Source organism: Achroia grisella, unplaced genomic scaffold (assembly GCF_030625045.1).
Source record: "Achroia grisella isolate CSIRO2021 unplaced genomic scaffold, CSIRO_AGI_Agris_v1 utg567, whole genome shotgun sequence".
NCBI lineage: Eukaryota > Metazoa > Arthropoda > Insecta > Lepidoptera > Pyralidae > Achroia > Achroia grisella.
Window position 1 is genome coordinate 95,410 of NW_026712947.1, and position 125,794 is coordinate 221,203.

The 125,794-nt window shown below is 33.2% G+C and overlaps 8 protein-coding genes across 8 annotated transcripts; 3 read left to right on the forward strand and 5 right to left on the reverse strand.

Annotated features, from left to right (window-relative positions):
• Positions 1 to 2,114: 2,114 nt before the first annotated feature.
• On the forward strand, positions 2,115 to 29,807 carry LOC131848689 (uncharacterized). The gene is made up of 4 exons (XM_059198616.1): positions 2,115 to 2,427; positions 24,911 to 25,190; positions 25,859 to 26,032; positions 28,310 to 29,807. The coding sequence occupies exons 1-4, from the start codon at positions 2,286 to 2,288 to the stop codon at positions 28,587 to 28,589; spliced, it is 876 nt and encodes a 291-aa protein (XP_059054599.1). The 5' UTR covers positions 2,115 to 2,285; the 3' UTR covers positions 28,590 to 29,807.
• Positions 29,808 to 38,006: 8,199 nt separating this feature from the next.
• Positions 38,007 to 45,725, reverse strand: LOC131848666 (CDK5RAP3-like protein). The gene is made up of 10 exons (XM_059198590.1): positions 45,616 to 45,725; positions 45,353 to 45,521; positions 44,740 to 44,984; positions 43,652 to 43,804; positions 42,443 to 42,670; positions 41,341 to 41,469; positions 40,477 to 40,632; positions 39,808 to 40,001; positions 38,714 to 38,885; positions 38,007 to 38,144 (listed from the first exon to the last, which is right to left on the reverse strand). Exons 1-10 carry the CDS (start codon positions 45,619 to 45,621, stop codon positions 38,073 to 38,075), a joined length of 1,524 nt encoding a protein of 507 aa, XP_059054573.1. The 5' UTR covers positions 45,622 to 45,725; the 3' UTR covers positions 38,007 to 38,072.
• Positions 45,726 to 48,490: 2,765 nt separating this feature from the next.
• Positions 48,491 to 53,658, forward strand: LOC131848672 (leucine-rich melanocyte differentiation-associated protein-like). The gene is made up of 6 exons (XM_059198596.1): positions 48,491 to 48,762; positions 49,409 to 49,525; positions 49,896 to 50,039; positions 50,881 to 50,991; positions 51,646 to 51,795; positions 52,896 to 53,658. The coding sequence occupies exons 1-6, from the start codon at positions 48,737 to 48,739 to the stop codon at positions 53,134 to 53,136; spliced, it is 789 nt and encodes a 262-aa protein (XP_059054579.1). The 5' UTR covers positions 48,491 to 48,736; the 3' UTR covers positions 53,137 to 53,658.
• A 1,335-nt stretch (positions 53,659 to 54,993) lies between these two features.
• Positions 54,994 to 66,654, reverse strand: LOC131848705 (peroxidase-like). The gene is made up of 11 exons (XM_059198642.1): positions 66,194 to 66,654; positions 64,886 to 65,094; positions 64,155 to 64,328; positions 63,118 to 63,311; positions 61,925 to 62,123; positions 60,838 to 61,035; positions 60,379 to 60,562; positions 59,500 to 59,727; positions 57,566 to 57,629; positions 56,286 to 56,484; positions 54,994 to 55,386 (listed from the first exon to the last, which is right to left on the reverse strand). The coding sequence occupies exons 1-11, from the start codon at positions 66,652 to 66,654 to the stop codon at positions 55,193 to 55,195; spliced, it is 2,304 nt and encodes a 767-aa protein (XP_059054625.1). The 3' UTR covers positions 54,994 to 55,192.
• Positions 66,655 to 70,781: 4,127 nt separating this feature from the next.
• LOC131848682 (fatty acid 2-hydroxylase) lies at positions 70,782 to 97,212 on the reverse strand. The gene is made up of 6 exons (XM_059198609.1): positions 96,910 to 97,212; positions 84,049 to 84,271; positions 78,699 to 78,874; positions 76,541 to 76,667; positions 71,895 to 72,014; positions 70,782 to 70,867 (listed from the first exon to the last, which is right to left on the reverse strand). The coding sequence occupies exons 1-6, from the start codon at positions 97,210 to 97,212 to the stop codon at positions 70,782 to 70,784; spliced, it is 1,035 nt and encodes a 344-aa protein (XP_059054592.1).
• Positions 97,213 to 98,850: 1,638 nt separating this feature from the next.
• Positions 98,851 to 101,085, reverse strand: LOC131848675 (uncharacterized). Its single transcript, XM_059198600.1, has 2 exons — positions 101,002 to 101,085; positions 98,851 to 100,240 (listed from the first exon to the last, which is right to left on the reverse strand). The coding sequence occupies exon 2, from the start codon at positions 100,121 to 100,123 to the stop codon at positions 98,855 to 98,857; it is 1,269 nt and encodes a 422-aa protein (XP_059054583.1). The 5' UTR covers positions 100,124 to 100,240; positions 101,002 to 101,085; the 3' UTR covers positions 98,851 to 98,854.
• A 93-nt stretch (positions 101,086 to 101,178) lies between these two features.
• Positions 101,179 to 109,879, forward strand: LOC131848676 (activin receptor type-2A-like). Its single transcript, XM_059198601.1, has 5 exons — positions 101,179 to 101,259; positions 102,769 to 103,655; positions 104,094 to 104,461; positions 107,273 to 107,423; positions 107,849 to 109,879. The coding sequence occupies exons 1-5, from the start codon at positions 101,205 to 101,207 to the stop codon at positions 108,083 to 108,085; spliced, it is 1,698 nt and encodes a 565-aa protein (XP_059054584.1). The 5' UTR covers positions 101,179 to 101,204; the 3' UTR covers positions 108,086 to 109,879.
• Positions 109,880 to 116,127: 6,248 nt separating this feature from the next.
• LOC131848670 (eukaryotic translation initiation factor 4E type 2) lies at positions 116,128 to 121,322 on the reverse strand. The gene is made up of 4 exons (XM_059198593.1): positions 120,787 to 121,322; positions 117,893 to 118,057; positions 116,864 to 116,986; positions 116,128 to 116,358 (listed from the first exon to the last, which is right to left on the reverse strand). The coding sequence occupies exons 1-4, from the start codon at positions 121,033 to 121,035 to the stop codon at positions 116,143 to 116,145; spliced, it is 753 nt and encodes a 250-aa protein (XP_059054576.1). The 5' UTR covers positions 121,036 to 121,322; the 3' UTR covers positions 116,128 to 116,142.
• Between the last annotated feature and the right edge of the window lie 4,472 nt (positions 121,323 to 125,794).

Here is a 125,794-nt window from a genome sequence, read left to right on the forward strand (position 1 = left end):
AGAATATTTTTCGTGAAAATAAAAATAAGCTGTTTTTGTACCTATCTTTTTTTTGTAAGTAACAAAGTATTTCTGGCGGTTGTTTTACACATACAATATTAACGATATTTTTTGATAATATATAATTTTTATAAAAAAATATCATCAATAATAATATATTTGTGATATAATTTTTTATTTTTATTCTACTTAATAGTAAAATAGAAATAAGAGTAAATACTATTAAGTAAAATAAAAACAAATAATATATCACAAAAGACATTTTTTTTTTTTTTTCCATATTCGTCCATCTCCTTTTCAGTGATGGAACAGGCAAAGATCCTTAGACCGTTTTAGTCACTTTTAAACTTCTTCATATTTGAACAAGTGATGAGGCCAAAGGCCAATTCTTATGTATATTTATTTATTATGTTTTCATTCGTGTTCAAAATTTAAGTCTTATCCGTAGTCCATATCCTTGTATCAATTATTTAAAGTTTCATCGATATCGAGGTAACGTATAAATATATAGGTATATATGTTTCAAAATTAGTTAGCATGTCTTGGATGTTGCGCGGGATTTTTTCCGGTTTCTTGTAAATGTTCAGTAAATTATCAATAAAGACCAAGCGTTGAATATTATAAGCGGAACATTCGAGAAATATGTGATTTAGGGTCTGACTGCTGTTATTGCACTCTTGACATGCATTTGAATCAATTATTTTCATTCGGCACAAATGACTATTGTGACCAAAACGAAGTCGTATAAGGAGTGTGTAAAATTTCCGGTTTTTATTTAGATTTAGTGAACCAGGGTGAGGAATGAATATTTTTGTTAATGGAGTAAAACCAATTACCCTTGGTCTTTAGCGAAAGTTGCCACTGTTCAATCCATTTTTGACGAAAACTCTTGTAAACTATAGAAAGAATGTCGGAATAAGGTATGGCAACATTTTGACAACGCCAATATATAATTTTTATACCGAAAAAAATATGTGATGGTGTCCATAATAAAATAATATATTCCAATGAGAGCTCATATAATATTTGCTTAATGCTATCTATTGTAATTGGTTTTATAATGTAGTTTGTTACTTTGAAGAGCAGTTAAAACACTCATACTGTCTGTGACAATTAACCATTTTTTGCAATTGCCCCTATCATCTTTTATATAACAAAGTGCACTTAAAATAGCCAAAATGAAAAAATACTAAATTCTTTATGTATCTAGTTCCATGACCGGTTCTGATACTTGGTAAGTATAGAGCAAAGGATGTTCTCGATTTGTTTTTAGAACCGTCTGTAAATATGGATTTTTTTAGACAACTTGTTATAAATCTTGTTTGGTCCTTAACTCAGAGTCAATTACAATATTAATATTTGGAAATTTACTTTCAAATGGTCCATGGTAACAATTCCAAAATCCACTGATCAATATTGATTGATCAGAGAAAAAAGTATATAGGGAACTGTTTTAGAATTAGAAAGGGGAAATATATATGTTTGAGCTTTTGTAAGTGGGTCTTCAGAAAAGGATAATAATTTTAGGATGAATCTTTGTTTTAAGTACCAGAATCTCAGGTTTAATGGTGGTATACAGCACTCTACTTGTTTTATAGGGGTTGTTTTCATTAAGTTTTATCTTAAATATTATTCTGAAAAAATAGCTTGTTTTGGTCAGAACCAAAACATAGATAGCCATATTCAAAGTGGCTGCGAATTAAGGATTTGTACAGCATTAAAAGGATCTTAGGATCACAAAAGACAACACTAATTTAACTTAATTATTTTTTTTTACCTTTAATCTCGCAACTCTTCGCCAAACTTTGTCTCTGCCACAAATAAATAAAAAAAAATTAATTGTAATATAAGTTACCTAACAAACGACATTAAAAAGCTACTTACCAACTGTTCTACTGGAATAATTTTCAAAATATTACTAAAAAATATTATGAAATACAATGACAATGACTACCCCATCAACAATGAGATAAATGTATTCAGAGTGGAAAATTAATCACGATCATAGAAAGAATATACTCTATTGCTATTGTATTGAGTATGCGCTATAGAGGGAGAATAGCCTCCGCAAAAAAAAGACGAAGCATTATACGCACACTGCGCATGCTCCGCGCGCGTCTTCCCGCGCTTTTTAACGCCGCCATTTTTAACATAATCTGTGTTACAGTTTAAAGTATTCGTAAAATGTTTCTATTAAATAAGATAATTTAATATGTTATTTAAATTAAATTGCTTTTCAAAATGTAATATGAAATAAAAACTTTACCTGGATTGACATTTTAAAAATGGAGTGCAAAAAAACTATTTGTGAAAATGTGAATAGAAAAATATCTAATCTAATGAGGAGAGGAAAGAAATTAACATATCTAGAGACCATTTATGCGGGTCTTATAGTATGTTTTGTGCCATCAGTTGTCTGTGATTCAGGTAAGAAATTAAGTAAACAACGTATTAGTAACAATAATTCTTACTCAAATTATTTTGTGGAAAAAATAATCTCAAAATAATTTATAGTAATAGACAAAGACTAAGCTAGGATATTCTTTAATCTTTTCCATTAGGAATAAACAAATCTATTATTTACTAACTCAGAATGTTAATAAATAATGTACTTTAATACATGCTTAGATTTTTACTGGTCCATTTAACATTTCATGTGAGCTTAAAACAAAAACATATAGAAACTTTGAGTAAGTACCTATTGAATTAATAATTAGACCCCAGTTTGTGTCGAATTAGGCACCATTCGAATAACTAGATATGAGTATCTTAAAAGCTTACATTTACCCTATTATGTAGGGTCACTTCACTAGGCACAAAGTAGTTATTGTATAAATTTATGTAACAATATTTTTAGTGCTACATAGTACAATTCTTTATATAAATTTCGAAAGTTTTATCTGCATTTTGTCACTCCGTCACAATAAAAACAAAACTACTTGAGTAACTGTGCAAAGTTTTCTTTTTTAGAAGCATTATGTGTTGTTACATAGATTCGATATATCTCTCTATCTTATTAGAGCGGTACCAGCTCTTATAAAACGTAGTGTTAATAGCTCTGTGCTAGTATACTTAAAGTGCATTACATTACCTTCATCTGGTTTACAATAATGAAAGGCAAAGACCTAAAAGATATAGAGCCAAAACTTAAATGTCATAAGGACCGGTCGATTATAATGAGCAGGTTATTACCATTATTCATTCATCATGATTCCCCTGGTGCGGCAGGTGCTTATATGTGCCAGAAAAAAATAACACTGCGAATATAGCGTGAGATTATCTATCTATATCTATATATTTTGTTATGTTGTATGAAAACCAGTTCTCTTAAAAGAGAGAAATCACAAATACCACTTAAATCCAAATTATTGTTTGTTACAACTTCATGAAAGTCAAACTCTGATCCGATCTTTATGATTCTTTTTGAAATTAGTAAAGTTTGCATACATGATTCCATGTTATTTTTCTCACGATTTAAATCTAGTTTGTTATGTAACGTAGTGTTAAAGAAGTAATATTTTTATTATATTCACACGTAATAAAATCTTAATAATCAGTGAGAAAATCTTATAGATATATAATTGACCTTATATTCAATGTATTATTTAAATAAAGGTCATCTAATATCAATTTTGTTATCAAGGGCTGACTGGGACAAAGGAAACAATTTAGTTTATTTTATTTTAGTTATATTTAGGTTTTCACACATAAACAATAAAAAATGGAAAACATCGGATCTAAGTGATATATTTATTTTATGGCGTAATATATGTGACTATCTTGCGACTTTGCCCTTCGTGTAACATTGCGCTATATTTCAAAAACTATTAAAACATGTCATTGATCTCAAATTTTAGGTGCATTTGCCTTATGTTATTTTTTTTTTCTTTATAAAAGAGCTCGAAATGGGTACTCGGACTTTAAAATTAGGAATAATACTATAACGACAATTTGAATGTCGAATTGACAAGGATTGTACTTCATTGGTTTCAAAGCGGCACCCTGCTAATAAGGTATATTACTAGTAGTAGTAGTCCGTAATCTGTTTATAGTCTGGAAGACTGATTACATGATATAAAAAGAATAGTAGTAAGCAGTCCACATTGTTTTATGTAACTTGAATGGCACTCAAGCAGACATCTGAGAATAGGTGTCAGCAGTGGCCTTCATACATGAACAGCACCACAGACATTACGCTATCCCGTGATGCCTGTGATAGTTCTCATGAGTTGCTATTCCAGAGGACTACGATGTAATGGCTCTATACCCCGTAATGACTGCAACTACTATCTTACATAGCAAGCTGGAACAATATGTTTGCTACATATGTAGTTCTAACTAGTGGCAGCGTGGTGGGCCGAGTGAATGTGCTCGCTCTAATATGATTCAGTGTAATGATGGCTGGCTTATTTGTTATATACGTGAACAGGTGCTGCTCGTGGGAACTGGTCTGTTCAGGTTACTACTACTGACTAAATTATTTCTTTCATACAAAAATACATATGCTGGTGATCACTACATTCACATGTTAAAACATGTTTAAAAGTGGATTTGTATTTTTGTAAAAATACAAGCTCATTTGAAACGAATAAAATCTGAATATCTGTTCTATTCTTCTTGGATCGAAAACACTCCGAACTAACGGTAGATTTGAAATATCATAAGAGTCTGTAAAAGACCTACGTGAATAAAAAATATTTTTATTTGAAATTATTTAAAACTCAATGGCTGAAATTGATGAGTCCTTTTTTCTTAAGGATAATAATGGAATGGTCCACCAGCCTGCGCTAACAGTCTACGCTGGATGGGCACTAGTGGAGGATGATACACTGAGCATGAGGTCAGGTCAGTTAGCCCATCGTGATTAACTATGAATTTATCACGATGATTTCCAGGTTGATTTCCTCGTCGTTCCTCATTGTTAGCACAATGTTGGTACATTGCTAACAATGAAGTTTTTAGTCTACATTATTAAAAATCCTCCCAAATTGATGAGTCAGAGTTACCCAGACAGACCACTTTGTGTAAAGTCTACCTCTGTCTACTCATTACTAACAAACGATCCCCATCTTGAATAGGTTAGTTGCACAGCACGGAACGCCGGCTTAGATAATCGATGCTACATTAACTCGATTACACAACGTGTTTCCGATGCGATTGTTCGTAACAGTGCGATTATATACTATCGTTTGACGTTTTTATATGTTAACGAACACTTTAGTGGTACCTATTGTTAGTAAGCAGCTTTATTTTACCACAATTGGTTATCCTGATATTTATTTTACCTGCTCGGTTTGTTGATTGTTTCAATCGATTTGATTATTTCAGTTTTTAATTTAAATAATTGTAATACAAGCAAACAAAATCATTTTGAAGTAAATATAAAGATAGTTGTGAGGACTTGTCTATTCGGGTTACGAACACTGATTAGACTATTTGCTTTTGCAATAGGACATGCTGGTGATCATTCTGTTCTCCCAAATTCTGTATTATTACAACATGTACAACATTTATTTGAAAATAATACGAGTCGAGTTTCTTGTCAGTTCTTCTCATCTCGAAATCATTCCGAACTGCCGATAGATTTGACATATCATAAGACTCTGTAATAACCTACATGAATAAAAATATTTTTTTAATTTTTAAAGTTTACCAATTACGTATAAAAAATATACAACTAATTATGTATTTTCACGTTTGGAAAGAATATGAAAATAAAGTAAGTAGTTGACGCTAGAATGTTAATACAAAAATAATTAAATTATTATATACTACATTTAGAAAGTAAATAAAGAACAATATTATAAATAAATTTTGCAGTGGATTCGTCTTCCGGGCTGAGATGGTGATGATGATGATGATTACCAATAAATTGAAGTAAGCAATAACAATACATATATATACCAAATATTGTTTGACTTATTTATACATGTGTATAAATAAGTCAAACAATATTAAAGGTCTAGAAATAATAATAATATCCATTTATTATTATTATTTCTAGACCTTTAAAATAATAGCATATAATAGCACACATATGGAAAATATAAAATAAATTAAAAATAAATTTTGCGCTAAGCTAAAACAACCTTCAGTGATAATACAAATCTTCATTAAATTTGATGTAATGATAAAGTGCGGTAAAGGTATAGATATATTATCTCAAAAAAGCAGACAGAACCGCGTGCAAAAGTTAATATTACAATGCACATTACTAAAAACTAGACGTATATAATGACACTGCAATGTCCATATAAGATTTAGAAGGTTACATTTACTCAACGACAATGTATTATAGTTACCAGACTGTAGTATTAACTGTAATATTTATACTATCTATATTTATCACTAATATATAGATACTATAAATATTACGGTTATAGATTATCGTTACTTCAAAAGAGCAAACGAAGTCGCGTGTCATATAAGATTTAGAAGGTTACATTTACTTAACGACGATGCATTATAGTTACCAGAATGTATTATAATAACCGTAATATTTGTAGTATCTATATTTTTCACTAATATATAGACACTATTACGATTACAGGTTATCGTTACTTCAAAAGAGCAAACGCAACCGCATGTAATAGTTAATATTACAATCCACATTACTAAAAACTAGACGCATATAACGACACTGCAATGTCCATATAAGATTTAGAAGGTTACATTTACTTAACGACAATGTATAATAGTTACCAGAAGAGCAACAAGCTCGGTATGTCACCTCGATTAACCTAAACGGTGATTGTCGTTAAACCGGATCTGTTTTTATAACGTTTAAACAAAACTTCCTGAACGGCAGGTAAAGAAATTTATTAAATTAATATTGACTGAATAAATCGCTTAATTAATAATAAAAAATAATAACGTTTTTTTAAATTTTGTTGATTTAATAAATCAAGTTGTGACATAAATAAAAAATACCAGAACATCTTGATCTGTGCCAAGAGGCTTAAAAATTAGGGCAGTGTAAAATAAATCAATTATGCACAGATCATTCAATAAAAAATTAATATTAATTTAATCGGTTAATATGATTACAAAACAAATCGGTTTTTTATGCAGCACCTCACATCCCTATTATGTATATGAAGGTTAAAAACTAATCTATACATCTATACATATAAATAAAATTGGAGTGTCTGTTTGTAATATTGAAAGAACCGTTTTTTACTACAAGCATATGAATATAAATACGGCACAAACACCACAAAACCACTATTTACAATTCTGTCTGTCTGTCGGTCTGTTTGTCCCAGCTAATCTCTGAAATGGTTAGACCGATTTTGACGAGACTTTTATTGGCAGGTAGCTGATGTAATAAGGAGTATCTTAGGCTACTTTTATTTTAGAAAAATAAAGTTAAATTCCACGCGGACAAAGTTGCAGGTATAGTTATGAATAAAAAACTAATTTAAATATATGTATATTATATGTGAAGAAATATATAAGTATCAGATACATATATAGATTATTTAATAATTTACATTAATTTAGACATTTTTTTAAATAACATCTTATCTTATCATTAATATTATAAACGCGAAAGTTTGTGAGTATGGATGGATGTTTGTTACGCTTTCACGCAAAAATTACTGAGCGGATTTTGATGCAACTTTACAGTATTTCTATAGCTTGTACATAGGCTATATTCATGCTGGTGAAACCGCGGGCACAGCTAGTTATTAATAAAATAATTGAACCCAGAAATTCAATGAAAACATTTCAATTGATTTATTCAAGTGCTCATAAGAAAATTACTAAAATAATTTCAGCAGAATATTTTAGCCTTTAGATTAATTTAAAAAATTAATAAATCAAAACAAATAATATCCAATTATAACTGAAGTCACGGAAACAAATCATATATGAAATATAATAATATTATCGCATTCCATCTGACAGGTGTTGGCCTTCAGCCGCTCTGTAAGTCTTTCCGTGATTACGAAGTATCTACACTCACCCAAATTTTCATTCGATGAAGTTGTAAAGTCCAGCTGTAGTCAACAGCATTAGAATAGTTCGATAAAAACATAATCTATACATATAAATAAAAATGAGGTGTCTGTTGTATAATATTGAAATAACCGTTTTTTACTAAATGCATATTACATAAACCAAAATTACCTGTTTTTCCAATTTTTCTGTCTGTCTGTTTGTACCGACAAATCTCTGAAATGGCTGCGATTTTGAGGGGACTTACATTGGCAGATAGCTGATGTAATAAGGAGTAACTTAGGCTATTTTTATTTTAGAAAAGTTCTCTAACTTTATTGTTAAATTCCACGCGGACGAAATCGCGGGTACAGCTAATATTATAACAATAACCTTGGATAATGCACACAGTGCCTAGCCTAGACTAGATCTAGGCTAAGCAGAGCTTGAATTATAGGTACTAGACAACTGATATAACTACTTAAATATTTTTTTTGTAAATACATACATAATATACATAGAAAACACCCAGACCAATATAAAAAAATAATACTCGTGAATACAAATGTTTGTTTCTTGCGAGGAATCGTAATCGTGACCATCGCGGAATTAAGATGGTGTACGCTAGACCACTGAGTGCTTAAAATATAGTAATTATAAACATAGTCGCAATTTTTTTTTATATAACGAAGATGGCAATCAAGCAAATGGCCCATCTGATGCTAAATAGTTGCAGTAGCTTATAGACCTCTGAAGCACCAGGAGTGTCACGTGCGCATTGCTGACCCTTAAGCAACCTTATTTTTTTTAAGGGTATATTAAGGTTTCTTATTTTTTTATAAAAAATAAGGAACCTTAATATACCCTTCTTAAAAACCACATGCTGTAATCAGCTATTTAACGACCTCGGTGCTATAGCGGTTTAACACACCGCTTTACGATGGATGGTCGCGGGTTCGATTCCTAGCATAGTACAAACATTTGTATTCATGATTATGGTTGTTTGTATTGGTCTGGATGTTTTCTATATATATATATTAAATATGTGTTTACAAAATATATGTATGTATATATTATATCAGTTATCTAGTAACAATAACACAAGTTCTGTTTAGCTTGAGACTAGATGGCGCTGTGTGAATTGTCCTGAAAGATCATTATTATTATTTTACCATTCCAAATAAATGAGCCGAGTCATATGAAGTCACCGTTAAGTTTAGCACGGTAGTCTATTCTTTTGCGTTAAAAGTGGATAAATACTAATGCTCCATTACCATGAGCCCTTCATTAGAACTGACGCACCGTACACCTTGACTCCTTGACCTATTGAAAGCTAATTTTGCTGTATCATCGCATTTCTATCCAAAACATATTTGTCATATAATTAATCGATTAACTTTTTTAGATATATGTCTACGATGTTCCTTATTTTGGCCTATGACAACACCACTATTAAAAACCTAATCATTCACTGCTACTTTACTTGATAATTATGAATTCAGTAATAAGTTGGCATAGGTTTTAACTTATTAGCTAGCGTTTATAAAACTTTTTGGACGTAAATTATGGATGGATAGTTGGATGAATGATTATTTGTTACTCTTTCACACAAAAACTACTGAAAGGATTTTATGATACTTTACAATAATATAGCTTCTGCGTCAGAATAATACATAGACTATAAATTTCATGGAAGTGAATAGTTATTTTTTTCATATAATTATTAAATCATTTGTCAGACTATAACTTTAGACTGTTTCTTTACGAAGAATTAAAAAAAAATGAATTAACAGTTCCATCTAATTTAGGCTTATTTCCAATGGATTACAAAGTTTAAATATAAGGTATTTTAATTTTATAATCAATTGGATACAAGCTTAAAATTTAAAAAAATCTTAGAAAGATAGGGTATATTTTATTTGTAACTATCGATTTTTCTTATAAATGCATATTACGTATTTATTAAAAACATTGACCATGTTTTACTTTCGCAGTCGGTCAACCGGTCATATCGAAAATAATCTCCGTGTTATTAAAGTACTACGGCTTTGGTCGACATTGCACACTTTCTCTTATGTAACTGGCCACCGAATTGAAACGGTAAACATTTCCACTAATTTCATCTTAGCAACTCTGTTGAGAATAGAATAAAAAATATTAATATCTATAATTCCATTTTCAAAATTTTGACGGAAAAGAGTTTTTGGTGGCATAAAATTGATATAGAAATTCGCCAATAATGTCTTAATAAAGTCATTGTCAACTTTATTATATTAGTTATTCATCTTGTTCTGTTGAGAATCATACAGATTTAAAAATATTAAGTGTTCCATTTTCAAATTGATTTGGCGGGAAAGAGTATCAAATTGAAATATATAAGAGTATCAAATTGAAGTATATCCGCCAATTACGTCTTAACAAATTGTCAACTTTATAATCTTAGGCAATAAGAATGACAATGCAAATTAATCAATATTGTATTGAAACAAATTAAAGAAGCATGCTATTTTAATTGATAGTACATATAATGTTTCTAATACTTTTTGTAAACAATCAAGCGATTAAAGTCTTTATATAAATACATACATAAGTTGTTTTTGCATCTTCAAAGTATAAATATAAATAACACACAATGCGTGTACATATGTTACAACTCTTATATTCTCTCTTTGAAACATCACTTATTAGAGTTTTCTTTGTACAAAATTATTATCCATTAATAGAAATAACTATATATTTAGACTTAACATGCTTATATAAAACATGAACTGTTAAAATAAAAGGAATTTCCATTGTTTTGATACAAATAGATTTGCAAAAATATTTGCATTGACTAAATATACTTTGTCATTATCACATTTTTTTAAAAGACAAATAGCTACTTTGTTGGCCTATAATATACAAAATCCTGTTATAAGTAGTATAACGGTATGTACAGGACTCCTTATATTCGGGCCCCTGGCTGGTACGACAATTCCTTATTTTTAAATATTTATATTTTATATTGGTTGCTATGGTTTTGTTATTATTCCTTTTCCTTCTATTGCTCTTGCTTTCTTATATAGTTTGTTACGACATATATTTTTATAATATAGGTACTGTTATCTTTACATATTGCGCCTTTAATTACCACCATCGTTGGCTGCACCGATCCCAGCGCCCTATACGCAGTCCCACACAAGGTACTTATCCTGACTGCACAGTTTTTAGTAGTCTTACTTATGTCTCTGTGCTTGACTCAAATTCTCTGTACAACCCTGCAATTCCTATAGGCCTCTCGAATTGAGAGAGCGCAATATGAACGGAAGAATACATTATAATGAGCGAATTATTCAATGTAGAGCGGCAGTTTTAGACCTTCTCTAAAATGCCAAAGCTTGCCACATGTAGTGTTGATTGCTACAGATGTTTACTATTAACGAATTGCTCGTGTAATATGAAAGGTGTTATGGAATATAGATTAGTAAAAATGTGGCAAGGATTAATCAATATATTGCAAAGTTTACTTTAGGTCGGTGTCGCTTGCAATGAAATAATGTTTATATACAACTGACGACCCGTTACGGCCTAGCACGGATGCTTTACAAATCTTAGAACTTCTCGCTTTGTTCTGTGCTATAACACACATGTATTATACTTATAAACCTTCCCCTTGAATTTCTCTATCTATTGCAGAAAACTGCATTAAAATCCATTGCGTAATTTAAAAGATATAAGTGAACAAACTGTCTAAGAAGCTCTTATCCATTATAGAAAAAAAACTATTTTTGTATGAAAAGGTGCAATAACTGTTATTTTGTACAGCATTTCAACATTACACGTTGCAATGTTACTTAGATTCCATTTTAGTGTTGTTCTTAGATGGGCAGTATCAATCAGTGACGTCCTTAGTAGTCTAGCGGTTTAACACACGCCTTACTAGTGTTTCCTATGATCACGGGTTCTATTCCTCGTTTCGATTTGTATTCATGAGTATGGTATTTTGTATCAGTCTGGGTATTCTGTATGTATATTATGTATGTTTTCTCAAAAAAAAAATTATTTATATGTTGTCTAATATCCATAACACAAGTTCAGCTTACCTTGTGTCTAGTTGGCGCTGTATGAGTCGTCTGAGATATTATTTTTATTAATTATTAAAACTTACAGATATTTATTATTGTTTTCTTCTTTTAGTTCTGCATATTTAGATTACAATTAATTATGTTCAATTTTAAACTGATTGTTTATTGTAGTGATCATTTGCTAATGTAAATTATAATTAGAAAAAATATGGTTAAATATTAATATAATAATAAAAAATATTAATAAATAATGTAATTTATAATTAGAAGAAATATGGTTAATTATTATTAATATTTAACCATATTTTTTCTAATTATAATTTACTTACTTTATTAAGTAGTAATGTACATCAATGAAAGAATATTAAGTTAAATTGAACTGCATCACTGTATGCATTGTACAGTAATAATTTCAGATTTGCATTCAATAATTATCTACTCAAAATCTTGACCTGCTTAATGTTTACGATCGTTCGTGTCACACGATTTAATATAATTATAACTGACCTTAAAATTGGTGTACGTATATAGGTATATATAAACAATACGTACCTTACATATAGCAGTAATTATGCAACAATATATGCCAAATGAGGCTGTATATATATTTGATCAATGGCCATTCTTACCAGTTCTTCTAGCGTCCAGTTTAAACGAAATGGATGGAAGAAACGGAATATAAATTATATAATGGTTTTGATTTCAACCTCAATTAAACAAAAGTAAATACTTGAGAACGATAGATGTGCTTCATTTCCTAATGCTTGCACCTTCTCAACCATTGAGCTGGCCTTTACAGTTGTAAAGGCCAGCTACGGCCAACGCATTAGAGTAGTCCAAAAAAAATACCACTTATTTAATTACATCTGTTGGCGACCGGCCGACAACTATTTTAATATTTTTATTTTATTTAATTTTTGAACAGTTCTTTTTATATTATGTTTTTTTTATATATTTCAATTATTCCTTAATATATCTTTTTGTCATAATTTAAACACCCATACGGTCCACCAATACGTTACAGCATTATTACCATCTTCTTGCTATGTGAACGTTCGTCTCATGTCGCCCCTTTCCCCTACGGTAGACCTCCATAGACCATTCCTAACTAATGTTAACATTAAAAAAAACATTCTAAGATGCCTTGACATTATATGTATTTATATTGAGCTATAAACGTCATGTCAAGGTGATACGAAAATCGCAAATCACCAAAATAAAGGCCAATTGACAAATCCTTTGGCATGCGATGAGTATGCAACCCGTAACGCCTGACTCGTGTCAATTCAAATACGTTATTGGGACTGATATTTGTATTTATGTGTCTAAACAAGATAGATGTTTTTTTACCAAGATATAAGATAAACGCGTGTGCACCTCGGCCTTATTTTTTCTATGTAATTGAAATAGCAAACTGCCTACGTACTGTTCAGTGAAAACCGTCGCCTATATACATGTACATCACGTCATCATGTTATGTTCGTTGTACACCTTATATGTTGCCATTCCCGACGACTAAAATGTCATACCCTGTAATTTCACTGCCATATATTGAGAGAAGAGAAGAAGTGTGACGAGGAAGAGTGAGTTCTCCGGAAACACAAATGTGACTGCAATACCCACGCAATATAATAAAAGTGTATCCCGGCAGGCAATTCTATTATTTATCCTTCCTTCCTTACTAATATTGTGAAAGTAACGCTGTCCCTCTCTGTCTCTCTCTGTCTATCTATCTAACTGTCTGTCGCACTTTCAGGTCATAACTACTGAACAGATAAAAATGGTACACAAATCTAGATCAAAAAGTCTAAATCCTGAGAAAGGACATGGGCTAGTTTTTAATGCGAAAAAGGGTTGTAAAAGGTTGAAACGGAATATAAAATATTGTATGGAAGTATCGTCATTTTCAAGTCACAAAATGAAGGAGGAAATGGCCTATAATACAATATACCTATACCGAATAATATTGTAGAGAGTAGGTTGTCAGCCTTAAATATAAAAAAACAAGATTTGAAATTGGAAAAACCTGAACTACCCACGATAATCATATTTTTTACAAATTGTAATAAATTATATTTTTCTATTTATTTTTAATATTTTAAAACCCAGAACACTACAAAACTAGGATTTGTCTAGTTTTCTAAGAAAGTTTCTAAACAAGACGCTTGGAAGTCTAGTATAGAGATGAAATAAAGTAGGATTTCAATATAAGGGAAGTCAACTCCGGAACATTACATTACATTATTGCCATATTTTTTTTATTTATTTAATTCAGGCTAATGGCCCATATTATAAATACCTTACATACATAAGAAATAATAATAAAATATAAATACAAATTGTCTCTATGGTCACGGCACTGACGAATATATGTAGGTTATATAGTATGTCAATATTAGTCACGAAGTTATGAGCACCAGGATGAGTCACTAGTTATTAATTTACAAACACAGTATATATTTCAGTGAAATATTCATTAATGTAGAAATTGAATTCAAATTATTGGATAACACATAATTAAAGTACGTTGGCAAATGATGAACTGTATGATGACAGTCATCATACTAGTACCAAAGATTGGGTCAACATATAATGACAATGGGTCACGATACACCGTGATGGTATGACGCCAATTATACATTTGAGTTCACTCGTGCTATTGAATACCTATCTAAACCAATATTACAAAGAGTTTGTTTGTTTGAACGCGCTAATTTCAGGAACTACTAGATCGAATTGAAAAATTCTTTTTGTGATGGAGAGTCCATTTGTCGAGGAAGATTTTAAGTTATGTAACATTACGCTACGATCAAGAAGAGCGGAGCTCTAATAAAAAATATTGGAAAAGGTAAGGTAATTAAACGCAGACGAAGTTGAGCGGGTCAGATAGTCTTTTATATATATAATAATCATTGAAAATTGAAGTGGTATTAATAGACTGCGAAAAGAAGGTTATCATTTCGTATTCGTGCTTGTCACGCGATTTTTTTAACGAAAGAATTAAACATACATAGAAATAAATATATTAAGTTATTTTTAACCCTTTTTTACAACGGGATATTCGATATCCCGGATATAATGTTGCAACAAGAGCCCGGTTTTTTGAAGGAGTACGGGCAGATGCAGTAGTATTCTTACCCGCTAAAATTTCCCGGCATTCCTCACAACCAGGACTCTGTCGTCACGGGAACTTTGCAATCGTCCGTAATGCCAACTGCGGATATCTTTAAGATTAGCTTATGTTATGGGTACTAAATAACTGATACATATACATAGAAATATTTTTATATAGCTTATTCATCAGAATAACTTTTCTCAGAATGGCTACAAATTTCACGCGGGTGAAACCGTGGGCTACTATACGCGGATACAAACATCGTACTCATGAATAAATATGTTAGTGTCGTGCAAGGAATCGAACCCGCGACCATAGGAAGTATGGCGGTGTGTTAAACCGCTATACCACCGAGGCCATCAAATTATATATTAATGTTACAATATAATAAGAAATAGCCGCAAATACAATAGTTACAAGTACCTAAGAATAATAATGTTACGAATATTACTTTTTTTGCAGAAAGCGTGACGTTAAGTACATATTCATCAAAATACTAATTACACGTTATAATTAAAGATAGATAGTCAATTATATCTTACAAAAAGATAAAATAGATAGAGGTAGATAAATGGTAATTACATTGATATAGTTGAAAGGGAAGATTTTCGGTAATTCATCTCTTAATAGGATTAAGTACAGCACAATAAAAGTTGATACGACTGGTCAAAATCTTAATCAGCACGAAGGTACTTACTATGAACAAAATTACGGAATCATTATTATTTTTACTTGAAGATTAATCATATCACGAGGAATGGATATTGGTTATGTATATTTTCTTATTTATAAAATTCTCGTGTTACAATGAGTTACCTAGTTCCTCTGAAGGCAGAATGGCTTGACCGATTTTTATAAAATATTGCATATTCAGTAGATGAATATGTTTATATTAATGACAAAATTTTTATAGACGAATTCATAGACGACAACATATCAAGTAAATAATTAGTTTATTAGCATACAACGTTATAATTTGTTTATCTCACTTTCTTGATTCAATTATTTTAGAAATATAACGGTTTTTGTATTGATTGCCGACATGCATTCTTATTTTTGAAATGTGAATAATATAACCATCAGATGGCAATTGTGAGTAACTATAACGTGGTCTAGTGTTTTAAGTAGTCATGCTCACTAAAATGTCCAGACTTGTAGATAAAAAATATGAAAGCTCATTAATGGAATCTAATCACTATGACTTACTTTCTCTTATAAATTGTTTAACCAGTTGTTGTATATTGAATGTTTTTTCTATTTTATTATTTTTAATCAGACTTAAACTTAAATTGTAAGTAAGAATAAATTATTTAAAAGAGCAACACACAAAAGACAGCATTCCGAATGAGCGGTAGATTAAAAAAAAAATGTTATGACTATTCAAAAGTGCTTCAATGTAAGTTTATTTGAATAAATGATTTTCTATTTCTATTTCTTTCTATTTCTATATATTTTTTTTTATTATGTGTCAACCCTAAATTTTCACCCTTCTATGACCACCCCTATTTTTTTATAGTGTTATTAATTTATATGGCAAAACAATGTTTGCCGGAATACCTAGAATGATATAAGTATATGTTTACATTATATGACTATGATGAGCCGGCGAACTTCGTAACGCCTAACAGTCGATTCTTTATTTTTTAATATTTTTTAATACTTATATACGGGACGCCGAGTCAGTTAGTAAGATAAAAAAAGAAAGTTAATAAATCAATGATTACTTTATGTCAATAAATAAAAATTATATGACACCTAAAATTATTTTAATAGTCAATAAAAATTACAGTTTTATATTTTTTATATGAAATTGAACATTACCATGTTTATATTATACTAGCTGTACCCGCGACTTCGCCCTTGTGGAATATTATTTATTTTTCTAAAATAAAAGTGGCCTAAGTTACCTTATTACATCAGCTACCTACCAATAAATGTCCCGACAATATGGGTACAACCATTTCAGAGATAAGCTAGAACAAACAGACAGACAGACAGACAGACAAAAATAGTAAAAAAATATTTTGGTACAAGTACCGTATTTATATTCATATACAAGTAGTAACAAACGGTTATTTCAATATTACAAACAGACACTCCAATGTTATTTATATGTATAGATGTATAGATGATAGGATGTTATTTTAAAAAAGCAGGCATAGACGCAGAAAATAGCTAGTTCCTTATAAATCTCGTGGTCTTATTTAAGCTACAGATACATAAAGTTTTAATTTCATAAAATAACTAAAAAGAAATATACGATACTGCCTCTGAATAGATACACGATGCACTTAGACTGAGCAAACACAAGAGTGGCTTGATTTTAAATAGCTCAATTTATAGTAGTGATTTTATTTCGCTCTTATAATTAAGTTGAATGCCTTAATTTGAAACCAGTGTAATTAGATATGTGATATCATATAATTTTGTACCTACGTACCAATGCAACCGGCGGGAAAAACTTCATAATTCTACTATGTAGGTGTTTCTTAGCTTCAGAATTTATTTTTACGTGAGGCTTTTCATGGTCATTAGGATCATTTCGGTTTGTTATCGGCATTTGCATCACTGTAGAGTTAGTGAGAAATATAAATTGAAACACTTATTTTGTTTTATGGTCAGCCAGATTCGAACGTGTAATATTCTATGTAAATCACGATAGTACGACAACGCTCTCTAACCATTACACTTCACGAGTTGTTTCCCTCAACTTCGTCTGCTTTTTATGAGACTACGATAATAACCTAGGTTATTCACACACCGCCATCTAGTACCAAGGTAAACAGAGCTTGTGTTGTGAGTACTAGACAACTGATATAAATACTAAGATACATTTTTATATATAACTTTCCCATTTATAAAATCAGTATAATTTATATTTTTTCTTATTTATCTGTACATAGTACAAAACGTAGACGCTTCTGCTGTCGGTTCGCTTAAATCTTTTAAACTACACAACAAATTTTAATACAGTTTTTAGCATTAGATACAATGATTCAGGATGAAGACTTACTAACTATCGGCACCACATGTTCGCACATGCACTGCCCAGTTTGCTCCTACTTATCAAGCTATCTCGCTGCTCAATAGCTTGGTTTCGGAGCAGCCAGAGGTCGATATTTTTCACGACAATATTAATAAGTTTATTGAGTGTTGTTTGTTGTTTTTTATGTAATTACATTATTATATTATGTTATATTATTGGCTCACTACACGCTTTGGTATATCTGTAAGTGTGGTGAGTACCTTATCTTAAATAAATAAATTACAAGTACACACGTACGAAGCCTGGGCGGGGTAGCTAGTTAAATTAGATATGATTATTTTAGATTTATTAGATATGATTTATTATTTTTTCTATTATGATTATCTACATTTATTATTACCTAATTAAAATACCACTAAATCATGAGTGAGATTAACCCATTGATTTTCACAGCTGGTTGATTTTGTCCCATTCATACGCGTAACAAGTGCCTATATACGTTATCTGTGACCACAACAATCACGGCTATTCTATTAGTCTATGATATTGTTCCAGCGTAGAGTATCTAGTGCATGACAAAATAGCTGATTTTATCTATGGTATACAAACCATAGATAAAATCACACAAACAAATGTTTTAAGCGGACTTTTAAATTTGAAATTTGATGATACTTTTAAATTAAATAATCTAATAGTATTTTATTAAAAAAAACATTTTCTGGTTTTCAGGCTTTTACAACTTAATCTTTTGAAGATTATGTCCTAAAAGAAATTTAGCATACACTTAGAAAGATAGATAATAACTTTATTTACATAGTAATGTAATGATGTATCTATTAAGATACACGTATAATATCATATTTTAAATGATAAAATAATAAAAAAACACATTTATCAGAAATATTAATTAGTGAAAAAACATTTTCCTTATATATTATTGTACCTAACTAATGCAAAGAAGCAACTAGTACATAACTCAGTTAATTGTCTGCTCAGAAATACAAAACGTTGGTTTTCAACATAATTATACACAGCCTTACTTCCGACGATCATGGGTTCGATTACTTGTATGGTTTAATTCATGAGTATAATTGTTTGTATCGGTCTGGGTGTTTTCTATGTATTATATATATATATATATATTTATGTTTTTTGAAGATAATGAATATGTAATAAATTTCTGAGCACACCCTATAGGATTTTGAATTATGAAAGAGTTGTTTTTAATATTTTACATGCAATTTCTTCATATTTTATCACCGTTTAAATCTTCCCTGGACTTCCGAATAAATCAAGACTAATATTAACCAAATTGGTTCAGCCATTTTTAGTGAAACTAACGAATTTAATTTTTATTTATATAGATATATATTATTTACCCATAATACAAGCACTGCTTATTTTGGAACTAATTTCTTAGAGTTAGGACTCTAAGATATTTATTATTATTAAACTGGGATATTCAGAGAATTATTAGTACTAATAATTCAGAGAATAAAAACAACCAAAAAACAAACCAAAAGCCTGAAGTAAAGAAACTGATTATTTATACTATAGATTCACCAAATTTATTTTCTTTGTAAATATCTCAATAAAAACTTTTCGTGCTAATAAATTGATCTTGTATCCGCGTAGTTTCTAAGAAGGTTTCCATTATTATTTTAAAGTTCACACTTTGCTTTTCTTTGGAAAAGTTGTTCGTGGTTCATTTTTCGTTTTTTTACCCTTTCGAACACTTCTTTAATTTATCATTTATACATAGGTCAAGATTGAATAAACTGACTATATATGTATTTCATTAACATCATCATCATCAGCTGCTGCGTCCTTATCTCATTTATTTGGGGTTCATATGTAACACCTGTTATGACATACGGTGCCGAAACGTGGACACTGACGATACGACTGGTCCACCAACTCAAAGTGGCTCAACGAGCTATGGAAAGAGCTATGCTTGGAGTTTCTCTGAGGAATAAAATCCGAAACGAAATAATTCGCCAGAGAACTAAGATCACCGACATAGCTCTTCCCATCTGTAAGTTCAAGTGGCAGTTGGCTGGTCATATCTGTCGCAGAACCGATGCTCGCTGGAGTAGGCGTGTTCTAGAGTGAAGACCGCAAATTGCCAAACGTAGTGTAGGACGCCCCGCAGCTAGGTGGAGCGACGACATACGTAGAGTTGCGGTTGAGAAGGGCTGAAGATCGTCCCCAGTGGTGTGCCTTGGGGGTGGCCTATGTCCAGCAGTAGACTGCAGGGCTGATGATGATGATGTAACACCTTCCTATGGAATTATTTTAATCAACGACAGAAGATTACTCTTCAACACCGAGACCGCCGCCATTTTCCTACTTCCTCTATTGTATTCATTCTTCATCTTATCCATTCTCGTCACACCACACATCCATCTTAACATTCGCATTTCAGTTGCATGTAGTCGTCTTTCATCCATCGCCTTTACGGGCCAGCACTCTGAACCATACAAGACAGCAGGTCAGATCAGGGTCTTGTAAATTTTACGCGGAACAAGTGAGTCACACTAACAAATAAACTAATTAATATGGATCCTTCTGGACGGACCACATGAATGTACCAATGTTTTCTTAAAGAGCAATATTTATACTTTGACTCTTATGTAATGTAATATGGACTCCATTTTCCGCAATTAGTCTCTCATTTGGACCGTTGTGCGTGTAGAGCCGAGGCTACTAACGTAGCCAGCCAAGCTCCTTCCAGAAGCGCAGAAGACTGCTGGTGTCTTCACAGGCTTCGCGGATCGACCTCACCGTTCCGAGTGTTGTGTGGCCACTGCTGCGCAATCCAAGATTACGTGAGTGGCCTTTTCTTCGGCTTCAAAGCATCCCCGACTTTGTCTCTTCTATTTAAATACATACAGACGAGTACAATTTCGACTAAATAATAATACTTATTTATAAATGTACTTGCTCATATATCAGAAGTTAGCGGAAATAATAGCGGGAAACTTACAAAATTATAACAAATAATTAATAAATGTTAATAAATAATTAATACATTATTCTGTAATATAATTTTTAATATTTAGTTGAGGGTACTAATAGTCCATAATATATTTATATTAAGGTATTTACCTTATAGACTAACATACATATTATGTAATAATAATATAAATATAATTCATCTCTATAGTCAAAGCAATCTGCCACGGTAGCGCTGATACACCACCTTCTTCAGACAGTAGTCCCCCTTGATGGAGGTGGGAAGCATGTTGTTGGGACCCGGATCAGAGACGCCTTAAAATTCGCGTTGTGACTCAACTCCTACTTCGTCACCCTCAATATCAGGTTACTCCTGGTCCGTATATTGGCGACAATGTCCTGCTCCTTTATTATTTACTAGCTGGCCCACGCAACTTCGTCTGCAGCACATTTACTTGACCAATTTACAAAATATGTTTTTAAATTATAGCCTATAAGTTATTATAATGTATGAGCTATATTATTGTAAAATTTCATCAAAATCTGTTTAGTAGTTTTTGCGTGAAAAAATAACAAACATCCACCCTTACTCACAAACTTTCGCGTTTGTAATATTAATAAAATAATGTATACAATATAATTGTATAGTATTAATGACAGATCTAATAATGATTCAAAGCAAAAAATACAGTATTTTGATACACTGTAGTGTATCGGGTCAAGTTCGTATAAAAACAACAACACGCAATTAATTACACGAACAAATCTACATAATGTACATTATGTATACACATATTTGAATAATACTCAATTATATCTCGGTACATACAATAGTACAATTAGTACAGAATACATAAGTGGCAAATTATGGAATAAACTACCTGCCGAGGTTTTCTGGAATGGAATTTTCCAAGAACGCGCACATTTCACCTCTAGTTTTTCAGATATCCTTAGGCTTGGTAACCGTATACCACTAAATATATACTGTATACTTTATTACCGACGTTGTAGTTATGAATACAGTCAACCGAAAATATATATTTATTGGTACATGTGCAAAATGTAACTGGTTGTTTGTACGTGGAAAATATTTGAGATAACTATTGTAGGGTAGCTTTATGCTTGTTATGTATAACAACATTATACACATAACAAGGGAGGTGAAGTGGACTGGTAGTAATGTGAACTAATAACCACATTGCTATCAATGTACCGTATCAGGTTGACCTTCATGTGGTTCCCCCTGGAAACCATCGTGATAAATTCATGTTGAATTTACCACGATGGGCTAACTGACCTGATCTCATACTCATCTTATTATCCTCCACTGTTGCCCTGCCAGCGTAAACCGTTGCACGATTCCATTATCATCTATAAAAATAATACACATAGCAATGTTTTTTATATTTTTTGTGTCTGTTTATACACGCTATCTTGTCAGCTTAACCGATTTGGGTGCGGTTTTCGTTAATTTTATTTAAAGTAAGCATGACTAAAAATTTTGTGTTTTCTATTCAAATTTGTTTACGAACAAAACTATAGTTGTTACGAATACCACAGGTTCGTAGTTGCGAGCTCAGTTAAAACTGCAATATAGCCATTGTATGTAAATTTCCACCACCCGTCAGAACTGTTACATCTTAATATACATTTAAAAAATACTTAAAAACACACTTATTGTAGCAACAAAAAGCGCAGTGGCATCCTAGTTGTTTTAATTTTGCTTACAATTTTACATATTTTTTATTTTTTATATTACTATTTTTATATACATATTCATACCTATTTATATATCTCTAATTGCATTATAGTATTTCAGTATTTAAAATCTGGTACTCTAAAATTTCAATTTCTTTTATTATTTCTAGCTACCCCAGTTTCGCACGGGTGTACATGTATTATACATATAAACCTTCCTCTTGAATCACTATATACTACTAAAAACTACATTAAAATCCATTGCGTAGTTTAAAAGATCTAAGCGAACAGACAGCGGAAGTGACTTTGTTTCATACTATGTAAAGATTTTCTATTGTTTCGTTCGGGGTTTTTTAAACATTCTTGATGATGACTTGATTCTCCACACTGAACTATGAGCCATTTTTAATGCCTTGGCACATATATTCAGTTTCACTAATATTGTATTGCATTAGTTGATATAATCCATATTGTGTACTATTTGTAATAAAGTCTGTACATGTGTACTACGATACAAATAAAAATTCTTATCTATCTAAATGTAGCGCGATGGTTATGACCTCACCACTGTAGCGTTATATATCTTGTGATGAGGTGTCGCTACATAATTTATATGTTTACGGTAGTATGTAGGTAGTGTAATAATTGAACTACATTAATAAATTTATTTTATAGTGTGCAATATGCGTAATATGACGTATTAATAAAGTGGACTGGCTTTACAATGAACTTAAATCTATGTTATCTGGAGAAATAAACTAGTGGAAAGGTCTCGAGTGTTGACAGAAATATTACAAGTGTTGGCACATAAATAATTATAATTTCAAGTTAGGTTACATATTAAAAATTGAAATTACATTGTTCGAAGGCGTAAACTTTATCCTGAGGAACTGAATCGAGATGTACACAGGCGTTAGAATATACTGTGACATGGTGAAACAGCCTAACGCACGTTCCCATGGTACACGATGGAATGCACAGCATGCGATATGATCTTATGTTTCCTTTATTATGTCACGTAGTTCATAAAATATAACATGCATATACATTTAGGTAAAGCATTCTAATATATAAAATTCTCGTGTCACAGGTTTTGAGTTTATATGACTTAGACTTTGATGAGATTTTATATGTAGATCTAGGTTTATAACAAATTTTTATACCTCATTTAAGGGTCACGGCAAAAAAAAATTTATTCATTTTTCGACAATTTTTTTATTTTTTTATTATTTGGCATTAAAAAATACATACAGCCATAAAGTTTCACCCTATCAACCCCTATTAGATAATAGCAATATATACTATCAACAACCTATTAGATAATAACATATAATATTTATTTATAATTATTATATTATATTATTATTATATTATAATATTAATTGATTTGTATGTATAATATAATAATAATCCCTATGTATGATGTATAATATGTGTGAATTGTCCAGTCTTATTATTATTATTGTGACATATTAAATCTCCAAAATCAGTAAGGAAACATTTGGTTGTTTTGTAAAGTTGTGTTAGAAAATAATAGAAAATCTTAAGATTAAAGAACTTTTCAATTTTAACTTTTTTTAAATTGAATAATCATAACATTTTTTTTTAATCTACCGCCCATTCGGGAAGCTGTCTCATCACAAGAAGAACGAGCAAGAAAAAATGTGTTGCTCTTTTAAATAACAATAAACTTACAAGGAAGTTTACATTTACAAGTCGGAACGTGTGAATACAAACCACCAACTAGCACTAATTTATTAGGGTCAAATATAAATACACAGTAAGATTAAACCGTCGTAGTGATAAGAGCAGACCAGTCTCTACAAGCAGCACCCGTTTACGAGTATGACGGATGAGCCAGCCATCACTGCGCTCGACCATATTTTAGGGAGCCCAATGACCCGGCCCACCACGCCGCCACTCGACCACATCATAGCTACTTAAAATTGCTATATGGTAGTTAAGATTCTCGAGTGTCTGCTTCTTTTTCAACTGGAACTCATTGCACTTTCTTGTGACGATTTCCTTAAAGTTCTCATTTTCCAGAATCTATTAAATGAGCCCGTTAGTTTGTACGTATGTATGTCTTTATTTAAAAGTCTTCTAATAAAACCATTCAACATATCTGTATTAATAAAAAATTTCTTACAGATTGGTCGAGGGAACTCAGCTACGATAGAATATACAATAATACGAACTACCCACAGCTTCATCATAAACCGAGGCCATATACTATACCTTTACGTAGTTTTAATAACCAAATAGGATATAGAAACGTAGAAGAATTGAATGACAATGAGCTGGGCAGAGAAGATAATGAAGCTGAAGAGAAGAACAGAGAGGAGTGGAGACAAAGTCAACTGTTGGTGGGATTTGCTCGAGATCCCTTTAGATATTCAGTGCCAGAGGAAGATTTTGTGAAAGGTATTAGGTAGGTTCATTCTTTAATATATTAGTTATCTTTATTTCGTGTGGGACAATCTTTAACAGACAGAGAGCTTGTGTTATCGGTATTAGACAACTGATATAAATACTTAGATTTTTTTGTAAAAACACATAGAAAACACCCAAACCGATATAAACACTTATACTCATGAATACAAATGTATGCACCTTGCGAGGAATCGAACTCGCGACTATCGGAAGTAAGACGATTTGCTTAAATAAAGACATGTCCAAATTTTGCTAGGTACCTATATTTAAGTACTAGCTGTGCCCTCGATTTCGTTAACGTGGGGTAACTTAATCGTTTACGCAGCGCACGCAACGGAAGCCTTCAAATACAAAATAGGGGATATTTTAGCCCTCAAATACAAAATATTCCCGTTTTTCACTGACAACATTTTTCAGTGATACTTCGCTTCTATTGGTTGTAGCGTAATATTATATAGCTTAGAGTCTTCCTCGACAAATGGACTATCCAACACTAAAATAATTTTTCAATTTGAACCAATAGTTCCTGAGATTAGCGCGTTCAAACAAACAAACAAACTCTTTAGCTTTATAATATTAGTATATAGATAACATATTAATTTATATAAAGGCGCTTACACCTAAATTTAAGGGTAAATTTACGCTGTGGTCTTATTTCTTTTACAGATATGTAAACCCACGCTCGAATAGTGGGAGACGCGAAAATCGAGGTAAACGCGGGCTGTTACATCTTTACAATATGATCTATTGCTCTACTGGCTGCGAGCCCCTGTCCTATAAGGGGTACGGATGCTACTGTGGCCTGCTCGGATCTGGGAGACCCACCGATGGTATTGATAGGTAGACATTATATTTTTTTTATATGGTTAATACGCTGACGCCCTATGTGATGATAAGTGGTAACTGTGCAAATCCAAATACATGAACAGTCATCACGTCATCTTGTGACCACGGATTGCCACACCACTCTACTTCTAATGGTCGCAGGTTCGATTCTTTGCCTATGTTATGGGTCTTAACAACTGATTGAAATACGTGTATACATTTTTTTGTAAATACAAAGAAAACAGCCAGATCATTCCCATAAATGCAAATGTTTGTATCGACGAGGAATCGAACCCGCGACCATCAGAAACGGCGGTAAGTAAACTGGTAGTCCATCGAGGCCGTCAAGTGCTAATAAGAATTAAGTTTATTTGAACAGCGAGTATTTGTATCTCTAGTTTTTGCGCGGCTCCGCCTTAGAACGGTTACACCTATTACGTTTGCTACTGTGACCTGTTGGGGTCAAGGAGACCAAACAATTCTATCGATACATGCAATATATTCATGTAATATATTTTTAGTAATATTCTAAAACATATTATAACAGTGTTACTGTTAAGTAGAGTTGCTAAACCCAAAAAAAAAAACCATGATGTGAAGTTGGAAAACAAGGACAGTTCAAATAAAAAGACCATGATGTGAAGTTGGAAAACAAGGAAAGTTCAGCTTGTGTTAAAAACAGTAAATACATACATATTATAATGGAGATACAAACAATCATTGTGATACAAATGTTTGTGCAAAATAATATGTAACGAAAACAGGTGAAATGAAATTCAAGTAATTAAAATAATCATATTTTTTAATAAATGTATTTTAATAAAATTATGCGTATTGAAAAATAGCTGTTAAGAGGCGCGTGAATTTAAAAATTTTACAACTTGCGATTATGTATTAGATCTACTAGTGCCCAGGACACTACAAAAATTAGTACATATTCTGGAAACTATAACATTATTTTGCAGTTGCTATTATTTTTTTATATATCAGTGTTTTTATTGTTGGTGTTGAAATTTTATTCTAAGAATTGGTAACAATAATGAATAGGTACATAAAAATTACCCAGAGCGATACAAACTATCATACTTATGAATACAAACGTTTATACCGTTCGAGGTATCGAACCCGCGATTATCGGAAGTAAGGCGGTGTGGAAATCTGCTAGACCATCGAGACCGTTATGTTGCAGCTGAATACTCAACAACTAGATTGAATATCGAAATAAACTTGTTTTTTTTTGTTTAAAATTGTTTTTTTTATAAACATTCTTTATTGCACTTAAATACATTTGTAAGTATATTAATTACAACTAATGTTAACAAAGGAGGAATTTCTAATGTTTGACCTAAAATTATACACGATATATTTGGAAACGTCAGACAAATAATTATTTGGTATGGGTACTAAATAAAACGACTAAATTTAGATGTCGCCTGTTAAAACTGTAGGCGACTCTACACATTCACACAATTTGAATACTTTAATAGCATATACGGTCAAACACAAATAAGTAATTTTATAACAGAAGTTCTTTGTGATAATTATAATTATAGACGAAGAAGTAAAGGGACGAATGAAGTATAGTGATAATTAATTTACTCTACCTTATCTGATTAGGATCTAGCGTGAATATAAAATTTTTAATTTTTTTTTACTCTAAATAGATTCATCTTTCGCCAAAGGCACTTACCGATACAAATGATTTTGTACGAAGATTTCCAATGCTAAACTAAGGTAAGTTCAGCATTGGAAGTCTTCGAATTACTTCCATATATAGGTAAACATATTACAATACTATATCTATATCACTTGTCAGCTTCAAAGTTTCAGTCAAATCCCATTTTTTTTTCCTTTCATTTCTTATAGTGCTTTTAACTCATGGTTCTTCATTATAAGCAAATCTATATGGGCTCCTAAGTATTTAGTGTTTATATATATATGTTTATTATGTGTACCACTTACCCTTTTCTTATCTTTACTATCTCGATCCACCCAAAGACAGCCTGGAAGAAATTATTTGCTTACTTAAGACCGGCTTTTGTATAAGTCGATTACTATTTTCCATATAATTAGTTTTTATTAATTAATAACAAGTATAATTAAATAAATATATACATGAAATTCTGATAATAAATGTCTACTAAAGTTTGCAGCCTGCCATCCAAGCTGTGTTACAGTCTGATAGGAGAGATAACGCAATGAAATTCCTCGATATGGACAGCTACAGTCACCGCTTCCTATCGGACGATATGCTTATTTTCAAAAATTTACTACCTTCGTCTTCATTAACAGGTGTTGCAAAATGCACGACGAATGCTACGAGAACATCCACTGCCCAGTCTTCACAGTTTACTTCCAGCCGTACTACTGGAAGTGCTACAAAGGTAAGCCACTCTGCGCTCTAGAGAACTACAACACACAGCATCAGTTCATCAACGGGTGCGCAGCCAAGTTGTGCGAGTGCGATAGAAAATTCGCCATGTGCGTGAAGAGGTATAACTGCCCGCGACAGAGGGCGCTGTGTAAGTCTTCTCCGTTGCGGTTGCTACAGAATTTACTGCTATTCTGGTAACTCAATTCGTGGTAAGAATGCGCGGTGGCTTCAAAATGTAACAGCAAATAATAAAATCTTCCTGAGAGGACCAATTTTAATTTTTCTTTGTGACTTCGGAAATTAGAGTGCGCAGTAGCACTTCGAGATAATAACAAATACTGAAACCTTCATGAGCAGAGCTTATTTTTTTGTGACTTTGGGAAATTCCTCACCAGCCTCAAAGACAGCAACTGGTGTTAAAAAATAAGAGTGCGCGGTGATGAAATCAGAAACGCAAATAATGAAAACTTCATGGGAAGAGATTTTTTTTGTGACTTAGAAATAACTTCACTAGCATCAAATACAGCGGTTGGTGTTAAAAGATAAGAGTGCGCGGTGATAAAATCAGAAACGCAAATAATGAAACCTTCATGGGAAGAGATTTTTTTTGTGACTTAGAAATAACTTCACTAGCATCAAATACAGCGGTTGGTGTTAAAAGATAAGAGTGCGCAGTGATGAAATGTGAAACGCAAATAATGAAACCTTCATTTGAAGGGATTTTTTTTGTGACTTAGGAAAAACTTCACTAGCATCAAATGCAGCGGTTGGTGTTAAAAGATAAGAGTGCGCGGTGATGAAATGTAACACCAAATAATAAATCTTCATGAGAAGATAATATTTAATTCTTCTTTAGTCACTTTGGAAAATCTTTGACTAAGACAGCAATTGGTAGTAAAAATGTACTTTCACGTCTAACCCCAGATGGGCTAGACAGGTGATATCATCTTTAGCGTTATAGTGAACACAACACTTGATATGGCCGCATTTCGACAAACCATAAACCATCATCTATTGGATTAATTTCGCTTGTTATCGGTATAACCATCACCAGAAAATTAGTCACAAATATAAACCAACTCAAAGTTATTTCGAATCGGCCAGATTTGAATTCACTACCTTGAGTTCGAAGGTAGCAAACTCAGCTACTTCGCTCTCTAAACTACACTATGTATCTCTTAACTTCGTAGCCAGGCCACATCTCTATAACATACTAATACGTTTCAATGTAACCGTTCTTAAAAATTCGCTACACACCACTAAATCACCCTTAAAACTTATGGGCGACGATCACTCATCACCAGTTGACTTGCAAGCTCATTTGCTCAAACAAAATAGCGAAGTTGTAAAAAACGGCATCCAAGTTCCAGTTAAAATTATGCCATAATTTGCTCTTGTACCTTATCTTGTAAATAAAAGTTTATTAGTCAACAAGACAGTGTGTTTATTTTGTAACTAACCTTTGCCGACTTCGCTCGAAAAAATACTAACATTAGTGTTTCCAGATTTCCGCCTTGCTTTCCTCCCAAATTTTGTTTAAAATCTTTAGAAAAATGTCCACAATAAAGAAAAATGTTAGGTAGTCCGTATAGAATGTGACCATTTTCCAATAAAGTAATGTTCTTATTTTATTTATACGTTAAAGACGCATATGGTATTTTATAATTTGATAAAATACCACATATTCATTATTTAGACCACGTGTTGAACCATTTTTTAGTCCTACACTAATGTGTCAAATACACTCTTTAAGTAGAAAACCTTCAATGTGGCATTACTTTAACAACTAGTTTTTTTTAACAACAATAATAAAAAAAAAAAGTCACGCATAATAGTCATAGTCATAGTCACGCACGCGACATTTGCTGGATATTGACTTTAATTTTTGTAATTTGTATTATAGAATTTCTAACGAATTTAGTGTACTTATTAAGAATGGGCTCAAAGGAAAGACTACATAAAAAATCTTTCCCTCTTATTACTTAAGATACAATCTGATCATATACAATGATCTATATTTTCTATTAAATTTATTTTAACCCTCTAAAAAAGAAAACATTCTTTCTACTTCAAAAAGGTCTGTATACAAATGTATTTATTTATACACAGAATAAAATACAGCTCGAATCTTACATAATCTTGAATATAAGTTATCGCTTTGGACGCTTCCAAGTCCTATGAAAGCGACCGTAATAGGCATCATTGTGTCTCTATCCATATTTGAACGATTGCGTAATTTACCGGTGACTATATTCAATAAGTGTAGGCAATTAGCTATAACATGACCTCCATGCAGTACAGTGGATTCATACTCACGTTTTCAAGTAAAAGAGGTCAAAGGTTCGAATGAATCAACAGATAAATATATTTTAAAGTTGACGTGGTCATTTTTTATACGAATAATTACTAACAGTATACCCGTGGTTATGGTTGAAACACTGCAGAAATATAGAGAATTCAATAAAAATAAAATGTGGTAAGATCCCGTGATTTATTCATTATACGTACAGATAAGTATTCAGAATCGAGCCTGCACTTATTGAAAGAAGAACACTGAAAAAGTTAAAACTACCCACGCACCAATCCATCGACCTACAATAACAAATATATAAGCGATAAATATACCTTTGCTTATCTTTTTTTTTTATTAATTTCAACAGAACAAAACATAATTGTACATACAATGGTACCAAAATTGAACCTTTTCGCGCCATTGGATCACAATGAGCGTATCTAATCAAGGTATATCAGAAAACCTCTTCAAAGTACCGACAATATAATAACTACCTATATTTTTTATTTATATAGTTGGTACATATTACAAGATGAATGTTCAGTATTCCTTATCTTAATAATATTATAAACTCGAAAGTTTGTGAATATGGATCTTTGATACTCTTTCACGCAAAAACTTATATGATACTTGGACTTGTAGCACTGCGACCTACATAGATCTATTGTGGTCGTCCTTTTTCAGAGTTCGCTACCTAGACCCGTCAGGGACAAGAATTGGAGGATATTCTTAGGAGCGATGGTTTTTATCTCCTCGGAATAGTGTAAACTTTCCAAAGGAGATATTACGTTCATGCATGAGTGGGCTACAACCACATAGGATGTATAGTGGCGTTTCCTCTTCATATTGGCAAATAAAACATTAGTATTGTAATTTTACTGACCTTCAAACAGGCTTACAAAGCGAGCTAAATGGTAGCAGTAACTTTGTATAAAGTCTACCAAGATACAGAGGTAAGTATAGAAAGGTCCGCTTGAAAACCAGCGCCGCACAGGAGCATCCTGTCAGCCTATGCTGAACCGAGTCCTTTTGCTTTTAATTAAGTATTCTCTAAATGTACTTCTTTTATATACTTTGATTGGCAGCAATAATTTATTCTTGTTCTAATTCTTAGTCTATAAATCTACATAAATACTTAACACTTTCAGAAAAAGAAATACACTATATAAAACTTACTCTGACACTACTAATGTTTTGTTAGTTATTATTTTGACATTGGGAATGGTAAACACGCTGACTGCCCATCTGATGGTGGCCAATAAATAATAACTGTAGGCAATTAACACAACGCCCTCTAGTCCCGTGGTAAACAGAGCTTGTGTTATGGGTACTAGATAACTGATATAAATACTTAGTTTTTTTTAAATGCGAAGAATCGAACCCGCGACCATCGGTAGTAAAGAGTTGTGCTACACCGCTAGACCATCGAGACCGTCAATTAGATAAGTGGCAACAGTATGACTCTTACCAGACAAAACTAGGCTAGGTTAGACGGTTGAAAGAAGCGCAAATGTATCTAGACATTAAAAGTGCCTATTAAATATATTTAATTTTAACTCTCTAACCTTATAAATCGTGGGAACATTATCCACCATTACTTTTATCTAAGTAAATAGGAATATCTTTAAACCATTTATACCAGATCCATAATCTCACGCGTATTGTGAAAAAAACGCACAAACAGTCGCACACGCGACCCTGAGTCACCTGAACCCATTGTTGGATCACGAGTGACTATAATTATCTGCCTTTCATAATAATTGTTATATAACTAACGTAAAATCACGCAATATCGAGCTCTTATTATAATGGAGTACCTGCTACTTACCAGCGTGAGGTATTATCGTAAAACAAATATAAATTACAATAAATAAATCTATGTTAATGTTATAAAGAAAGATATTAAAAAATAAAGTAACTAAAAATGTTTTGATTTTTCATTTTTAAGTTTATAATCTTACTGATATTATAAATACGAATGTTTGTGAGTATGGATGGATAATTGTTACTCTTTCACAAAAACACTGCTGAACGGTTTTTAAAATAACTTTACTGTAACATAATTTATACATCAGAATGACATATAGGCTATAATTTAAAAAGATATGTAAATTGGGTGATATATAATGTGTGTGGTGGGTGGGTGGGTGATGATTGTGTGTGCTGCAGACAAAGTGGCGAGGGTCAGCTAGTTAATAATATAAAAATAGTAGCTGTTCCGGCAAACATTGTTTTGCCATATAAATTAATAACGCTATAAAAACATAGGGGTTTATGTTAAAAGGGTGGAAATATAGAGAAAATAAATTATTGTCGAAAAAATAAAATAAATAAATTTAGGGGTGCATATCCCTTACCACTTAGGGGTATGAGAAATAGATGTTAGCCGATTCTTACCTACTGAATATACATATAAAATTTCATGAAAATCGGTCAGCCGTTTCAGAGAAGTATGGTAACTAACATTGAGACACGAGAATTTTATACTCGTATATAAGATACTATTTTAAAAATTAGTTCGTCTGTATTATCCGCCAGTACCGAAGACTGTTGACCGTAGGTAGTAGTCATATTGTCAGTTTCTAGGATCCTTCTACTCAACCCACCCTCGGTACTGCAGCTAATCTTTATAATGCCTTCACCTTGGAGAGGAAAGGGGTTGTTAGTTGTTAGTAATGTGGACATGTTACATCCCCATTAGCAAATGTAACATGTCAGGTTGACCTCCACACAGATCCCCGGATACCATCGTAATAACTTCCTGGTGAATCCTTCACGATTGCTTAACTGACTTGACCTCATGTTCATGTTATTATCCTCCACTGGTGCCCCGCCAGCGTAAACTGTTACTGCAGATGGGTGCATCATTCCATTATTATCTTAAAAAAATATATTTGATGAATGATTTCTGATGATAATAACCATAGCCAATTCTTCTTTTAGCTCATAAGACAAATGCATTACCAATTTACTCGCTTCCAAATCAATTTGTCTCGCATAGAAGTATTTATAGTCGATACCTAGGCATAGATGAATCTTTCATTTACAGTAATTACGGGTACAAATAATTTTAATATTATTTTTCATTTTCATTACATGATTTATATAAACCTAACGAAATTTACTACTTAATTAAGTGATATTAAAATATATTTTTAGCGTTTCAATACATTTACGAAGTAAGTACCTACAACAGGTTTTTAAATATATAATATATATATATATATCTGATTATATTAATGAGATATTTCTAAACCGAGTATATACGAGAAGTATATAACTAATAATAACAATAATAACCCATAATTAAATTCACACAGTGCCATCTAGTCCCAAACTAAGCAAAATTATATTTTTATTAAGAGTTAAGGTCAAGTAAAAAAATATTTAAATATATTTTGCTCTGTAAATGTACATATTATACATATACCTACTATACATAGTAAACTGATGCAAACAATCATACTCATGAATACAATTGTTAGATCCGAGGAATCTAACATCAGACCACAGAGACCATCAATCCATATAGATATTCGTAGTGTTTAGCTTCAAAACACCATATGTTTTACAAAAAATTACAATCATTTTATACAAAACCACATGTAATGCAGAGCTTATTTATATCTTTAAAGAATATTAATAAATTGTGTAATTCTCTTATATTACTTACTAGCTACTCGCCTTCGCACGGGTGTACATGTATTACATATATAAACCTTCTTCTTGAATCACTCTATCTATTTAAAAAAACCGATTCACAGTCCGTTGCTTATCTTTAAAGATTTAAGCATGCGTGTAGGGACAGTTAGCGACAGCGACTTTGTTTTATACTATGTAGGTAATGATATACCTAATATTGAAATGTTTTGTTGTGCAAAAATGGCCGTAATCATAGAATACAAGTATTGTCGTCGTAACTTCATATCAGTATGGTATCCTAGTTCCGATTTTCGGCCGACCCAATTTAGGGAACAAGCTTTTCTAAATTGGATTTGCACGTTGCGCTGTGTGTTGATATTTCTCATTATTAAATTTATTTACAAGACAATATATATAATTCTTGCAAATATGAACAAAATTATTACAATTATGATGAATTAAATATAATATTCTTGTAATTATTATGGAAATTCATTATATATTATTAATTAAGTCTTGGATTGCTCACACAAATGAGCTATAAAGGAAGGCGCGTTTTTGGTGAAAATCTAGTTTTTCAGTTATATATATCTAAAACAAGCTTATTAACACAACATCTGACCAGAGTGAAAACTTGACATTAGTTTACTTATTCTATAGCCAAAATTACATCGAGTTATTTTAAAATTACATCAGTTATTGTAGAAAAATGTCATAGTTTGTTAGTAGTAGTTTTGTATGGAGAGTTTTTTCGGACTACTCTAATGCTGTTAGGCGCAGCTGGCAGCTTTACAGTTTCAACGGACGATAGAGGGTGAATGCACTCCAAATCTGCGCAAGGACTTATGATCCATAATTCATTGCGGAAGGAGAATTCTCGTCTAATGAATACGACTTCAGTCTGAGGGCTCCGCGAGGGGTTCGAAATTCGACTTAGCCGTCGTAATTTCAATCCCCGTTTGAATTGGACGGGGGATCGATGAGCCCAATGAGGCTCCCTAAAATATGGCCGAACGCAGTGATGGCTGGCTCATCAGTCATACTCGTGAACCAGTGCTGCTTGTGACTGATCTGCTCTAATCACTACGTCTGATTTACTCTTATATAGTTCTCAACCAATTGGTTGTATATTTAATATTTTCTCTATTTGAGTATTTAATTGAATTAGTGCTAGTTGGTAGTTTGTATTCACACATTTATACTTAAAAATGTAACAACATTATTGAAAAGAGCAACACTCAATATTCTTGCTCATTCTTCTTAGGAAGAGATAGCTTTCCGAATGAGCGGTAGATTGAAAAAAAATGTGATGACTATTCAAAAGTGCTTAAATGTAAGTTTATTTGAATAAATGATTATCTATTGTATTTTATAGTTAAAACCCGTTTAACTATATTAATATCTAATATTATATGGTTACATCTACTTACATGCCTAATTAATGTGTATACATATTTATCTACAGATGTCACCTCTCTCGCTATTCCTTCTAATGTTAAGTATAATAATTACAACATACACGGTTGAAGCACGATCGACTGAAATGCTTCGAACAAACTGCAATTTACGACGAAATAACAACAAGGAAGGGTGCCTGAAAATCATGTGGGACGAATATTATAAGAATTATCCATATCATTGGTATTATCCATATTATTATTGGTATTATCCAAGTTATTATATCTATGGATGATTTGTGTAATTTTGGTATTACGATTAATAAATTCAATATATCTACAAATTATAAAATTAATCTTTAAATGAACCTTAATTCGGTTTTGAGACATCTTTTCATATTTCATATTATTCACAAATGTAACTAACCTCGTTACACAATAGCACATCAATAATACCTAATTACATTTTTTAAAGATAATTATGTCACATTTACAATTTTAACTATTAAAAAATAATAAATTATATTAGGTATATACATATCTATAAAATAAATTAAAAGTCACTTAATTGAAAATGTCATAATTTTACATTGTATTTTAGATATTCAGTCACATTGTAAAAAGGGTGTTGCTCGAAATATGATTTTATTTTGTTCTTAAATTCTATTGATGTACACTAGAAAATGAAGTCAAAAGCTTACTATTACCACAGATAAGATAGGTAATATCTATTACCCATATTCTTATGTTATATGAGACATTATTGCGTAAATAAAAAATACTAGTTATCCTGTTATATGATAACTAGCTGTCCCGACAAACGTTGTTTTGCATGAGGATGAGCATGAGGTCAGGTCAGTTAGCCCATCGTGACAAATTCACCAATAATTTATCACGATGGTTTCCAGGGGGAACCGCGTGGAGGTCAACCTGACATGGTAAATTGCTAGCAATAAAATCATTAATCCACATTACTGAGAATCCCCCTTCTCCCCCAGACGTTTATGTTCAAGTGTGTGACTAGGCTACGATTATAAAATAATGGTATCATATGAGATGGATGGACTGTGTGAAAGATGATATGGTAAGAAAGGAGGTAAATAACGCGATGACTGCGAACAGGGATGAATGGAAGAGAAAAACATATTACGCCGACTCCAAATAAATGGGATAAGAAGGAGATGATAATGATGATATGCTTTTATGAATTATGTGTACCAAAGAAGAAGCGGCAACTGAGTTTTTATAGAATACTAAACGTACGCAATAGACGATAACATTTCTAACATTTAATATCCACAAAAAATGAGCTTATTATCTTACAATTGACAATAGATAGTCGTACAATTTCTCCACGTAATATTTCCTTATGACTATATGTCTTAGAGTACCGCAATATTGTTTACTGTTGAGTGTATTGATTTATTGAGAGAAAATTCAGTGCTATGAAATTATCATTATTATTATATGATTATAGTTTAATAAAAAGATTTGAAAACATAAAACGACAGAAGATAATAATTATTTAATTTAAAAAATTCTTAAATAATTATAGACTGTAAAGACTTCAAAATTGTTAGTTGATAAAAATATTATATACTAGCTGACCCGCGTGACTTGGTCTGCATCACACTTATTATTATACTAGCTACTTGCCCCGGCTTCGTACGGGTGTGCATGTAGTATACATATAAACCTTCCTCTTGAATCACTCTATTAAAAAACCGCTTCAAAATCCGTTATGTACTTTTAAAGATTTAAGCATAGGGACTGTGATCAGCGACAACCACTCTCATATATTTACTTGTTATATACTATGTAATGATGATATCCCCCAATTTACATAATACCTTTTTAAATTATAGCCTCTGTCATTATGATGTATAAGTTATGTTACGGTAAAGTTTCATCAAAATCCGTTCAGTAGTTTTTGCGTGAAATAGTCAAACATCCATCCATACAAACTTTCGCGTTTATAATATTAGTAAAATAAATGATAGACCTTAAGCACTATAACTTTAAGGTTAATTTTAATTATTATTTATGAAATTAATTGTAACAGGTTGTCTCTGAACCCTAGGAACAACTTTAACTAGGCTTCACAATACAACTATCATAACTATTTTAGAAGTTTTCAGCCGAGATAAATTCATTGACGAAATTAGGTCCTGGCTCGGGTCTATTAAAAACTCGACACGGTGATTAATTACAGGAGTAACTGTAATTTTATACCTGATAGACATTGTATAAATTAATCGTAGGACTTATAATAAAAAACAGGAATGAAAAATAATTATGTAATTTATACATATTAACAAAAATACGCTCTGCATTAGAATTTCGTCATGTTCATAAGAACTTCACACCACCAATTATATTGACGGGCCTCCCTTTGTACTTCTTAGAGATGTCACTTTCAATCTGCAAAGAATGTATACAATCTGTATAAATAAAAACAAAATTTTTTACTACATGCATACAAATATAATAATACCACATTTTTTAAAAATTTTGTCTCTCTTTCTGTCTGTTTGTTCCGGCTAATTTCTGAAATGGCTAGACCGATTATGACGAGACTTTTTTTGGCAGGTAGCAGATGTAATAAGGAGTAAGTTAGGCTACTTTATTTTAGAAAAATAAAGTTAAATTCCACGCGGACAAAGTCGCGGGAACAGCTAGTATAAAATATAAATTGTGTGTGTGGTCACCTCACTGGTGACGTGCTGTAACTGTAAATAACCCTGGACAATAAACACAGCGCCGTCTAGCCCACTGTAAGCAGGACTTATGTTATGGGTACTAGACAACTGATATAAATACTATTTTTTTTGTAAATACATACATAATAAACATAGAAAACACCCAGACCGATACAAACAGCCATGCTCATGTTAGCGCAGTGCGAGGAATCGAACCCGCGACCATCGAAAGTAAAACGGTGTGCTAAGTTAGACCACTGAGGCCGTCGTAAATAATTAAAGAACAATTACTTGAGCCTGTAACTCCTTAGTGCGTTGTATGATGCGCGCGAGTACGGGCCGCAGTTGGGCACCTCGGGCATTTGCTGCGGTCGCCTGCTCGGCCGCGCGGGCCGCAAGCTTCGACAGTTTGTCGCCAAGGGTCAACTTCTGCTTGAGCTGAGCTGTTAGCACGTCCACGTATCTGTCAAATAAAAGTAACTTATCACTACGACTAATTTAATCTTATTGTGTTTTTATATTTGAGCCTAAATAAATTAATGCTGGTTGGTAGTTTGTATTCACACGTTTCGACTTGTAAAATGTGAACTTACAAGGATTGTTTAAAAGAGCAACACACAAATTTCTTGCTTATTCTTCTTGTGAGGAGATAGCTTTCCGAATAAGCGGTAGATTTAAAAAAATTGTTGTGTATTCAAAAGTGCTTAAATTAAGTTTATTTGAATAAATGATTTTCTATTCTATTCTATTACTTAGTCAATAACCGGCGCAGATGAATCGCGGACGCAGCTATAATAATATAAATAGCTCCATCAATAGTACGACGACTCTAATATATTTACTGGCCATTCTAGATTACTAAGGTATCATCCCTCCCACTTCTATTCTATCTTATTTGTTTAAAAGACCAACACGCAATTCTTCTTATGATGAGTCTGCGTTCTGAATGAATAGTAGAATAAGAAATGTGTCCATTTCTAATGCTATATCAAGTTAAATTATTTGAATAAAGATTATTTATAAATTCGTAATTTAAAAGATATAAGTGAACAGACAGCGGCGAGGATTTTGTTTTAAACTATATAATAATAATAATAGTAATAAATAAATAACCCTGGATAATTAACACAACGCCGTCTAGTCCCACGGTAAGCAGATCTTGTGTTGTTATGGGTACTAGACAATTGATACAAACACATACATATTTTTTTGTAAATACATACATAATACACATAGAAAACATCCAAACCGATGCAAACAATCATACTCATGAATACAAATGTTCGCAACGAGCGAATCGAACCTACGACCGTCGGAAATAAAGCGGCGTGCTAAATCGCTACAGGCCGATCGATGCCGTCGATGTACTGTACAATTAGGTGTACCTGGGCGAGTGTTTAACATTGTGCAAGTGGTTTATCTCCGGCGCTGTGAGTCTGCTGGCCGCCACCTGCACCGCGTCCAGCATCGCCGTGAGTGCGGCTGTACTCTCCGTCGGCAGCTGATCCATCAACGAGAACCCGAGCCCGTCGCTCGACGTGTTCGTCTCATACAGACGCATCTTCAGGAACGATTCCAACTGAAACATTCCAGTCCACTATTACCGTGTCGAAATCCATAATAAATGCAAAATAAAAATTATTATTATTATTATTATAAATCGATTCAGTCATTTTTGCCTAAACGAGTAACTAACATCCATCCACCTACACTCGCAAACTCCCGCGTTTATAATATTAGTAAGCTACTGTTTTTTAAATCAGATTTTTTTGTGGGATTTATAGATATTTGAGTTGAAATTGACAAAAATTTAGTCCAGAGTGATAACCTATGTGTACAAGATAATCTATGTATGTATATTAGAATATATGATAAATATATGTGTATTAGAAAATCGTTAAAAACCTATGTACTTTGTAATCATTGTTTCGGTTGTTGAGTGCAGATTAGGCAGTGAAGTTATAGAATAAGAGGCAGAACATTTTAGTGCCCTGGAATGTCTACACATGAGTGGCAACGCCAGTGTCACATAAATATAAAAGTGATGAACTTACCTCAACTAGTTGATCTATGAACTGGTTCCTAGTGGTGGGGTTGTCGAGTAGTGTGAGTGCGTCCTTCCCCCTCGCCACTCCCCCTCCCATCCCCTGCTCCTCTACCACGATGCCGGATTCCTCCAGCGACACTTCAGCTATACTCGATGATATATCCTAGCAAGTTAAATGTTGTATTAATTTTATGGTAATGAAATTATAGGATATGATGACATGATAAGACCTGTCTCATGTGAATGGTTTTTTTAATGCATGATAATGGAATGGTGCACCAGCCTGCGCGAACGGTACGCTGGCGGGGCACCAGTGGAGGATGATAAAATGAGCATAAAGTCAGGATAGCCCATATTGGAAATTGTCAATTTACCAGAGCAAACCACGTGGAGGTCAACTTGTGATGATACATTGGTAACAGTGGGGTTTTTAGTCCACACTACTAACGATCTATTTGCCCCTTCTTTATAATATTAGTATAGATGTAGCAAAATATGATTTTAAATTAAAAAGTTATAATGTACTAGGTAACAATACATAATATATATTATAATTATTATAAAGTTTCAACCTATGAAGAAAATAAAGTGCAGAACTAACTGCCTTAAATAGGGCATTTGTCACACAATATCACATCCTATCGAATCGAATCCTTTAATGTGTGAGTGCTAGTAATAAATAAAAAATATTTAGTATTTAAACAATAATAGCAACTCACAATGTTATGAAGAAATAAACTTCGGGACTAACTTAAATTTCCTTGTCACATAATGTCACATCCCATCGAACACACCTTAATGTGTGTGCTAATGATAAAAAAGATAGTAATAAATAAAAATATTGAGTACATAAACAATAATAGCAACTCACAACACTGTCGGCCGGCCCAACGTCGATATTACCCCAGTCGATCTCCACCGCCGCATCGCCCTCACCAAAGTCTATAGCTGCAGCTGTGTCTATGGAACCGAAGTCAATTGCATTATCGCCAAAATCGATCTGCAAATGTAATTCAAATTTATATTAGCACTTTTTAATAGTCATTGAGACGAACTTCTTCATCATACTAGTCATACTCGACTCATCCTAATAATGAATGGAATAAATAAATTTTATTATTGTATGTTGTATTATTACGAGTATAATTTGTTATTATTATTCTTAGTTTTTCATAGATTCGCAGAGCGTGTGCCGGTCCCATCGGAAGCTCCGAGCAGTTTTGGAGACCCGGGTATTTAAGGCGCCGTTTTGCCGACGTACCTCAACACTATAACACTTTCACCACTCGTCTTTCTCTCCCTGCTCAACCTCAATTCTGGTAGGAACCTGCTAGTGCAGCTTTAGACACGTTCCAATATAGAACCCACTGCAGTTCTAGACAGATTTGTGACCCGGTTGTAGGTTTAATTGACCTGTTGCCGTCGTACGGCAACACTCAACGTCACCAATCGTAATTCTCTACCTGCCCAGTCAAATCTGGTAGCAGGCAGATAGTGCAGCTTCAGATACACGTTCTACTATAGAACCTACTGCAATTCAAGACAGGTCAAGATTTTTTAGAAGACTAGAGAGATTTCGCTGGTACACCTAACTCTCGACCGCATATAAATTAATCACAAAAACATTTCTCTTTAATCGTATTACGAACGAACAACGTTCGTAATTTATTTGTATTATTGCATGATCTTTAGTTATAATTGTTTTAATGGTAAAGTAAGCTCTACCTACCTAGTCTAGTACCCATAATACAAGCTTTCCTTTGCTTGGGTCTACGTACAAAGACCTGTGAAGGTAGACGACTTTGTCTGCCCACAAAATAAAATATTTCAATTATCATCTACCTGCTGCTCTGATGTTTGAAACACTAGCGAAATGTTGGTAACTCGATAAAAATAAATAAAACGTGGTAAAATCCCAAGATTTTTCCTCATTATACATATCAAGTAATATTGTACTTGTAATTAATAATTACCTGGTCACCAGCTGCAGCTTCCTCATCATCCAACTCTATATGTATGGGATCAGGCTCAACACTTAACGGCGGCTCCCCGTAGCTCCACTCGTAAACTGTGGTGTTGCCATGTTCCACCACATACTGTAGTAGCAACACCACCTCTGTTGCTTTATCACCGAGTACATACTTTGTAAATGCTGAATATAATTGTATACCTGGTAGTAGAGGCTTGAGGGATTGACCAATCTGTAAATAAAACAAGTATAGCTCTTATATTCGGGTAGGTGTCTACGGGTTGCTGTAGATGATGCTGGAGGTCTCGAGATCTGGGGCGTCGAGGTCGCAGCAATGGCCAGTCGGAGACCCCTCCTTAACGCTATCACGGGCGACTTCAAAGACGCATTATCATTAGTACTATACATTTTATAGGAATGCAGTCCCTCATTAAGGATACCTCCTTTTTTTTCTGACTACTCTAATGCTGTTGGCCGCAGCTGGCCTTTACAGCTTCACCGGACGTTAGGGGGCGAGTGCAGATGGCACTCCAAACGCGCAAAAGGACTTAGGGAGCGGCTGAAGGCCAACTCCTGCCTGACAGATACGACTTAAGTCTGAGGGCACCACTAGGTTCGAACCTCGGCTCAGGCCGTCGTAATATCGCCCCTTTTGAAATGGATGGGGGACCGATCGGAGAGGCGCCCGGGGGCGCCGGTGTGTAGCGCCCGGGCGCGCGCAAGTCCATTAAGGAATTAGGGCTACACAGTAGGGGATTGTTAAAAGTGAGAATAGCAGACCCTTTGCTAGCAATGTAATAAGAAACCGTTGGATAGGATAAATTCGTGGTGAATTTGCCATGATGGTCCAACTGACTGCTTATTTTATCATCCACTGACAGGACAGACTCTCCTTTGCTAATGATTTATAGTGCACTTGCACTATATCATTAACAACCATTAAAAATAGAGCGAAGGGATTGTTAGTAACATGGACTAATTAATAACTGCATTGCTAGCAATATATCATGTTAGAGGTTTACTTCCATGCAGTTCCCCCTGAAAATTTGCTAAGATAAACTGATCTGACTTCATGCTCATTTTATCATCCTCCACTGGTCTCTCGCTAATGTAAATCATTAGCGAAGGTGGGTGCACCATTCCATTCATCATCATCCATCATCATCATCCATAAGAAAAAAAGCATTAAAATATATATGTATATGTATAACACCTTATCATATAGTTCAGGCAGCTCCTGCAGTCGCTCCACCAGCTCTCTCTTGATCCTGTTACCCTTTATCCCCAGCTGTTTGCATAAAGTTAAAAACTCTGATTTACTGGATGCTTCATTCTTCAGATAATCTGTATGCTTTTTCTCACATTCCTGGAAAGCATGTAATAACACATATAAATGATCAAGAAACTTTATATAAAGCACAAAATATTATTTTATTTATAAACTGACTAGCTGTCTCAGCAAATATTGTTTTGCCTTAAAATAAAAAAAAAAATAGGGGTGGACTACCCCTAACATTTAGGGGGATGAAAAATAGATGTTGGCCGATTCTCAGACCTACTCAATACGCTCACAAAATTTCATAAGAATCGGTCAAGCCATTTCAGAAGAGTATGGGAACGAAAACTGTGACACGAGAATTTTATATATAAGATAAGACATGTCTTATATTGCCCATGCTTGCCCATGCTTATTATTTCTATATTGCCCATGGGCAATATAGAAATAATAAGAGATTCCAAATCTATAGAAATATAAAAACATATATATTATAATTACATTAAAAATATATGGTTAATTTATATTTAAGGAGTAACTGAGAGTACTTTTAATTTAAACATTCTATTTTATAAAATATCAAAATATATCTAAATATCATTGTGTGGATGAAATTGCTGGTAATAGCTAGGTTATGATATAATTTAATATATACAGACTGTTTTTCATTTATTGCTTGTTAACTTGTGTAAATAAAATTATTTTTTCTAGTACTTAACTCAACAAATGAATGATTTAATAAAAAATCTTTTTTTTTTCTCTTTCTATCTGCCATCAGCCTTATAATCAGATTTATTGATATTTTAATTATTTTGAAAAATCATTCAATTTTTTATGTTGTCAATTTAGAACTGATAAAAAAAATAGGTTTTTACATATTAGATAGATTAGATAATAAAAAGTGAAAACAGATTCTCACAACATCTGCTAAAATCTTGTTAAACCAATTGCAAGATATGGATGAAAAATATATATATAAAAGAAATTTGAAGATGGAGTTTTATTTCAAACTTCACAATACTCACAACTTGCATCTGTTCCTCTTTTGCTATCTGTTTTTTTAATCCGGGTATCTCATAACTGATGTTCCTGACTAACATCTGGGCAGCTTCTGCCAAGTATAAATTTTCTCTATCATAACTCTTGAGTACATCTTGCCAATCCTTCATTCGCTGTGAACCATACCTCCCAAATAGATTCTTAGTGTCTGCCTCAGTTTCTTTCAAAATCTCTATTATTTTCTGACAATGGAAATAATTAATATAGCTGCCTAAAACAGAAAATTACATTCAAATTAATTTAAAAAATGAATAGGTGTCTATACTTTTTTTATTTAACATTCAGCAAGATTTACTGAACAGGAACAAACTATTATTTTTTTAAATAAACCTATAGAAAGTTGATATGTAGTTGTCATAATTTTTTTATTTTATTATGTAATAAACTGAATTAAAGGGAGTCCCGACTATTTATTTGAGACTGACATTTCAATAAATTCTATTGGTCTATATGGTTTTTGTATAGCATATTCCATCCTATTTCATTAACAAGTTATTGATATCAAAGAGCATAATTTCACAAATATTATTTTAAGCAATATATTTTAGCAAGCAACTCCATATTAATGACTAAGGAAACCTGTCAATAATGCTGCAATATCGTCATGCGCTGGCATATCCTGGATGGCATTATTTATTTTCTCCCTTACAGGTATGATGTTCTTCTGCCATTCTTTGCTCACGTGTCGTCTGCTCACAAGCCAGTCTTGAAGCTTTCCAATATTTATGTCAATTGGAATATTACTTTCCTGAGAAGCAAAGAAGTAAACATATGAATGAATGGTTATTACAGTAATAATTATTAAGATGTTGGAAATTATTATGAGCAAGTTTAATACATACGTCCATTTTATAGTATAGTTAAATATAGTTTTAGTTAATAATCATACTTTATTACACAAATTAATGTTATTATCGTCTTTGAGACGAAAAAGAAAACAAATAGTGAAAATGTCAACGCAAACAACTACTTTCGTTTTCATGCAACCTGACGTGGTGACGCGTCAACGTGATAGTGACATCCGAGACGTTTGTATGACATTGACACTTTATATATTTTTTTTCTAAAATATTATTAAGTAAATTGAGCATATATTCACCACATCAATTAATAAATACTTCAATAATTTCATCAATCACATTTAAGTTATTTTCATTATTTTTACATCACTATTTTCATTTTACCATAATTAGATACCTATGTATGTGGATGGGTATATGAATAAATAGTTCACGAGAGTTTAAAAAGTTGAATTTGTAGTTGGAGTTTAAAGTAATACGCCTGCTAAACTGTGTAGTCGTATACTCATCCATACATAATAGCAATACAAAATAAAAAATAAAGTTATGTGTACGTCACAAAAATACAGAATAGTCAAAGGCTCTGCTTATTGTTTCACCTACAATACCATATAAGTTTAATTACTAGGTTGCTAAAAAATTGAATCGCATATAAGCTGACGATCCTCTCTACTATTCCTTATGTACATGGAAGGTATCATGCATCCGTATCAGTAAATTCAATGTCACATCTTAGATATTTATTTAAACTTTATTGACCAATAAATCATGGTTCAACAGGCGGACTTAATGCTATAGGCATTCTCTACCAGTCAGTACTCAGAAAGTGCATTCTTGATGGTAGCTTAACATTGAAAAACTTCACAGACACATATCTCACATTTAAACCATACAGCTTACATAGCAAACTGCATGGCAGTAGCAATAGTACACTTAAATACCCAAGCGGGTACACCTACACCACGGTACTACTACACCATTATTACAAATAATGGTGTAGGTAAACAAAAAATTTATATCTTGCAATATACGAATAGGTGTTATGTTCTACATTACCCAATGATCCCATTGAGAAATCGTTGACCCAAAATCATTCATACGCAGAGTATCATGTATCAAAAGACTGGTCGTTACGCTATGTGATGACAGCATCGGTGGTGAGTAAACAGGCAGTAGGTTTGAAAAATGTGTAATTACATTCTTATTTTGGCTGCCCTTATTCCTGTAGTACAAAACTTTACTCCAGTATTAGCTGTGGACTAATAACCACATTGCTAGCAACTATGTCAGGTTGACCTTCACGTGGTTCCCTCTGGAAACCATCGTGATAAATTCATGATGAATTTACTACATAGCCTATTGTGGTAAATTCATCATGAATTTACCACACTTCATTTATCTTCTACTGACTTCATATTCATCTTATCCTCCTCCATTGGTGCCCCACTTGTGCTAATGCACACCAATGGAGTTTTTTTTTCTTATCTAAAAATAACTTCTATTGTATTATTATATCTTTTTTGAGAATATTCGTTACTATTTCGGAAATAGTAACCGTTTATTTTGCAACATCACACATAAACTCTATTATGTAAATTTATTGAATATTGCTGTGTATCTGTAGGTACCGATAACAATATTATCAAACTTATTAGTTAGGTATGTTCCAAGCCAATGAATCGAAACGAAGTGCCTTATCTTTTAGCTGTCTCAGTCTGTATTCTGACGAATATATCAATAAACGTGTAGTGCATAACGTAGATACTTGTTGGTACTTGCGATAATGTTAAGCTCAAAATTCCTTTGTCATTTGTTTATTTCATTGTGAAATATATTAAAATGTAATCAAGTTCAAGCCATTTTGATAATAAACGCAGTCTGTTTAATGATATAAACATAACTTGCTTAATTAATATATAGGCACTCCAATGGATATGAAGATAGAGAGGTAAACTACAAAATAATATAATGAGCACACCTATATTATGTATGATGCATATTAACATAACAACGTCATATTTCATCACAAGAAAATTTCGCCTATTACACGCTTTCTGTCCAGTTGGTTTAATATACAATTTTATTTTAAACTAGCTGTCGTCCCCGCGACTTCGTTCTCGTGGAATATAACTTTATTGTTCTAAAATAAAAGTAACCTAAGTTACTCCTTATTACATCTGCTACATGCCAAAAAAGTCACATCAAAATCGGTCCAGCAATTTCAGAGATTAGCCGTATCAAACAGACCGACATACAAAAATTGATAAAAATTTTATTTTGTCTTATGTACTGTATTTATGTATATTCATATGCATGTAGTAAAAAAGGGTGATTTCAATATTACAAACACACTCCAATTTTATTTATATGTATAGATTTTTCTGTAAAGGTACATTCTTATATTTATTTAATATCTTAAGGAAGAATAATAGGTAAATAGGAATACACCTTGGTAACGAAATAAAGATAATCTTGGTAATTAAATAATTAAATAATATCTTTATATATTTATTTCAGAACATCTCAAATGTGTATTGTGTATTTTCTAAAAGACGACAAAAACAGCAGCTTCACTGTAATAGTAGTTTCTATGTCATTGGCAACATTAATTAAGAAAAAAACAATCTTAAAAGTCCAATATCAAAACAAAAACAGCTGTGTTTTTTATATTATAAATATATTTATTTATATAAAATACTTTATAAAACTTTGTGAATTATCTGACCTAATACAATTGACAATGTAATATTTGTTTACAAGAAGTAATTTAAATCGTATCTAATGTTAGTAAGTGCTTTATTTAAAATTGTGTTGTCTAATAAAGTTATAAATACTATAAATATTTGTATTACCTTTTTCTGGATATTTGAATAATAATAAAATTAGGGCAGATGAATAAACGAAATAAGAAAAGTTGGTAACGCGCCAAATTAAAATAAATTTGCATTTAAAATTATTTACTTTCCCCAAGTAAACATCTATGTACCTTATATCTTGGTTTCATTTCTCGTGTACCGAAGCATAAACTCACAGTAAAGAACGACGTTAGTGGGAAAATTTAAGAGCATTCATGTAATATCTATAAAAAAGAATATAACTGATCTTTTTTAATTTATTTATTAAAATTAATATTTACAAAATAAGTACCTAATTGAGATAATTAATGGCACAAACCATTTTTATTTCTATGTAAGTATATATATATTATATCACCATAAATAATGTCATTATAAAAACATCTTCAAACTTGTCTCTTGTCATAATTTGATTTTAATTGTAAATTAATTTTTTATATACCTAGATGTTATACCATATTAACAGTTATTTTTTCCTCTGAGAAATAGTAAGTAAAAGAGCAATACACATGTTTCTTGCTCGTACTTCTTGTGATGAGACTGAATTCCGAACGAGTGGTAGATAAAAAACAAATTGTTATGACTGTTCAAAAGTGCTTAAATTAAGTTTATTTGAATAAATGATATTCTATTCTATTAATATAAAAAAAAACAGAATAAAGTTACAAAAATATTTTTTCTATTTACTAAAGTTCTAAATTCTTTTCCTATGTGCATGTCAGTCAGTGTGTAAGACTCTATCAGAGAAACGCCTAATCCTCAGTCCTCGAGAAAGGCAGCATTTTCAATGTTGGATATATGTGGTAGGTCCATCAGAAGTTTCAGAGTAGAACACAATGAATAATAATCTCAGAATTAATAAGTATTATATTTTAATAGCAGATCACATTAATTCCTATCCTATTTATTACCTTAGAATAATACAAATTTCTCCATTTTATTAAATTTATATTTTAAATATTTAACGTATTGTTTTTTAGTATCCCAAGCACATCAGCCGCTGATGATGAAGTGGTCACAGTGGATGTCACCAGTAATGGACTGCTGGACTCCATTAGTGATATTCCCCAGCCTCTCATACCTCCTGACATAATCATGTAAGTATACTTATGTAGAGGAACGGCTGTTAATTTTTTTTTTTAATATTTTGTTTTTTCTAAAAAGCTTTTTAATAAAAAAACATGTGCATATCCAGGAATAGGGGGAACTGTCATACCATTTTATGAAACAATCTTTAATCTAAAAGAAATGGATGAAGGCCTCAGCCTCGGTAGTTTTTAGCTATTTAGCCACAGTGTTTTTAGTGAGTTGGAGTATCACAGTATCTGCTTGCCTTCCCTAAGAGATATTTCCTCAAACTAAAAAAAACAGGTGCTTGCAACATTCCATTGTCGTGTAATAAAAAAACATAATTTGAATCTTTTGTTATTACAGCAGCTATAAAAAATATTTGTTACTGATTCTCAGGTCAACAGATGGCAGTGCCGATAATGAGGATGACTCCACGAAACTCAATCTCGCTTATGAGAACCTGTATGAAATACCAAGGACCATTGTGGAACGATTTGCTGATTATATTACGTACCTGGATATCAGCCACAACAAAATCACGTAAATTATTTTTTTACATAATCTTCTTATATATAAAATGAAATGACGTCTGAACAGCTGAACCAATTTTAATAATTTTAGTTAAGAAATATTTATAGAACATCAAGGAGAAATTGTATAGAAAATAATAAAAACAACAATTTTATTTATTATTATCCCATACAAACTGTTCGTTCCTGTAAAACAGGAAGCGTTCAGAAATTTATTTTGTAACTAAATTTAAAAAAACATGTTATCATGAATAAAGAACTTCATTTTTTGAACTCGATTGAATATATAAGAATGTAACTAGTGGTCAGCCAGTGGTCGAAATTCGACTACAATTAATTTCACATTCAGTATAGATATATATATTAAAGAAAAACAATGATACTACTAATGACGTCCTCGGTGGTCTAGCGGTTTAGCACACCGCCGTACTACCGACGGTCGCGGATTCGATTCCTAGCACGGCATAAACATTTGTATTCATGAGTATGATTGTTTGTATCGGTCTGGGTATTTTCTATGTATGATATGTATGTATTTACAAAAAAAAACTATGTATTTGTATCAGTTGTCTAGTACCCATAACACAAGCTTTAGCTAGCTTAACTTGGGTCTAGATGGCGCTGTGTGAATTGTCCTGAGATTATTATTATTATTATTATTACTAATCCATTGTCATTTCAGAGGACTAAAGTGTTATGCCTCTTATCCTGTAATTTGACTACCTTATATCACCCTACAACCAAACCAAGACCTACAAAGTAATCTGCAATTAAAACTCACGACGCCTCGATCTAAATCCTAGAAGTAAACCTATGTACTCCAAGTAATGCGTCCTTCAAATACTCCACAGAAATCTGGACGCACTGGTTCACTTCAGACACCTGACCTCGTTGATAGCTGACAACAATCCCGTCACAGAGAATTGCATTCTACCGCCTTTACCAAAGTTGCAGTTGTTATGGTAAGATAACATTTTAGCACCAAAATTAATAGCTGAATCACAGCAGAATTAATTTATTAATGAATGAATAATCTATATAAATAAATATAATTGTTGTGTTTATTTGTAATTTATGCTAAATGCGTATGTGCTGATTTTACTTTAATACATACAAAATAATTTAAAGATATCTGGTTGTCTGTCTGGATCGATTTTGATAGTACTTTCCCTCGCAGATAGCTAATATTATAATGAGTAATTTAGGCTACTTGTATTTTAGAAAAATAAAAGTTGGCTAGTTAATAATAAATGATCTGTTCAACTTAATTACCTCAAGTTATTATTATTCTTTAATAGATTTAAATTATTTTGTTTAATTAGTATAGACTAATACCTGACCACTGTTATTGAGTCCACAACCATATTGCACGATGGGCCTCATCTCAATTTCGGAATTTCGGTCGCCAATAAAGGTCTTAATGTTTCCGGTGGATATGTGGGCCCTCTACTTTAGCATATTATTACAAAACTGAGACTGTTATTAACATTCATACTCACTAATACGAATGTTTGTACCGTGCGATGAATTGAAGCCGCGACCATCGGAAGTAACGCGGTGTGCTAAAACCCTAAACCACCGAGGTCGTCAGATAAAATAATAAACATAAATTTCAGGTTGAACCGGTGTAAAATATCTTCGCTATACCCGTGGGTGGGTAAATTGAAGGAGTCATGTCCGAATCTCAGCCACTTGTGCCTGATGGGCAACCCTGCAGCGCCGAGTTACCTCAACGGGGGTACATTCTACGAGTATCTACAATATAGGTATGTATATATTTTAGGGTTTTTTTAAAAAAAAAAACCCTTTTTCAGAATTAGCTACCTAGACCCGTCAGGGACAAGAATTGAAGGATATTCTTAGGTGCGATGGTTTTTATCTTCTCGGGAAAGAGTGTAAACTTTCCAAAGGAGATTTTTCGTTTATGCTTGAGTGGGCTACAACCACATAAAATGTGTAGTGGCGTTTCCTCTTCAGTTTGGCAAAATCTGCAGATTTTTGTTGTGCATAGGCCTAGGCTTAGTTTGGGGTTGCCAACCCCACATTTAAGAAATCAGGATTTGAAGTTTAAACACAGGATGTAATAATAGAGTTGCAATAGTTAAATTAATATGTAGAGAAAATAGGTGCAATGAAATTCAAGTAATTAATATAATCATATTTTTTTATTCTCTCATCTGCAAAGGAGTCATTTATTGACGACGGCCTAAAAAAACCATCTATATTTATATCAGTTATCTAGTACCCATCACATAAGCTCTGCTTGGACTAGATGGCGCTGTGTGAATTGTTCTGAAGTATTCTCACGTCATCCGTCACTCACCTTATACAGCTCTCTGCCATATACACTTTCTTTAAGACAATTTATTGTTAATCTTATATTCTTTCATTGTACTAATTATTTGTTAAGGGTAGCATCCATAAAATACGTGAGATGTTTAAGGGGAGAAGGGTCGCGGCAAATATCACGCAATTTATTTTTCTGATTGAAACAAAATAATTATACTATTTTGGTCCTTTTAAACCAGATTGTACATGCTTATTACACTTATAACTCTCAGCAATATTGATTACTAGTCTTAACTAGTCGTAAAAAAGCACGAAGCAAGTTTATTTTTTCTTCTTACAATTATAAGGTTAGTTAGGTTAATAGGTTGAATATAATCTCACGACATCTCACCATACAGAAAATTAAAAAAAAACACTATGTCTATTATATTTTTACATTTATTGTTACCGACCCTGAACATATTATTATTTCACAATTCCACAACATACATTTAGTAATTTTATAGTTACAACTATTATTATTATTTATCTGCTTCATTTTCACAACTTTTACATTAAAATGTATCTTCTAAAACAGATTATTCGTGATATCCCAATTCCCATCACTGAACCACCTCGACGACAGGAACGTGACGGATGACCAGCGGCAGGAAGCTCAGAGGCTGTACAAGAGGCCGCTGCTGGAGAGGTTCGTGAACCCTCGCTCCAGCGGGCTCGGCCAGCTCATACATACCTCAGTCACATGGAGCAACGTCCAGAGTAGGCTCAACTCGCTTTTGGGTAAAGAGCCGGAGCGCAACAGAAATCTTTTGATATAAATCTTATCTTAATCTTAATGATAATATTATAAATGCGAAAGTTTGTGAGTATGGATGTTTGTTACTCTTTCACGCAAAAACTATAGAACGGATTTTGGTGAAAGTTTACAGTAATATAGCTTATGCATCAGAATAACATGTAGGCTATATTTTATATTGAAATTAAACTCGGATGAAACCGCGTGCACAGCTAGTACTAAATAATGCTCTCATAAAAGTTTGCCGGAAATATTTGTTGTGTTCACCTATGTGGTCCTAGTATATTTGTCGTCATCTCCATAATATCGGTTTCGACGATTTACGCAGGCGGAGCATCAGTGAAGTATGATAAGGTAAACATGTGGTCAGATCAGTTAGCCAGCCGTGGTAAATTTATCATGGTGGTTTCTAGGGAACTGCGTGGAGGTAAACTTGACATGGTACATGCGTCAGTAATGGCGTCAACAATCCCCTTTCTTCTCTATATTTCTTATTTATAAAGTCAATATATGACAACATATGTTCGGTAAAGGCATTTAATATAAATATTATAAAAACTCGAATGTTTGTGTGTATATATTGATAGATGAATGGACGGATGTTTGTTACTCTTTACATACATTCATACATACAAGTCATTGAATTTACATACAAAATATTGAATGGATTTTGATGAAACATTACAGTAATATAGCTTATACATCAGAATAACACATAGGTCTCTACATTTCACGCAAGTGTAACCGCGAGCACAGCTATTAATAATAATAATAATCTCAATTTACAAATATACTAATTCTAATTATACATTTAGTACTCGCTTTTGAAATAGGTAAACTTGTGCCTCGAATATTATTAGATGTGACACATTATTAAATTAGAACAAATGTAAATTCCAATGTCATAACTTAATTGTATAATTAAAGTTGTAAAGATGATGTTTGGCCAGCGTTAATTTTATTATTTAATAGAAAAGGTTTGTTCTTGATAAACTATTTCGGAAAAGAGAATCAACCGGGGAAATGAAATCTGATTGAAAATTTTCTTCTTTTAATACCTGACGCAAGAAGAGGGATGTTATGTGTGACGTTACGCTAGCTAGCTACGATACCACAGACCGACGTCTGTGGTACCGTAGCTCCTATAGGAATGGACCGATTATAATGAGTTTTTTTTATTGTAATCAATATGGTACTTAGCTATAATTTGTCGATCTGTTCTACACGTCTTATTCTATAGAGTTTTTTGTGTCAGGGGGTTGTTTAAAATTGTACTTTTTTATTTAAGTCTAATATGCACTTTGTATTATGTAAAAGTGTTTAATAAGAATAAAAGACATTTATTTATCATTTTTAATTAATTCAACTGGAGTTGTAATTAAAAGTACTGCTATTATAGGAATATCTCTGATAATATAAGTTAATAATAATATTTTTATTGAGAATAATTTTATATACATTATTTTTACTATGTATAGTAATAAAGCGAGTCAATTATTATATTATTGTACAAATTTTATTGAATAAAAAGAAATATTTTTTACAAATTTATTTCATTTCCTATATACATAATTTTGTGTAAAATTAAGGTACACATTTTTCGTACTTAGTTCTGCCGAAACACATTTATATATTTTTAGTTTTGCCGAATGTGTGTTGACCTTTATTTTTCAAATCTGATATAATTCGAAAAAAATCCTTTATACAGTTAATAAGCCGATTCTTGAATAAAACATCACGCTATTAGTCTTTAGGAGACAAGCACAAATAATAATATTAAGACTACTAATTCGATGAGTTATGACGGCCTGGGTGGTTTCTATGGTCGCGGGTTCGATTCATTCATGAGTATGATTGCTTGTATCTGTCTGAGCGTTTTCAATGTACAATATTTATGTATTTACAATAAAGATTAAGTATTTGTATCAGTTGTCTAGTATACAACACAAACTCTGTTTAGTTTGGGACTAGATGGCGTCCTGAGACTCATTATTATGTATGAAATAAGGACTGTGGCAATTTTTTCAAATAAAAGGGTGACTAAACTTCAAGTGGATCCGCCGTATAGGACTAGTATTTTATGAGTCAAATAACGTGGGTGACCTCCACGAGGTCAAGTCTACATATGGTATGGCGTTGTAGTCGTTACAGCTGTACTTGGGGTTGTACGAGCCCTCCACCTCGAATGCTCGCCGCTGCACGTAGTACACGTGGTCGGTGTTGTCGCATATCAAGCGGGCCATTGACGCCTTTTTAATTTGTTGCAATTGTTCTGTAAAAACAATTCATATATATGTATACGTGAAGCAAAACCTTTGTAACAAAATTGCGCGAACAGACGAGTTTGAAAATTCGCACACTTACACATATAGTAATTATAATGTAAATAATATAAATGACGTAGTGGAGCAACTTGAAATAGTCATGCTCGCTATGAAGTTCAAACTTGTGGCGGCGTGGTGGGTCGGGTCGATGTGCTCCCTTTAATATGGTTAAGTGCAATGATGGCTGGCTCATCCGTCATACTCGTGAACGGGTGCTGCTTATGAGGACTGGTCTGTTCAGGTTGCGAACACTGATTAGATATTTCGTTTTTTTTTTCAATAGCATATGCTGGTGGTCACTATTCTCCCAAGTTTGAATTTAAATGAATCTGGTGTATTATTGTAAATATGTACAAATTTAAAAAAAAATACGAGCCGAGTTTCTTGTCAGTTCTTCTCATCTCGAAATCATTCAGAACTGATGGTAGATTTGACATATCATAAGAGTCTGTAATAGATCTACATGAACTATTTGAATTTGAATTATGAATATTTTGAATTTGAATTTGAATTATTTATTTATTTCTCCTCACAAACATTGTACACATTGGGAACAGTTACATGTAGTTACAGTTACAGTTACATTTAGATAATGCATTGCATATATTTATTATCACAATCAATTGTTGTGAGAAGCTGGTGTCTGAAATAAGTTAAAACCTGTAATACAGATCACATATGTAGAGAAGGACTGCAGGATGCCAATATTTTTTTATAGTAATGCCTAAAAAATACATTACATCAAAAAAAAAATGATTACTCACACTATCAGGTGAAATAAATAAAACGTGGAACGATCCTGTGATTTTTCCTAATGAAGGTCGAATAATTTCTTGAATATATTTACCTGATGTGAAGGAATGAGGCATCTCGGCATTGTCGTAAAAAAATCTATCTCCAATCCTTGTTCTGTAGAACTGTTCCGCCACGATGCACTGGAAGGTGTGACCGAGCATCGAACCGTGGACGCTGCGCTCCATTGCACCACCAACGAATAAGTCCACGTCATCGACATTCTCGTACATTTGCGATAACGCATTTATACGCTAAAAGAAAACAAAGTATCTAAGTAAATATATATATACAACGGACTATATTCTGAAGAATTGTTTGACAGGATGCCTTCAAACCCGCGGAAGGCCAAAGAATAGAAATAATCTTTATTCAAATAAACTTAATATAAGCACTTTTGTATAGTCACATTTTTTTATTCTCCCGCTCATTCAAAAGCAGACTCATCACAAGAAGAACGAGCAAGAAACTTGTGTGTTGCTCTTTTAAATGAATATTGATTTAATTATTTATATTAACAAGGATTCCGTATGCGACAATCAACATAGAAACCGCTACGCACTTAATCTCTGTTCAATGTCCGCGCTATCAATTTTAAGTTAGATATTTTCTACAAAAACATTATTAATATTTATAAATTCTTCAATTTTATAATAGGCCTTTTTACAAAGATTTATAGATAAAGATAAAGAATATTTTATAAGACATCTTTTTTCTGGCAATTTGAGTACAGATTTTAATATAAAAAAAAAGATTCTGGCAGTTTGTTGTAAAACTACGCAATTTCCATAAAACGAATACTAACTAACGAATACTAACTTTTAAAACTAGTTTGTTGATTACGTAAGCTTTTATTAGTGTAATCGCCTACATCTTTAAAACTGTCAATGTTTTTCCTGGCATACATGATATTTTCGTATTTGTTTTGAGAAGCATCGGTGAGGATATTTATATATAATACATGCTGTTAATAACATAAAATTCCACGCGGACGAAGTCACGGACTTTGTCTCGCGTGGAATTTTATTTTATTTTTCTAAAATAAAAGAACTTTTCTAAAATAATAGTAGCCTAAATAACTCCTTATGGTCTCCTTACGTCAAAATCAGTCCAGCCATTTCAGTGATTAGCCGGAACAAACAGACCGACAGATAAAAATTGTAAAAATTGTTATTTTGATGTACGTACCGTATTTACATTCATATGCATATAGTAAAAACAGTTATTTCAATATTACAAACAGAGACTCCAATTTACACATAAGATGCCGTATAGATTACACATAGGATGCCGTAACAGACCGTGGTGGAATTCTAGAATTATAAAAATACTTACATCTTGTGATATTTCCCCAGACAGATCTTGAAAAGTCACAGCTTTAGACAAGCCACAGATTTCTCTGAAATGATATTTCAAGAAATATTATATTAATAATACTTATATATACTATTACTACTTATATAACCAGTTACATAATAAAAAATTTTGGAAGAGTTCTTTGACACTGACATAATATTTTTGTATATTAGATGCTAGCTTTGCCCGCGTGAAATTTATAAGCTCTATGTTATTTTGAAGGATAAGCTATATTACTGTAAACTTTCATAAAAATCAGTTCAATAGTTCTTGCATGAAAGAGTAACAAACATTGATACTTACAAACTTTCCGTTTATAATATTGTGCCTACACTTGTAATACACATTTCCGTCGACACTTGCGACCCTTCCATTAGTTTACGTCTCCACTAACATAAATTTAAGTTAAGTGTAAAATAAGTCCACGTTCCGACTCCGCGTCGGCTGGAAGCGTTATTTATAAACCATGTAGCACACTACCAATACACTTAATAATCCTTACTAATATTATAAATGCGAAAGTAACTCTGTCTGTCTGTTTCGCTTTCAGTCCAAAACTACTGAACTGATTTCAATTAAATTTTGTACACAGATAGTCTAGACCCTGAGAAAGGACATAGGCTACTTTTTAATGCGAATAACGGATTGTAAGGGGCTGAAAGGGGAGATGAAGGGATAGAACCTTTTAGCTTTAATCTTGAAACTTATTATTTAGACTGTTCATTAAATATAAATAAATATGACTAAGCTTGTAAAATTGTTATATTTAAGGGGGTAAAAGATAGGGGATGAAAGTTTGCATAGAAAATCGTCATTCTTGAAGTTTTAACGAGAAATCTTTTTTCTTTCCCATTTTGGGTTACATTATTATACTAGCTGTCCCGGCAAACGTTGTTTTCCTTAAAATAAAAAAAATTAGGGGTGGACTACCCCTAACATTTAGGGGGATGAAAAATAGATGTTGGCCGATTCTCAGATCTACTCAATACGCTCACAAAATTTCATAAGAATCGGTCAAGCCGTTTCGGAGGAATATGGGAACGAAAACTGTGACACGTGAATTTTATATATAAGATTAATACGCGGACGAAGTCGCGGGCACAGCTAGTGTGTAATAAATAGTGCAATTATTTTACCGGTATACTCACTACCTACATACAACAATAAATAAAATATTATGTAGCGGCACCTCATCATAACATATATAACACTACAGTGATGAGGATAACCACCAAATTAAGACTAGCTGTACCCTCGTTTTTACCCGTAAAAAAATTATAACCTATGTTATTCTGATGTATAAGTATGATGTATATTACTGTAAAGTTTGATAACATCCGTTCAGTAGTTTTTGAGGCAAAGAGTAACAAACATCCGTGCATACTCACAAACTTTCGTGTTTATAATATCAGAGCTGCAGTGACACGCTGCAGCACCAGCTGAGCGGAGGCTTTTCAGCTCATAGATATTAATTTTTAAGTTTTCTATATTTTTACTCTGTATGTGTACGATGCTGAATAAATGATTATTATCTATACATATAAATAAAATTGGAGTGTCTGTTTGTAATATTGAAATAACCGTCTTTTACTACATGCATATGAATATAAATACGGTACAGTCAACAAAATAACATTTTTTTACCATTTTAGTCTGTATGTTTGTTCCGGCTAATTTCTGAAATGGCTGGACCGATTTTGACGGATCACTTTTTGGCAGGTAGCTGATGTAATAAGGAGTAACTTATGCTATTTTTGTTTAAGAAAAAATCTTTTTTTTTAGAGAAATAAAGTTAAATGCCACGTGGACGAAGTCGTGGGTACAGCTGGTTATTATAAAAGATACATAATTAATTCCATAGCAGAGTTCGCGGCATAGAGTTGTATTCCTCATCTTTCATAATGTAACATCACCTGTAATCGTTATAAGAGGCGATACCGTGATCTCGGCCTCTCTGTATGTCCACAGCGATGAGGTCCAGCCCCCATTGGTTGCGAGATTTGAACAGGTGGTTGGTAACTTCTTCCGTGCAGAAGGGATCAGCCTCGTGGCAGGGCTGCGCGATCATCCCGCGGACAACGTCATCGAACGCCTCCGCAGAATATTCTAGAAGACTCGGGTTGAAGTAGTGGTCGCTTAATCTGTAATGGGGAGATAACAATGAAGGAAGAAAGAAAGAAAAACATTTATTGCTAACCATTATTAACCACCGTAACTCTACTGTTCGAGGCCCGTGGCAAATTCGTTGGATGCCTCCTTCCTCTTTTTTATAACAAATACATTAAAATTTTAATACATTTTTTACTGGCGACTAACTATTTAAGTTATCTAATAATTATTTAAGTTATCTACTTTAACTCAGTAGATAACTTAAATAAATTAAAAACAAAATATTTTTTTTAATTAGAAGTTGGGATTCTCTAGTTGAGGTTCCTTGGTATTTTACCGAATTGACACCTAATTTACGCTATCAATAGACTATTGCAAAAACAACATGCATGATGACTAGCCCACAGGACACTGCAAATTAAACAAACATGGCAAACCTAGGCCTGTGCAGAACAAAAATTTGCAGACTTTCCCAAACGTCACTACACATCCTACACACCCATGCATAAACATAATAGCTTCTTTTCTATGCTATGCTATGCTTCCATTCTTGTCCCTAACGGATCTAGGTAGCGAACTCTGAAAAAAGGGCGAGCACAATAGATCTATGTAGGTCGCAGTGCTACAGGGCCAAGCTCCTGACAATAGCCCAAACCCTCAATAAAAAAAATAAAAACACTCACTTATACAAATACGCGGCATGGTAACTCCACGGGCAGGTCATGATCGAGTCGGGTATAACGGAGTGGAGGAACCTGAAGGCGCCCGCTCCGAACCCGTTAATGACTCCAGCATTGACATCCTCGTTATAGTCGTGGCTGTAGAGAGTCGACGGTGAGATCCGGTAGTAGCGGTAGTAACTTTCACCTGAATATTAAAAAAAACATTTTCAAAAATCAATTAAACATGTACCTATAGCATGTTGCGGGTGACATTTCATTTCAATCTTAAAAGTTGCCGCGATTTACAAATGATGACTTAGTATTTCAGATGTAACGTATTCGTAATATATTAAATCAATAATATAACTATAGTAATTTAAATTTAAACCAGACCAGAATGTTCTAGTCTACAAATACAGTCAACTGTCATAAAAGTATACCACGAGCAAACATATACTTTTCAAGAACAAATGATCTCACCAAAATTGAGAGGCAACCACTCCTGATAAGTTATATGCTGTATTTCAGCGATAACAATCTTCCGTGTCTCCTGGTACAGCTTCTCATCTGACCATAGAGGGTTCAGGGATGCCAAAATATCGGCTACTCTGTTGTGCTCCCGCAGAAGGAGTGTCTGGAGGAGTGCTAGAGTCGGAGTTTGGTTTATTCTGACGTCACCTAAAAGAAGAATTTACAAAAGTATAATACAATTATTTTTAAGAAATAAATAACCATGGACAACTTATACTGTGCCACCTAGTGACAAAGAGCCTGGAGGAGTGCCAAAGTCGGAGTTTGATTTATTCTGACATTACCTAAAAAGTAGAATTTACAGAACAATTTTATAAGAAATTATCCCCTCAAAGTAAATATTTAATTTACACTTTATACAAACATGTGTCTGTAAAAAAATCTAGTGTTAGTGAATACGCAGGAGTGATCCTATGACCTACGTTACAAAATAAATAAATACATACAACTTATACAATGCCATCTAGCGGGAAATTAAAGAATTAACTCTGAGAAAATGAACAACTGATAGGTAACTTTTATCCGCAACTTCATTATAATCAGCATAACGACACGCCAGAAAGTGATCTACATTTACAATTGTAAACATGCCTTGTCCGTACATAAAAAAAATTAATAATTGTATAAACGAAGTAAAAAAATATTTAATAATTTTTGTCTTCTCAGAAACAATTTAATTTATAGCGATATTGTCTGTTTTTTTTTCAGATACAAGACAGAATATATATGTCCTCATATCTATCGTCATGCCAAATTTCATTAAGACCTGTTCTGTCATTTAGTCGTGAAGAGGTAAACAGACAGAAACACTTTCTTATTTATCATAGTAATATGGATTTTAATACTGAATATCATACGTACAAAGTTACGGGCATAGCTAATAAAAACATCAAAGTATTATTAGTATTACTATATTATTATTATCACAGAAACATTGTTATGATATTAGATGTACATAGATTATAATTTTGTATTTTAAATTCATGAATTAACAAATAAATAAAAAACAATAGCACAATCAACGACAATACATTACCTGCCAAATAACAAGGTTCAGACGTATTCCTCAGGTCACATACAGATTTATCATCCACGGAAGGCAAGAATCCTCTCTTGCACTTCTCCCTAGTTTCCTGTCGTAACCTGCCACCCGACTTGGTTCTCAGGCGCGAGGCTAGCTTCTTCTCCGGCCCATAAATAGGCGAGCCGTCTAAATAACTCGTCACTGTGTTCATCTGAAATATTATAAGAATTTATTTGTTTATTTAATTCACTAATGGCCTATATGGTAAACCAGGAGTGTACACAACAAAAATCTGCAGATTTTGCCAAACTGAAGAGGAAACGCCACTACACATCCTATGTGGTTGTAGCTCACTCCTGAATTAACCTTTATGGTAAGTTTACAATCCTCCAATTCTTGTCCCTGACGGGTCTAGGCAGCGAACTCTGAAATAGGGCGAGCACAATAGATCTATGTAGGTCGCAGTGCTACTGGTCCAAGCACGTGACAATACCCCAAACAACCCAATAAAAAACCTGGCCCATATTGTAAATACCTTACAGACTAACATACATATGAATTATATTAAAATTAATATAAAATGTCTGTGTGGTCACAGCACTGATGATCTGCGGCAATCTGCTAGCGTCGATACACCACACCCTTCGGCCAGTAGTCCTTCACCAAGGTGGGCTGCATGTTGGTGTGAGCCCGACCTACAAACGCCTTGAAACTCTATTACATTAAAATATATAGAAAATAGCCATACCGTTACGAACAATCATACTCATGAATGTTTGCACCGTGCGAATCGAACCCATAACCATCTGTAAAGCGGTGTGTAAACCGCTAAACTACCGACGCCGTGAAATATATAATTTCATTCATTCATTCATAATTTAAGAGCTACGCTCTTGTCGGTGGAGCTCTTGCCACTTTCCGCGATCTTCCATCATGCTCTTTACTTCTAATTAATTCTCTCTAATAAATAACTAATAAAAAATATATAATATAAGTACATAATATAAAACAATACGCAGAAGAGCAAACAAGTTGCATAAATTTAACTCCAAAATTAAATTTTGTAAAAATAATTATTAACTTTAATTGGATAGGTATGAATATGAATTTTAAATGTGATGGATTATATACTTTTTATTCCACAAGTGTACCTAACAGTACGTAATATTATTTAATATGTCCTAATAGTATTTAATAATAATTACCTGTTCTGCGTACCCTAAACTACAATCATCTCTAGGGGTAGTAACGCTTCTGACTAGATTAAGACATTTTATCCCATGGTAACGGTGGAACGGGTCATCCTCAGGAACGGATATCGGTATACAATTCACATTCTGCCACTCTGGCTGAAGAATATCAATCCCTTCACCGAGACAGCACTGGATGCCTCCTTCATCTGAAAATATATGTTAACTCAAATATTAAATCTGCTTTTTAGAACTATTTTCATTAAGTTGGATTATGTAATAGGAATTTTGCAATAAAAATGATTTTGGCCTCTTAACCCTCGCATCGCAAATATTGAAGTTAATAATCTCAATTTTTCTCAGCAATTAGAAACCATTCGTCGCTGATACTTATGTACATTGATTGATTGATTGACGTGATTGATCTCGTTACGTGAACTTTTGTAGCAGAGAAAAAACTCTGAAACAATGGTCTTATAAAACTTAGATTTACATGGTAAACACTTAAATAGAGCAATTCAGATGTATATAATAACTAAGAGTTTTATTTTAAACAACATAAATTGTTTTTGTGCAGGCAGAGCTAGCGAGCGCTGATGAGTCGATCCCCAACATGTAAAACGCGGTGTATGATATGAGGTATGCCTGTTTTGAAATAATCTTTATCATGGCGGCGCCTTTATTATTCATAGACATTATTTTGTCTCACCTATACTTCCATAAATAAATATATAATAATAATAATAAGTAAGTTGCCATCTCCTCTCCTTAAGAGGGGAGATGTGATTTTTTTTTGAAGTTTAGAAATAATTATAATAATCTCAGGACAATTGACACAGCGCCATCTAGACCCAAGTTAAGCTAGCTAAAGCTTGTGTTATGGGTACTAGATGACTGATATTAGTGCCGGGCGAGGAATCGAACCCGCGACCATCGATCGTAAAGCGGTGTGCTAGACCACTAGACCACCGAGGTCGGCAAATTTAATTAGTAATATCAGAGTTTTAAATTAATTAATAATTAAAATTAATTATTTATTTTCGTTTACTCACCTGTAGATTCCATAACCTGTAGCATCAGGTCGTGGGTGACGAACTGGCCCCATTGCATGTTCATGTAATTGAAGACACGGCTGGAAATCTGCTGGTCTGAGAACATACGCGTAGACAGCACGCGTGGATTTGGGAGAGGGTGACCACTCTTTGCTAACGGCATGGCATATATTCCTTTAAAAAAATCATCATTAATTATTACATTCGCAGCGACTGCGGTTACTGGTACAGAGACCCAACCTTTATAACATTAGCTTAATTGTTCCAATATTATACAATCAACCAATCAATAAGTCACAAAATTAAATATACGACCTATAAAATAGATATAAACTTAGTATAAGCACTCAGGGACAGTCATATTATTTTTATTCTACCACTCATTCTGAAGGCAAACTCAGCCCAAAAAGAACGAGAAAGGCTTATAGAACTCGCTGATGTAACTTTCAATAAGATAATAGATTGGTCCACATTTCAAAATCTAATCTAATCTTAATAATTTTTCAAACGCAAACGTTTGTAAGTATGGATGTTTGTTACTCTTTCACGCAAAACTTACTGAACCTTTTTGATGAAACTTTACAGTAATATAGCTTATACATCAGAATAATACGTACACTATAATTTTTATTGAAATTTGAAACCGCGGGCACAGTTAGTATTATAATATAAATATACTCTTTTTAAGAGAGATCTTAATAGTTTATTCTTATCTAAGCTCATAAACGCACCATCCGCATACCGTGGTGTGGCCAGCCTTGTAAATGGAGCTCCGCTGCGGCCCCACGCCGCCCGCCGCAGATTATTACACGTGCCGTCGATGCTGCGGTACTTCGTGTTGTGACATGTGACGTGGACCGGCCTGCAGGAGGAACCCTCGTGGATCCTTATCACTTGGTGTTCGAGGAATGAGAGGAAGGTGTTGGATGTTGCTCCTGAACTGCGTAGACGAAATATAGCAAACATATAGTTTTATATATTGACCCATTTTGAATCCTAACTGTCTAGTTCAGCTAGCAAATTGAGTTTAAAAAAAGTGACAAGAAATTTGTAAATTTTTATATTACCTACTATTATTTTTGTGTTTTGTATTGTGGTGAACGCAACAGTTGACTTGCCCACATTTCGCTGGATATTAAAAAAATTCACAATTCAAAATATCTTTATTCATATGGGTTTATTACAGACTCTTATGATATGTCAAATCTACCGTCAGTTCGGAATGATTTTGTGATGAGAAGAACTGACACGAAACTAAGCTCATATTCGTTTCAAATAAATGTTGTACATATTTACAAACATATATTTGAACATGTCAGGGACCGAGCCTACTGCCGTCACTCGAATGTTTTTTTTTGTTTTATATCGATTATGGATTATAATGAAATAATACACTTGCCTGCGCTAACGATTTACGCTGGCAGGGCACCAATGAAGGAAGATATGATAAAGACGAAGTCAGGTCAGGTCACGATGATTTCCAGGGATCGTGTGGAGGTCGACCTGATAGACATTACATTGCCAGCAAAGGGGCCACTAGTTCTTATTACTAACAATCACCTCCCCCCCCTCCTTCATATCGATGTTTCTTGATATATCTTTTTTTTCGGACTATAGAGCGGCTAAAGATCAACTCCCGCCTGACGGATAGGACTTTACTCTAAGGGCACCGCTAGTGGTTCGAACCTATTATCGTATTTGTATCAGTTGTCTAGTATCCATAGCATAAGCACTGCTTAACTTGACACTAGATTGCTATTATTACTATTTTTATTTTCCAACCGACTTTCCTTCAAAACATGACATACTATAGAGGTGCTCAGACTCATAATGATGGTTTTGTGTTATAAAACATGACTTGTAATTCACAAAAAATAACGCCACAAACCCCAAACACCCAAAAATAAACTTTCAATCAATTAAATTTCTTTTCACAACTATATCTACACTGTTTCTAACTACACCATTTAATATTATAGTCGTAAAGTTATACTAATTTCGTTATATAACTAATTTTGTATTCTGGATGCGTTACAAACCTCGATAATCTCATCTGCAGCAGCTTAGTAGCCGCTAGAAGCTCCTGTGATGCTTCTGAAGCCTTTTTTAGCTCAGCAGGACGTGATGCAGGATAGAAGTGCATCAGTCCTGGAGGGTATACGTCAAGAGTGATCCCGCTGCGCACTAGCTGGTTGCCTCGTTGTGTATTCTGCCGGGAAATTTCACGACCACATCGAATGCATTCCGAGAGTAGCTCAGAAGTTGTAGGATTGTCTTCTATAACTTCTACAACACACTTGTCTATGGTACGTAATTTGAATATATCCTGAATTATAGAAGACGTGTCAGCTAGAAGTGGGCATAGTGATGGCAGAAGATCCTCAGTCAAAAACTCCAATCCTGAATTATAACAACCACTCACAATCACCAACAAAAAATAAAATAACAATGTTGTTCTCGAAATAGTACTCCTTCCACGACCGAAAATTTCCATGCCCATATTCATTTACACTTGGCAACCTTGACCTTTTAGACATTAAAAAAAAATACACGCCACATTTTTAATCAACTAAATGGTGTTTGTTAAATAATTAAAAAAAATAATTAGAGTCTCTGATTTACGTGTTAGTCGCACTACTGAAGCGTAAAGTTGAATTTAATATCACAAATTACTCGATCTAATCACATCACGTACAATAGTTACAAAAATAATGTTGTACCGTTACACTTGTTACAGAATGACCGCTTTTATCTCAATACGTATAAAGTACATTTTAGATCGTATCCTCATTAAAAAAAAATATTACCCAATTAAATAATTGCGCGAACTTCTAATTGTTACATAAAAGGATAGGGCATGTTTTGTATTATTTATTTACACAACTGTCTGTGTATCTAGGAATGTTACATTATTTGTAACAATTATTTTCTATTCTATTAGAAGTTAACAAAATTACGTAGAAGTATTTTTATGGATGATAACGATATTGTGCACCACCCACCTGCTCTTACAGATGGTTTCCACGGGGAAGGTGGAGGTCGTGGAGGTCTCAGTCCCCGCACCCGCCAGCGTAAATCGTTAGTGCAGGTGGGTGCACCATTCCATTGTCAATAAAAAAAACATTACACCTTGTGGAAGGGGAGTTTCAGTAATGTGGAGTAATCAAACATGATGTAATATAGTACATAGTAATGACTAGCAATGTATCATGGTCAGGTTCAACTGGAAACCATTGTAATAAACTCCTGGTGAACTGAATTCCTTTGTCACGGTAGGCTAATCGCACTGACCTTATGCTCATCTTATCACCGTCCACTGGTGCCCCGCTAGCATAAACCTTTTCCGCAGGCGGGCTTACCTTTCCATTATCACCGATAAAGAGACCAAGTTTCCCATACTTATTCTCTTATAATAACCCTGGACAATTCACAGCGCCATCTAGTCCCAAGCTAAGCAGATCCGATGTTATAGGTACTAGAGAACTGATTCAAATAAATACACATTTTTTTGTAAATACATACATAATATTCATAGAAAACACATACACTAATACAAGCAACCATACTCATAAATACAAATATTTGTTCCGTGCGAGGAATCAAACCTGCGACTATAGAAAGTAAAGCGGTGTGCAAAACCGCTAGACCACCGTGGCTGTCAATAATACATAATCTCTTATCTGTGCTAAGGATCCGATGCCATGTTAGGTTAGTTAGGTATTTATAATTTAAAAAGTAATAATTGAAATTTTATTTATTACTAAAAAACCAGGGTTATACTATGTACTCATATGTTGACACAATTTATAAAACAAACTAAGTCACTGACAGAATTGGGCAATTACATAAAAAAAATACGATAATAATTTTCATATTAGTTGTAACTATAATAAAACACATTAAAATATACAAACAATATATATTTTATACATATATGTCTTAATAAAATAATTTAACTTACTTAAAATTTAACAATTAAGTACCTATTTATATGTATATTAGAGAACTATTAACATTTTATTTTTTACACTTATATTTACATTAATGTCTAGTGTTTACTACTCGTTTTCTTTCACTCCTTATACCTTCATATCTCATACCTAATCCAGTGGACTGTACATATTAGTCCATATTTTGTCCAACAATTTCGCTATCACATCTGCCAATCGAAATATAACATACAAGGCAAGCTGATTTGAAGATTATCTATACATATAAATAAAATTGGAGTAAGAGTGGATACTGCGTGGTCATATTCTACCACTTATCAATGAAATTAATATTTTTTGAAACATTCGAAATAACTAGCAACAGTTATTCTATTTATACATTAAGTAATGAAATAAATGATGTATGACACGTCTGATTGTGAAGATAAAGACTGAGTATACACTTATAAATATTGGGAAATGGTATTTCTTTGACTAAAATGAAATGTTTTTTTAATATTCTAGAATCTGCTTTACATAGTATAAAATAAAGTCGCTCCCGCTGTTTGTTCGCTTATATCTTTTAAACTATGCAACGGATTTTAATGCAGTTTTTAGCAATAGATAGAGGGACTCAAGGCGAAGGTTTATATGTATAATACATGTAGTGCGAAGCCGGGGCGAGTAGCAAGTTAGCAATATTTAACAAATAAGCTTAATGCCATACCAATGTACTTACAACAAATAAATATTTAAGTATGTGTAATATTTATTTGAGAATGCGAATACATTGTCAATTCATAATCTAAATTAAACTATTTATATACACATTACAAAATACTTACTAGTACAGTAAAATGGTACACATACATCATAATGTGTAACTTAAAACTTGGGTATTCCTATATTAAAATCTTCTTCAACAAACAAGGGTATATACCTAATGATAGTTATTAAAAAAAATATTTTAAGCTTTACTATAAAAAATTAAGAAATAGGTATAATATTTTCAAAATAAAAATAATGGTCCAAGAAAAGATTTTAATTTCCATATCTCTACTTGTATAAAATCGAGGTTCTGGAGATCAGGAGCGTTTGTACTTAATGAATCAAAATACAGTTATGAGGTTACAACCGTATATATATATTGATTTAAGTGCATAAATAAAAAAAATTACATATCTATATAACAAAAATATCTTATTAGCGTGTTTTAGAAATATGTATGCAAAATACATTGCCATCTAGTCGTACTAGTATAAAACTATTTTCACTTGAACACTTCTCTATCCTCTCTATACTGTTTATTGCAGAATAATTTAAATATTGCAGGTACTTAATTATAAAAAAAGACATTTTTATATGGTATAAACTTGTTGTTTAAGTAAGTAAGATTTATCTACATAAATATAAGGCACTCCATATTATAAAAAATACATTTATTTGACTAGAAGTGGTAACGTATACATATCACCATTTAGCATAAACATCTAGAACAATCGATCTATCATTACAATCGTAATTAGCCACAAATATTCTCATCAACTAAATATATATAACTCAAAGATGACTGACTGACATAATGATCTATCAACGCACAGCCCAAACCACTGAACGAATCGGGCTGAAATTTGGCATGCAGGTAGATGTTATAACGTAGGCATCCGCTAAGAAAGGATTTTGATTAATTCTACCCCCAAGTGGATAAAATAAGGGATGAAAGTTTGTATGAAACTTTGTCAATTTTAAACCGATCGGGCTGAGACTTTTCATGCAAAAAGCTACTATGACGTAGGCATTCCCTAAGTAAGGATTTTGATAAATTCCACCATTCCAAGGGGATAAATTAACGCGAGCGAAGACGCGGGCAAAAGCTAGTCGTTATATATCGTGACATAATTAATATATAATAATAATAATAATCTTTTTATTCATAAATATACAGCACATTTTTATATATTTAGGCCTGGCTTTCGATTATGTTTAAATATATAAACAAAATTTTGAATAGGTACTACCTGTATTAAAAATATGTGACGGTATAAACATTGTAAATATAACATTGCATGTCTATTTATAAATTTTAAGTATTTATATCACTTTTGTAATATAAAACATATACCTAAACTTAACATCATCCTAAATTTTAAACAAAGTTAACTAATTCATAAATTAACAATTAAATTTCCTATCATACAAACAAAACAAAAACTTTTTAGAAAAACCCCAATCATTCTCGGCAAAGGCAATCGTGGACGACGCTCGCTAATCTATACATATAAATAAAATTGGAGTGTCTCTGAAATAGCTGGACCAATTTTGACGGAACTTTTATTGGTAGGTAGCTGATGTAATAAGGAGTAACTTAGGCTACTTTTATTTTAGAAAATCAAAGTTAAATTCCACGCAGCCGAAGTCGCGGGTGCAGCTAGCATATAATATAATTTTATCTATATATGTATGTAACAACTAATTAATACGTACAGACATTTGTTTTAGAACTAGTAATAAGTTAAATGATCTTAACATAGTATAAAATAAAGTCGCTTCCACTATTTGCTCGCTTAGATGTTTTAAACTACGCAATGTATAGAGTGATTCAAGAGGAAGCTTTATATGTGTAATACATCTACAGTACACCCGTGAGAAACCGAGGTGGGAAACTAGTTAAATATAAACTAAGAATTGTAGGTTTTTATTACCAATGTAAACTAAATCCCAACTTTCTAACGTGTACAAACGTCTTGAATATATAATCCCACATCTTGCTGCTGATCCCGAATGCTAAAAGAAACACAACAAATATTTTAATTATTAATTTATTTGTTAATTATTAATTATTAGCGGTCTACCTATCATCCAGACCGATACAAACAGTCAAACTCATGTATACAAATGTATGCACCGTGCGAGGAATCGAACCTGCGACCATCGGAAGTAAAGAGGTATGTTAAACCGCTTTACTCTCCCCAGCTAACCTTAGAGTATAATCAGAATGCGTTGTGAAGTAATAGCGAGGACTGTGACACATTTACTGATATAAATAACTATACAAGATATTATAATAAATATAATATAATGAAATATAAATATATATATGAAAACTTTTAAATTTAATACCGCTAACAATTGCACTAAGAATGAGTGCGTAGCGGTTTTTATGTTGATTATCGCATGCCTCTTACTTGTTATTGTGTAATTATTTGTTTAAAATAACATTTAAGTTTCTTTCAACACACAATAGTTTCTTGCTTATTCTTCATGTGATGGGTCTGCTTTCCGAATAAGTGGTAGAATAAAAAAATTTGACTATTCAAAAGTGCTTGTATTGAGTTTATTTGAATAAATATTATTTATATTTATTCGAAGATATTTCTATTATATATGTACAGCTTACTAATATTATAAACGCGAAAGTTTGTGAGTATGGATGGATGTTTGTTACTCTTTCACGCGAAAACTACTGAACAGGTTTTGATGAAACTTTATAGTAATGTAGCTATTCTGATGTACAAGCTGTATCAGGTAACTGTGATGCAGACAAAGTTGCGCGGGTGAGCTAGTATGATATAAAGTTAACAGTTGTAGTTATAAATAGTTGACCACCTCGGTGGTCTAGCGGTCTAGCACACCGCTTTACGTCCGATGGTCGCGGGTTCTATTCCTCGCACGGCACAAACATTTGTATTCATGAGTATGATTATTTGTATCGATCTGGGTGTTTTCTATGTATAATATGTATGTATTTACAAAAAAAAAATATCTATGTACTTCTATTAGTTGTCAAAAAAAAAATAGTATAGAGTTTTACCTTTATCATGATTGACAAAATGATGATTGGAGTGATATCTCTTCATCGCGTACAGATAAGTGCCATCTTCCGGTGACCCATGGTGCACATAATAATGTATCATATCGTAGGTCAGGTAACCTGGACACACCATCAACGTTATCAGCAATACAAGGTGATAATGAATAATATTTTGTATCGAATGTTTTAGGATGCATGTTTACATACGATAAACTAATATGTACTTCATGATTTGACATTGTAACTACTATTACATAATTGGTGTAGTGGTTTAATGTACATGCTCATCCTTTATTGGTGTAAGGTTCGATCCTCGAACTCGAAAAGCAAACATTTAGGTATATTCATAAATATGTCATCTATACATATAAATAAAATTGGAGTGTCTGTTTGTAATATTGAAATAACAGTTTTTTACTACATGCATATGAATATAAATACGGTACATACACCAAAATAACATTTTTTACAGTTTTTGTCTGTCTGTCTGTCTGTTTGTTCCGGCTAATCTCGGAAATGGCTGAACCGATTTTGATGGGAATTTTTTGGCAGGTACCTGATGTAATAAGGAGTAACTTAGAAAGTAAGTAAGTAAGTAAGTAAGTCATTTATTCGCATTACAGACAGATATGCACATAACAATAAAGCCCCAGTGACAGTAGCAGGCTGCGCTGTAATATGCCTTTTTTCAGTAGGCATGCAAATTTTATTAATAAACCTAATAATTACATATATTAATATTTACATTATAACAATTAGATTAATATTACATATTTAAATTTATAGATTATTACCATTATTACAATTATTATTACTTTATTATTATTTATAATATTTATAATTGAAATAATCGTCCAGAGAGTAAAAACAGTGTGTCAACAGCCATTTGGTTAATTTATTTTTAAAATTATGTCCTGTCAATTCTATTAGATCTGCGGGTAAAGTGTTATATATTTTGTGTGCCATGTAAAATACATTTTTTTGAAATAGGGTTAAGTTACTTTTGGGCAACACTAACTTAATTTTTCTGGAGGATCTTACATTATTTTTTATTTGACAGTGGGATGTAAACATAGATAAATTCTGTTTTACAAACAAACATATTTCAAATATGTATAGACACGGCAAAGGAAGAATATTTAGTTTTTGATACATTGGTCTACATGAATCTCTATTACCTAAGTTACATATTGCTCGTATACATTTTTTTTGAGCTTTGAAAACAGTTTCGATCTCAGTGGAATTGCCCCAAATTATTAAGCCGTAGCGTAGCACTGACGATATATAGCCATGATATGCACTAAGTGCCGTCTGGAGTGATGCAACCTGTCTCAGTCTATAGAGTGCGAACACAAATTTGTTTATTTTTTAGCAAACGCCATCTACGTGTTTTTTCCAGTTTAGATTCTCATCAATCGTAATACCTAGAAATACTGTTGACTCTACTTGTTCAATCTTTTCTCCCTTATAATATACATGTAAGTCAAGCCTTTGTCTTTTATATGTTTTAAACTGCATAAGTTTCGTTTTAGAAACATTTATGTGCAAATTATTGTGTTCCATCCATTTTACAACGTTTTGTAGCGTTATATTTATATTACTTTCGAGAGCAATTTGGTTGTTGGTTATATTTGGACATTCAAATAAAAGTGTACAATCATCTGCAAATAGTATACATTTATGAGTTATCGAGTCTGGTAAATCATTAATATATAATAAAAATAGAAGGGGACCTAGGATACTACCCTGTGGTACTCCGCAACTATTTATTCTTAGTGCTGAGCGAATATTCACTTTTTCATTATTTATAATGTGCCCTATTTCTGTATATTGCTCACGATCGTTTAAGTAACTTGTCAGCCATTCATGCACTTTACCCCTTATTCCCATTTTCTCCAATTTACCTAGTAGAATTTTATGATTCACAAAGTCAAAAGCCCGTGACATATCAAGAAATAAGCCCACTGAATTTATGTTATTGTTTATGTCATCAGTTATCTTTTTTACAAGTGTATAGCAGGCCAGTGTAGTTGACTTATTTTTTTGAAAGCCGAATTGATTTGTTTTAAGTAATTTATGTTTAGTTACAAACGCATTCAACTGTTTGGCTATAATTTTTTCAAAAATTTTTGCTAGAATTGGAATAAGAGTAATTGGTCTATAATTTTCAATTTCTATTGTATCTCCCTTTTTGTGTATCGGTTTTATTACTGATATCTTTAAGCGGGTTGGAATGGCTTAGGCTACTTGTATTTCACAAAAAATCTTTTATTTAAAATAAATAAAGTTAAATTCCACGCGCATGAAGTCGCGGGAACAACAGCTAGTATTATATATATCTGAATGTTTATCTGTGAATATAAAATATATTGGTCGCGAGTTCGAATCCAGACACGAGAATCTACACCACGAGATTTATCTGTATCTTTATACTGAGTTGGTTGCCATCGCAGCATATAGTCAAATAAAATATTAAATTAAACCATGATGTGATCAGTTTTAACGCAATATATAAATCCGTATATACGTGAATAATAATATTCAGTGAGAAATTTTGATTTAAGTTGAAGGAATGAAAGAGTTGAAAAACGCCTTTTTTCAAAATAAATAGATAACGATAAGAACTATGAAAACATGTCTGAAATAAAAGTTGTAGAGAAAAAAAATCTACACAAAAGAGTTCCTTTTCAGTTTTTCATTATCTGTTGTTGTTTAGCCACAAAAATAAAAAAAAAATTGCCTCATTAACAACTGAAAAAATTGTTGTAATACGCATCTGTACGACGCAGCGCACGCATCTCATCTACAAACACTAATACAATTAAAATCACTAAGTTTTGACAGATTGCGCGTGAATAAAATGACTTACTGTACACAATATTATGAGCACATGTTTATAAACACCAAAATAAAATTTGTAGACAAGTTCTTGAGTGAATTATTAAATATTAAAAGTATATATTGCGTCAAAACTGTTCACATCATTGTTTAATTTGATATTTTATTAATACTAATAAAGATATATTATATATAAATCTGTAGCGATGCCATTCTGTTGCCGCCTGTACTATATATAAAACATTGCTTTTGATTTTAGAAAAATGCGTCGCGTACCCTGTTATGGGGTCGGGGGTTAATTGTACAACCGACGCGCCTGTAGACCGGGCTAATTTTTAAATAACCCCGATGATTAAATAAATCAGCCAGACTTGCGTAGGTGTATACAAACAATCTTTTTAGCCTTGAATCGATTCACTGTCATAGCATTATAAATTTTATTAAGGGAATGAGTTCCAGCAATTGCTATGTCGTTAAATTATTGCTGGAATTTATTTCAAAGACTCAATGATCAGATACATTAGCGCAATACTAACACATTAGTATTTTTAAGAAGATAACAGCAGAATAATATTATTACGTTCTGACAGAATTGCAATAGCAGAATTGTGCTGATGGTCAGTATCTTCTCTCAAATTTAATTTTAACATGAATCGGTATTTTTATAATCCCAATAGAAATAGAAATAATCTTCATTCAAATAAACTCATTAGAAACACTTTTAAATAGTCAAATTTTTATTCTACCACTGATTCGGAATGCAGATTCATCACAAGAAGAATGAGCAAGAAACTTGTGTGTTGCTCTTTTTAATAGATTTTTTTTATATAAATATTTTACAAGCTCATATGAAAAGAGTAAGTGCTGAGTTTGTCTTTAGTTCCTTTTACTTGAAACTGAATTCAGAGGTGACGGTAGATATAACAGTATAGTGATATGAAATTTGATGTTTAAACAAACATCAAATATCAGATCACTATACTGTTAGATTAGACTAACTACTGCTAGATTATATAGATTTAGGTATATTAATAAAGATATGATTGATTTGATTGCAATAATGTACAGGTAACCTATTAATATAGGTTAAAACGCAAGTTTTTATTATCGTAGCGAGATAGAGACGACCTGGGTGGCCTAGCGATTTATAAAATTAATTTATGTACTTCTATCAGTTCTCTAGTAGCCATAACACAAGCTCTGTTTAGCTTGAGACTTGTTAGTACTGAGTGTGTCCCGACATATTATTATTATTATAAATATGTATATATATAATTAGTACTAGCTTTAAAACTATTATAGTACTATGAGCCACAACCGACCTTTACAGATGCACCAGACGAAAATAGGGGCGAGTGCAGAAGGCACTCCAAACCCGCTAAAAACTTATGAAACTGCTGAAGGTCAAGTTCTGCTTGACGAAAACGACTCTAGTATGAGGGCACCGCAGGCTATTTAAGCACCTAATTACCTACCTACAATATTTCTTCCTAATATTAAAATTAATGTCATGCTGTAAAATCCACGTAGGTAAGGAAAGAGTATCTACTGTCTAAATGGAAAGATTGACGAATAAAAAAACTAAATCTACATAATATTTTAAAATATTTTCTTCAGTGGATCTGTTTCTACTTTTAGGCGCGCTAAACCGCAAGCAGTAGTGATAATTAATTGGTAAACTGCGGGAAGCCACAATACATATTTAAATATTAAATGAAAAAAAATAAAACGCCAAAAAGGGCCATGGAAAATAAGAGAGAAACTTTGAGAAAAAAAATTAAACGATAATAAATTGCATTAATGTTTACCTATAAGCCCTCCAGTGAGTTTAATGAGTGGGTATGCCAGGAAAAGTTGAAGAATCATATAAATAACATATGCCAAGAGAAAAGCAGGCACCGGTGGAAAAACTTGTCTCAATCCGTCGAATGGTACCTGAAAATTAATAACAATAATTTAATCCGGCCTACACACAACACTGAAATCAATGTTTTTTTTAATTACAACTTATTACACTAGTTGCCTTTAACAAAATTGCTATAGCATATGCTGGTGGTCTCTCTATTCTTCTGAATTTGAATTCAAAAATGAGTCTGTATTATAAATATCTACTACCGTATTTAAAAATAATACGAGCTGAGGTTCTTTCTTTCTTCTCATCTCGAAAGCATTCCAAACTGACGGTGGATTTGTCATACACATATCCTAAGAGTATGTAATAGATCTACATAAATAAAGATATTTTGATTTGATTGGATTATTATATATGCACCGCCAGCATATTTTTTTTTATATTGGTTGATAATGGAAAAGTATATTCCGCCTGCACCAGGGCACCAGTAGAGGATGATAAGATTATTATTTTTATACGTTTCGTGGTGGTGAATTCAACCACGAAGTCGACAGTTAGCCATGCTTCTGACTACTCTAATTTGAATTAGCGTGGTGAAAAGTAATGATAACAATAACCCAAGATTATTCGAGAAATAACAATAGTAGCAATAGAAAAGTCTTTTTGTAAACTGAATAAAATGAAACGAACACAAAATTTTAAATGCAAGACAAAGAATTAGTCTAGCTATTCAAAGGGGGAACGCCGCCAGTATCTTCGGAACCTTGCCTAAAGGGACTGCTTTTAATAATATATTTTAGGTATTATATTTTTTAAGGTTTTTAATTTTAGGTACTTTGTTGTATAATTAAGTTATCATACAGTAATAATTTAAAAATGTAACAAATTTTAAATTATTTTGAATTCATTCAAAGTTCGTCAATAATATTTTTTATTTCTCATATTTATTTATTTATAATCCGAAACAATATCAATCGTGCAAGAAAATAGAAATAAGTTACAAAATTGATTGTATAAGATACAATCAATTTTGTCCACAACATAATAGCAAGTTAAACAGTAAATTTTATTATGTCAGCTAACATAGTGCAATACGTCAACTGAAGTCTTTATGGTTATCATTATAATAGTCGTGTAATAGTAACACTTGCTCAATAAAATGTCCTCATTATAGTTTTAGTAAAATTCAGTCTCACTCTCTCACTCAGTAAAATTGTAAATAGCTTTTAAATCCAACGATATATTTTTAAATAATTTTAAGTTACTATGCGTATTGCCAATTTGGCTAATATTTGAATACGTTTAAGTCAGAAATCAGATACATAAAGTACGATATACATATATTTATATCCCCATCTGTATTTATCACAACTGTCTCATTTATTACGGTTGAGCAAGAGAAATGCATGCACTGTTTTTCTGTTAAAAGATAAGATACGCGAATTGCGTAATATCGGACATTCGTGGTAAACTTTATTTCTCACTTGTAGCAACCATATCTTCTTATATTGATCTGAATTATTTCTAATTACATATATATAAACACGAAAGGTTCAATGTGCTCCTTTCTAATACAGTTGAGTGCAATGATGGGTGACTCATCCGTCATTCTCCTGAACGGGTGCTGCTTGTGGGGACTGGTCTGTTCAGGTTACGATCACTGATTAGACATTTTGCTTTTGCAATAGCACATGCTGGTGGTAACTCTATTCTCCCAAATTTTAATTTAAAAACGAATCTGTATTATAGTTAATATGTACAACATTTATTTGAAAAGAATATGAGCATATATTCTAAAAACGAACATTTTGACCACAGTCGGTAAGGATTTGTTAAGACTGATTTTCAGACGAGAGTAGAGTAGCTATCGGTTATCGTTTGGTAATGGAGTAAGGAGTAGAATAGACTAGGGGGCCCCAATCCCTCGCGGAGCCCTGGGCAAGTGCACAGTGGGGAAGAGGGGCCTGTTGTGATCGAAATTACGTAATTGGCCCACCGATATCATGTACATTTTATTATGCTCCTCTGATGAGGAAAGCCGTCCCGCCCGATTCATATACTAATAGCGCAACATTCCATTATCATGCATGACAAAAAAAAATAAAACAACATACCTTATGGTGCATTCCGTGGATGAGAAAGTGGATTTTGATCATGGTGACGGAGGAGCCAGGGTTGAGGTGGAACACCCACCTATGCAACGAGTACTCAAGTGCCGACCATATCACCAGACCGAGGAATATATGATATAAGTAAAGATGCAATCCCAAAGGATCTTGTTTACATGAATCTGAAAATTATGAATCGTAATTATTAGCCAGAAATAAACATTTTAATAAATTAAATTCTCTACATGTTTTCAAAAAGTATACAAAACTATTCTTGATTGAAAACTAGGTGACCCTACAAACGTTGTTTTGCTATATAAATTAAAATTGCTATTAAAAAATAGGGGTTGATGCTAGAAGGCTAAAAATTGTATTTTTAATGCGATATATTAAATTTAAAAAAAATCTGTTAAAAAAATAAAAATAAATATCACTTAGGAGTTTGAAAAATAGATGGTAGCAGATTCTCAGACCTTTTTATGAAATTTTATATGAATATACATATAAAATTTCATAAAAATCGGTCAAGTCGATTAGGAGGAGAATGGTAACTAACATTGTGACATGAGCCATAGCGCCATCTAGTCCCAAGCTAAGCAGTGCTTGTGTTATGAATACTTAGAAGCTTTTTTTGTAAATACATACATAATATACACATCTGTGTATATTATTATTACTACTATATATTACTGTCGTACAGCTGACACTAGTTCAGACGCCAGGCCTACATAAAAATTGTATAAAAGATGGTATTTATTATAAATATTGATCATTCATTCAAGTAAACCTTAATTACAAACAATACAATATTTGTTATTTAGGCTTAATTAAAAGAAATTCCATCCAGTGATTAGGACCCGCTTTCATTAAGTATTCAGCTATGGCAGACTTATTTATTATTGTTCTTTATTGCTAATACTATCTATTAAGATTGTTTAAAGTAAACAGACTTGATGTCTTAATTTTTTTATATAACTTCTATATATATATATATATATATAACTATTCGGACGAAACGTCCGATTTGTTGGGAACTAGAATTATAAAAACCTTTTAAGTATTACATTTTATCATTTTTAAATAGAGAACTCTGTATTTTCTAGACTACGATTGTATTTTGTTTTTTTTTCTTTACATTCTTGTTACACAACTAATCAGTTAATATTAATATTTAAATTAGTACAAAAATATATAATTAACAGTTAATTTACAATTTTAATAGTTTTTAACAATTACCTACGTCCACCGATCTCTTTTAAATACATACACGTTTCAAATATAATCACTCATGGCATTGTTGAATGACAATACCTCTATATCCTATTTTGGTTAACAGTCAAAGATAAAACGAAATGTCATATACAAATAAATAGACTATTTCTAAACGCTAGACTTAAAACAGTACCGCGTCGACCTAGCTAAACTTACATATGAATCAATAATTCAATGTAACCTGATTCTGTGATATATGGATTGCAATTCTATTTTTGAGAGCGTGGACTTCCGAAGCCCTGCAATAGTTGCATGGTATGTGAAATCAAATATTAATTAGGGCTGACGCATAAATTATGTCAGATCTAATTCAGTAATCACTCCTGAAGCGAAGGTATTTGATGTGTCTGATGAGATGTACTGAGGGTTTGATGGTATTTTCCTCATCATAGATAAAATAAAATGCGACTAAATTGACAGGTACATAACAAAAAAGAATATGTCAAATATGATTATGGAATTTTAAAATAATATAAAAACTCATCAAAGAGTCGCCACAACCTCGAATTTTTTGTGACAAAAATCTATTCCGCCTAATATCCGTACTAAAATTCATATGTGATGTGACAAATCTAAGCCCCATCCTAGGGTTGTTGATTATGTGATGGAGATATGCAGCGAATATAATTTCATCACAGTTGCATGTTACACAAAACTGTTACTTAGCAACAGGAACACTAATTTAAATGTGATGGATATACTTTTTCTTCTAAAATCTATGTGCCTAATATTATGATCATGTTTTTATACCGTCGACCAGTATACAAAGGACGGTAATTCTTAAAGTGCTATTACTAAACATCGATACTCTGTAGCTAGCTCTTTTGTATTTAGATTTAGACAGCGTAGCTCTACCACATATAAATTAAATTCGTCGTTTAATGGTTTCCTACTTTGTAACTAAAGGGGGGAGGGGCTCAATAATCTGCAATACAAACAGTATTGAGGGCTACTGGCCCAAATACCAGCAATATAGGTAACATATCAGGACGACTTCTACACAGAAATCATCTTGATTAAATACTGGTTAATTTTCCACGGTGACCTAACTTACATACAGTGGATGCGTATTTTGCCGCAACTGGTGGCCCGCCAGCGTGTACAGTTTTTTTAATACTATGATGGTTGCAAACGCAAACAAGCATGCCATCTGATAGTAAACGGTTGTCATAGCCACAGATAACATAATATTACCATAGCGTATAGACACCTGATTACAAGTTATTACACCCCCCTGTAGTAATTCATTAAAAAATCTATCAATAGCGAATATACGAGTATATCTTCTCATTTTTATGACGCCCACTCACAATTACTGTAATCGCAAGCATATGCTGACTCAGTGATAAAATTATACATTATTAAATGACTCATATGTAGGTGCAGGAAGGTTTTGTTTTATCAGTTACAATTTTTAAATAATTTATGATTTTATTACACAAATAAAACTACTATTTTCTGATGTAAAAACGTGTGACTAACACAAGAATCTACCCCGTCGATTAGTCATTGATCGACAAAATCTAAATTATTGAAGATATCAGATAAGTAACTAACTTACACCCAAAACAATAAGAGAGTACTGAGAAATTCATTTTTTTCAAATAAAATAACATATGTGTTGGTACCTCTGTCATCATCACCTATTTCAGCTTCCAAACAGCCTGATTTTTGAGTACAGAATTAAGAGGCATGGCACCTTAGTCCTCAGAAAAAACATAATAATATAAACTCTCTTTATGTAGTAGTATTTTTTTTAAATAATAAAATAATGAAATGAAAAGTTACCATATTTTGTCAAAACACTTGTATCGCGGGACTTTATGACCGTACTCATATGTAGATTTGGTCTCATGTTTCTTTTTTACTTTTTAAGACGTATAGGCTTAGTATAGTCTTTGCCTCTTCCTAGAAGGAATAAAAAATATGTTGGTGAATATCCAATAGAATCTGTGGTAGTAATGTTTTTTGAGCACGGCATATTTGCAAGCACTATTTTACATATTTGGTATTTCATTTATAAAGTTTTTACCTGCATGTCCAACTATCCTCACTTACATAAACGCAACATTATATGTATGTAAAAACATAACAGTTTATATAACACACAATCTATGTAACAATCAATGTTTTTACATAGATTCAATTTTGGTTAATTTCTCATGTCCCTCCATTCTCGGTGCAAACTCTATAAAACGTAATGTGAATTACTCTGTGGTAGGTTGGAATTGATTGTCATGTCCCGACCTATCTCTAAATACTACTCTAATAAATGATAAAAACATTATCTTTACTGCTTTCCTCTAATGACCTTAACATATTTTCAGTTTTGGTCATGTAGTATAGGCACTGTAAATAAGCATTAGTGACTATTTACTTAATCATAAAACAAAAGCCTTCATGACGTTAAAGAAACAATAATAAACTAATTATAACATATAAAATCTCAAGTGACTTCAGAAGACTTGACGGTTTAAAATTGAACTGTTTTTTTTTCTTTGGGCAAAAGGCTAGTGTTGTCTTTTATGCCACTAACAAACAAGAAACGGGACAGTATAATGAAAAGCAACGTCTTAAAATTTTGGCATTATTTGGAATTAATGATCATGGATTTTAAAGTTTAATATTATTATGGGAAATAAAAGAGGCAAGAGTTTTATAAATCATAGGAAATTTGACTGTTTTAGTGTAGTTAAACATGTATGTATACACGATAACTTTATGTATACATTGTATATACATATATAACTGTATGTATACACGATAACTTCCACGTTGGGCTCCATCCATATTTTGTTACGGCTTAATTTGTGGCTATTTTATTTAAATCGGATAACTGCATGTTTCTATTTTTTTTAATTTAGATATTTATTTCGGCAACTTATTACTTATAAATCAGGAAAAGAAATTAAATTATTATAAAGTCTTTATAGACTTAATTATTTAGTAAAATAGTTGTATTTAAAACACAATTATAAATATACTGTGATATTAAGTCTAATTTAAGGAAGTAGAATCCTTTAAAGGAATTGTATGAAGGTTTCTTTCTTTATACCGAAAATTCATTATTATTTTAATTTCTTGCACATTTTTTCAAATTCTTATCCTGTCCTGGATTGTTCATACGAATGATCTGACAATTGATCGTTTTTTTTCTTAAAATCAACAATTTCAGTTAGGTGTAATTCTAAATCAAAGGAAACAGTTTCTGTTTAAAGAAAATCTGACTATTGTGAAATATTAATATCAGTTGCTTTATCCTATGGTCAAAATTTTACGACCTCGGTGGTCTAGCGGTTTAGTACACCGCTTTACGTCCGATAGTCACGGGTTCGATTCTCACACGGCACAAACATTTGTATTCATGTGTATGATTGTTTGTATCGGTCTGGGTATTTTCTATGTAGTGTGTATGTTTCTAGCTTAACTTGGGTCTAGATGGCGCTGTGTGAATTGTCAAAAAAAAAAATTCATCGAGTTTGATTAACTATGGAGCTACGCAGCCTTGAATGGAATTCCTTCAATTGTTATAAACCGTTTCGTCTCGTATATTACACAAGCAGCAATTGTATCAGTTTTTATTTCAGACATATTTATTTATTTATTATCCCTAAAATTTGCATCACATAATATTCTTACTTTTGCAAAAAACAACATAAAGTTATATTTAAAACTATATACATATGTGTGGCGGGTAATGGCCAGGTGCATAGTACTTCTCATGATTTAAAATGCAATAATGTAGTAAGTACCTACTCATTCTTAATAATTATTTTTATTATCATCATCATCTCAGCCCGGAAAACGTCCATTGCTGAACAAAGGCCTCCCCCAAGGATCTCCAGAATGATCTGTCCTGCGCTGCGCGCATCCAAAGCCTTCCAGCGATTTTGACCAGATCGTCGGTCCACCTTGCTGGAGGCCTTCCCACGCTGCGACTTCCGGTCCGCGGTCGCCACTCGAGGACTTTACTGCCCCAACGGTCATCTGTCCTTCGCGCTATGTGCCCTGCCCACTGCCACTTCAGTTTTGCAATTCTTCTTTTCAATTATTATTATTTATATAAAAAAAAACTAAATATTACCTCCACATAACACGTGCTTCTGAAGCTGCGAGTAACCTAAATACAGTATAATTGGAACCCAGCACATTGGCACTAAGTACCAGGGTGTAAACGTCATGCTCTCAAGGATGGAGCTTTCGAAGAGTCTACACTTTCTATACACTGCACTGTTCACCCACTGATCGTAATGTGGCGCAATGGCATCCAATTGCCGAAGAAGAGGTTTCGACCAATCCAGGCGGGCCTGAAATAAATTATGAAATTAATACTTAATACATTTAAAAATACATGAAGGAGGACTACTGGCCGAATGGAGGTGGTGCCGTGACCAATCAAAGTCAACAAACATCCATACATACTCACACACTTTCGCGTTCATAATAATCATAAGACAAGATGTCTATAATGTATTTATAATATGGGCATAGCCTGAATTAAATAAATACACATAAAAAACACCAGACCAATACAATAATCATATTCATATATACAAAAATTTGTATTATGCGAGGATTGAACCCGCGACCATCAAAAGTAAGGCGGTGTGATAACCTAACCTAAACCGCTAGACCTCCGAGGCCGTCGACACTTTGTATACGTGATCTGTACTTATCTAGTGATATTAGATCTGTTCGCGATATAAAATCTGTGCTTCTAGTGAGAAATGACTTAATTCAAATAGAATGATGTTAGGTATGTTAGTAGAGGCTGTATTTATATTCAGATTTGTTGTATATATAGAAGATATATTACAATAAAAGTTAATTACAAACAAAGAATAGTATAAAACAATTAAGAATTAGGAGCTCAAGAAAATTAGTGTGCTCAAAAAGTCAATTTTGTTATTTCTTTATTTTTCCCGCGCAAATGAAATACGCCACAGAAGCACTATTGCATGAAGTGCAGTCGCAGTAGAATGACGTGCGCATCAGCTGTATAGCGATATTAAACACTATTATGAGTATTAACAAATAGAATAGAAAAATATAAACCTATTTTCGTATAAATGTTTAATTCTCATTTATTCCTTTTGCTCTGCTCCTATTTATAGGAACTGTAACGTTTGTTCTGACCAAAATTCAAGTTTTTTTTATCCAAATAGTTCCAGAGATTAAAACATTCAAAAACTTTAACTTTTGAAATCCGACTGATGGTTTCCGAGGTTTGTGATTTCAAACAAACAAACTTTTCAATTTAAATCCATTATATACTTTATGTTCTAAATACGAAAGTGTTACCGTGTTAGTCTGTTTGTCTTGTTGTTACATTTTCAAGATCAACCGGCGGATCTAATCTTAGTTAAATTTGATGTGAATGTAGATGGTATCACAAGGACAGATATAGGCTTATCTGTTATCGCAAATAAGAGACGAAATCGTGACTAACATCTAGTATAAATAAATAAATAACTCAGGACAATTAACACAGCGCTATCTAGTCCCATGGTGAGCAGAGCTTGTGTTATGGGTACTAGACAGCTGATATAAATACTTAGTTTTTTTTGTAAATACATACATTGTATCACTCTGTGTGTTTTCTATGTACATATATATATAGAAAACACCGAAACTGATACAAACAATCATACTCATGATTACAAATATTTGCACCGTGCGAGGAATCGTGTGAACAACTATAATATTTTCTAGGCTTGCTTGAAGAAATCTCTTTTTAGAGATAGGCTCGCCCTTGTACATTACATTCTTTTCCTATGTGTGTGTACAATAAAGAATAAAGGAATGGAACCCGCGACCATCGGAAGCAAGACGGTGTGCTAAACCCCTAGACCACCGAGACCGTCACGTGAATCTTTAATTTGCTAAGTATTTACTTTGTAATTAGATCACTATCCATGGACAATAGTATGTAAGTAGGAGCAACTCTTAATAGCCTATTAAGCTAATCGAAATGCTAATGCACGCGTGATAGCGAGCAATATATCTTGCATAAGTTCTATGAAGTTCTGGAAGTGTGTGAATTTGTTTTATGCGTAAGTATTCAGGGCCGGATTATGTAAATGTAAATTGGACTCCAGTCTCCGCAACTAGCCTCTCATTTGGACCGTTGTGCGTGTAGAGCCAGACTACTAAAGTAGCCAGCCAAGCTCCTCCCAAAAGCGCAGATGTCTCCTAGTGTTTACACAGGCTTCACGGAGCGACCTCACCGTTCCGAGGATTTGTTTTCGTTATGTGGCCACTGCTCCAGGATTACGTTAGGCACGGATTAATCATTAGGCAGATTAGGCTACTGCCTTTTCTTTTTTCGTGTGGAAAAATCTTTAAAAGACCGTTCGAACTTTCTTTTGATCTTTTGAATGATTCTTGTCCTCTAAAAAACCATTTGGTACCTACGTGCGTCATTGTTGTAGTTACGAGGTCATGTTAGCATATATACCGCGGCTCCGGCAGCGATAATCCACCCTGTAGATAGCGTAGGGCAGGCCCTATCTCGTTGTTGGGCGATCTACTCAATTGTCGAAGCATGTGGGTGCGCACGCCTCCAGAACCATTTGATTGGGGTGCTACCTCTCTCATGGTGGGCATCGCGTCCCCAGTAGGAATAAAGGTAGGGCGGAATTGGGTACCCCACTGGAATAAGCAACTGCTTAACCAGTATCGCCTAGCCCATGGTATGCACAGAACAACATTTTTTTTTAAGGACAAAAAAAGCAATATTATATTTAAGACTTATCCTGCTAATTAATAAAATATTACATATTTGTAGAATAGAACCAGCCAATATTCAGTAGTATAACTTACGTTGCGTATATTATGATATATATTCTTTTTATTAATAAAATATTGTATAGTCTCATAATACATCTACATACATAGAATTTAACTGAGCGACAACAATGTACTTGACCAGGAGACTCAACTTGGTAGATTCGGCCCTGTATATAAATAGGTACCTATATCTATATAGTAGACAGTTTTACAATTTCATACTTTTTTACCGAATTATTATGACTCTGTGCACCCGCTTTCACTACGGTATAAGAAACTATATAATTTAAGCATATTTGTAATGACATATTTACCGAAGGTAGGTAAATACTAAACGTGTGCCTTTTCCCATCACTGCCCTTCAACCGGATTCTGTTTTTACCCAATGAATAGCAGGTAAACAATGCCATATGGCGTTAAGTCGCTGATGGTACGCATATTTTTAAATAGTGTAATAAATAAATAAACTACGCTGACATACCAGTGGAAACCTGGAAAGCTGGGCACCAGTGGAAAATGATCAATGTCTCCTACCTGACAGAGATAAAATCGAATGAATTGAAATCGATCGGGGATCGAAATTACGAAGGCCTGTGTAAGTAAAAGTATTGAATGTCACCGCTACATCGCTAAATGGATCTTTGATATCTAATTAGTTTTGTATAATGACTAATTTCCTGATAAAACATCATAATGCAGTACGTCATGTCAGTGACGCAAATTCAATCTGGCGAAATGCGAAATTATTAATACAAAAGTATCGATCGACTCACAGCAATGAATATCTAATATAATAATCAATTTAAAACGTACTTACACTGAAACCCTACCGTACTATACCGAGGGGAGAAGGATGGGGCAGAGGTTGCTGACCCCTGAACCTCCCCTGAAAATTGTGTACTTTACAATAACCATACATTACAATAACTATTAAAAAATCTTGCTTCCTAAAGGACACAGTTACATCAATATAACATATGCATTTAATAATGTTAGTAAGACAAATAAAATATTGTCTACTAAGCACTGCCGTGTCTAAACTGTGTCACCCTACCTTACATTTTCCTATTGTTATTTAATATATAAGATCAATATTTTTATGTACAATTGGTCAGTTTTTTATCACCTGTATCTAATATACATCGTCTCAACCGACTCTAAGAGTGGCTATAGATTTTTAGTGGGCTACCCTTGTCTGAAATTCTGACCGCGTCTGAAATTGGGTACGCACATGTACTTGATTATATATGTATAAAAAAAGGTTTGAATCGGTTCGCAATTGTCACTGTCAAATAATAGAGACGTAGCCAAAAATCTATGATTTTTAATCTGTTTAAATTTATACAATACTAGCTTTGTTTTGCCATATAAATTAAAGTACTAATATCATTATTAAAAATAGAGATTGGTGGTTCGTTATTGAAAATAGAGAAGGGTGAAAATTTAGGGTTGAATGTATTTTTTGATGTATCAATATAAAAAAACAAAAACAATTTTGTCAAAAAATAAATGTTAGTGGTGGACAATCCTTAACACTTAAGTATATGAAAAATAGATAGTAGCCGATTTTTAGACCTACTCCGTACGCATATAAAATTTCATAAAAATCTGTCAAGCCGTTGTGGTGGAGTATGGTAACTAACATTGGGACACAAGAATTTTCTATTTAATATTTAATTTGCGTGTTCCATAATAAAGACCACATAGAGTAAATTGTGTACTTTACAATAACCATAGGTAGGTACTGCTTTAATTTTAATGTATGTATGATATAATGATATAAGTTTCATAACAACAATAATTATATTACATATGATTCTTTTTACAATGACGACATCCAAATCAAACATATTTTTTTATTCAAAAAACAACATAATGAACTGTTATATACTTAATTGATTTCAAATATATTACTTAATAATATTATTTTTCTTCTGAGTTGGGCACACAGAGGTACATAAATACGGTATTTATAAACCATTTTAATGTTTTTTTATATTACAAAAATGTAGATTTAAATTGGATATTTATTCTATAGAAATTTCATCACAAATCGATTTAGTTATTTGTTATTTCAATTTAAATAATTCATAACAGTCCCAATGAACTATAGACTGAAGTTGGTATTTTATAATATCCTCAATCAAATTAATTATTTACAATACTCGTCTAATAAATACCAAAATGAATAATAAATTTAAAATACCTCGGTGATCTTGCCGTGGGAATATAATTGTAATATTATGCCAATTCTCAGGCCAAGAAAACAGAGGTGGATTTTGTACATGTGATCTGCATCCAGCTTGCTTTAGGTATAGCCGTTTCAGTGTAAAGGATGACATATGGCAGTGAAATTATAGGTATGAGAGATTGAGAACATAACAACTAGTGAAATAGAAGTAAGAAATAATTAAAAAAATTAAAAATATTTCTTTTTTTTATTGCTATTCCATCAAATGGCCATTTAACCTTCCAGTTACATAAAAACGCAACAGGCTGCTTTATCAATATAGGTAATAATTAATATTTGTTAGTCTATAAGATTTTTTTAGGCATAATAGAATGGTGCACTCGCCTGCGTTCATGTCATATGTATAGGTATGTTGGAGGGACACCAGTGAAGAATGATAATTATGATATGAGCATGCAGTCAGGATAGTTCGCCTATCGTAGTAAATTTAGCAGAAATTGACCACGATGGTTTCCTGCGAGACCGCGTGAAGGTTGACCTGACATAGTTATATTGTTAGCAATGGGGTATTATCCTTGTAGTGTATGTGGAAACACTAGCAGTTTATTATCTATCGTCTCGAGCCGAGCGTACACGTACCGCCGTGCGCAAGAGGGAAGGGATTCCCTGCGCAAGCGCCGCGGAGTAAAGACGTGGAGCTATGGCTAACGAGCCGATATTACGTCGATAACAACTTACATACAAGAAGACATAAATAACAAATAAGTGAACACTACATGTGGCGACGAGGCAAAATGGATATAAATAAAGATAAGTACAAAATCATTTAATAAGATATACATATACCTACGGGTACGGAGTAATTACAAATTTAGAAGGATTATGGTGGGGCCGCACGGGGAGCGAATTATATAGACCTATACAGAAAAAACAATAGCTGGGTAACATCGGTTTACGATCGATTTGCGCCAAGTAAGTAGGTACCTAATTATAAATTGTACTTGCTATACCTATAGTGTCTCTAGCTGGTAGGAATAGTCGTATTAATAATCATTGTAGTGATATGTTTACGTATATCCGTGATTTATTATTTTTAATGTATGATAATGGTGTACTGCCTGCGCTGGCGTGGCACTGATGAAGTATGGTAGAATGATGGGGGGGATAGGATCGGTTGGCCCGTCGTGGTGGGTTCGTGTTAATTTGTCACGATGGTTTCTGGGGGGAGCCGCGTGGAGGTCCCTCTGGCGTGATACAATGTTAGCAGTGGGATTATTTTAACAATCCCATTCCCCCTTCCGTATTTCCGTGTTGAAATAAAAAATCGGTAATGATTGTAGTTGCCGCTGCATGTTCGTTTCATGAGGGGACGGTGACGGTGAGATGTTTAGTGGGACATCATATTACGTGATGCAATAGACCTGTGGGTATGAAGTATAATAGAGCACTGTGCGGACGACACGTTTGTTTTGCTTTATCTTTTCTAGGTGTCGATGCACTTTAATTACTTTTGGCAATAGGGCCGCCTTATTGTATTTATACAGAGGTGGTGACTAGTGTTCAAATGTCACTATTTTCTTTTAGAGTATTGCTGCAAATGGAAGTGGTCTAAAGTTCCTCTTTCTAACTGTAATGATCACATGATAACCTAATATTACATTTGGTACGGGATAATATTACGATGTTGTCGGGTGATACGATATTATTACAAATGATGGTGAGCTGACAATTGTACCTGCATTATAGTACTGATGTTGGGTATTATATACAAAACAACAATAGTAAAATCTAAGGTGGGGTGACACACACGGTTTGAGCAGTGCTTGGTGGACAATATTTATATTTGCCTTAATTGATTGCAAGTGTTGAAGTATCTGGGTAACAGTGTCCCATACATTTCGATGCGGATGAGTTGTTCGGAATACCTGCAGACTATTTTATTCTGGTATTCGAGCAGAGCCGCGAAGTAGTGTGGTTAAAATGTTTTTATTTGGATTGGATTTGGCTTTTGGATTATATAATTTATAAATAATAATTATTAGTGAGCTTTCCAATGGATGCCGGTGGGAATTGCAATTGTTTTGCATAGGAAGGTTTTAAATGTAGATTAATTATTAGTTTGATACATTATGTTGGGGTCTACTATACATGTTGTATAGTGCAAGGTGCCTATCTACTTGTCTGGCATATTTTTAACAATTTGTGCTTTGTGTTAAAATGAAGCGCGCATCTACACTTGCGACCTAGAAGGCAATCTTTTGGTTTGGTGAATTTAGTGTCTAATGAATTTGTTGAAGAAAAACAAAAAACCACGTATTCAAGAGGTTGAGATGCCGACTATTATATTGCGAGGAAGTGTGTCGCTAGTTATGGTCGGATGTAAGGTACAGGAGTGCTGTTTCTGTATGCGGTATGTGGTTTCTATAGTCAGTAACACTGGAACGAGAAAAAGGATACCGAATTATGTATGTATATAGAATTATTCTATTATTTTTACAGCAATGACAGTGATTAACTTTTAATAATAAGCTATAGTATAGTACAGTGGTGGTGAGTATGTCTTTATGGAAACATATTTAAGATTCTCTCTAATTTAAAAATACCAGTAAATTAGAAATTGCACAATAATGGTTACATGAAATAGAACTACTATTAAGTTCTGAATTATTGTACCTACTCGCCTAATGCATTATGCGGATGAGTGAAGGGGTTATTAGAGTGGAAAAAAAAATGTTTTTTATATTCTTTGAAGTTTCGGGAACATGGAATAGATTATGAATATTCTTTATTTAAAGAAGCTTGAATAAATAATAGGAATAATAGCCATAATTGCATTAATGTACCGCATTTAGTAGCTGTGGAATGGAGTTAGAATTTGTTTTGTGATCACATGCAGACAGCGCTGACAGCTGTTTTATATGAATGTGACGGGGATGTTGGAGCGATGGGGAGTCATTTTTAATTGACAGTTAATCCAGTTGCGGCTGGAGTTGTGTAGTGTTGCGATACGCGAAATAAGTGTATTAATGTGGTTTTGAGTTTTGAGATAGCTAATAGGAAATGATACCTACTTCATTGTAGTAGTTGTAAAATATATACATGTATTTGTTTATCGTCATAGTACTGGTGTTGGTCGCTCTCTAAATACTTTGGCCGCATTGCAGGGTAGCTTAGACAAATTAGCGTGTTTTAACTTTTACATACGTACTACAGTGCAACCTCGATAAAACAAATCGAAACAAAGAAAAAAAAAAAAATATATATAGTATATCAAGTAATTCGTTGAACTGAGATTTATTATGTTGAAGGTACGTTGGTCTAAACTTCGTTATAAAAAGGTAAAAAAAAAAACTGTCGTAAGTTATTTCAACTTGAATCTTTAATAATAGTGACGAGCAGCAGTGTTTACAAAACTTTACATTACTTTCCATCGAACAACAATTATTGTTCTACGAACATAAGTACGTCGAAACATGTCCTGACATGAATCACATTTTATGAGATGAGAGATAAGTAGAGTTAGAGTCATACCATTGGTGGGAACATTATATAAAGGTTTTGGGTTAAGAAAATTCCTTAGAAAGAGGTGTTTTTCCAAATTAAAAAGAAAAATAATAATAATGTCGCAATGTAAAGGTATATTTTACATCGATTCTTATGGAAAATCCAAGGGATTACAAAGAATTAGTTAAATCAAGGAAGTCGTTATATACGAGGTATATTATTGTGAATGAGGTGCGTTATATTATGGCTGCACAATTATTATTATTATTACTAGATAATAATGTAAACCATGATGCATGACAGTAACAATTACTAACGATACATTATTGGTTATGGATATATATGGTTCTGAGGATACTATTAGTATTCCTATACTTTAGATTAGAATTATTTACTGGACATTCTTGTGGAGTAAATAAATCTGAAATATGTTTAATATTAGTAGTCATAAATGTATATATTGTGAAAATTAAATGGATAAGAGTGGCGTTTAATTGTCTTATAATTATAAAATTTGGTGTTTTGCAGGAGTCCATGATTTGCTTATAAATTGACTATTGGCTCGGATGACCTTAAAGAAATTAGCAAAGGAAGAAAAACAATGAGCATAATACTAATAACCAATACTTAAAGAGGATGAATTAAGAAGTTCAATGGAGTTATAATGACGGTGACAATGGCATTGATATTCTAAAAAAGGAGCTACAGAGGTAAGGTAGACTGGGCCGTCAAGCATTAAATTGCGTATTGACGGACAGGTTGCATTAAATTGCGTTGGCTGGGCCATCAGGCATTAAATTGCGAACTGATGGACAGATTGCATTAAATTGCGTTGGCTGGGCCATCAGGCATTAAATTGCGAACTGATGGACAGATTGCATTAAATTGCGTTGGCTGGGCCATCAGGCATTAAATTGCGAACTGATGGACAGATTGCATTAAATTGCGTTGGACTGGGCCGTCAAGCATTAAATTGCGTATTGGCGGACAGGTTGCATTAAATTGCGTTGGCTGGGCCATCAGGCATTAAATTGCGAACTGATGGACAGATTGCATTAAATTGCGTTGAACTGGGCCGTCAAGCATTAAATTGCGTATTGGCGGACAGGTTGCATTAAATTGCGTTGGCTGGGTCGTTAAGCATTAAATTGCGTATTAACGTCCAGTTTTGTTAAATTGTCTTTGGCGGGGTCATCAAGCATTGTATTGTGTATTGATGAATGGTGTCCTATTCATTAAAGTGTAAATTGATAGAATGTTGCATTAAATTGCGGTTGAATATAAGTAATAAAAAATTGCCAGTTTTAATGCATATTAATTATCGGAGTGAAATGGAGCGGATTCAGTAAAATATAATAAATCAAAAGTCATAAGGACACAAATTAATTTTGGTCGAAAATATAATTTCTATAACTAATATAATTGACGATTGCTGGAGTACGTAGAGTCGCTGTGGTGATATATGTGGTATATGTCGATCGCTCAAAGACTGGTCTGACAACCTTTCCTAATATTTTAGCACTGAATTAATGCAGGTGATCAGGGAGATAATTTTGTACGATGAAGAATGGTTATAGTTATACCCAATTAATACTACATGGACTGATATCAGATGTGTAGACAGAATATAGTGGAAAGTCGTTTGCAATTGTTGATGCAACTCTTGATATAATAATAATATTCTGGTATAAATAGTGGGGAGTTTTGAAGAAATTCCAGATTATGTTTTAGATAATCAGTTTTCAAATGTACATGATAAAGAAAAATACTACATGTAAATAACACATTGTATGAGACAGATATAATGGAAAAAAAATATAAGTATTTACCTTAAACCTACAAAATATAAAGTAGTGACTACTGTGATAGAGATATTCTGGTCATAAACTTACAACATTTTTCAGAAGTGCTTTATACTAATCTTACATAATATTATACAATAACAAAGTGGAATAACGATTATATGAAAACAAATATAAAAGAAGAAAGGTGAAGTATGTGAAACAGAGAGTAAATTGGAGTTAATATATAAATGTAATTTATATTCAAAAGAGGAGGAAAATCACGGTGCTGGTTACGCTGGAAAGGCCAATCGCACTAGAGGCATTCGGCTTATGTGTGGCAGTATAGTGTCAAAATGAGTCCACTATCGGTGTAACGTAGCACACATGCCTCCAAGGAACAAATACCTAATAGAGTGGATTGATTCATGCTTGAAAAGAAAATAAACTTAAAAAGGAGAGAGATGTAGTGTATGTGGAAACACTAGCAGTTTATTATCTATCGTCTCGAGCCGAGCGTACACGTACCGCCGTGCGCAAGAGGGAAGGGATTCCCTGCGCAAGCGCCGCGGAGTAAAGACGTGGAGCTATGGCTAACGAGCCGATATTACGTCGATAACAACTTACATACAAGAAGACATAAATAACAAATAAGTGAACACTACAATCCTCATTACTTATAATTCCTTACCCCCTTCTATTTATAATATAGGCTATTAAACTAAATTATAAGCATATAAATAAATACAAAATACAAATAAATAATACTTTTTTTAAAATCCTAAGTTGATACTGTATCTACCTATAGGATAAACCAAATAAAACCTGAAAAATAGGTTGTATGAAGAAACTGTATCTAAGTATAATTGTACTGTGTAAACAGATGTTTTTTTATCTGTTTGAACAATAATGATTAGATCTCTTATGTCTAAACTTGTAAAGGGCTTTACAAAGTAAAATATTTTTTTAATGAGTTACGATGACTGTCTAAAAATTAGCATAAACAAACAATGCGGACTATTAGGTTTAATCTATTTTAGGAATTACAACAGTTAGAAACATTTATAGAAAAAGGTATAGGGTTTTTTTAAAGAAAACGTAAAGTATTATAGTTGTAACAAAAATATACTGCGCACGAGACTTTTAAAATAATAAATAAATAAATAACCCTGGTAAATTAACACCGCGCCATCTAGTACTATGGTAAGCATACACTGATATAAATATTAAGATTTTTTTGTAAATATATACATAATATACATATAAAACACCCAGACCGATAAAAACAAGATACTCATGAATGCAAATGTTTGCGCCGTGCGAGGAATCGAACCCGCGACCATTGGAAGTAAATCGGTAAACCAACGTGGCTTTAGAACCGTACATTTAAAGTTTTGCCCTTGGTTTCAGTTACAGTTTACACAGATTTGTTTAATTCTGTTTCCACGGGAAATTCGAAATATTTTCCTATTATTATCCATGTTTGTAACCAAACAAAACCATTTCCTTTTTAATGGTAGGCTCTATTTTATTCATAGAATATTTTATAGAAAAAAATATATATTCCTATGTAATCTTATGGGCCTGGCCTGGTCATATATTCTATATATGTAGGTAATAATGTATAAATTTATAAAAAAATGTATCTAATATCAGTTGTCTAGTATCCATAACACAAGCAATTCTTAGCTAAGGATATTATTATTGTTAACAATCATTAAAAAGAAACAACACGATCCGCTAAAATATCTCAATTATTGACTCGTAATAAAAAAAATATAAAATTATAAAATCAATTTATTTTATAAAATCCACAATTACTTAGGTTTCAAATAAAACGTTAAAAACAACTAAGAAGAACCTTAATTATTTCAATATAAAACATATTTATACGTAATTTTCGACAATATTAGAACTTACTATATTTTTGTCTTTCGCGACGATTGTTTTAATTTTATCTGAAAGTCTTCAACAGGGTGAGTATTAATTATATTCCCGTTTATAAAAGTAGGAGTAGATATAAAAATATTGGTGTTAAAATGTATATTACTTAGTTTTAAAAGTAATTAATATATAATTTTAGACAACTTTACAAATGTAGGCCGAGTAAAACATGGGTGTCACAGTATCTTACGTTAGCTATCGAGCTTAGTTGTATTATTTACACCCGAAGAATTAATATCAAATCTGGTTTTAACACGAATATTTTTATGGACAACTAGCAAACGTTGTTTCGCCATATAAATTAAAATCGCTTTTAAAAAATTGGGGTTCATCCTGGAAGGGTGAAAATTTAGGGTTGTATGTATTTTTCAATCCTAAATAATAATAAAATATTATATCGAAAAAATAAAAAATATATATTTAGGGGTGGATATCCCATACCACTTAGGGGAATGAAGAATAGATAGTAGCCGATTCTCAGATTGACTGAAAATGCATATAAAATTTCATAAAAATCGATCAAGCTTCTCGGAGGAGTATGGTAACTAACATTGTGACACGAGAATTTTATATATAAGACAAAAAAAGGTTACCTCTCTCGGAGTTTCTAGACTAGGTTGACTAGGTTGCACTAGCCGTCGTCACTAGCTGGCATGTCAGTCTGTCTGTTTACCCGTTTAACTATATTAATAATGTGTACTAAACGCGAAAGTTAAAAAATAAGTATCTTTATTACCTCAAGCTCTTCTAGAAACTCTATCTCCTCCACATCTCGACCGGCCTCCTCATTCGTTATAATTCGTCCGTTCCCACTCACACCCCCAGTCAAGTTCCCATCTTTAAGTTCCACTACTTTCACTTTCAAGTCATTTAACATATGATACGCACTGCTGCTGTGCCCGAACTTTTCCATAGCCTTCAATATACTTTTCCCCTTATAATTCTTCAAAGTGTTCACACCACCAGGATGATCGCGCATGAATGAATGTAAATCGTATTTTTTGCCAGCGAACTGTACTGGAAAGTCGTTGGTAGTCATGATGGCGACCATCGCCATCCATTAGCGATCGACGACTGAATTCTTACTTATCAGCGAAGTTCTCCTGTGAGATATCAGCATGTGTTGTGGACTGTAATGACGGTCTCGTCGCTTCATGGACGCGACTTCACGAACGACCTTGCGGCCTAGTTCAGCGTCGGTCCAATGAATGCAAAGAATTTGATTAGACGAGCATGCTTAATTGTAAACTAGTAACTACACGTGACAGCGTGTTATCATACTTTTCGACAAATTGGATGGCAATTTATTATTTATACCCTTCTATTTACATGTCAGTGAAGCGTGTTAACCTACTTATAGGTCTACGTCATCTTATGACCATTACAATCAACGATACAGTAATATTTTTGGTGACTATCTCGTACAATCTAGATTAATTATGCGAAGTAAGAATACGAAGTCATGCAACGCAAGATCTTTATTATCTGTCATTTTTTTAGATAACTAAAACGTCTACATAATCGGCTCTAAAATCAGTGGAGATATCAGAAAAATGGTGGGGATAGGTTGCTTAGATATTTTTAACTACCTACTCGCCCCGGCTTCTCCGGGGTATACATGTATTATACATATAAACCTTCCTCTTGAATTACTCTATCTATTAAGAAAACCCCTTCAAATCCGTTGCGTAGTTTTAAAGATTTATACATACATAGCAGATAGCGACAGCGACTTTGTTTTATACTATGTCATAATGATGATTACTATACTAATGCTGTTGGCTGCAGCTGGCCTTTACAGCATCACCGAATGATAGGGAGCGAGTGCAGATGGCACACCAAACCTGCGCAAGGACTTACGGAGCGGCCGAAGGCCAACGCCTACTGGCTCACGTCTATAATACCTATTAGTCTGATGGCACTGCTAGAGAATCTAACCTGGACTCTGGCCGAAATAATTTCGAGTTGGGCGAGGGATCAATTGAAGGAGGCTACTTAGATGGTAGAATTTCTGGTGTTGGGCAAACATTAATCAATAAGGGACAATCCATAAACGAGAACATGTTTTTTTAAACCTCTCCTCTCCGTCGTTGTCATTGCTGGTTCTCACATTTATGAAACTCGCGTCTTCAGTGAGAGTTGAAATTTTGCACTAGTAGTGTAATTTTAGTGACAAATAAATTTTAGATTTTATGATTATGAATTATTTTAATTTAGATTTAATTTTTGTGTTATATAATTTGACGGCCACTGTGGTCCACCGGTTTAACACACCGCCTTACTTCCGATGGTCGTGGGTTTGATTTCTCGCATGGCACAAGCTTTATATTCATGAGTATGATCGTTTGTGTCGGTCTGGGTGTTTTCTATTTATAATATGTATTTTCGGTATTTACGGAAAACAAATCTATGTATTTGTATCAGTTCTTTTATACCCATAACACAAGATTTAGCAATAGCTTAACATGGGTCTAGATGGCGCTGTGTGTGGCGTGTGAATTGTCCTAAGATTATTATTATTATAATAATAATAATCTGCAGATAATATAAGCAATGTACATCGTCAGGTCGACCTCCACGCGGTCGAACATCTATTTTTACCCGCCTTCTACTAAAATAGAAGTACCATATATTAACAAAATATAAAATAAAATTGTCCCATGTAACAAACCTTTATATTTTTATTTGTCAACACAATTTTCATCAAAACATTTCATATAAAACTTAACTGGTGTAAAATTAAAGCTAAGATTATTATCACAGGACAAATTGTGTTTATTCTTTAAATATAGAATACATGCAGATGTATATTGCTTCTTTTTTCTTAATTCATCAATTTGTGACAAAAGAGGATCTTTATGGTCAAGTTTTAAAGTCTTTACCATATTGTCTATGTCAAAACACTTGAATGGGCAACCACCTTCACTGCATGAGACATCTTTACTCTGAATATGCTGACAACTAACAGATGAATAGCTTTTCCTCCCACCTTCTAAACCATACATATGTCTTATACCATAAACAAATTTTTTTTCATCCTTTTCCCAATGGTGGCTGCAAGTATGGCTGCCATTGGGGCTTTGACTATGCTCCCTTCTCCAGAAGTCAACAGCCTCTTCGACGGGCATACCGATGTCTTTCAGAAATAATGTGTAATAAAAACGCTGAGTGTGAGATAATCTATGTTTCTTACGTAGAGTCTGATGGAGATTTGACATACACGGTGGGAAATAATCTAATATTTTATCAACATCTTTACTACACAATTTACTATTTAAAACATTGTCAACTTTTATGTGGCCCTTAACTTTATGTAATACATCAATCAGTCTAGGATCACTTCTTAGTGGTTCTAAATTGGTATTGTTAATTCTGTATCTTAAATTCATACTGTATAGTTGTATCAAATATTGCTTCCATTTTCCACAAGGTAAATGTGCTATACCATTTCTTAGTTCTACTTGTCTTTTAGCTATCAATTGAGGACAATGTCGAAAATGTAATTGAATATAATGGTTCGTACATTCAGTACAATGAGACGATGCGCATATATGCTGGGCTAAATCTTTCAGCATCAAATGCCGGCTCATAAGTAACAGTGGGTCGATAAAACTCGGAACCTCGCCATATTTTTTTATACATCGTATCAACTTCTTAGCGAACGATCGCATGTCGTAAGCAGAGATGGACGATATACGTCGTTTAAATAACTCCACTTCTGCCTTCATTAAAAATTGTACAAAACTGAAACTTCTGTTCAGTATTGCGGTAACACAGAGCATGAAGTGTCCTACATTATCATATACACTGCCTTCAACTACGTATTCGTTATAAATAACATGTTCACCTTTTAAAATGTCCTCCAAATAAAGCAATCTATTATTTATAATTATTTCCAATAAATGCGCAGGTAAATTGCCTTTCACGGGTGATAAATAAAAGAAAGACATCTTCCTTGTTTCTCATTTTAATTGTTTATCCACACAGAACACTCCAAAGATATGTTATTGCTCTTCATTTTTATTGTTTACAAGTTTTATAATGAAAAATAATGATATTTGTTGGAACTGAAAATGAAACATGAATGAATAATATAAATTTAACTGAAAAACTAAACAAATGTGAAATGTCAGTTGAGTTTAGTGATGTTCTAACAACTTAATAAATAATTATCGAGAATAAAATTGATCGATGAAATACTTTAATCTTTTTAAATGAGAATTTGGTTTTGACTGAGTTTATTATTTTGATATATCTATATTAACTTCAGAATTTTAGCGGATGCAAAATTTTAAAAGCCGTAATGTCAGAATAATAATCTAAAATAAAATAAAAAATAACAATCTTTTCAATGAATCCATTCCGATTATAAAGATTGAGAATATTAATGTTAGTAAACTGTCAATGTCTGTCAATGCAGATAATATTTTCATCTATGTATAACCAAACCATACTCTATTACACTAGATAAACTTATTTATTTAAATCTTCAATAATACAATCGAATTTAAAGTACATTATACGTAGGCTAGGTATATTATAAATGAAAGAATAAAATAGTAGACTTAGTTTTTTACCCCTTCTTCCTCATAATTCAGCACAATATGGCGCTCGATGAAGTTTGTCATGGAAGAATGTATAATAAATTACTCTGTGCTTATACGCAAAACCGCTAGGACTCCTGACCGGAACAAAAAAAATAATTGAAAGTTGAAATATTAAAAAAAAACTTAGCTTGCGTCTAAAATACTGTGATTACTTGTTCTTGTTTTATTTTCGGAAATCCAAATTAAATCAGTGTAATTAAGGCAATTGCTAATATACTCACTATTGTATTCACACAACCGTACGTTACGAGTGGTTTAGTGACGTTGTTGTGTTTATATTGACCTTATTTGAATGTGCGTTGTTTGTCTGACATGTACCTATGTTGGAATTTCGTAAATAGAATAGACTTTTCATGTCGGGACCGGGTTTAAAAATAACATTGGTCTGTCGCGACGGGTTAGGAGGTCTAATCCCGCCTGCGCTATGGCGCTGATGATGGCTCCAAAAATGGTTTTGCATATTTTCCTATTTGTTCTTGGTGAGTACATTTATGTGTCTTGTAAATAATGTTGTTTTGGAATTTCCCAACTGTGCAGGCAAAAATTTTGTTTAGCTTTGCTTTGTTATCAAGTGGCATTTTCGTTTGTAGGCCGAAATGCAAGCACTTCAATTTATTTTAATACAATATTAAAACTAAACTCAACTCAGTACTCTATAAACTTTTATATCTGTTTATTTATTTGCAGATTTTAGATGGTATAAAACATTTAATAAGGCTACAACTTAATATATTATTCTTATTGTGTAATGTTGTATATTATAAATTTGTCTCTAACTGTCTAGTACACAATTTTTAAGTAGATTGTCAATTTATTTAGTTTAATTTTACAAAATCAAAGACTAAATTATTCATTCATATGGCTAATTTTTTCCTACTGTATAATCTGGATAGTTGAAATAATTACTAATAGAATTACTAGTAACAAACTCAATCGAAATAAGTTTTTAATAAATACATGAGTACAACTTTCATATTTGATGTCGTGTAATACATTCTGAATTACTATTAACAAATAGGTATTCATTTATTCCAAACTTTAAGTCTATATAATTATAGTCCAAAATCATAAATTAGTAATATATTAAATTAATTATTATAATTAGTACTCCAATATCTATTCTTGTACTGATACACTTGAAGTTTTTAATATTTCTATCTCTACTATAATTATAATAATTAAAAATCTATACTAAGTACAAGAATTAGATATGTCAAAATGCAGTATAATTTTTTTTATTATAGTGCTAAGGTGTTACATAGTTATTAGTGTACATTTTATTGTGATTGATTATTATGCAATGTTAACATTAACAAACATTGATGTTTTAAATTAATTCAACATATATTAAAATTTTTAGGGATGCATTGTGTTGTGTAGCTCACTTAAGCTATGCAATGCCTATATACACCTTAATTTATCTGACAGTGCCTAGGTTTTCATATCTGGTGTACATGTGGTGAGGTATGGTTGGCTCAATGTATATTCAATAAGATCTGTTTTAAATTCGACACGGTCATTATTTATACATATAATTAGTAAAAATCACAGGATCTTACCACATTCTATATTTATTTATTGAGTTCCCGATATTTCGGCAGTGTTTCATGTGTGTGATCACGGTAAGTAACATGGTAAGATCCCATGATTTTTACTAATTATATGTATCAATAAGATCTATACACATATTTAGTCAGGGTAGGTAACAAACAAACTTTAGCATTTTTTCTTTAATTTAAATGAATTTTGATGTTATTGTGCCAGTGGAATTGTAGATGTGGATCTCTACAATTTGCTCAGTATACTTTGAAAATTTGTATGGGGTAAAGGATAACCTTTGTAAAGCTGTATTAGCAGGCTCCTAATGCTAACCAGTTTTGGTTGTGGGGGCAAAGAAACAGGCGCGTTATTTGCAGATATTCCAAAACAAAAATAATTGTATGTTGCACATACAATATCTATAATGTCAATCATTCTTTCCATTTAAGGGACAACATTGGCAGCACCTCCAAATGATGAGAACCTACCACCAAGACCGCGAGAAGGTGCCATAACGACACGCTACTGTGCATTTTACAATGACTCGAAGCCGTGTGACCCCAACAACACTAGCTGCATCGAAACACCAGAGAAGGAGGAATGTCTACCAACAGAAACCACAGACAAGAGCAGCCATTGCTTTGTTCTGTGGCAATTCGATAATGTCACCAACACTGCTTATCCCAAGGTTAAAGGATGCTTCCTTGATACTGTCTCATGTACAGACAGGGCGTTTAATTGTCGATTGCATAATATAAAACTTCCTCTACTACATTGCTGCTGCGAAGGTGACATGTGCAATCAAAATTTGACATTCCCAGGTTTGGAAGTTGTACTAGCTCATACCGAATCACCTGTGGAGATCATACGTGCGTCCCCTGTACCCTCATCCGACGATGATACCAAGATGGTCATCACTTATACGTTGATTCCATTATCCGTGCTATTTCTGGTTCTCATTGGTTGCTACTTCTTGTACAGAAAGCGAAAGGGTAGCTCGTTTGCCGAGCTTGCTAGTGGAGAGCCATCTCTGTCAAGGCCACCGTCAGCTAGCGCTGGAATGGACAATGAAGGAGTCGGATTAATAGGACCAATTACTTTATGCGAGGTCAGAGCTCGGGGAAGATTTGGGGCAGTCTGGCGGGCACAACACGGACAGACGGATGTAGCAGTCAAGGTATTTCCGCTGCAAGATAAACAATCGTGGCTGGCTGAGCAGGAAATATACAAGCTTCCGAGGATGGATCACCCAGATATATTGCATTTTATTGGAGTAGACAAAAAAGGAGATAACTTACAAGCAGAGTATCGCCTCATCACTGCTTACCATGAAAAGGTATGTTTGCGTTAATGTACAATTTTTTTATCATAATATATGAAGGTCACATTAACATTACCCCAATAAAAAAGCCTCTTTTGTTTATCTGTAACAGCTTCAACCATATCGTCACTTAATATTGCACTAAAATTTTTATTAGTTTCTGAAATCGTCTGTATTTATTTTTTAAATAGTTTTACCTCGGAAGAATGGCGTTTGTTTGTTATTCTATATAAACTTGAATGAGAACTGACATTTTTGCTTTGGAGTTATCTTTAGTAATGTCTTTGAAGTAGTTTTTTTCGTCTCAATTTAAAGAAACGTATATTTTTTATTCTACCACTCATTCGGAACGCAAACTCATCACAAAAAGAAAGAGAAAGAGACCTACGTGTTGCTCTATTAAATAAATGTTGTTTACAATTACATTAAGAATTTTGTGTGGATATTACACAGGGTTCACTATGTGACTACTTGAAAGCCAACACGCTAACATGGGCAGAAGCATGGCGTGTAGCGGTCTGCGTGGCGCGCGGTCTAGCACACCTACACGAGGAAGGTGGCGGGAAACCAGCCGTCGCCCACCGGGACTTCAAGTCCAAGAATGTCCTCCTCAAAGCGGATATGAGCGCTTGTATAGCAGACTTCGGACTGGCGCTAGTATTCGCGCAAGGACGAGGCTGTGGTGATGCACACGGTCAAGTTGGCACGAGACGGTACATGGCGCCGGAAGTTTTGGATGGTGCGATCAACTTCACAAAAGACGCCTTCCTCAGGATAGATATGTATGCGTGCGCACTCGTGCTATGGGAGATAGCGTCCAGGTTTGTAATGTTGTTTGTTAATATTTCTTTTATTAATCACTGCCATTTTTATAATGTGCCCGCGCTCTCACACGCGTCAAATTTATAGCCTGTGTTATTATGATGTATAAGGTATATTATTGTAAAGTAATAGCAATTTCTATTTATATCACAATCATTGTTTTGCCAATTAATAAAAATTTTTATTAAAATATATGGGTTGGTGATAGAAAAGTGAAAGTTTAAGGTTATATGTATTTTAATGCCACATTATGAAATATAAAAAAAAATTGTCCAAAAAACAAAATAGACTTATTAGGGGAGGGGGGGGGGGGCAGGGCACAAAATTTTATATATAAGATTACCACATAAAGTGTTTCAAACATCTATATTTTAATTAAATTATTTTATGAATGACAGCATTTTTTAAAATATAAATCATTTGGTTAAATAAATATTAATTCAACCAAACTCAGCGTAATCAACATATTTAACATGTGTTGTAAAAACAAAGCCAGCTCAGATTACAGCTAACTACGGCGAAATATTTGCACTACATAAACACTATTAATGTGAAATCAGCTTTTTATTTCATCGACAAATAAAATTTGGACTATATTTTTCCAAAACTACATCCGCCCCGACTCGTTATAATTTCTTTAGGTAACTCTTTTTTTTTTCATATAAATAAAAATATCATTATATAGGTACTAACTGCGCCCGCGGTTTCACCCGCGTTAAATTTCAATATAAAATATAACGTATGTGTTATTCTGATGCATAAGCTACATACTTATATTATTGGAAAGTTTCATCAAATTTGATGAACCCCTTACATCTTTTTTTCTGATCGTGAATGAATTTTTAAAATTCCATTACAGTCTATAAATTTATTGCTCATCCAAATATTATTAATATTTTTTTACTACTCTAATGCTGTTGGCCGCAGCTGGCCTTTACAGCTTCACCGGACGATACGAGTGCAGATGGCACTCCAAACCCGCGAAAGGACTTATAGAGCGGGAGTTGGCCTTCAGGTCAACTCCACCGCACCGCTAGAGGTTCAAACCTCGGCTCAGACGATCGTAATTTCGATCCCTGTTTGAATTGGATAGATCCCCTATCCAATTCAAACAGGGATCGTTCGGAGGGGAAAATAATTGAATGCTATCATTATTTTTAGACAAACTGCACTGAAATGAGAGGAAAATTTATTTAATATACAAAAACAATGATATCTGCGATAGTCACAACTATGTGTTTATCAAAGCCACGTGTTACGTTTGTTTGTTGACATATGTACGCACTTTTTATCAGTATTCACGCGGTTTAAGAACATAATATATAGAATTTAAAGTGTTTTATCTGAATAATGGAATATAATTGCCACTGCTTAACTTAATTATAATATATTACCTCTATATCTTATATAATGCTTATTATATAATAATGAATGACCCGATGAACTGTTTTTTTATTAAAAGGCATGACAAATCATCTATGCATATAAATAAAATTGGAGTTTCTATTTGTAACATTGAAATAACCGTTTTTTACTACATGCATATGAATATAAATACGGTACATACACCAAAATATATTTTTTACAATTTTTGTCTACCTCTGTTTGTTCCGGCTAATCTCTAAAGTGGTTGGACCTATTTTGACGGGATTTTTTTGCCAGGTAGCTGATGTAATGAGAAGTAACTTAGGCTACTTTTATTTTAGAAAAATAAAGTTAAAGTCCACGCGGACGAAGTCATTTTAGTCCCTTATGAAAGTCATTTTTTTATTAATAATTTTCCCTACTGTCCAGTTCAAAATACAAATTCAATTGAGAAGAACTGGCGAGAAACTCAACTGATTTCTTTTTAAAGCCAGATTATTTACATGGTGTTCTTATGTAGGTGTCTATGTCTAACATTAAATGAAAATCCCGTACATGAACTACTATTGTCATACCATACGAAATAAGTGTACGGCCTACCTAATAGTAATTGGAAACGCATTGTTTCTCTAATTACGGAGGTTTGAGGTATCTTGCTTCTGTACTCCATGTTTCACTACTTAATCTCATTATATAACTTTCTACCAAAACAGATGAAACTGAGGCACCCACGTAGACTTTATAAAATGTATCTCACTGGAATTTCTGTTTATACAAAATATTTTTTTTATACTATTATGGTGACAAACAAGCAAGTTTGTTGGTAAATGGTTACCGTAGCCTATGGATGCCCGAAACACTAGGGGTGTCACGTGCGCGTTCTTGAAAACACGGGGTTTTTCAAGAACGCGCACGTGACACCCCTGGCTGTAGTCTCTTGAGAAAACCTCGACAGGTAATTCATTTCACAATCTAAGTGTACGCGGGAGGAAGCACTGAAACCACACTGTCCGAGACCACTTAGGTTCTAGTATGTGGGAATGAATTCCCTGATGATGGCGAGCGATGCGATGGTAAAAGGTAGCCGTAGGCATCATGTCGAACAATTCCTCAGAATATACACAGTCCGTTGTATATTAAGTAGAACACACAAAGCGAAGCGAAGTCTCGCCTCAAGCTAAGTGGTTCGATACCGCCAGAGAGATCAGGATCATTGACAATGATGGAAATCATAGTACGGAAAATTACACCTAACATCCAAACTCGCCAACTTTGCCTCTTTATAATGTTTATTATAAAACGAATCCAATTTATCACAAATTTGATATTATATATATATTCACAAATTGAATATTATAAACATTGCAGGCATCAAAGGTTAATTAAACCACGATAATTGTTAAAAGAAAATATGTATATTCTTTATTCTCTTATTAATGTTACAGATGTAACGATGTGGGCGCGGACCCTTCGTTACAGTACCGGCTGCCACTTGAGGAGGAAGTGGGTTCACATCCCAGTCTTGAGGAGATGCAGGAAGCGGTGGTACAGAGGAAACTTCGACCGCTCATACCGGGTGTCTGGCGGGACCATCCGGTACGTACCTTAGTTACATTTCTATGTATGATGGGCCTACCTGATGGTAAGTGGTAACCATAGCCTATATACATGAAGAGTATGTATATATATTATGTGACACACGTGATACACCACTGGGACACACACCACCACGTTGCCAGTGGATAGACTAAGATGTCATGCCCCTTATGCTGTAATTTCACTGCCCTTTCTCACCTTTGTAGGTAATAAAACGATCTAAACTTCTGTATTCACTCTTTCAACATGACCTCAAAATTTATTTGAAAAAATCAAATAACCAGGCTTGATTCTTCTACCTCCCGACAGATCATCATCATCAGATCGCCGATAAATTATATTACTATTATTTGTTTTTGATTTCTAAATTTATCTGCCCTGGTCTAGTTGTCCATATTAATAAAAAAATTCCGTTCTGACGACAGGGCCTGTCGGTGTTGTGCGACACAATGGAAGAATGCTGGGACCACGACGCGGAGGCCCGGCTGTCTGCGTCCTGCGTGCTGGAGCGGGTGAACGCCCAGCGACCCGCGACAGGCCCGGCCCTGGCCCCGTCCCTGGCCGCGTCCCTGGCCCCGTCCCTGGCCCCGGCCCCGGCCCGGGCCGCGGACACGGCCCCGCTGCTCATACACGACCTGGCGCCGCCGCCCCGCGTCTGCTGACCGCAGCACAATCCCCGCCATCACCAGCACGACCACCTGCCCCTCATACTGCTGTGAGTGATCATTATTAGCAAATCAACACAAAACATGTGCGCTTCCTCGAAACAACCTAGTCAAATCTGGGCGGGAAATATATCCTGTAGTTAATATTAATATAGTTAAACTGGTTTTAACACACGAGCAGTCAGTCAGCTCGTGAACACGGCTAGTGCGATCTAGTCGAAACGTCAACAGATGTAAATACCTTTATTTGCCATAAAATGATTCGTATTTACCCGTTTAACTATATCAATATTGTGTACTAAGCACGAAAGTTTAAAAATAAGTGTCCTGTAGATATTTTGATTTATACAAGATTTTAGTGAGAAGTTTTAGTAATTTGGAGAATTGTTTGAAAGCGTTGAATTTATTATACGATCATTGTAAATTCGAATCTCTACGTAACGCCCGAAAGTTAATTTTGTTATAACTCCGGAATCACTGCACTTGTCCAAAATGGGGCACAGGTTATGTATTAAATACATTGTTAAAGCAATTATGTTATAGAATTTGAACACTTTAATCTTGTCTAAATAAATCTATTAGTACAATGAAGTAAATAAACAGACATTGTAATAATTCAGAATAAAATCCAGTGGTGCTCAAACATGTACTCACTATTACAATTTAATAATGAACTATTACAAAAATTTTACAGGTATCCAATTGTTTTAGGTGAATTTAAAGTTAAATAAACTTAAGCCAAAACGATTATTTCGGCTTATGTTTATTTATCTTAATTATTCTATTTACATTTTTTTTTCTTTTTATGATCTTAAGTTTAGACCAAATATCATACGTCTAAAAAGTAGCGACAATTTTCTACCCATATGTACCATATTTAATTTGTAATATTAAATAAAAACTGTTCAATTATTTCATTGCACTATAATAAGTCTACCATTTAACTTATTAAAAGTACTAACAAACATTCACCCAGTTTGACTTTACCAGTAAGTTACAATTAAATATATTGTGTAAAAATATAAAATATAAGTATTGTTATCTCAAACGATATCATACACATTTAGGCTGCTGGCATACAGTCAGTTGTCGCATTAACTAACCGACTGTATACCAGCGGCATTTGTTGAAAACTACACTGAGCATTTTTAGGTTGTTTTCTGTCATTATTTAATCATTTAGTGTACCATATTATAAAAATAGTCAATCTGAACTCACATGCAAATCATTTTTGTAAATACTATCCGTCCGTTGCAGTCTCAGAAAAACCCAATAGTTGATGATATAATTTGAAGTTTCTCCGTGATACAATTTGATTGTAGTAGACGTCTTATAAAGACTATATCAAATTAATATATGCTATAAAAATCGGTATAGTAAATGTTAATTTGACAGTTTTATTACTAAGCACAAGTGCACTATTTGATCCAACTAAGATTATGTTTTATCCAATTAGTTATGATTTTGCGGAAGTCCATTTTATTGTGTAATGGATTTATATTATTTTGTTTAATTCCGCTACCACTAGCATGAGTCTATACCCATATTTCATATTTCTACACCAATATGGGTGTAGACTCAATAACGGTCGGATTTTATCACCAATAGAGAAGGTTGTAATGATAATGTATATGATAATGAACTAGTGCACCCGCCTGCGCCAACGGTTTACACTGGCGGGGAACCAGTGGAGGATGATAATATGAGATGAAGTAAGATCAGTTAGCCCGTCGTGATAACTTCACCTGGAATTTATCACGATGGTTTCCAGGTGAACCACGTGTAGGCCAACCTGACTGTATGAATGTACCATACATTGCTAGCAATGGGGTCGAGAGTTCACATTACTACCAAGCCCCTTCCCCCGGTGGTCAGGTTTCCGCACTGAATATTTGTGGTCTCACATGCTAATGGTAGTGGAATTAAATAAAGTATAGATTTATTAAGTAACCAACTAAGATTAATGCCATGAGCATATATTTTTTTTTTTTATATGAATATCCTGAACATAATTATATTTATGTTTCGAATATAAATCGCAAAACTAAGCACATAAGTAAATTACTAATGTACAATTAATAAATCAATAACAACAATATAAATATAGTTGAGTAGTAGTTTAAATCTGAATATAATTATTTTAATTTATTTTTTTATTTACCTATTATATACATAAATGTTACGTTAGTCTAAAAATGCCCTGACCTTTTAAAGGCAGATACTAACAATAGGAATGTAAATGAATAAAAATTAATTTTAATGGACATGCAGTAAGCATTGTACAATATATTACAATCAATTCATTTTATATAAAATATATTCTAGACTAAATAAAGAGGATTCTGAAAAAATCTGATGAGGAATGTTGGCAGTATGGACCCTTGCTATGTATGCAGCGGTTCAATATGAGCTGTATGCTTATGCATACAGCTCATATGTACGAGCTATATATTAGATAGTTTTTTGTTTATAGTATTTTGTTATTGTTTATAGCATGTACATTAAATTTTAATTATTATATTTGTATGACATTTATAGTAAATACAAGTCAAATGTCACTCCACAATCATAACTGTGATGCATCAACAAAATTTATTACTTTTTAATATTCGACAGATGTCTGTTATCAGTCACAAATACAGCAATAGACTATTGGGTTTTTTTTAATTATTTTATGGCACAAGTCAAATGTACCGACTGACATAATATTAAGCTGAAGTTTATTTATTTGTTAATTCAGCCAGGTTTACAGTTAAGAGGTATAGTTGTTTTTTAGGGGTTGGTGAATACATGCTCATATAACCATACAAATATATCATTATACATATCTTGCCCCCACCACTGTCATAGGAACCCCCCATATTAGTAAGACTGGCGTTAACCATTATTTTAATTAGATAGTTCACAATATGAGGCGTACTTTAAAAATGCAACAGAATTGATCAGTGTGTTTCTTCACTTAAAAGGAATACTAGTTATTTGTGTGACTGTCTTCCATTCTGTTTGTCATACTGATTTATCTATACTAATATTATAAAGAGGCTAGATTTTATGATGAGGAAAGTAAATTCTGGAGAATTTGTTTCACTGTTCAAAACATGCCTATGTCAATTGTTATATATATGTCAAATTATGTTAATATATACAAAACGCACAAAGCTTTAAGGACCCAAGTTGGTCGAAGGACGAAGATTGGGCTGAATACTAGTTTACAACACCAGTTGTTTGTTTGTATATTGATTGGCAAATTATTATTAATAATTTTTATAACTTAATCCGGGAAGCAATTTACCTTTAATGTTATTTTCCTAAAACGAATTTGATTCCGCGACGGTATATACGTGGAATATATAATAATATCACTTTACGGTAAGAATTTTTATAATCGGTCTCGATAGAGGTACTTTGAGTTGAATGTTGATAACAAAAAAAAAGCGAATCTTTCCTCTTTAAAATATTAGTATAGAGGTAAATTATAAAATCCATAAATGATCTTATTATTGTGTAAAACCGTCGTACATTTCCGATAAGAATCAAAGAGTCGGGCGGCCCGTCGACGACGCCAGGCAATTGGCGCTTTGTATTTGTTGCTGGTTTTGATTGGTTGCTAAGCCCCGCCTTTTTTGGAAATGCGCCAATCGCGAGCTGCTTTGTTGGCACAAACCGTCCAGACTGAACCTAATAATGTGAGCCCAGATTTATACGGAATTCTAATTTCTGAATATGGTCAGCGAGATTACAAGCAGCGCCTCTTATTGTAATAATCTAAGTTTTAAATTTAGTTGGCTTTATTTTTACTTAGTTTGTGATAAGTTTCAAAATTTGGTAAGTGCTAAATTACGACGAAAATAAAGCAATGAAATAAGCATTAACTGTAAGCTGATGTAAATAATTGGCTATATTCAAGTTGTTTAGCGCTGTATTTGTCTTTAGGATAATAAATTTTCGAGATTCGTGCCATATAAAATTAAACGGGATGACTTGTTTTATCGTTCGGAAAATTAGGGCATAAATAGTTGAAGTACTAATTAATGATTGGATTTATAAATAATAATAAGCTTGGATAATTGACACAGCGCCATCTACTCCCAAGATAAGCTGTTTAATGTTGTTGTTAACGCGAGAAATACGGAACATAAGTTATTTTTCCAAAATTATTGTATTTTAAAATTACTAATTTTTTTATAAAAGTTTATTGTAAATACAATTAAAAACCGAACGGACCTTTGTATCATGCCATATTATACCTTATTTATATCACCATAGTGTCTGTCATGCCATATTTTTCCGCGCGATAAAGAAAACCATCCAATATAGTCTACTTGTGTAGATCATTGACGTATCAAAATTTCCATTAATTATATTTAATAAACGAAATGACACTTCCATTGTTGTGAAAATTACGATTAAGTACTTCCCGATGTCGCCATCAATCTATTGTCAATGATTTTAGGTTTTGTATGTACATGCGTTGTTTTAAACAGTGGCATAAGTATGAATTGAAAGTAGTAGAATGGGATCTCGCTTTATTAACAAAAAGTTTCACAATGTATTTTATCTTACTATGTTACAGTATGAATGGATGGATGTTTGTTACTCTTTCACGCAAAAACTTCTGAACGGATTTTGATGAAACTTTACAGGAATATAGCTTATACATCTGAAAAAAAATGGTAAGGCCTATTATGAGGTGCTTGGACCTGTAGGGTATATTAAGGTTTCTTAAGGGTCGGCAATGCACATGTGACACCCCTGGTGTTTCAGGCGTCCATAGACTACGGTTTACCATTAGATGGGCAGTATGCTTGTTTGCCACCTACGTGTTATAAAATTGGTAAATAGTAAAAAAATTGAAGGATATTCTTAGGAGGGATGGTTTTTATCACCTCAGGATAGAGTGTAAACTTCCCAAGGGAGATATTTCGTTTATGCATGTGTGGGGCTACAAACACATAGGACGTGTGGTGGCTTTACACTGCAGCTTGTCAAGTAACACAGGATCTGATTAAAAATGATAAATGTGAAGTAAATGTACAGACAATTGCACGGGTCAGCTTGTGTTTTATGTAACTAAAAAAATACAACCTTCCAGTAGGTCAAATTTTTTTAGGCTCATTTTATGTATGAAAGGTAACAAACAGATTTTTTTTATAATAGTATTTATAGTATTGGTTTGGATACTACAAAAGACAAAAATCGTCAAACAGCGATACATACAAAACCTAGACGAAATGGTATCTAGACTCTTTATATATATAGTACTTATTGTAAATTCCTTACTGAATGTTCAAAACTCTATTATCATAGTCCTAAAGCACAATTTACAAAGAACCTCCCACACAAAATTAGCAAAATTCCCTATTCGGTCGCTAATTCATATAAAACCATGTATGGATTTGACATTTAATCTTGTACTGTGACTTAAGATGATAAGATGTTGTTTGTTACGTAGATTGAAAGTGTATAACTTGTTTAATTGTACAAATAAACTTGTTAGTATCAAATCGTACAACGTTTAAATTACTTATTAGTAGTTCATTAAGGGCATATAACACTATCAAATATTCATTTGGACAAATTTATAGATTTATAAAGTTACATTCACATTACTAATGTATACTTCGTTCATGTTAACGTAACACGTGATAGCTCCGCTTTCCGAATGTGACGGTAGAATCAGAAATATATATTAAAGGTGCTTATAATTAAGTTTATTTGAATGAAGATTATAGATTTATATTCTATTGTTTGAATTATTTAGGTATCTATATGTATTATCAAAATGTATAAATCTGTTTGAAATAATCGATTACATATACATTATTTGACGTTTATATAATTTTTAAAGTACTTTTATAATATTAGAAAAAATTTCACGCGTCACAACATAAGATGAATAGAGAGTAATGTTATTTTTTGTTTGCATTACGTTTATGATGAGTCAGAAAATATATATCTGTGATAGTGTAATAAGCCCATAAATCGTTTTAAATTTGGAACATTTGAATGTATATATCAATGAAAATAATTGTGATCTACATGATAGCATTGTACGAAAGATATATCAATGGGAAATCATACTTTATTTGATTAACCAATGCCGTGTGCATATCACCATACATAGACTAAGTAAAGTTGCCAAATGTATATAAAGTTATATTGTAAGATAGCTTTAGTATTTTCGTCTGATTGTCGGCAGTTTAGATTGTGGACGCATGTATTGTTTTTGTGTAGAAAAATGAATTTTTATTATAATTTTTAAGACGACTATGCACATATTTATAATGATTTTTTTTATTTACTCTACTGTATTTATTGTAAAAAAGGAATCATATTAGAATAATTAAATGTAACGAAGGTGAAGCGGCCTAAATGAATTCCAAATAACTGTTATGAAACATGAGTCCACAGATGTAGGATAACTTGTAAATTGAATATTTAGCGACGTTTATATTTTGTAGTGTAGCGAATTCGACTATTCGTTGAGTGTTCTTCTCGTGTAGACTACGACCGTTATGCCAGCTATACATTTTTATTTTTATTCAATTAACGAAACTGTCTGTTGAAATTTGATGTACGTATTAAAATATATTTTCTAGACAAATATTGCACTTTCATTTTCATGACGCCCTTAAATATTATTATAATTTTATTGTAAGTTAGACATACTGATACGGCCTCGATGGTCGAGCGGTTTAGCACACCACCTTACCTCCGATGGTCGCGGGTTCGATTCCTCGCACAGGACAAATATTTGTATTCATAAGTTGTATTGGTCTATTTCCTAGATATATTGTTATACAAAAAAAAATAAGTTGTCTGGTACCCATTAAAGCTCTGTTTACCTTGGAACTAGATGGCGCTGTGTGATTTGTTCTGGGTTATTATTTTTATACACTGCCATTATCAAGGACAATGATAATCTATACATATAATTATTTATATAATTGGAGTGTCTGTTTGTAATATTGAAATAACCGTTTTTTACTACATGCCTATGAATAGAAATACGGTACATACACATTTTTTACAAGTTTTGTCTATGTCTGTTTGTTCCGCCTAATCTCTGAAATGGCTGGACCGATTTTGACGGAATTTTTATTGGCAGGTAACTGATGTAATAAGGAGTAACATAGGCTACTTTATTTTAGAAAAATCTTTTATTTCACAAAAGTGAAGTTAAATTCCACGCGGACGAAGTCGCGGGAACAGCTAGTATATAATATTATTTTAGTCCACAAAACTTCAGTCGAATTCAGTCTTTAACTCAGTTGATCAAACTCAATTGCGTTTATTATGAAAAGGGAATCACTAGTAACTAACATGCTAACATTATAGGACATAGTAAGAAAACTAGGTAATAAAAAGACTGATTTTATTATTTTCATTAAAGAAGAAAGTTTTCACTGTACACAGAGTTGATGCATATTAAGGCGGCGGCGCGTCGCTCCTCACTAAACTCGCAATTAACAAATACCAACACTGAATTTGACTATATGTACATCGTCTCGGAACTAATGCGCTCGTGAGAGCGATGCGCTTACAACTATAGTTTCACTGACGCACGCTCACTGGGTATAATTTCATTGTGCTCTACCGGAGATATCTTTATAACTGATACATTGACTAGTCAGCTAGATGAAAAGGGTTCTACTAGTTTGGAAGATTACACTAATAAAAACTGCAGGTATATATTTCATCGACGTGAACTACTAGAAGCTGCATACAAACCGGGACAACGTTATATACAACCCCAAAAATCGCTTAAAGTGGATAATTTACTGTTAATAGGTAAGCATTTATTGCTAGTACATATATATTCTCACAAATAAACTTGTAATTTTGCTACAACGTCTATGTAAATATTCGATAATGTACATAATAATTTTAAAATACTGCCGACTCGTCGGGTCCCCGCGACACGGTGCGTCCTATCGCGGCAAAGTACGAGCGGCGAGCGACGCGGCCGCGGTGCGGGGGGCGTGCGCGGGGCGGGGCGTCGGGGGGGGCCGGGCTGCCTACGCGGTGCGGGGGCGGCGGGGCAGGGCGTGGCGCTAGGAGCGCGGCTCGGGCGGCGACGACGGCTGCGGCGTGGTCGAGCCGTCCGACTCGGAGGCGCGCGAGGCGGAGGCCCGCAGGCAGTCGCCGTGCGCCTTGTACTCGACGGGCACGGTGGGCGGCAGCTGCAGGATGCGGCGCAGCGCGTCGCGCACGTGGCCCGCCGCCACCGCGTCCGCCGCCGTCCGGTGCCACACCGCCAGGTGGTCCTCCTGACACGACACACATGCGAACAGTCAGCCTACCTACCATCAATTTAAGTACGCTACGATGATTTTAAGACACCAAGTGGAATAAAACGTAATAGAGTCGAGTGTATTAAACACGCATGTATATCATATGAAGTTTTTCAAATCAGTTAATTTTAAATAAGCTAAACTATAAAACTGCTGTACAGTACACAGTACACTGTAGCTTTCCCGCCGTTTTCTTTCTTAAATCAGCACGCAGCGATTGAAGCGCAGCGAAGGAAATACGAAATTTCATAAAAAAAAATTGTGTGTACAGGAGGAACAAGTGATCCTCCTGTACATGCGGCGCCCAATCAAATTATTCCTGTGACTAAAATGGCCACTAAAATGATCGTCAGAAAAATCACAACTTTACATCATCATCATTGCATTGCATTCCCATTATTTGTGGTCGATGCAGAATGCAATCCTCTGCCACAGATCCCTACCTTTATCTATCTATCTATTTATGTGAGTCAGTTGTTACCTGGAAACGTATTGAGAGCACGACCCCGCATAGCTCGGCGCCAACCATAAACTGCTCGCCCAGCATCGCCATGCAGAGATCTTCCCACGCACGCCCCGTCTGCGTCTTGCGGAGTCGCACCACCTGGAAACCAACCATACAAATATTAATAGAAGAGAAGGGGATTGTTAGTAATAAGGACTGGCTAGCAATGTACCATGTTAGGTCACCCTCCAGGCGGTTCCTCCATCGTGATAAATTCTTAGTGAACTTGTCATGATGGGCTAACTGACCTGACCTCACGTTCATCTTATCATCCCTCACTCACCAGTGAGGGACCTGCCAGTGTAATCCCATTCCATTATCATCCATTAAAAGAAATATCTATATAAATAGGGGACGGATATTGTGAGTAATGAGGCCTATTGACCCCATGGCAAGCAATGTACCATTTCAGGTTGGCCTGGAAACAATCCTAATAAATTCTTTGTGACTTTGTCACGCAGTGCGAACCGACCTGTCTTCAAGTTCGTCTTATCATCTTCCACTGGTGCCCCACAGGCGTATACCGTTAGCACAGGCGGATCCACCATTCCATATTCATATTTGAAAAAATATATATAACAAATTTGGAGGAAAGAGACAGTTAGTGATGTGAACAAGTTACAAGTGTGGAAATAGTAGATGAGCGGAGCGATCTTAGAGATTAGATTCGCTCTTTGTACGAGCTGAACTCTACTCCTCCGAAACGGCTTGACCTATCGAAACCAACATTTCATCGAAGATCGACCTCAGGGCCTCCATCGTTTACCAATGAAAAAAATCCATTCAGTCCGGGTCGAGTTTTTAGGAACAAACGCGCTCCGCTCAACATGTGACCTAGAGTGTAAACCTAATTATAAGGGGTTTGGGCATTACCTACAAGGTGTTTTTAACCTGTGACATTGCGCCCTGCCCAGATCTACACATTGTGCTCGTCTTTATAAACTGCTTTGTAGATTATTACAGACAATTTTGTACAAAGTCTACCACAAGAAACTGTTGACTTACCCATTTCCCTCCATTAACGTTGGCAGGATCCTCCCACATTGGCTTGATGCCGAGCTTGAAGAGGTGTAGGTCGGAGAGTGGGGGCAGGTCCCCGGGTCGCGCAAGGTGCGTGTACAGTCCCCACCACTGCTCCACGCTGGCCACCCGACCCACCATACGTAAAGCCTGGGAATTCAAAAACTGATTTCAATCTGGAGTAATTACTTCATATCTACTACTGTAATGAATTCAACCGTGATTTCATTCAATAGAAACACAGTTTACAATGCAAACTGCTTGCCAAATAAAAGACATCTATAGCAATATACATAATTGTAATAGAACTCATTCCTTAAACAAGAGAATTATGACTAAATGAAAGTCAATAATGCAATTTATATAATGAATAGTTAGTGGATAATAATAAAATTATTTTATTTTATTTCTATAGACAAACATTTTTTTTTATTAACACGGGACAAACGAGCATGCGGCTCACCTGATGGTAAGTGATTACCGCCGCCCATGAGGACCCGCAACACCAGGGGAATTGCAAGTACGTTGTCAGCCTTTTAAAAAGGAATAAGCTCTTTTCTTGAAGGTTTCAATATCGTATCGGTTCGGAAATACCATTGCTGGAAGGTGCTTCCACAATGTGGTTGTGCAAGGCAAAAAGTTTTTAGAAAACCGTACTGTAGAAGACCGCCATTCATCCAGATGATCAGGATGGTATTTCAGTTTCTGGCGGGTGGTACGGTGGTGAAACTCAGCAGCTGGTATTAATCCGAACAATTCCTCAGAACACTCTTCATGATATGAATGGCAACAAATACATGTAGTATTTAGGATATTGCAATACACAAATTTACTTTTACACTCAATAGTTGTAAAAATCTGGTGTCGGAAATAAGTATAATGTGTAATGACATCTATCATCCTTTGCTGATTGACAATATTGATGATTGTTCATTATCATAATTACAATTTACACAATTAATTGGATATATTGTCAGTCTTTTTGTAATTTCCATGTAATCTATATATATAAATAAAATTGGAGTGTCTGTTTGTAATACTGAAATAACAGTTTTTTACTATTTACATATGAATATAAATACGGGATATACACCAAAAAAAAAACACTTTTTAAAATTTTTGTGTCTTTCTGTCGGTCTGTTTGTTCTGGCTAATCTCTGAAATGGCTGGACCGATTTTGACGGGACTTTTTTTGGTAGGTAGCTGATGTAATACGGAGTAACTTAGGCCGATTTTTATTTTAGAAAAATAAAGTTAAATTCCACGCGGACAAAGTCGCATATGCAGCTAGTCCATTATAAAAAGAAACAGCTATATTTCTATTTCCATGTTACATTTTGATTTCTTAAATTGAAGATGTAACTACAGTTCTTCTTCTTCTTCTTAACTTTAGTATCTTCCATCAAACTACTTCCAGGGCCTACAATTTTCTATGAATATAGCTTGCACATAATTGTAAATGAATCACTTTATCTGTTGCTCTCAACACATGAGGCCATCATAAATTGTCAAACATTAAATTATTAGTATTTTAATTAATTAAATTAAATATAATGGTTCTTATAATAATGTAAAAATTGTTTAATGCTTGTGCATAGCGCTGACAATAATATCTGATTACACTAATAATGAGTGTGTTGCGATTTCTATATTGATTTTCACATGCCTCTTACTTGGTAAACTGTAATTATTTATATAAAAAAACATCTATTAAAAAGAGCAACACACAAGTTTCTTACTCATTCTTCTTGTGATGAATCGAATGAGTGGTAGAATCAAAATATGACTTGAATAGTTATACTTGCTTGTAATGCTTGTAATGAGTAAACTCATAAAATTTACTCTTTACTACTCTACTCTACTTTGAATAAAGATTATTTCTATTTCTATTTCTTAAATAGTTGTTTAACAGTAAAACTGTCTAACATATCTTGTACGCAAATATATATTGTGTAGTCCTTATTTTTAGCATTCTCAGGCAAATGAAACAGTATTTTTTATGAACACAGTCAAGAAAACCATACATCACACCACTGTGTCTCCCTAACCAAGATATTGGGAAAATCACTGATATCCTTTGGTGGAAGCCATTTAAATTAGAAGAAGAGGCAAGGTTTATTTGGTCTGTTGTATATTATATACTGTTTTAAACTTGACGCGGTCATTATTTATACGTATAATTAGTAAAATTCACAGGATCTTACCATGTTTTTGTATTTATTGTTATATATTAGTTTACCCGTGATCATGGTGGTTGAAACACTACCGAAATATTGGGAACTCAGCAAATAAATATAAAACGTGGTAAGATCCCGTGATTTTTACTAATTATACCTGTTGTATATTATCTTGAATTAAGAGTGTTTGACACAAGAGCATTTTCTAAACAATTATTTCCGACATTTTGTATGTACTGTGTTCTTGACCCTATTGGGTATATTATGTATATGTATAATAAAATAGAGAGAATTAATTTCATTACAAAGCTTTGATGGTCCCGGTGGTATAGCAGTTTAGCAGATCACCTTACTTTTGATGCATTATGTTATGTATATACATTTATAAAAAAAATTATAAAAATTTGCATTTATAAAAAAATTATCTTAAACAGATAGATTTTTGTATCAGTTGTCTAGTACTCATATCACATGGTCTGCTTAACTAGGCACTAAATGGCTTGAGATATTGTTATTGTTCAACTGCACAAGCATTAAACCATTTCGGGGAATTATTTCACTACTAGAAATTTGAGAGACATCTCACATATAACATACAAATAAGAAAAGGAAGAACACCGGGATAAAGCCTGGGTAGCTCACTAGTTTAGTAATAAAACTTTTTATGATAGAGATCAAAGGAAAAATATACACAAAGTATACCTGGCCATAACCAGTAGTGGTGGCAGTGAGTTCACGTGCGGGCGGCCGTCGTGAAAACCACATCCAATAGCTGTATTCAAGCTTGTGCTCGTTCGGAGGCACCGGTGGCGGGGTCGCTTCATCAGGAGCCCGGTCATCATCATCGTCATTGTCCTGGTCGTGGTCGTGGTTCTGGAAGCCACCTCCCTCAGCAGATCGTCGATCAGGCACGTTCAAATTGTAGAATTTGCACATTTTCCTTTCATTCATGTTACGCCAAGTATAGTACTAACATGATTCGCTAACGGCCTAACGACACGTTGCGTCTTTGAGGATGTGGTCCCTTTGAACCGATATTTAAAAAGTCCGTGAGAAAGAATAAAGAATTAGAAAAAAATGGCAAGACGCGGCAAATAGTTAATCACCCTTTTAATAAATGTTATAATAAAAATAGAAATTAATTATCAATATGCTCAGTCAATAAGTATGCTTCTTTTTCTGTTTATAACCTTTTCATTCAAACCTATTTCTCTTTCCGTCATCAATCTGAATTCCAACTGACAACTGTCTCTAGGCCCTAGCACATCTGTCAGTCATTTTTTTTTTTTTTTTTTTGGTTCTGTTTTTCCCTTTTTAGGGAAAGGCAAAAGGACTCAGCCCATACAGCCATTGTCTTCAGTAATATTTTCGTATTTTTTTTTTTTTTCTAATACTTGTCTTCAGTAGTTATATATCTTGAAATGTTGATATTACGTACTCGAAAATGGGTTTGTATGTTTCTGTGTTCTTTAATAAATTCTGGATGGAGCGCGGGATCTCCATTTTATCATATATATTGATCAATTTATCAATAAATATTAATCGCTGGATTGCGAAATGTTGACATTCAAAAAACAAGTGATCTAATGATTGATCTTCGTCGGCAGAACAATAATCACATATAGGAGACGAAACCATTTTCATCCTATGCAAATGCTTTTTATATCTTCCATGTCCAATTCTAAGACGACATAAAATTGAATAAAATTTTCTTTCCACATATTTTCCTTGAACGAACCATGGCGTTTTAAATTCTTGCTGTATTTCTCTGAACCATTTCCCTTTAACTTTTATGGATTCTTCCCACTGTTGTTTCCATTTAGTTTTAATTGTTTTTCTTATTTCAACGATAAAATCTGAAGCTGGGATTAACATGTATTTTTCTTTTCCTTGAATTTGACAGTTTGTGATGAACCTAGCCAGTTCATCAGCTTTTTCGTTGCCAGTGACATCAATGAGCTGGAGTCCAGATAAGATTAATATCCATATTAAGCCGTTTTTTAAAATCATATATTTTCCTTTGAATATTTTGTATAACGAAAGATGTTTTACTAGAAGAAACATTCGCAAGGGCCAACAAGACACTCATGCTGTCCGTTAATATGACCCATTTATCATTATTGTTCGTTTCACCAATATAGTCTAGCGCTGAGATAATAGCGTAAGCTTCAGCAGTAAATATGCTCGATTTATTCGATATTTTTGTACCGAATGATATTTTTTCCTTGGCATCATAAACAGCAATAGCCGTGCAGTCTTTATTTTTAGCACCATCCGTATACATATGCCTATAATTGTTCCATTGAGATATGTAATCATAGACATCATATTTATTATGTAAATTCTTATTTATAAAAATGGGGGTTTTTAAAAAATTACAATCATATGGATTGCTATTGTGAACTAATTTCTGATTAATAAATATGTTGGAGTTATGTAGACTTTTAATAATTTCAGTTATATTATTAGAGAGGAAATTATTAGAGAGGATGGATTTTTTAATTTATGTAATAATTGGTTATCATGAACAGAATAAAGTTTCAGTAAAAACATAAGTTTTAGCAATTCAAAACGTAACGGCAATGGGGGTATATTACATTCAACTTGCAACGAATTTATTGGTGATGTGCTCATGGCTCCCAAAATTAATCTTAAATTTATATTTTGGAGTTTTTCTAATTTATCAACATATTTTTCTTTGTTACAAAAACAGAAGAACGCATATTCAAAATGCGTTCGAACCAGCGACTTGTAAAGAATTAACAGAATTTTAGGGTCTGCTCCCCAAGTAGTGCCGACCAAAGATCTGAGAATATTAGTGGACATCATGGCTCTATCTGATACACAATCGACATATTTTTTAAAACTTAAATTATTTTGAAATATTACACCTAAAAATTTTGCTTCTGGCTCTACTGGAATAATAGCGCTCATATATTTCACCTGATTAGATGAGTCTATATTTAAATTGTTATTACTAAACACTACCATTTTGCTTTTAGAAGGACTGATTTCCAAATTTACATAAGAAAAATATACTGAAAGATTACTAAGAGCAATATTGATTTTGGATAATGTATCCACAATATTGTCACCATAACAATATACAGCTAAGTCGTCAGCAAATTGGAGATTATGGACATAAGGCCCTAAAGCATCATTAATTCTATGAACATAAATAATATATAATAAAGGACTGAGTATACCACCTTGTGATACTCCTACATGAGATAAGCGAGGACCTATACATGAAACATTACTAACTTTAACGTATAATTTTCGACCATTCATAAAATTATATAACCATATTGCTAGTTTATTTGAAACTCCGGCAGAAATTAAGATATCTGCCAAAATCTTCGGATTTACATTATTGAATGCACCCACTATATCCAGAAAAATTGCTACCAAATGTTGATTATTTTCTAAAGCTTTCTTAATATCGATATAAAAATGCCCTAAGCTTTCCCGAGCTGAAAATCCTCGTCTGAATCCAAATTGATTCGACGGCAATAGATTTTGAGACTCGAAATAAAACTCTAGTCTTTGTTTAAGCAATTGTTCAAAAACTTTTCCTATACACGATGTTAATGTAATGGGCCGATAAGAATCAGCAACATATAAATTTTTAAGGCTTTAACACAGGAATAAGATAATCTGTTTTCCATTCTTTTGGAATTATAGAGTTATACCATAATAAATTTATAATAATTAAGAAGGTATTTAAATTGTTACCATTTAATGCTTTCAACATTTTGTATGAAATATTATCCAACCCAACTGCTGTGTCCCTTCTTGATTTTAATGCTGATTGAAGCTCTGCTAATTTGAAAGGTTTATCAAAGAAAATATCTTTAGCTTTATCAGAATTGTTAGGAACTGTTGTAAAAGGGCTCGCAACGTAATCTGGAGTATATTTGTGTAAAAATTCATTTAACCACATATCATCGTTACCTGAGTTGTAAGTGCGAGGTTTATTTATATATTTCTTATTAAATTTTCGAACTTTTGTCCAAACATTAGATATAGAAGTGGTTCTGTTTAAATTAGAACAGTATTCATGCCAACTTTGTAAACGCACAGTTTTAATAGTAAGTTTTTTTTCCGCTTGCAATCTTTTAAACTTAATATAATTATCTGTGGTAGGATCATATTTAAAATCTATATATGCTTGTTTACTTTTACGAACAGCTGTTGCACAAGTGTCATTCCACCATGGTACTGGAGGATGCTTATATTTTGATAGTTTAGAATTGCTAGAAGAATTACAATTGTATTGTTTTTGATGTGCCGATGAACTCTTATTTAGAACAATATCAATAGAATTTAAAATAATATTACAAAAAGTGTCATATGTTGAACACGGATCGCTCTCATTGACAGAAAAGCCTTGTAATTTGGAATTAACAATTTTACTGTAATTGTCCCAGTTTACAAGTCGCAAGTTACGCCGATTTACTGGAACTGATACACAATTATTTGCTCCTTTACAAGAAAAATTGGAATATTGTAAATTTAATTGTGTTATTGTTGGCAAATGATAACTGCCTAACGGATCTTCGTAAACATACCAGTTACATGAAAGGGATAAAGAAGGACTAACTATGGTTAAATCCAAGCCATTTGGCTTCCAAATATGACTACCTACAGTAGTGACATGACCATCGTTTAATAAAACTAGGTTACATTCATCTAAAGTTTCTAAAATATCTCTACCTCTGGGTTTAATTGAATCACAACCCCAAATGGTGTGATGTGCATTAAAATCACCAGCAATTATAAAAGGCTTAGGAGTATTATTTACAAAGTTAACAAGTTTAGATTTTGTGAAAGGTACTGAACAATTGGTGGGGCAATAAATAGTAGCTAATGATATTTTTTCATTGTTTATAATGATCTGAATGACTAAAGTTTGTATTGAATCGTCAGAAAACATATTAATTCTATTATAATGAAGGTTTTCATGTATGATAATAGCAACACCGTTGTGGTAATTACCTGAGTCATTGCGTTCTATTTTATAACCCTTTATTTTTAATTTATGATGTGGCCGAAGCCAAGTTTCACATAAAAGTGCAATATGTATGTTATTACTGTAAAGAAAATGTGTGAGTAAATGTCGATTGCTCAGCAGACTTTGAGCGTTCCACTGAGCTATATTTAAATTATTTAAGGTGAATTTTGAGAGCTAATGTTTTTGTTACTGAAATTTTCAGTAAGAATGTCTAATAAATTTTTTGTGCAAATTGAAGTATTTTGAGTTTTATTTAATGTAATCAATTTTACTATGGACTCTACTAAGAGACCAAGAGATTTATCATCATTTTTAAGAAAAGAAATCAAATCATTATTATATTTATTCTGTCTAGTACCTAGTGATGGGAAAGATTTAAATACATCTGCATATGAAGATGTTTGAGCTTTGTTTCTGTTTTCTATAATTTTTTTTTGTTTGATTGGACATTTGGAGGAAATACTAACATGATTACCATCGCAATGGAAACATTTGGCATTTTCTACTGGTGTATCGCATATTTTAAAATTATGACTTCCTTTGCATATGGAGCATGTCTCTGCATTTTTACAATATTTAGCTAGATGTCCATACCTCAAACAACGGAAGCACTGCTTCACAGGAGCGATGTATGGTGATATATCGTGTCGCCATCCTTCAAGGTCCACATAATCTGGAAGAACTGAAGCTGCAAAA

Excerpts from the sequence above, each read along its gene's own strand:
- LOC131848689 (XM_059198616.1), top strand. The coding sequence starts at position 2,286 with ATGGAGTGCAAAAAAACTATTTGTGAAAATGTGAATAGAAAAATATCT. Across the intron at positions 25,191-25,858 it reads GATTTTGTGAAAGGTATTAG|ATATGTAAACCCACGCTCGA; the intron begins GTAGGTTCATTC and ends TTTCTTTTACAG. Across the intron at positions 26,033-28,309 it reads CCCACCGATGGTATTGATAG|GTGTTGCAAAATGCACGACG; the intron begins GTAGACATTATA and ends CTTCATTAACAG.
- LOC131848666 (XM_059198590.1), bottom strand. Across the intron at positions 42,671-43,651 it reads TGCCTGAACTATATGATAAG|ATTGGTCAATCCCTCAAGCC; the intron begins GTGTTATACATA and ends TTTTATTTACAG. Across the intron at positions 40,002-40,476 it reads TCATAGATCAACTAGTTGAG|TTGGAATCGTTCCTGAAGAT; the intron begins GTAAGTTCATCA and ends GGAATGTTTCAG.
- LOC131848672 (XM_059198596.1), top strand. The coding sequence starts at position 48,737 with ATGGCACAAACCATTTTTATTTCTAT. Across the intron at positions 49,526-49,895 it reads ATACCTCCTGACATAATCAT|GTCAACAGATGGCAGTGCCG; the intron begins GTAAGTATACTT and ends ACTGATTCTCAG. Across the intron at positions 50,992-51,645 it reads CCAAAGTTGCAGTTGTTATG|GTTGAACCGGTGTAAAATAT; the intron begins GTAAGATAACAT and ends CATAAATTTCAG.
- LOC131848705 (XM_059198642.1), bottom strand. The coding sequence starts at position 66,654 with ATGGGCATGGAAATTTTCGGTCGTGGAAGGAGTACTATTTCGAGAACA. Across the intron at positions 65,095-66,193 it reads CTGCAGATGAGATTATCGAG|TTCAGGAGCAACATCCAACA; the intron begins GTTTGTAACGCA and ends TCGTCTACGCAG. Across the intron at positions 59,728-60,378 it reads CATGCCGCGTATTTGTATAA|ATTAAGCGACCACTACTTCA; the intron begins GTGAGTGTTTTT and ends TCCCCATTACAG.
- LOC131848682 (XM_059198609.1), bottom strand. The coding sequence starts at position 97,212 with ATGACTACCAACGACTTTCCAGTACAGTTCGCTGGCAAAAAATACGAT. Across the intron at positions 78,875-84,048 it reads GAAGCACGTGTTATGTGGAG|ATTCATGTAAACAAGATCCT; the intron begins GTAATATTTAGT and ends CATAATTTTCAG. Across the intron at positions 72,015-76,540 it reads ACTCACTGGAGGGCTTATAG|GTTACCTGACCTACGATATG; the intron begins GTAAACATTAAT and ends TGGTGTGTCCAG.
- LOC131848675 (XM_059198600.1), bottom strand. The coding sequence starts at position 100,123 with ATGTCTTTCTTTTATTTATCACCCGTGAAAGGCAATTTACCTGCGCAT.
- LOC131848676 (XM_059198601.1), top strand. The coding sequence starts at position 101,205 with ATGGCGCTGATGATGGCTCCAAAAATGGTTTTGCATATTTTCCTATTT. Across the intron at positions 101,260-102,768 it reads TATTTTCCTATTTGTTCTTG|GGACAACATTGGCAGCACCT; the intron begins GTGAGTACATTT and ends TTTCCATTTAAG. Across the intron at positions 107,424-107,848 it reads GTGTCTGGCGGGACCATCCG|GGCCTGTCGGTGTTGTGCGA; the intron begins GTACGTACCTTA and ends TTCTGACGACAG.
- LOC131848670 (XM_059198593.1), bottom strand. The coding sequence starts at position 121,035 with ATGAATGAAAGGAAAATGTGCAAATTCTACAATTTGAACGTGCCTGAT. Across the intron at positions 118,058-120,786 it reads CCACTACTGGTTATGGCCAG|GCTTTACGTATGGTGGGTCG; the intron begins GTATACTTTGTG and ends TTGAATTCCCAG. Across the intron at positions 116,359-116,863 it reads TGCTCTCAATACGTTTCCAG|GAGGACCACCTGGCGGTGTG; the intron begins GTAACAACTGAC and ends GTGTCGTGTCAG.